Below are 141363 nucleotides of genomic sequence, written 5' to 3' on the forward strand. Positions count from 1 at the left end.
CAGGATTTGTCTGTCCCCAAGACCTACAGACCTGGTTTGTCCACAAAACTTCCTTTGCTTCTTTTCTTCCCTCACCCCATTCCAGCAGTAGTCCTGGACTTTTCTGCCCCATCTCCAGCTGTGTTTAGCAGCAGCCTACCTCATTCTCTCCCCTGGGCACCTCGCTGGGGTCCTTGTCCCTAGAGTTAACATCTGAGGGGATCTGAGATTCTGGGGTGTAAAACAACTCATGGGGTTAAGGACCGTTAACTCGTTTCCCGTGTTCATCTGGCCTTTTTCCACCCCCCTCACAGCCAAGTCTTCTCAGTGGGCTCCTCCCACTTATTGGCTTGGTGGAGCAAGAATAACACGGAGGCCATAATGAGGGAGGTGGCAGAGTGTAATTTATTGGCTCATCCAGTGGGCACTGTGGGATCAGGAGCCGCTCAGCTCCTCTTCCTTCTTCACGGATTCCACTTGGCCCTAAGTGAAGCTAGCAGACCCAGGGCCAGGGGTGGGGTCCAGGTTGGTTCTGACAGGGGTATGCTTGGCACAGGAAGGGGACCCCATGGCAAGGTAGGATGGGTCCCTTTGACAGGAGAGGAGCCAGCTTGGCAGGACCTCCATAGTGGGCTCTAGGAGTGGAGGAGTCCAGCCTAGACCAAGGATGGAAGGGTAGGGGACAGTCCCTTGGAGCCTCATTCGGTCAAAGGCCTGGGTCCTCTGAGGTTCTGAGACCAGCAGGGGTGAATAAAGAGGAAGCCCAGGGCTGAACCTCCCCAGCAAGCGTGGCCTTGGGATCCCACCTCTTTCTGGTGGTATGGAGAGCACACAGCCCTACAGTTACGGTTCTGGCAAGGCCGTGTCTTCACTCAGAGCTGGGCCTGAGCAACCCCCTCCCCACTTCTTCCCCTTCTCAAGGTGCCTTAAGGCCCCCTCCTTGGTCTTTCTGGACAGTGGCCACTACCCTTATTGAAGAGACAGCGGTGGAGGCATGGCAGGCCTCACAGAGGGGGATGGCCATGGTCTTCAGCAAGGCACTGGATGGGTTGGGCGGGGCGGGGCTAGAGCAGCCGAAGAGCGCTGCTGGCCGGGAAGCCCCCACCTCCTCAAGGGCTCAGTCATCAGCTTCAGGCCTCAACCCTACAACTGTGCCTCCCTCCTCTCTGCCCAGCCCCCTCTGGAGGAGTGTCCACGGGAAGAGGCACAGGAAACAACCATCTAGGGGTTCTCGGGTCTGGCCCACTGTGGAGGAGGGGCTAGGGCTGCAGCTCCCCCCAGTGCTTGCTATTGGCCTAAAGCTGCAAGGGTGGGGGGAGGCGGGGCCTCAAGCGGAGTCACCTCCTCCAGAACTCTTCTTCTTGGGTCGGGTCTTCAGTGTCTTGGAAGCTACCGGCTATGGAGAGAGGAAGATGGACTCAGCCTGGTCCCAGTCCATCGTCCCAGTTTCCCCAGGCCATGCCTGTGTTCTCACCTCAACTTTGGGGACTTTTTTGATTGATTTGGTCCTCTTGGGTGCCTTGTCTCCCAGGTCATCTTCTGAGGTCTCTGTCCGGGAATCTGCCTGGCTTGTGCTGGACCTTACACTCAGGGCAGGGTCATCTCCTAGTTTGGGGGTGGGGAGAGAATAAAGGCTCAGTCTGGTGTCTTTTCAGCTCTGTCCTATTTCCCACAGCCCGGGGTCTGCCATTACCTAAGTCCTCAATAGTGTCCAGGAGTCCCCCAGGGCCAGGTCGGAGGCGGCCATCAGGCCCCTGTAGTGGCAATGCATCCTCATCTCGAATGAGAGTCAGGTCCTGCATGCTGAAGCTCCGGAGCTTTTCCGAGAGCACCCCCTGGCCCTAGGGTCACCACCACGCACCAAGAGAGCAGGAGGGAGGAGCGGGGTGGAGAGAGAGGTTACCATAGTGTTGGGATATTTTCCCTTTGGCCAGATGAGGAAACTGACCAGACAGCAGAAGAAACAAGGCTGGAGCCTGGAGCCGCACAACCCAAAGTCTCCAAGGCCTGAAGACAGGACACGGGAATGAACCTAGCCCCGTCTCACCTTGGCAGCAGCTGTGACTGCGGCATTGGCGGCCAGATTCAGGCCCCGCTTGCCCACCCTCATCATGGTCTCATAGCTCTTGTCTCGGGCTTGTGTGATATATTCGTCGATCTCCTGCGGGGACAGGAGACCTGAGAGGTATGGCTGCAGGCAAGTTACCTTCATTCACACCTGTGCAAAGACACGGTCCGGCCCAGGGAGCTGGGCTCTACAAGCCCCGCCTACCCCTCCCCCGGAAATGTATGTGGTTGCAGGCGTGGGAATGCCTCAGCTGGGTCAGGCTGGGAAGAGTTGAAGGTGGGGGCGAACCTTTTCCTTGTTGGACAGCGTTGGATGCACGAACTTGCGGTAGAGAACGCTGGAGCCCTTGGTGTAAGGGGACAATAACCATATCACAAAAGCAATCTTGAGCTCAAAGTAGAAGGGGAACCTGTTGGGAGGACAGAGGTGCACGAGAGTTAGGGGATACTGGACTGAGTAGCATTGACTGGAACAGTTCCCACCCCTAGTGCTCTGGGGCCATAGGTTTCCAAGAGAACTGGGAGGGTGGATGCTAAACTGAGACTCCATGTGGGAAGGTAAGAAGTGACCCCAAGCCGGGCGGTGGTGACACACGCCTTTAATCCCAGCATTCAGGAGGCAGAGGCAGGCGAATCTCTGTGAGTTCAAGGCCAGCCTGGTCTACAGAGAGAATTCTAGGATAGGTAGGGCTACACAGATTTCTTTGTGTCAGAAAGAGAGAGAGAGCTGGAGAGATGGCTCAAAGGTTCAATTCCCAGCAACCACATGGTAGCTCACAACCATCTATAATGAGATCTGATGCCCTCTTCTGGCCTGCAGTCATATATGCAGGCAGAATACTGTATACACAATAAATAATTTATTTATTTATTTATTTTAAATATTTATTTATTATGTATACAATATTCTGTCTGTGTGTATGCCTGATGGCCAGAAGAGGGCACCAGACCCCATTACAGATGGTTGTGAGCCACCATGTGGTTGCTGGGAATTGAACTAGGGACCTTTGGAAGAGCAGGCAATGCTCTTAACCTCTGAGCCATCTCTCCAGCCCCCACAATAAATAATTTAAAAGAAAAGGAAAGAAAGGAAGGAAGGAAGGAAGAAAGAGAAAGCGACTCCAATTGGGTATATGCCTATAATCCCTGTACTTGGCAGGGTGGTCACAAATTTGTGGCTGCTCTGGGCTACCTAAGACCCTATCTCAAAATAAACCACAAACCAAAGACATGGGATACATTCCTCAATCTCAGGCACCTGGGAAGTGGAAGCAGGAGGATCATGAGTTCAAGGTCATTTTCAGCTACACAGGGAATTCAGGGTCAACCTGGGGGATGTAAGACCCTGTCTCAACAAAGAAAACAAAGCAAAAAGCAAAAAGAGATCTCAGATGGAATTTCCCCAGCAAGCAGCTCTCCTTCCTGTGTGCTGAGGGATGTCACCTGTCTTCCGGGTTCCCCCCCTCCTTCCGTGATGAGGACTGGGATGGTGTCTGATCTTGATCCTTGCTGCCATGACATGACCCCTACCCCCTTTTTTTCCTTCTTTTTTTCAGTATCGGCCCCAGACATTCTCAGCTCTCTACCATTGAGTTTTTTCGTGTGTGTGTGTGTATGTGTGTGTGCACACATGCACACACGCAGACCAGATGTCAGCCTTGGGTGCTGTTAGCCAGCCCTGGTATCCATCTTTCTGCTTCCCTGAGCAGGAATTACAAGCATGCACCATCACTGCCTTTTAAACATGGGTTCTGCATGGCAAGGTTCACACACTGAGCCATCTCTCTAGCCCTTCAGTATTTTTAGCTAAGAACTGTTTGAGAGGTAATCTCACTGTGTTCACACTGTGTTCACACTGCATTCACACTAGCAGCGGACGCCAGCGTCAAGTGCCCTTCACACCACTGACAGGCACTCGGTCCTTTGCCTTCTGAGTTACCGCTCTCCATTTCCCCCAGGCTTTTATGCCCAGGCCACAACCTCCGGCAAGTCTTCTACATCCTCACAAAGCCCTCATCAAAGCCCTCTCCTTCACTTGTGCCAGGGAATCTAGACTTACCACCCAGAGTCTTTTAACAAATCTCTAAATTACCTTCTCTCTACTGAAACTATAGCTGGTGAATACAAGGGCTTTATCTACAAATGAAATGACAGTTTGCCTTCCAATGTTTATATTTTCTTTGCCTCTTATTTAAAAATGTTTTGTGAAGTCAAGGACAACTTTATTGGAGTGTAGAAGAAAAGCAAACAAACAATCCCAGGGCAGGCAAGCTTTACCCTTAGCAGCTTCCAGGAAGAGGGGAATGGAAGCAAAGGAAGAACAGCGAGGTCAGAGGCGTGGCTGACAAGCTGTCACATAGGGGAGAGGGGAAGGAAGCCCCAAGTATTAAGGAAACCATGTTTAGAAAAGAGAGGGGCCAGGCTGTTGTGGTGTGTGGCCTTTAATTCCAGCCCTCGGGGAGGCAGAGACAGGCGGATCTCTGTGAGTTCAAGGCCAGTCTGGTCGAGAGAGAGAGAGAGAGAGAGAGAGAGAGAGAGAGAGAGAGAGAGAGAGAGAGAGAGTTAGTCTAGGACAGCCAGGGCTACACAGAGAAACCCTGCCTTGAAAAACAAACAAACAAAAAAAAAAAAAAGAAAAGAAAAGAGAAGAAAGAAAAAAGAAAAGAGGCCATCAGTGGTTAAGAGCACAGGTTGCTTTTGCAGAGGACCTGGGTTCAGTTCCCAGCATCCACATGGTGGCTGACAACTGTCTGTGCTCCAGGTGATCTGACGCTCTCTTCTGACCTCCACTGGCATCAGGCACACAGGTGGTGCACAGACATACATGCAGGCCAAATACCCATGCACATAAAACAAGCATTTTTTTTTTTAAAAAAAGAGAAAGTTGGGCATCGTGGAGCATCATACACCTGTAATTCTAGCATTTCAGAGGCTGAGGGATCAATGCAATTCTGAGGCCAACTTGGGCTACATAAAGGGTTCCAGGCTAGCCCAGGCAGAAATACATAGTGAAATTATCTGGGAGAGAGAGAAAGAAAAAGAAAGAAAGAAAGAAAAGAAAGAAAAAGAAGGAAAGGGAAGGACTATGAGAGGAGATAAAAATTATGCTTTTTTTGAATTCAAAATAGTAAGCAGACTTACCTGGCCAGTAAGCTCTTGCTTTTTTTTTTTTTTTTTCTTCTCTATAGACCAGGCTGGTCTTGAACTCACAGAGATCCTCCTGCCTCTGCCTCCCAAGTGCTGGGATTAAAGGTGTGCACTACCACCACCTAGATGCTATTGCCTCTCTAAAAAAATCTTAACCATGGGGGCAGGAGGGATGGCTCATTGACAGGAGGAATGGCTGCTCTTCCACAGGTTCTGAGTTCAATTTCCAGTACCCACAAGGTGGCTCACAGCTATCTGTAATGAGATCTGGTGCCCTCTTCTGGCCTGCAGGCATACATGCAGACAGAACACTATACATAATAAATCTTTAAAAAATCTTACTCATGTATGATATATGCATGAGCACACGTGTGTGTTAGGTGTAGGCTTCTGCACAGTGCACATGTGGGGGTCAGAAGACAGCATCTGGGGCTGCTTCTCCCCTTCCACTCTTACCTAGCTTGCAGGGATCAGACTCAGGTCAGCAGGCTTATGTGGCCAGGGCTTTGCTGCTGAGCCACCTTTCTGCCCCCTACACTGAGATCACGTAGGCCAGGCTGGGATACCTTATGGGCCCCCGGGATTACAGGTGATTCAAATTCCATGGACTGTCCTCTTCAAGAGGTGCTTGCTCAGACACGCTCCCCGTCCTTGTGACACTCCTATACTTTAGGCCTATTAGTGCGATGCCTTGGAAATATGAGCATCCAGTGTCCCACAAACAGGGAAGACAAGGCTTAGGAACTGGCGATCTGTCTACTGTCCCAACAAGGACGAAGGAGTGGACACAAAATCGGTGAATTCCACTGTGGTGCTATGGCTGTCACCAGAAATGAGGACAGTCTGTACCCCCAGCTGTCCTGGAACTCGCTGTGTAGATTCACCTTCCTCTGCCTCCCAGGTGCTGGGATTAAAGGCGTGGACCACCATGCCCGGCTTGCTACATTTGTTCTTACTCTGCTGATATCAGGCCTTAAGAACAGTATTAAGGACACCCAGGGGCTGCTGGAAGTTGGGGTAACTCTAGCCTGGGTCCCAACCTTCTCCCTATCTGTCTGGCTTCTAAAGGGAAAGGGTCTGGGTCTTGAGATACAAGGAGCGGCCATTGGACCTCACCAGGACAGTATGATATCCGTGAGTGTCTCTGCTGTGGTGAAGAAGGCGAAGACGATCCAGTACATCATCCATTTTACCTGGGGGGCAAAGGGCAGCATTAAATGGGGTCTAGGACTGAGGATATGTAAACAACAAGGTCCCCGGCTGCCAAGGAAACCCAGGACCCCATGTTGCTGCCTGCTCTCTACTGAAGTCCTGGGAGAAAGTTCCTCAGGACCTCTGTCAATCATACCAAGCCTGGGTGGAGAATAGGGAACATCCCAGAACCTCTTTTGCTCAGGGTTTTGTTGGATAGCATGGCACGAAGCCATCGTCTTCCCCCTACCTGTAATGTGACAAAATGCCCCCCCACCCCGTGTTTGTTAAACGTTGTTCACTTACATATTCCTTCACGTTTTTGGTCTTCACGGCCTTGTAGGAAGAGTAGGCTGGGTACAGGGTGCCAAAGATGAGCCTAGGGAGGCAGGCATGGTTACTGGGCCCTCCTTCCTCCCAGCTCTGCATCAGCCCTTGGGGGGCTAAGGCGCAAAGGAACAGAGCTCCAAAGAAGCATCAGCTGGCTGAGAAGCTCTAGTCAAGGACTAAGGTCAGAGCAGTAAAGACTCCAAGATCATATCCAGCCCTTCCCCTAGACCCAGAGGCTAGAGGTCCCTTCAGCCAGAATCCTTGGCGAAGCACAAACATGTTTTGGGAGTTAAGGGGTCTGGTCACTACCATGAGATGTTTTCCTTCTTGGCCTAATGCCCGCTCAACCCATCTGTTCATACTCTCCTCTTCCTTGTCTCAAAGACAGGCTGGGTAGAACCAATTCTCCAAGAGAACCTCACATCACTTAACAGGGCACCCAACCTGGGTCGGAACTATTGCCATCTTGGGACTAGAGGGCACAGGTTCAGGAGGCCCTGAAAGAGACAGGTTTATAACCCCATGTCACCATGGTCTGAGGTCAGGTACAGTTAAGACCCTGTCTGAGCATCCCACTGTAGATTACAGAAAGGACACCAATGGGGGGGGGCGGCGGGGAGTTTGCCCAGGCCAGGAGGGAACCAATCATCCGGAATGCCACGTGGAGAGATAAGGCCTCTAGCGGGTGGGAAGAGGAAACCCCAATGGGCTGAGAGGAAACCAGGACACAGGCCTGTGACAACACTGACTGGGAAGAAGGGTGGGGTTTCTGGTATGCCAGTCCTGATGGAGGCTGAGGGGCAGAACCTGAACTAGAGGAAGGGTTGGCTCTGAAGCCCGGCCCCTTCAAGTGTGGGTGTTGCCAAGCCAGGACACTCACTGCCCCTGCTGATGCTGGATAGTGGGCCAGAATCCTCAAGGCCAACATTTAGGCTTGTGTGCTTGCGGGAGGGAGGTATTTCTTCCTGTATCCGGGGGAGGTGCCAGGGCCATAGCTCCACAATGTGACTGTTACAATGTGTCTGGGATCAAGGCTACCTAATGTTTTCCCAATCCTAGGCAGATAATAGACATCCATCCTGTTACCTCCCCACACTTTGTCCTCCCAGCACCTCGGCTTCCAGGCCCAGCCTTCCTCCCTGGATGCCTAGGGCAGGTGTCCTCATCCAGTCTCTAGCTGGGGAAGCAGGAGGAGGGTCTGAAAGCTTTGGGATCTGAGCTCTGGAATGATGAGGCCCCTGTCATGCTCCCCACTGTCTTACTCTCTTCCCTAGGGAAAGGAAAGTCTTGTGTGCTGGGCTCCTGCAGCCTAGATCTGCTCAGTGGGGGAGGGGATGTGCCCGCCTCCCCTTATAAATCAGTAGCTGCTCAGCCTCTAGGATGGGGGAGGGCGCAGGAGCAAGGCAATTAAGAATAAACGGGTTTTAAAAATAATATGGGTGAGGTCTCTTGGAAACCAGGCCTGTATACTCCCGTAATGCCCCCCTTCCAGTCTTCGGTCTCACATCTCTGTCTCTGGGGACACCACATAGGGACCCCGGGCTAATCCATCCCAGGCTTGAATACCGCGCCCTCCATCACCGGCCCCCCTCATCCCCCACCGGGCGAGCCCCACTACCGCCTCGGCACTCACACCACCAGGCGAGAGATGATCCAGGACACCATGGCGGGGCGGGGACCCAGCCCGGGCGAGGATGCAGCTGCCCGAGGCCGGCAGTGGAGGCAGCAGGAGCTGCAGTTAGCAGCGGCAGCCGCTGTGGGGTCAGCAGAGCGCGGAGTTACCGCCGTTAAAGGGGAGGTTCCTGCCGCAGCAGCGGGCCGTGGGCGGTGGCGGCTCTTAAAGGGGAGGCCGCGGTGTCGGCGCGCCCCCCCAGCACCTGCTGTGGCTGGGCATGCGCCTTCACCCTCAGTGCCCAGCCTGCCTCTATATCGTTAGTTCATTTTCTTTGAGCTTCAAGGTGGAGGCCAAGCTCCCGGCGGGGACTCTTGTTCCATCCTTTTGACATTAGCTTCGGCCCACCTCCGGCCCTGCCCACATCAGGTTGAAGGCCTCAAGATCCCACCAGGAGCGACAGCTGCTTTAGTGCTTAACTGGCAGGCTTGTGCTTAGAGCTTTGTGTGTTATTCCATTGAATCCTCACAACTACCCTACAAGGCAGAAGTTATAGTTAATCCTCATCTTGAAGGTGGATGTTTTGGTTTCCACTGCTATGCTGAGGGTCACAAAACCACTAAGTCATACTTGTTACGATAGAAAGCCAAGTTTATTTTACAGGCTACATGCTCCAAACACCAACCATCGAACTCTCCTCCTCCACTGCAGGCTCCAGGACGTCCACCTGGGCTCCCGGGCCAGGCGTAGCTGCACCTGTCCACTCCAGTCCTCATCAATAACCGCCAATTTCCAGGTAAAAGGGAATTTGTTCACATGGTTTGATCGGACTTTTGGGTAGTAAATTGTGCTAGGGTTAGGGATATGTGAAATTTAATTTCATGGGGAGGGGATAGGAGAGAGAGGAGTGAGTCTCAAGTCAGTGAAAAGTCCAGAGACCTCAGCTCCACCCCCTCAGAAAGTACAATTGGTAGTGGATGTCCTATTTCTGAAGACATTTATATCCAGGATGTAGGCTAGCTCGCCTCCTGATTTTCACCAAAACAGTCCCCCACTGCCCTCCCTCCCCGCCCCACTTTACAGCTGCTACATCCTGCAGCTTTATGTTGAGGTATAATCCTTTTGGTGGACCACACTATTAAAATGTCCAACCAGGCTGTAAGGGCATGCTCAGAGTTGTGTATTTCAAAGACTCATATTCAAACCTAGAAGTCTTGAAAAACACAAATAGCCTATTTCTAGCTTGATAATTATGTTTCTAGGCTCAAATGCTCTGGAAGGTGTTTTCAGAGAAGCAGGCCTCTGATGATGCCTCTTGCTTTTCTACATAGCTTCCTTCCCAAAAGACCTCTTTTAACTAGAATGGAGTCTGTCCTTACCCAGCAAGAACACTTTTAATTTTGCTTAATAAACAACCCCAGTTGGGTCCTCTGCAGAGCCGCACACTTTACGGTATGCGGTCGGATGACCTCACAGCCTCGCCTGGAGCTGTGCGCAGGCTGTACATTAGGGCACTGTTCTCGCATCCTGCACCCTAAAGGAGGACCCCACTTAGCCCTTTTTGTTCACTGAGCATAAACTCCACCAGCCAACTCAGGTGGTTCTTCGCCTAGTCTCTCACTGGGCACGTTCTTTCTCTCAACTAAGCACAACTCAACGGCAAAGAGTGATCAGATCATTAGGCGCAAGGCAGTAGGAGGCCCTGAAACCAACCGCACCTCTGACAGCCCACAGTGTAGTCTTGACTTTAGAAAAGTTGGCACAGAAAGAATTTTGTCTGCTCCAAACAGATTTGTTAGATTTTTTTTTTAATAAGAACATGGAAATCCCAATCAGCCCTTCAATAAAATTAAAGTACAGAAAGTGAAATTAAAAGTATTCTACAGTAAATGACTTTTATTAATAAAAAAAAAAGGTAACTGTGAACATATAAACAAGGCTGCAGGGCAGTACACCTGGGAAGAGATACATTTCCCAGTGTACCTATGGGCCAGTGAATTCCATCATTTCCAAGTAAATTCTTAATAAAAACTCCACTGAGTTGTAAAGTTTTGCTGAAAATAATTCCAGACAAAACTCTAAAAAACAAAAAACTCTTATATTGGAAACCAAACTTTCCACCCCATTTGGAAACATATGCAGAGTCCCAAGGGAACGCTGGTAGTCGGCAAACAGATCCCGGAGTCAGCGGTGTGCACGCAGGGAACGCTCCACAGCTCAGATATGACACATGAGTTCTTTCTCAGACAACTGTTCCCTCGAGATAAGACTGAGAGGGAGGGAGAAACTAAAGGATTCTAGTAAAATGCCAATTCTTTTAAATTACGCTTTGGCTGATTTTGTGCTATAAGGGACGGCTGATTTCTAAAAATCATATCTTTCAAAGAGTTTTATTGAAAGGAAGACTAAAGTAATGTGCCTTTCCTTGTAGTCCAGGAAAACAACTGTGTTATTTCAAAAGTTCTAAAAATATCTACTTTCATGAAATAGTAACTATTTCACTACAAACCTAGTTCTCACTAAATACACACGGTTCCTAATTCTGGAGCCTCCTGGGAAAAGTTGTAGGCTCTCCCTGGGTCTTTAAGACTCCATATTCACAGAGAGTATGGGGAATGGCTGCACCCCATCTCCTGGGATGGGCCAGGTCAGAAGTCATGTGCAGAGACATGGCCGGGCTTCCACCAGGCACACTGTATCTCCTTACGTTACTAGTTATGACTTCCTCCGCCTCCAAACACAGTCCCACTGAGCTAGGCACAAGAGGAACAGAGAAGGAAGGTGTGCCCACATTCCTGGTTTCCATGGTCTCAAACCAGGAGATGTGCAGGAAAGCCCAGCAATGTTCAAGCAACCTGGATTCCCAAAGGCCACTGGATGGAGTGTGGCACCCTCGGCTTCGAGTCTGAAACTGTGTGTGTGAACAGTGCCATTTTCTTGTGTCAACCTTCAGTGTTGAGGCAGCATAGAAAGAGCGGCTGGAGAGTTTGTAATACTGACCACACTGGCTTGGGGAAGGGCCTCTGCTCCTGCAGAGAGCCCTGCCGTTCCCTGGTAAGTGTTGTGAAAGGCCTGCTTCACAGGAGAGCTGGAAGTTCCCCATGCCTTAAGACCTTGCCAGTTTGGATTCGTGGGCCTTGAGAGTGCCAACAGCATCTTTCACTGCGTGGTATATGATGTTCTTCACCTGGAGAAGAATTAGCAGTGTCAATTCAGGGCAGCTCACAAATGCAGGTCTATATCCTACCCCGACAAGCTTACTGAAAAGCCAATGAGGACGCCCCAGCTGTGTGCTTCCCAAATAAGCCCCACGATGAGTTACAAGTCATGCAGGATATGAGGTCCACACTCAAGAAAGAATGTGTATAGCTATCATCACTTCTGTTCTCACCAGGTGTTGGACAGAGTCACTAAGCTGTTATGTGGACCTCTAGTTAATCTATGCCATGAGCCTATGAAGTTCACTTATTTTATCATAAGCCTTGTTTAAAGACACTGAGAAAATCAAGTTCCAGGGAACTGAAGCTGGGCACAGAGGCACATGTCTATAATTCCAATGGTTGAGGTCAACCTGGAATAAAGACTGTCCAAAATACCCTTGCCCAAGACCCCACAGCAATAAACAGTGGGAGTGGGTAGGCAATGGGCTGTTTTTCCTATTGCATGAAGGTTGGTTCTCCTTCCACCTTGTGGGCTCAGCAATTAGACTCAAATGCCTTCACCCACTGAGCCACCCTGCTTGAGACAGGGCCTTACTATTTAGCCAAGGCTGGCCTCTAACTTCATTTTCCTGACTTAGATTCACAAGTAATGGGATTACAAGAATGTGACAGTAGGTCTAGAGCGTATGTGCACACAATTTGTCTAAGACACACTTTACATGTGACATTGGAAGATTTAATTAAGGTTATTAAAATAAATTGACAGGCTAAAAACTTTAAAGAACTGACAAGATGATTAATATTTCTAGGGCAGAAAAGTGAGGTAAGACAAAAAAGGAAGGACACACTGGTACTTTACGATGTTGTCTATGTACATACGTGTACTTCATGTATATGTATGACATCTTACTTCACAAAAATAGGAGGCTCTGTGATGGGCATACAAGATGCCCTGGGCCTCTACAGGTTATTTTCTATTACTTAACAAAAATGCACTGTGAGCTGTGTTTTAGATTTGTGTCAGGGAAAGTTGTCAATTAAACAAATTTCTGCCTTCACAAAGCTAATTAAGTTTTACAATTTAGCAAACTAGCAATGAACAAGTTAAAGAACAGTTATGTCAGATCGATGGGACCTGAAAGTGTCAGCAGAGTTGACGCTGCTATCGTATTATTTTTGGATTTACATTTACATGTGTGTACACACTGAGCACCATAGGTGGGAGTTCTCTCCTTTAGCACATGGGTCTTGGAATCAGATCCAGGTTATGATGCTTGGTAACAGCTGCTTTTGCTTGCTGAGCCATCATGCTGACCCCAGTGCTGTTATTTATTAATTTGTAATAAACTATTTACTTTTATTTTATTGTATTGTGTGTCTGCATGTATACCATTACATAGGCCAGTGCTTGCAGATGGCCAGGGGAGGGTATCAAATCCCCTGGAACTGGAGTTACAGGCAGTTGTGAGCCTTGGGAACCAAACCCAGGTTCTCCACATCAGCAGCATGTGGTTTGAGACAGGGTTTATGTAAAAGAGCCTCAGCTGTCCTGAAACTTGTTCAGTCGATCAGGCTGACCTCAAATGAGACACCCCGCCTGCCTCTGACTCCTAAGTGCTGGGATTAAAGGCATGTGCCACCATGCCTGGCTAGCATGTGTTCTTAACCTCTGAGCCATCTCTGTAGTCCCAGATGCTATAAAAAAAAAAAAAAAAAAAAAAAAAAAAAAAAAAGGTTGAAAGGAGGCTGAAGAATTGGCTCATTGGTTAAGGGTACATTCTGTTCTCCTAGAGCACTCTTTCCACCAGAGTTACTGTCCAGAACTTTGGCTCCAGAGGATCCAATGCCTTCTCCTTCCTGTGAAAAAAAAAATGCTGGGTAGTGGTGGTGCACACCTTTATTCCCAGCACTAGGGAGGCAGAGGCAGGCAGATCTCTGTGAGTTCGAGGCCAACCTGGTCTACAAGAGCTAGTTCCAGGACAGCCAGGGCTGTTACACAGAGAAACCCTGTCTCGAAAACAAACAATCAAAGCCTTATTTATTTATTTAATGTATATGAGTGCTCTATCTGCATGTACAACTTTATGCCAGAAGAGGGTACAAGATCCCACTATAGACGGTTGTGATCTACCATGTGGTTGCTGGGAATTGAACTCAGGACCTCTGGAAAAGCAATCAATACTCTTAACTGCTTAGCCATCTCTCCAGTCCCCTAGCTACCCACCTCACCCCACTGCCCCCACAATGCCTTCTTCTGGTCTCTACTGGGACTGCACACACACACACACACACACACACACGAACAGATACATAATTTTTTTAAAAAGGCAGCTAGGTGGTGGTCATTTTTAATCCCAGCACTCAGGAGGCAGAGGCAGGTGGATTTCTGTGAGTTCGAGGCCAGACTGGTCTACAGGAGCTAGTTCCAGGACAAGCTCCAAAGCTACAGAGAAACTCTGCCTCAAAAAACCAAAAAAGGCATTAAGAGTAAAAAGACAGTCTACCAATTGAGGCCTGGAAGAGGTGGGGTATGAAATAGGTACATTTATATTGCTTCTATTAATACGAATATATATAATGTGTGTAAGAATGTCCATCTGGGCCGGGTGGTGGTGGCATACACCTTTAATCTGCACTCGGGAGGCAGAGGCAGGCGGATCTCTGTGAATTCGAGGCCAGCCTGGTCTACAAGAGCTAGTTCCAGGACAGGCTCCAAAACCACAGAGAAACCCTGTCTCAAAAAAGCAAAAAAAAAAAAAAAAAAAAAAAAAAGAAAAGAAAGTCCATCTGCTCTGATTTGCAGAATAAGAGACATGTGATTGAGGCCCTGTACACAGCCAAGTTGAAGTTCTCTGACCACCAGAAGGCCCACTTGTCAAAGTGTGGCTCCTCCAAGTTTAATGTAGATGAATCCGAGGACGTGGTAGTTGAGAAGCTACTTATCCCCAAAGGCTGTAGGGACAAATATGTCACCAGCTGTGGTCCCGGAACAAGTGCAGGCTTGCCACCTGTGGCACCTTCTATTGTGATGAATGACGAGTCCCACTTTTTGACTAAGTTGGGCCTGTTGTCATAGGCTTATAATTCTAGCTACTCTTGAGCATGAGGCAGGAGGATGATAAATTCTAAGCTAGCTTGGGCTACAGAGAGTTTAAGGCCAGCTTGAACAACTTAGTAAGAACCTGTCTTGAGTTCTCTCTGCTGCTGGTCAGCAGTAAAGGACCTGCCAACCGTGTGTACAGCCTGTGCACATTCAGTTCTCAGTCACTGTGAACAATGTACGAAGGAACAGGACCCTCCCTCCCTCCCACAGTATTCTCTTATATCTCCGAGCAGGGATGCAAGCCTACTCAGTTATCAACACTAGAACTCCCAAGGACTGAGAACTAGGGAATCATTACATAGGAAATGGGTAGACTAAAAGACCCCTCCATACACACACAACACAGGCTTACTCAGGAGTTCAGGTCAGCCTGGAATTTGTGATAACTGCACTGCTTCAGCTGGGTTATAGGCATACATTAAGATGAGTGGATAATAAATTCCTGTAAGGGAGCTGGAAATAGGAGGATCAGGAGTTCAAGGTCAGCCACGGCTACCTGAGACAGCGGTCCAAAAACAAACCAATAATCGAAACTCAAAACCCCAACTGAAATGGTTAGGTATCTTCTGTTTCCCAGTCACTTCTCTACCAGAAAACAGCCATGAGGAGAATGTGTCTTTGTGTGTCTGTGAGCATTAGATAGGAAGACAGTGTGAGTGAACCTGGGACCATTTACCTGTAGTTTATCCTCATGATTCGTATGGGTGTTGGAGAGATGCCTGAACTCCTGTGTTAGGCGGAAACAGTGCTTCACGTGCTCTGGGGATACGAAGTCTTCTGCGACTTTAATGCAGCTATACAGATTGTGAACCTGGGAGGAGGCAAGTATAGCAGAAGAATGTAGACCTCAGAGATTCAGTAACTCATACGAAAATGCCAGTGGGCTGTGGCAGCACATGCCTTTAATCCCAGCACCTCGGGAGGAGGGCAGGCGGATTTCTGTGAGTTTGAGACCAGCCTGGTCTACAGTGGGAGTTCCAGGCAGCCAGGGCTACAAAGTGAGACCCTGTCTTGAAAACAAAACAAAAAGTTTAGGGCTAGGAGTGGTGGTGCACACCCTTAATCCTAGTACTTGAGAGACAAAAATCTCTGTGAGTTTGAGGGCTTCCTGGCTAAAAAACAACCCCCCCCCCAAAAAAAAACCAGAAACAGCAACAACAAAACAGAAAACTACCATAATACAAACAAACAAACAAACAAACAAAAACCAAGCATTTAAAGTTACAAGGAATAAAGTTAAAAACTAACAAGCCATGGTATTAGAGCACCCAGTCTGATCCTGCCACTGATAACTAGACTCAAGAGACAAGCCAAGCACCAAAGCCCATGGGGTTGTGGAGCTGGTCTCCATTGTGCAACTCACCTGGTGCGGGGCTCCAGCAGGTATGAAGACAGCATCACCCAGGAACTGCACGATGGCCCAGCCTTGCACGCCATACTCCTCAAAGAGTCGCTTCCGGAGGATCTGGTCCAGATACCAACTTTGGTCATGAATTGGGTCATGATCAGGAGGATTCTCTTGTCCTTGCTCTTCTCCAACCTGAAGTTATAATCAAAATCCAAAAAAAGGAAGAATAAATAAAGTAGCCCTTCCTTGCCCACGGTTTCAACAGTTTCATTTACCCACAGCCAACTGTGCTCTAAAAACACATGGAAAAGTCCAAAAAGGATTTGCAGGTTTAAAAATTGTGTTATTATGGTGTTAATTATGGTGACACGAAAGACTCCCCCACTGTCCAGCACCACCTCATACTAGACATGTTGTAGAGGGTAGTGTGTGTCTAGGTTCCGTTCCAGTTCAGGTGGCTATGAACATTTCAGAGAACATGTGTTCAATTACTCTTTTTTTTTTTTTTTTTTTTTTTTGGTTTTTCGAGACAGGGTTTCTCTGTGGCTTTGGAGCCTGTCCTGGAACTAGCTCTTGTAGACCAGGCTGGTCTCGAACTCACAGAAATCCACCTGTCTCTGCCTCCCGAGTGCTGGGATTAAAGGCGTGCGCCACCACCGCCCAGCCGGAACTAGCTCTTGTAGACCAGGCTGGTCTCGAACTCCCAGAGATCCGCCTGCCTCTGCCTCCCGAGTGCTGGGATGAAAGGCATGCGCCACCACCGCCTGGCTTGTTCAATTACTCTTTAGCATGCTTTTAATCCCAGCACTTGGGAGGAAGGTAGAGGCTGGTGAAACTTTAAGTTCCAGCACAGTCTGGTCTACAGAGTGAGTTCCAGGACAGCCAGGGCTACACAGAGAAACCCTGTCTTGAAAATGAACAACAAAAAAGAAGCTTCTTATTACCTCAACATTTATTACCAGTATCATATATAGGGGGAAAGATGTAGGGAACCTCCTAGGAAGGTACTATTCCTTAAGCACACAAAGAACACTGTCTTCTTTATTCTGTTGAACATGTTCTAGTGTGAGCTCAGGCCCCTTGCGCATTCTGAAAGGTTTCTCAACCAATAGGTCCCCTTTCTTTGCTTCCCCGCAGTGCTGAGGATGGAACACAGAACCTTATGCACACTAGATAAGCATTCTAACACCAAGCTCCAAACCCAGCTTTTTTTATTATTTATTCATTTTTGAGACAGGGTTTCTCTGTAGGCATGGCTGGCCTGGAACTTGCTCTGTAGACCAGGTTGTCCTGAATGCTCAGAGATCTGCCTGTCTTTGCTTCCTGAATGCTGGGATTAAAGACACGCACCACCAGGTCTAGTCAAATTTTATGTATTTTATGTATATGAGTGCTTTACTTGAGCATATACTGCTTCATGCCAGAAGAGGACATTGAATTTCATTACTGATGGCTGTGAGTCACTATGTGGTTGCTGGGAATCGAACGCAGGACCTCTGGAAGAATAGTGCTCTTAACCACTGAGGCATCATTCCACACCACCCCCCCTTTAAAAAGACTTATTTTTATTTTGTGTATGAGTGTTTTGCTTGCATGTATGATCTAAATCTGTTTACCACATGTGTGCTTTGTGCCCAAAGAGTTCAGATGATTTACAAATGACCATGAACATCCATGTGGATGCTGGGCACTGAACCCGGGTCCTCAGCAAGAACAACATGTGGTCTCAACTGCTCAGTCAGCCCACCAGCCTCAAGTTCTTGCTTTTCTTTTTTTTTTGAGATAGGGTCTCTCCATGTAGTCCAGGTTGGCCTCTGTGATCTTCCTGACACCAGCACTCAAGTGCTACAGGTGTGCCCTACCCTGCCTTGTACAAATAGGTCTTTACTACCAAGAGACTTCACAGGAGAGACCCTGGTGGCTGTCTAGACCACAGCCTGGAGCTGGGGATATTGCCCCGCTGAAGGCATACCTTCCTGAGGAGCTCTCGGATCTTCTCTGCATCCTTGGCTGCATAGATGTGCCATAAGGCCCCCGGCTTCTCTTTTCCGTCATGAATCCTCTGCTTGGTCACCTCATCAGCATCACCCTCATCAATTGTTTTGAGGACTTCTGAAAAGAACAAAGTGGTGATGACAAAGTAACCTTTAGGGGAAAATGTCCAACCAGAACAAGTTTGGTCTCTGTTCTTCTCTATCTGAGTAATATCACAAGAATCAAGAATCAAAGCTTACTAGGCAGTGGTGGTGCACGCCTTTAATCCCAGCACTTGAGGCAGAGGCAAGTGGATCTCCATGAGTTTAAAGCCACCCTGGACTACATATGGAGTTCTACATAGATCCTGTTCTTTTTTTTAAAAAAAAAAAAAAAAAAAAAAAAAAAAGAATCAAAACTCATATGGGGGCTGATGAGATGGTTTAGCAGGTAAAAGCTCTTGCCATCATGTCTGATGACCTGAGCTGGATGCCAGTGACCCGTGTGGGGGAAGGGAAGAACAACAGGGTCTCACTGTACCTATGGCTGGCCCAGAATTCACTATGTAGACCAGGCTGGCCTTACACTCTTAGAGATTCACCTGCCTCTTCCTCCCAAGTGTTGGGACTAAAGGTGTGCATGATCACTCCCAGCTTCTTATGGAAATCAAACTCTGGTCATCATGCTGTTGACACTTTACCAACTCAACCTTTATGTTTCATCTTTGTGCACACGACCTGGCTCTGCCATTTATCATTCTACAGTTGATATGGTTAATGAGTCAAGCAGATGGGTCAGTCCTGTCTTTTTATCCCTTCACTTTTTGAGACAGTTTTCTCTGTGTAGCTGTCCTGACTGTCCTGGAACTCGCTTGGTAGACCAGTCTGGCTTTAAACTTACAGAGACCCATGTGCCTCTGCCTCCCAAGTGCTGGGACTAATGGAGTGCACCACCACTATCCAGAAGTCCTTTCTTCTTCTTATTTTTTTTTTAAAGATTTATTTATTTATTATGTATACAACATTCTGCCTCCATGTATGCCCGCACACCAGAAGAGGGCACCAGATCTCATTACATGTTGTGAACCAACATGTGGTTGCTGGGAATTGAACTCAGGACCTGTGAAAGAATAGCGAGTGCTCTTAACCACTGAGCCATCTCCCCAGCCCTTCTTATTTTTTTTAATATTTAGCAGGTGCCAGACAGAGGGCATCAAATTCTTTGGACTTGGAATTACAGAAGGTTGTTAGCCTCTTATGGGTGCTGGGAACCAAATTCAAGGGGCACTGTACTTTTAAGCAATGTGCCAAGGCCCCAGTCCTCTCTGTCCTTTCTTTGCCAGACTTCATATTTGGACATTCCCCAAAAGGCAAGAACCCAGTCAAAAGTTTCCAAGCAGCACTATGCTAGAATTTTCCGTTGTCTAACAATATCCACCAGGTACACACTAAGCCTGGAGGAAACTTGCATTGGTTACTCTACTTCTTAGGGGAAACCACATTAAAGCAATTTTTCTAGAAATCCTACCTTCATCATGAGCACCCTCCCCGACAGGGATCCCAACATACACCATCACATTAACAGCATCAGACACATCTAAATGAAGGTTTGTTGTGCCAACTCTTCTGTCTTCTGCTGTTATCAAGCCTAAAGGTGGGAGGAAAATATGAAAGATGATCAGGTGCTATTACAAAAGACTCATGTCAAGCCTGAAAATGTGCCCTAGAAAGTCCTTAAAGAGATGCCCCAGGGGAGAGGAAGGCAGTCCAGCAGTAGAGTGCTGACTAATGTGCTCAGGCCCTAGGTTACATCTCTAGTACACAGAGGGAGGAGTGGAGTCAGGCAGGGAGGTGAGAGGGGAGGAATGAGCATTAGCTAAAGCACTCTTTATCTTTTATACAGGTTAAGACTAATTTCTAACTTGGTCCACATAGCATCAACATCCATCATGAAACCAAGCCACTTTTGAAAATGGTCCCTTTCTTGAAATTCAAAACATGCAGGCATTAGGGACATTCAGACAGAACTCAATTTTCACAGTATTTTATTTTAGGTCATTTTCGAACTTAATAGAATACAGGTATGACAGCAAGGTAGCTGGCATTCTTTAGTTTTAGTAAAACTAAAAAATAAAACTAAGGATATGTCTGCTGGAGTAGAATTTTTGAGTTTTTGTTTTTCAAGACAGGGTTTCTCTGTATAGTCCTGGCTGTCCTGGAACTCACAGAAATCTGTCTGTCTTGGGATTAAAGGTATGCACCACCACCACCTGGTGAGAAGAAACTGTTTCTAACAGATATGCAAGCTTATGAATTGTTACACCAATCAGTACTGACAAAGGAAACATTCAGAACTACCCCAGGTATGACACTCCCTATCGTGTCTGTGTATGAAATGAGAACAGCAGTCCCCAAAGGGTTAATTCTGTCCTCTCGCTCATACCATAGGCGTTGTACATCTTGGGGCCCAGGTCAGGCCTTACAAAGTAGCTGGGTAGCCTAGAAGCGAGATTGAGCCTGCCATCCCGTTTGGTATATTCTGGCAGAGGAAGATTCTCCATCAGATCCTCAAACCTAAGAAAGGGCAGGAAGGAAGACAAAGAAGAGCATTCACTTCTCTGTGATTCTGCTGTGCTGGTTTCAGCCAGGCATAAACCTCTGAGGACAACATTCCCTGAAGTCACTAACCTTGTTGGCATCATGTCCCGAAAATCTTCCCCAGGGGGCCAGTCTTTGAGTTTGAGCACCATTGGCTGCCCATCTTCTGACCTCAGTCTCTCTAGAAGACAGACAACACTCTCATACCCCACTGCTACTCTTCGCGGGAGCGAGCCTCTGGAGACAAGCCTCCTATTTCACTTTGTTTCTCCACTTCCTGTAGTAGTATGTGCACTATCTCTCCATTTTATAGGACTCCTGCTCCCTCCTCAGTGCAACAGAGCTCCATGCAAGCCACATGCTCCCTGAACTGCAGGCCTGTTCTGGGAGCCACAGCACTGCCATGCAGCTGTGCAGAGCTGGCATGAAGACAGAAGGCTCCTCCCAACAAGAGGGTACAGTTTGTTATTTCAGGTTCAGGACCAAGTATTTAGATCTTGCTACTGTTGTCACTGCATAACCAGAAAGCAAAGTCACTTACTGCATATAATCTCAAAGCCATCCCAGAAATCCCGAACTTTGACATCAGAAATGATAGCACAGTTCCGGCAGTTCACCAAGTCCACATCCTGGTCTCCAAATTCCTGGCTAAAGGCTTCTGGCTTCCAGAGTTCAGACTTGAGCTTTTTATGTACCCCTGACACTAGCACTGGCTGTGGAAACAAAGATAACCCATCAGAACCATCTAGGAAATATTGCTCTCCAAAAACATCGATTGTTTTTCTTCAGAATGTAATCTACAGATTCCCATATGTTAGTTAAAGAGAATGGGAAACTGTCTCTATTATTATTCTAGGCTCTCACTCTGGGGAAACATCCTCCGAAGAAACTTTTCTTTCTTGGTGTCTATCAGTATTCTGAGGTGAAGAGACATTGCTGGCTAATGCAACTTTGAGAACACTGCCTCACAGTACAATGCAAACCAGGTGACTCCATAAGCTCCTCCCTCCTCAGCACCTGCTCAAGTCTAAGTGCTATGGAGCACCATCGCATTATCAAACACATCACTAAAGACTCAAGCACTTAGCCAGAATCCTACTACTCAGCTCCTACCTTCACACTCCAAGCCCTACACTCAGGGATTCTCCTCAAAAGGTGTCATCATTAATGGCAGTTCAGCACCCACTGGAGTTCAACTGCCCTTTACAAATACTAAGCACAAAGTGTTCTTAGGGATTTCCTTGACTCCGTTTTGTTTTTTGAGATAGGGTTTCTCTGTGTGACAGCTCTGGCTGTCCTGGACTGCTGTTTGTAGACCAGGCTGGCCTTGAACTCAGAGATCCGCCAGCCTCTGTCTCCCAAGTACTTGGATTAAAGGTGATTGTCACTACCACCCAGCTTTCCTCGATTCTGAAAAGCAAAGTCAACTAGAAACAGAAGAATATCCTCCATGAAATTTACTATATACATAATTTCCTGGCAGAAGACCTTCTAGACAGGCCTGGGATGTGACTGCCAGGCAAACAGAAGGCTATAAAATCAACTCAGTGTTTCTTACCTGGCCTTGTTTCCAGCATTCTCGGAAGATCTTCCAATTGTTTTTGTTGCTGGGGTCATGGAGACACAGAAGTCTCCCATCACAGAGCCAGGAATGAGAGGTATGGGGGTCTAGCACATTTAACCCCATCACCATCTCCTTCACTTCCTTTTGGGTATCAGTCAAGTTGCAGGACCGCTTTGAAGAATCTGAGGTTTTCTTATTTTCCACCACCGAGGCGATGATGTGGTCGAGGAAGTTGGGCAGGCTGGCTTTGTTCTTCAATCCCTTCACAGACAAACCCTCAGGTGAGCTTGACTCAAGCACCATGATAACATTAACAAAAAAGAGGACTGTCTCACAGTTATAGTTCCAGGCTTTAATCTATCTAATTAATAAGATGTCTTCTGTAATTGCAGGGAAGACATAAAGTCACTAATCTTTAGTATCTTAAATTCCTTGACCTTTAGCATTTTCTTACATTTATGAAAGAACAGAAAGATTTTTTGTTTTTGTTAAGACAGGGTTTCTCAGTATAGCCCTGGCTGTCCTAGAACTCGCTCTGAGACCAAGATGGAAACCTGCTTCTGCCTTGTGCTGGGATTAAAGGCATGTACCTCCAAGCTCGGCAGGAAGATCTCTTAAGACCTGGGAGATATATCTCTAGCTTTAAACTCTGTGTTAAGTACATGCATGTAGACTACAGAGTTCATAAAACACTAAGTGATTTATAAAGGTTAATTCAGGAAAATCTCTCTTTGGATGGTATGCCTGGGAGATACTTAACAAGGCAGTGGTTTTCTGGGCTGGTGAGATAGATTGGCGGGTAAGGTGCTTGCCACCAAGTCTGAGGACTTCGTTTCTACTCTGGGACACACAGAGGAAAGATGGGGAGCAGGTGAGTGCCCACTCAGGTAACAGAAGGGCAGTAGTTTTCTGCCACAGAACATTTACCTTAGTAATCACTATCTAAGAACCATAGACTCCAAAAGTGGTCTCTTTTCCTTCCAGTCCTTCTGTTACCATCTACTTTGAATTTCTCCCACTTCAGCTGATGGGAAAGCTGGGCAAGTCACAGAATAGAGGACTCCTATAAATCTGACAATCCTGTCTCAAGTACTATCCACTTATCCACTTATCATACAGTGGGGTGTGATGGCAGGTGGGTCTTTGTGAGTTCAAGTCTAGTCTTGTCAACACAGCATTCCCAGCAAGGGCTACACAGTGAGACTCTGCCTCAACCGACTAAAAACATATAATCACACAATGTTCTGGTAAAAAAAAAAATTAGAAAAGGAAATGGGGGTATTCACAAGTATAAGATATATTTTTGAAATAAATGACCTACAAGGTATAAATAAACACTGAGAAGCAGAAAAGAAAACTGTAGAACAAACGTGTGTAAAACAGAAGAAAACTATATACATATAACATTTCTGAAATGATACTCAAGAAATAAATGCTGATGCTAGGCAGGTCAGATAGTTCAGCAGGTAAACAGACACTTGGTGTGTCAAGTCTGGTGGCCTGATTACTACTACCCACTGGATGGGAGAACTGACTCCCAGACTTCTCTTTCTCTCTTGCACGCGCGTGTGCATACACATACATACACACCCACACCACACATGACCTGAAGGAAAAAAAAAAAAAAACAAACAGAAACTAAGAAGACCTCTTTTTCACAGCACCGATTAAAAACGATACTGTACAAGTACCGTGACACTAATGATATGTACTAGTGAATAAAATGCCTTTGCAGAGGCGAGAGCAATACAACAGAACACACTGGTAAGTGCTATGAAAGCAGTTATGTGTAGAGGATGGAGCGTACAAAGACCCAGGCGAGGCTGTAGATGGGCACTTACTGCCGAGGACGCAGAGAAAACAGGTGGGAACGGTATGCCCGTGTCCAGGGGGGTTTGAGGAAGTTTTCCGGGCCCAGAGTGAAGGAGGTCTCGAAGGCTAGAACCCTCAGTTTTGCTGTTGGAGGCAGTGGGACCCAGTAACAGACTGTTAAAAAGCTTTGGAGTCAATGGAGAGACTTTTGCAGTGGAGTTGAATGAGTCCAGCCCAAAGGGTGAATGAGATTCTTTATTGAGCACCGACCTCAGGGACCCTGCTTCTGTAAGACCATAAAAGGAGATAGCATTAGACGGGGAGGAATAGTCTGCAGACACTGACTCTCCCAACACTCCTAGGAAAGATGCTCACCCACCCCACCCCGCCTCCAAAATGAAAAGCTATGAACATAGGTTTCAGGAATACAGAAAAATTCTCTACTTCTTTCTTCTTCTCTGTTTGGATCACAAAATTCCATTTTTCTCATCTACCTTTTATCTTCTAAGACATTTTACATGGTCTCCACATCTCTTGAACTGAAATTGTCAGTGATGCTTTTTAAAAATGGAGATCAGTCCTTATCTCAAGAAATTCTAACTTAATGGTTTCAAGTGGGATGAAAGAATGCGCATCTGAAAAACAATGCCCAGGTGGTTCTGAGCCCATTTAAAAAGGCTGCTTGGCAAGTCTGTGAGTGAGGCCAGCCTGATCTACAGGGAGAGTTCATGGTCAGCCAGGGCTACACAGAGAAACCCTGCCTCAAAAAACAAAACAAAACAAACAAAAAATATAGGTTGCTCCTTTCAAGGCCAGCTGAGCCCTACTTCAAAATAATCAGCTTTTCTAAGTCTTGCTGTCAATTCTGGCTGCAGAAATAAACCAGAAGGGAAAGAAGTTCACTAAAAACCTCAATTCTGATCAAGGAGGTCTAGGTAAGAACCCAGAGAACCACTCACGCTGTATGATCAGCCAGAGAAAAGAAGTGGCACTTTTCTAAAGGGGTATGGTTACAAGTCAGTTTGAAACTCAAACAAACAAATAAATCACAGAATAACCCAATTTTCCTCCCACAAGGCATGGGCGGTTTATCTCACCTTTTGTTTCTTCTTTAGCCTTCTGAGTTGCTAAATCTGCCAACCAATGCAGGGCAGAAGAGGGAGGGGCCGTGTCAGGGCACGGGGGCCTGATGGCTTTTAGTTCACTATTGCTATTTGATGCAGGGCCTTCTGCTCTTAGGGACTCCTCAGACCTGCTGTCGGTGCTGGGGCCTTTGGGGACTTGGTCCGGCTCTGGATTTGTGATCGCTGCAGCTCCACCTCCGCCCGAGAAGGTAGCTTCATTTCCAGAAGAGGCACTAGGGGTTATACTGGGGAGCTGAAGCAGGGACGGCGAGAGTGCCAGTTAGAAGCACTACAGAGGGGAGGGTTTGGTAGAAGTGAATATGGCTACCAATGGCTCTGACACTACACCAGTCTGGGAATAACCTCAACTGTCTCAAACAATGTTATTTCATCCACACTTAATGAGTCTACAATGTGCCAGCAGTTTACACTAGGTTCTGTAGAAACCAATAACACTCGAAATTCATTACTTAAAGTATGTTTTAAATCACTTCTACAACAGAAAACCAGAGATTAAAAATTAATCTATAGGGGCTGGAGAGATGGCTCCCTGGTTAAGAGCTGACTACTCTTTGAGAGGTCTTTCTTGAGTTCAATTCCCAACAACCACATGGTGACTCACAACCATCTATAATGGGATCTGGTGCCCTCTTCTGGCAGGTGTACACACAGAGGACTTATTCACCCAAAAATAAATAAATAAATAAAAATAAATAAATGTTGATTCCACGAAACCATTTTGGGGATGAAATGAGATAAAATGTAAGTTGTAGATGAGTTTTATTTGTGGTTTTGACTTTGCTCCTGAGAAGTAGTCTTGATACATTGCCCAGAGAGGCTTCAAAACGCACAATTCTGTCTGTCACCTCAGCACCCTGAGTAGTTAGAATTGATTTTTTTTTTTAAATTTTTTTTTTATGGTTTATTTAACTTTTATTTTATGTGCATTGGTGTGAAGGTGTCACATCCTCTGCAACCGGATCTTCAGACAGTTGTGAGCTGCCATGTGGGTGCTGGGAATTGAACCGGGATCCTCTGGAAGAGCAGTCAGTACTCTTAACCACTGAGCCATCTCTCCAGCCCCAGAATTGATTATTTTTAAAAAGTTTTCTTTTCCTTTTAAACTTAAAGCACTGACTTCGTTTCAATTGGCATATAAAGCAACAGGTCCCTATGGCATCTCACACACCTAGTTTTGCCCGCACACCACATCCCTGCTCTCACTTTCCCACCACCACCCCTGACCCCGAGTCCTGCCCCTTCTGGAACTAATTCTTTTTTTTTAATATTTATTTATTTATTTATTTATTTATTAATTATGTATACAATATTCTGTCTGTGTGTATGCCTGCAGGCCAGAAGAGGGCACCAGACCCCGTTACAGATGGTTGTGAGCCACCATGTGGTTGCTGGGAATTGAACTCAGGACCTTTGGAAGAGCAGGCAATGTTCTTAACCTCTGAGCCATCTCTCCAGCCCCCTGGAACTAATTCTTAAATAAATTATAAAAAGATCCCAAAGGAGGGAGAGAGAGAGAGAGAGAGAGAGAGAGAGAGAGAGAGAGAGAGAGAGAGCCCCCAATCCAATCCCGCTCAGTTGTGAGCCCACACTCTGTACCTGTGACATCCCGTTGGTGACAGCAGGTCTCAACACAGATTTGCTTTGCCGACTAATACAAGGGCAGTTTGCTTTAATCCCCCACTTTCCCCGGGCAGCATGTACCATGTCTCCAATATTGTACAGCGCTAGGAGAGAAGGAAACAGTAAGGACCACTAAACACTTGCCCGTGTCACAGCGTACTAAGTCTCTTGTTTTGAGACAGGGCATCCGTGGACCCAGGTTGGCTTTCAGCTGCTGAGAAGGAACTGCTGCAGTAAACTGGGATTATGACCCAAACATAAGCAGTCACTTCTCGCAAGACGACTGCCATCTTCATAGGCTCAAGGTTTACACTCAGCTGGATATCTCCCTGCAAACTGAGACAGGGCCCAGGACCTTGTTCTGAGCTAAATTCCCCAGCCCACAGCTGGATATTTCTATTATTGTTTATTTGACCTGAATTTACTGTGGCCTCCAATCCAGTGCAATCGCCCTCCTAGCTCTGCCTCCTGAGTACAGGGATTATCATGGCAGTTCTCAGTTGCCTTTTTTGTCCTTTTTATAAAGATTTATTTTGCTGGGATTAAAGGCATGTGCTACCACTGCTTGGTCAATACATTTGTTTGTTTGTTTTGGTTTTATTTTACTTGAATGTCTGTATGTACGCATGTATACTAAATGCATGCCTGGTTGCCCTTGAAGGCCGAGAGAGAGAACTGAATCCCCCCAGAACTGGAGTTGTAGGTGGTTGTGAGCTGTCCTATGTGGGTGCTGGGAACTGGACTAGGTATTCTGCAAGAGTAGCAAAAGCTCTCATCCAATGAACCATTCTTTCCAGCCCTTAGCTAGATTTTTTTTTTATAAGCCCAAAGGCAGAAGTCTGGTATGATGGTTTATTATTATTGTCAGCTTGATCAAATTTAGAATCATTATGGTAACACAACTCTGAGTGTGCCGAGGCACATTTCCAGAAAGGTTTAAGGGAAGAGAAAGGACCATTCTCAGTGTGGGTGGCAAGATCAGGAGGATTTGAGGCCCAGAACTGAATATAAAGGAAAAGCAAGCCGGGCGTGGTGGCGCACGCCTTTAATCCCAGCACTTGGGAGGCAGAGGCAGGGGGATCTCTTTGAGTTCGAGGCCAGCGTGGTCTACAAAGGGAGTTCCAGGACAGGCTCCAAAGCTACAGAGAAACCCTGTCTCGAAAAACCAAAACCAAACAAACAAACAACAACAACAAAAAAAAAAAAAAAAAAGGAAGATGAACACTCGTATTTAACTTCCGAATCCTGACTCTGAATACAACCCTTAAGTGACTTTTCTCAGAATTTTGTCCCAGCAATAAGAAAGGTAGCAACAGATTTAGTGACTGCTACTGCTTTCTTTTACTCTGGCCCAGTTAACCAGTCACTATTCCTAAATTCAAGGCCTGCTTACACTAGGTAAAATCACTTTCCGTAGGTGGGGATGTGGCCTCAGGGTCATTCCAGGCTGTAGAAAATAGCACCTGGTTGGGCTGGAGAGATGGCTCAGCGGTTAAGAGCACTGCCTGCTCTTCCAAAGGTCCTGAGTTCAATTCCCAGCAACCACATGGTGGCTCACAACCATCTTTAATGAGGTCTGGTGCCCTCTTCTGGCCTTCAGGCATACAATCAGACAGAATACTGTATAAATAAATATTAAAAAAAAAAAAAAAAGAAAATAGCACGTGGTGGCAGACTCCTGTATTCCCAGTACTTAGAACTAGGAGGCAAAAGCATCCTAACTGCAAGAAGCTTACTTACATAGTGACTTCCAAGCCAGTCTGTGCTAGAGTGAACCAGCGGTTAACAGTGCTTCCTACTCCTCTAAGGGATTTGAGTTCAGTTCCCAGTACTCAGGTCAGAGAGTTCAAAACTACGGGTAACTCCAGTTCCAGGGCATCGGATACCGTACTTGCCCTACTTCTGAGCTCCATGGGTACTTGCACACAGACATACCATAAAGACATAAATAATATGAAATAAAAATAAATCTTTGAAAAATTAAGGAAAACGGCTGGAGAGATGGTTCAGAGGTTAAGAGCACCACCGACTGATCTTCCAAAGGTCCTGAGTTCAATTCCCATGATAATTCACAACCATCTACAATGACATCTGGTGCCTTCTTTAAATAAATCTTAAAAAAAAAAAAAAAATTAAGGGAAAAAATGCTAAAACAATGGGGCTGAAGAGATAGCCCAGAGGTTAAAAGCACTGGGTGCTTTTTATAGAGTACAGGGTTCAATTCCCAGTATCTACACAGCGACTCACAACCCCTTGTAATTCCAGGTCTAGGGGATCTGATGCCCTATTCTAGCCTCTATGGAAACTAAGCATGCAGGAGGCAAACATATATGCAGACATACATGCACACACACACACACACAGTAAGTAGACAAATAAAAATTTTAAAAAGACTAAAACAAAACAAGGAGCCAAATAGTTCTCTGTGAGTTGAGGCCTGCCTATTTTACACATCAAGTTTCAGGCCAGCCAGGGTTATACAGTGAGACCCTGTCTCAAACACACACACAGAGGGACTAAACCACACTCAGGCTAGGGATAGAACTCTGCAGTAAAGTGTTGATCTATCGTGTAAAAGACCAAGAGTTCAATACTCATCACTACAAAACCAAAACAAATAAGCACATAGCATTTTTTAACCCAATCTCAAAACAGAATTACTTACCTGTGCCAGGGATGATCTGTGTAGGCATGAGGTTTTCTGGTTCATGGGACTGCCCCTTGGCACACTTCAGCCAGGAGAAAACTTCTTCATCGCCCATTTCTTCGGTCTCTGAAACAGAAATTAATTACTTATTTTATAGGGTCACAGATGGATCTTTTTCAGTGAGTGGAAGTTTCAGAACCTTAAAGACCACTTTTCGCATGGCCAAAGAAAGCAACAGCAACTTAAAAAACTAAAAATTACAACCTGCTCTACTGTGTAACACTTCATAAAAAACATAAATCAACAATCTAAAGCAGATCACTGTTTCCTCTATAAACTTCGCTCTTCATAACTTTCTTTCAATCTTAGCCACCACTGTTCTGATTGTTGGATGAGGTCTCATGTAGCTAAAGTAGCTGCAGACACTGATCTCCCGCCTCTACCTGACAAAGGCAAATGTTACAGAAATGACTGACCACATCCGCCACACCCAGGCAAACACTACCAACACAGTGACATCCCTAGTCCTACTCAATCTTATAACACTGAACTTTTTGTTGCTTGTTTTTGTTCTTTTGAGACAGGGTTTCACAGTAGCTAGAGTCCGTCCTGACACTCTCTTTGTAGACCAGGCTGACCTCGAACTCTCAGAGATCTTCCTGCATCTGCCTCCCAAGTGCTGGGATTAAAGGTGTGCGCCACCACGCCCAGTACTGAACTTAATGAATTTCATATAAACAGATGTATACAGGATAAAGTCATCTGTACTGGGCACCACTTAAGACTTTGTTTTGTCTTAGCCAGGATTGTGCTATAGAGTGGAGACTGGATTTGAACTCAGGTTGTAGTCCAGATTGGTTTCAGACTCTGCCTGGTGTAAAGCAGGTTTCCTGAGATAGGATGGATCTCAGACTTGCTATGTAGCCAAAGTCAGCCCTTAACTCTGAACACTTCTGCTTTCTTCTCCTGAGTATAGGATTACAGGGGTTTACTGCCAGATTTAAAGTAGATTTAAAAAAAGACAACTTCATCTGTGTCTGAATGAATGCTATATGTGTACAGGTGCCTGCCATGCCCAGAAGAGGGCATCAGATCCCTGGGCTGGGAAGAGCCTGATGTAGATGCTGAGAAGGAAACACCTTTCCAAGAACAGAAACACTCTCAGGCCAACAAGCCATCTCTCCAACGCCCCGCAGCTGCCACTTTTAGTAATGGCTCTAGTGTTAATAGCACCAATCCTTAACTTATCATAGCCTATCTTCAACTATTATCACACCACTTTATATATGATGTAGTGCTTTTACACACACACACCTTTATACAACTACTTGTCACACATTTTCTTTTTTTCTTTATACTATTTCATTTTTATTTATTCATTTATTTTTCTTTTTGAGACAGGGTTTCTCTGTGTAGCCTTGGGTGTCCTGGAACTTGGTCTGTAGACCAGGTTGGTCTCTGCTGCCCAAGTGCTGAGATTAAAGGTGTGTGCCAACGCTGTCCAGCACACTACTTTTACTTACTTATTTATTCATTTTTTTTTTTCAAGATAAGGTTTCTCTGTATCTTTGGAGCCTGTCCTGGAACTTGCTCTGTAGACCAAGCTGGCCTTGAACTCACAGAGACCCCCCTGTCTCTGCTTCCTGAGTGCGGGGATTAAATGCATGCATTACCACCACCTGGCTCCCGGGACACTATTTTTATTTGATCCTCTTGGAATTGGAGCTGGAGATAGTTGTGAGCTGTTGTATGCGTGCTGGGAATTGAACCTGGCTCCTTGGGAAGGGCAATTGGTTCTCTTAACCATTAAGCCATCTTTCTCGAGTCCGTACACTATTTGTTTTAAAGTTAAAATCTCCTAAATACACTGACTGTGTGTTGTGTTTTCTATTTAAATTACGTTTATTTATTGTGTGCATGTGTGCTCTCATGCATGGAAAAGTAGAACGACCAGGAGGAGTCAGTCCTTTCCTTCTGCCATGTGGGTCCTGGGGCCTCTACTCACGGAGTCATCTTGCCACTTCTCTATCTAGTTTTTGAGAGGCCTCCTCAAACAGCTCAGGCTGCCTCCCAACATGATCCTCCTGGCTGATTCCTAGACTGTGATTACAGGTGTGCAACACTGTATTTTGCCTAGCAATTATTTTGAAAAATTGATTAAAAATGAGTGGGGGGAAGTGTTTTATATATTAAAAAGAGTATTTTTCGTTTCTTTGTGCGAACCTCAACTATCAGTATCATAGTACTTTAAGTTTTTTGTATACATTTAGCTAATTATTCCTATTTTATGTGCATTGGTGTTTGCTTATTATATGTGAATAGCCATGTGGGTGCTGGGACTTGAACCTAAGTCGCCTGGAAGAGCAGTTAGTTAATGCTCTGAAACTGCTGAGTCACTTCTCCAGTCCCCATCATACCACCTTTTGTTGTCTGAATACTTGTAATTTATTACAGCAGTTATGGTAATGATTCTCCTTCTCTCTCTCTCTTCCTTTTTGGTTTTTTTGTTTACAGGCAGGGTTTCTCAGTTGCTATGGAACTAGCTCCTGGAACTAGCTCTGTAGACTAGGCAGGCCTTGAACTCAAAGAGATCCACCTGCCTCTGCTGGGATTAAAGATGTGCGCTACCACGTCCCGGAGAATTCTCTTTCTCTCTCTTTAAAGATTTATTTATTTATCATGTATACAACATTCCTTCCATGTATGCTTTCATGCCAGAAGAGGGCACCAGATCTCATTATAGATTGCTGGGAATTGAACTCAGGACCTCTGGAAGAGCAGTCAGTGCTCTTAACCTCTGAGCCATCTCTCCAGCCCCCTCTCTCTCTTTTTAAACTCTTTACCTGTGTACCTCTGAGGGCATGTATGCTAAGGCATGTGTGTGAAGGTCAGATGACAATTTCGGGAGTTGGTACTCTTCTACCATATGCGATTTGGGCATCCCTCTATTTTCTTACAGCTTGCTTTTTCTTTCTTCCCTTCCTTCCAGAATAAAGAGCTTGTTGAGTACACTGCAATGGAGCAGCACACCGCACAGCAACTAGATATGATCTTAAACTGTCTGATAACATCCTTTCCTCATATTTGAAAAATATTGAGTGTTAATTATGGACTTATTTGTTTTCAACACTTTAAGATGTTATTACATTGTTTTCTGGCCTATACAGTTTCTGATAAATTGGCTGCCATTCTTATACATAAAATGTGTAATAAGTAGTCTGCTATCTACCCACTCCTACCTTTCTAGATTTTCTTTATCAAAAGTCTGATTTTGATTATAATTTTAAGAAAACACAGGTAAAATACCAATAAAGATATTAAACAAACAGTCCGAGTCAGGTAGAATACTCAGGAGTGAAAATGCTATACTTTTGTGTGTGGCTCTTTCTTTTCTTTTTTTAGGGAAGAAGGTGTTAGTATACAGTCCAGGTTGGCCTCCATTTGTAATCCTACCTCACCTTTCCAAGTGCCGGCTCAGAGGTTAAAAGCACTGCCTGCTCTTCCAGAGGTCCTGAGTTCAATTTCCAGCAACCACATGGTGGCTCACAACCATCTGTAATGAGATCTGGTGCCCTCTCTTTGACTGTAGGCATACAAGGAGACAGAATACTGTATACGTAATAAACAAACAAACAAACAAACAAACAAACAAAAAAGAGCTAGTTCCAAGACAGGCTCCAAAGCTACAGAGAAACCCTGACTCAGAAAACAAACAAACAAACAAATACATAAATAAAGCCAGTCTTACAAAGTGAGTTCCAGGACGGCCAGGGTTGTTACATAAAGAAACCCTGTCTTGGGGAAGAAAAAACAAAACAAAACATTTCTTTTTTCTAAGATTGTGATTTCTGAAAATTACTTGCCAATTATTTTCTGAAGGATTATTTTTGGGCCCCAAGGAATTTCATCTCATACTTGTGTAGATCCATTACACAGAAAACTGGGACCTCCACATGGCTCTCTGCTGTTAAGTTGTGCACCTTTTCCCCTTCAGGTCTGAGGCAGACTTTGATCTGTCTTTATGCAGTGAGGCTGCCAAGCTGATTTGATGCTAGGCAGAGCCCAGGCCATAGCAGAGACCAGCTTGCTTCATCCCATTTCTCAGAGATAACAATCCCATGGTGCCTGATGCAAATGTGGGAAGCTAGGGTTTTAAATATTTCTTGTTTTCTTTCTGCTTATAGCAGAAAAGCAATTCCTATAGTCTCCCACTGGCAGGAGAGAGGATAACTGTAAATATCTATGCAGTGCTCAGTAGGTGTCAGTCCTGTGTGAGCATTTCAGATAGAACTCATTTAAGTACCTGCAATGTTACAAGGAAGAACTGATAATATTGGTATCTTTGTTTTATAGAAAAAGGAAACTAGCCGGGTGGTGATGGCGCACGCCTTTAATCCCAGCACTCAGGAGGCAGAGGCAGGCGGATCTCTGTGAATTTGAGGCCAGCCTGATCTACAAGTTCCAGGACAGGCCCAAATGCTACAGAGAAACCCTGTCTCAAGCCCACTCCCACCAAAAAAAAAAAAAGGAAAAGGAAAAGAAAAAGGCTTGGTTCAAGAAACCACAGATGGTGTAAGAGATGGGTGCAGGTTTTCAAGTTCCAGTTGCTTCAAGTTCTAACACCCACTCCCACCAAACAAAAACAAAACAAAACAAAATCTATGCCCTTGGCATGCTACAGCCATGGCAAGCAGCATCACAAAAGCAGGCCGGATCAGTGTTAGAAACCATGGTCTCAGAATTTGGAGCACTGAGGAGATGCAGGGAAGAAAACAGTGAGCTCGATAGCAGCACAGCCTGTGAAGGGAGACTGTACTAACAAAACCAACAACCACCAAACAACACACACCAACTGTTAGAAAGGTTTACACTGGATCTCTGAGGAGGCAAGATGAGGATGAGGACGTCAAGGGGTAAGGAGTTCCTAACTTAAGCTAGAACCAAGGGAAGCAAATAATCTGAATATACGTTTCTAAACAAAACAAAACGGATGGACAATAAGAACCCCAAAGATACTCAACATCACTAATCATACAGATAAAATTTTTTATAGGTTCGGGGATCTCTTTCAAAGACTCCAGAAGGATATAATATCACCTAAGTAAATAGGAAGTGCTTGTAAGCAAAATAACTACCCAGTATGCTCTTCTGTAATGTTGGGGCATTCCTCTTCAGCCTATATGCCTAGAGTATCTGGCAGATTTCTCAGTGAAGTAGGAAACCTAAAGGACTATCCCACCTATTTTGGCAAAATTCGTCAGTCTCTATTTTCTCTAAATTTATCAATTTATCAGTTGCTAATGGAGTAGATACTGTTGATGTATTTACTGCTTTTACATATTGTATATAGTTATTGTTCTTATGGTATACAGTTTTTCTTATAACCTTTTTAAAATTTTAGACAAAAAAGGAAAATGTGTATTTGTACTCTAACAAATAAAGCTTGCCTGAAGAGCAGAGGGCAGAGCTAGTCACTAGTTAGCCATAATTACAACAGGGCTGGCATGATGGCTCAGCAGTCAAGACTGCAGACTGCTCTGCAAAGGATTGAAGTTTGGTTCCATAGAAGCCCCCACAGAGTCCCAGCCTGGTGGTGGTGGTGCAGGCCTTTAATGCCAGCACTTGGGAAGCAAAGGCAGCGTGGATCTCTCTGAGTTCAAGGCCAGCCTGAACTCAAGAGCTAGTTCCAGGAAGTTACAGAGAAACCCTGTCTTGAAAGAAAAAACCAAACAAACAAAAAGTCTGCACAGAACTATCTATACCTCCAGTTCCAGGGGATCCCATACCTCCTTTTAGCCTCTGTGAAAAGTGGCACCCACCTGCAGACAAACATACATTCACATAATTAAAAGATAATAGCTGGGAGAAGGAAGGTTGAGTAAGAGAGATGACCGTGGAGCCATTGCCGAGTAAGACATGCAGAAACTTTGCCGGTAAGCCACTGCCACGTGGCAACACAAAGATTAACGGAGATGGGTTAAATTAATATGTAAGAGTTAGCCATTAAGAAGCTAGAGCTAATGGGCTAAGCGGTGATTTAAATAATAGAGTTTCTGTGTGATTATTTCAGAGCTAAGTGGCAACAAATTGGCACCCGAACAAGTAGCCAGCCTCCCTTCACCAACACTGCCTGTCTAGAACATCTGATAAAATAAAAGAGCTGAATAGCTAGTAGCGAGGTAGAAGGATAGGTAGGGCTGGCAGACAGAGAGAATAAATAGGAGAAATCTGGGAGGAAGAGGAGGAGGAGGAGGAGGAGGAGGAGGAGGAGGAGGAGGAGGAGGAGGAGGAGGAGGAGAGAGCATGCTAGGGGCCAGTCAGCCAGCCAGCCAGCCAGCCAGCCACGGAATAAGAGTAAAAGTTAGATTACAGGAGTAAGAAAAGGAAAAAGCCCAGAGGCAAAAGGTAGATAATTTAAGAAAAACTGGTTAGAAACAAGTCAAGCTAAGGCCGGGCATTTATAAGAAAAACTAAGACTCCATGTGGGAGTTGGGTGGCAGATCCACCCCAAGCCAAAAGAATAAAATGAGTAAAAAGAATACAACAAAAACAAATCTTTAAAAAAAAGATGTTCTATGTCTCAGAAAAAGATGTCGTGACAGCTAGGCCGTGATGGCACACGTCTTTAATCCCAGCACTTGGGAGGCAGGGGCAGGCAGATCTCTGAGTTCAAGGCCAGCCTGGTCTACAAGAGCTAGGTTCAGGACAGGCTCCAAAGCTACAGAGAAACCCTGTCTTTTGAAAAACCAAAAATAAAAACCAAAAAACCCAAAACCAACCCCCCCCCCACAAAAGATGTCATGACAAAGACTAAAGACTAAAGAGGCTAAAGAGGGACAGAAGCCCATTCCTGTCTGATTCCATTGCCAAAGCTCATAAATATGTCTCCTAGTCACGTTCAGAATTACCCAGACAGTATTTACTTACCGCTTCGAGGACGGCTTTTCCTCAGCCGGTAACAGTCCAGGCAGACCCCAAATCCACATTTGCGACAGACCCAGTGGATGTTGAAGAGAGTCGTCTCACAGACATCACACATTTCCCGCACTCCCCGCACTGCTCGCTTCCAGGCCACTTTCTCTGGTGGAGAAGAACGCAGTGGCAGTGACTCCTGTGACTAACAGCACAAGACCCCAGAATGCTGACTGGCACTCATGGCATTTTGTCCAGTGATAAAAACTTTAAATATAAACAGGTTTCTATAATTCTAAGAGAAACAAATACAAATCCATGGAGCACTTAATGTTGTCAGGGAGTTGCAGTGACAGGAGGTGATATGATAGCCTAGTGCTGATACACAATGTTACATGTTATCAGTTAACAGCAAAATTCTAGCTATGTTGTAATTCCTGCATTTTTAAGGTGGAGGAAGGAAAATTAGGAGTCTAAAGCCAGCCTGGGCTACATGAGACCCTGTCACAAAAAATAAAATAGATGGTATAAAATCTTTAATTAGGGAGAACTTGACAAGAGAATTTTTCCTTAAAATTTAAAGTATAAATTCATAGTATAGTTTCCCTTGGTTTGGGAATAATATGCAGTATATTTGCATTGTTTCTCTGCAATAATGAGGATTCTAGGTGAAAAATAAAGTATTAAATAGCACCACATCTCAACAAACCATTGGTACTGATGCAAATTTGTTTAAAGCAAATGAAATCAGGATGACTCAATCCCAATGGGGTATCCAAAAGCTTTGTTGGCAGATGTATGACAAACAAGAAAGGCACATTAAGAAGGAGTTTCTGATTTACTAAGTGTCAAAGACTGAAAAAAATGAGATCTGTCAGGTACATTTCTGATTTTGATTATAGGCTACTACAAGGAGGAGTCTAATTAGTCTTAATCCATCTATAGTAGGTCCTTCTCCATCCACTCTCTCTAGTAGAGGAAATAACACTGCATGCAAGAGCAGCTGGAAACAAGTAGAAGGGTGCCTTACGGTGTGGTTCCACCATCATCATGGCCTCCTTCTCAGACATTACAAGCTGGCAGAACTGGTCTCCAACATTGGCCAAGATGTATTTTGAGGTTTCTAGGTCTATTCCTTCTGCTAGGGAAGAAGAGGGAATCCACAGGTTCATAGCATCAGGGTCACTCTGCTGAGGGCTTAGAAATCCTTCTACACGGAGCACCCCCTTGCGAGTGAAGACCAACCTAAGACAAAAAGGAGACAAGTCAGATACTGCTGTCCCTTGGGAACTGAGGAGAACGGTTAGAGGCCATACTTCCTAGTGGGCCATGCTGCCTACTCCCCTACTAAAATCTGTGGCTGATCAAGTCCCTCATAATACACTGTATTTTTACTACATGTTTTTGCATATTCCTTTAAGTCACAAGCAGGTTACTTATAGTATCTAATAAAATATAAATATTATAACATTTACATATAGTATTACTGTAACACTTAGTTTTATATTTTATATTTTATTTAAACAGTATATACTACACTGTTTAAGGACTGGGGGGGGGAATGAGGAGACGCACAACGACAGGGAGATGGCTCAATGGGTAAAAGCACTTGCTGCTAAACTTGACGATCTGTGTTTGATTCCCAACCATTCCTTCAAGTTATTCCCTGGCAGCCAAATGCCACACACAATTAAAAAAAAAAAATAATAATAATAATAATAATAACAGAGGCCAGAAAAGGCATTGGATCCTCTGGGATTGGGGTTACAGATAGTTGTGAGCTATCATGTGTGTGCTAAGAATCAAACATGGGTCCTCTAGTAAGAGCAGTCAGTGCTCTTAACCACTGAGTTATCTCTCCAACTACCCCGTCCCCAAAATAAGTAAATGTAAAAGCAAGATAAGAAAGTTTCTACAGGTTTAGCTAGCATATATGTTATATGCCTAAGTAAGTTTTCAATCCACTTATTGCAATCTCTTTGCGTGCAACCACCACAGACAGAGGGCAAGCTACATATGGTCTTTGCTAGGAGACCACTTACTAAATCTCCATTCTTTAAAAAGCTTCAATGAGGCCAGGCAGTGGTTTAATCCCAGCACTCTGGAGACAGAGGCAGGTGGATCTCAGTGAGTTCCAGGACAGCCAGGACTGTTACACAGAGAAAACCCTGTCTTGAAAAACAACCAAACCAAACCAAACAGAACCCCCCCACACAAAAAAAAAACAAACAAAAAAGCCAAACAAACAAAAAACTCCCATTAGATTTGTCATGAGTTCCATCTGTTCCAGACCCACATCCATGGCACTAAATGTAAATAGAGAAAAGCAGGGACCACTCCATCATCACACGTAGACCTTAGATGGGCTCCTTAGTGCCTAGCAGTCATAGCTGATCACTGATGCACTCCTCTAGATGCAGCCTCTCCCTTACCTCTCGTCATACAGAGTATACAGAAACCAGAGAACAATGTCTGTTTGTTCCTCTCACCACCTTACTGCCAGAGCTTCCTGCAAACAAACCCAAGTTCTCCATCTGATGAGCCATTTGAAATAAATCTCAATCAGTATTTCTACGTATATCCTATCCTTTTCTCCAACTCAGTAGAATTTCTCTACTAATTCTTTCTCTCTTTCGAGACAGGGCCTCATGTAGTTCAGGCTCATCTCAAATATACTACATAATCAATGCAAGCCTCAAACTCTTGATTTTCTTACCTCTGCCTCCACAGTGTTGGGATTACACACATGAATCAACAGATCTTCAAGCATAAAAGCCAAGGCTCCTGGCACAGTCCTTTAAAATATGGACCCATCAGTTTTAGCTTAGTTGGAAGAGTGCCTACCTAACTTGCAGAAGGTCCTGGGTTCATCAGCACCAATAAAAGGATGGTGTGACATATCTCTACCCCTAGCACTTAGGAGGCAGAGGCAGTCGTATCAGAGCTTCAGTTCATCCTCATCTTCACAGGGAGTTCAAGACTATCCTGGGGCACATGATAACCAATCTCAAAACAAACAAGCAACAATCAAAATATGGGCCCATCATGAGTTCTCCCTTTGCTCATCCTAGTCTATCCTCCTTCCTAGTTCTACCAGCAACGGTGCAACCTCCAGAATGAACTTGCTTTCACATTGTCTCTCACGCTAGAATGGTGGTGTACATCTTTTTTCTTGAGACAGGGTTTCTCTGTAAAGCCCTGGTTGTCCTGGAACCCATTCTGTAGACTAGACTAGGCTGGCCTTGAACTCAGTGCTGGTATTAAAGGTGTGCACCATTCCTGCCTGGCTCACAAAGAGTTCAGGACCAGTCAGGACTCATAGTAAGATCCTGTCTCAAACAACAAGTAAACAAACAAACAAACAAGCCTCTCCAGCCTCCCCCAAAATATCAACTATCTTTTCACATTGGTTTTAATACTCAGATGACAGACTTCTTTTTGTACATATAACATATTTCTAAAGATTTATTTTCTCCGGACGGTGGTGGAGCATGACTTTAATCCCAGCACTTGTGAGGCAGAGGCAGAAAGATCTCTGAGTTCAAGGCCAGCCTGGTCTATACAGCAAGTTCCAGGACAGTTAGGGCTACACAAAGAAAAACCCTACCTTGAAAAAGACAAAACAAAGTAATTACTTTTATTTTATATGCATTGGTGTTTTGCCTGGATGTATTGGGGGAGTTGAATCCTCTGGAACTGGAGTTACAGACAACTGTGAGCTGCTATGTGGGTTCTGGGAATTACACCTGGGTCCTCTGGAAGAGCAGCCTGGATCTTAACCACTGAGCCCTCTCTTCAGGTCAAGATTTATTTTCACTTTAAGTTTAAGCATATGTGTGTGTGTGCAGGCCCCTGCAGTTGGAGGTAGAGCTATGAGGTGCCTTACAAGTGTGTTGGGAACTAGAAAGAGCTGAAGAGCCACTGTTCTAGCCCCTAGACATAATGTTTTGTTTTTGAACTTCTTCCTCTTGTCTAAACCACAAGAACTGAAATTTGGTGTTTTCTCGGCTTCTGAATGCACAGGGAATAAAATGGTTGACACAATAATGGCCCAATAAATATTTGCCAAATAAAGGAATTCAGGCCAGACAAATAAACAATCTGGATTTCTTTCCTTGATCTTAGTCAAAAAAGGCTAAGAAATGGATTTCTTTATTCAGTAAGTAGAGATTCTTAGTCTAGTTTGGTGGCAGACAGGATGTAATTCCAGCACCTGGATGGCTGAGGGCAGAGTGATTCCATTAGTTCAAGGCCACACTGACAACACTAGTAAGACCACGTCCCCAAACCAATCCAAAAGAAAAAACAAAAGGACAAAAAAGAGGCCTCACACTATCTCCTAATCTCACACCCACCTCTCGGGTTACTCTAGCACTAAAGAAGGAGAGGCGGTCAGGTGGACCTGTAATATAAACAGAGTCCTGCTTATTATACTACTAACTTCGAATGGAACCCGGTTTGAAAATAAGTCAGGGACTAGCACAGGGCTATAGCTAAAACTGTTCACCTTCCATTCTCTAAGGGCAACATCACATGTCATTTCATAACGCCTCAACACAGACTCCAAGAACAAAGGTTAAGGAAAGAGAAAGATGGAAAGACACCTTTGTGGATCCTGAGGAAGAGAGGGCGGGAGTCATTCAAAACTAATGAAAACTGGGAATTCAGTCAGACAAAGGAGCCTGGTACCTCCGGAAGTGGAAGAAGCGGCAGGCTACAGTGGAGTCGTCTTGCTCCTGTTCCTTGAACTTGCGATACCTCTCCAGGCGGCACTCCCGACACTTGTGCAGGTGGGGCGCCACGTTGATGCAGGAGCCGTCCTGCAGGAAGGGCTCTCCAGACTGCTTCAGCTTCTTCACTTTGCTCACGTCTTTCAGCACCGACTGGCCGACTGTGAGGAAGGAGGAAAGGCGTAAATAGAGGTGTAAATAGGGTCCGATGACACGATCCTCTTAGAGACAAGACAAATATCCTGACCTGAGCTATTTCACTTTGTATTCCTTAAGAATATAACCATAAAGAGTGCAGGAAGCAAAAAGGCCTCAGTTGGGAACTAAGCCATGGAGAATTTGTATCAAGTGACTCAGAGAAGTGAGAACACTGGTATAGGGGTGAAAAACTCCACAGGGAAAGAGGAGACAACCACTACCTAAAGCTGGTTCTTTAGGATACGGCTGTATGTTGGGCTCCCAGAGTCTGTCAATCCCCGAAGGAAAGAGCTGCTTTTATTACTAGACTCTCAGCAATATCCTGTTGTAGTGACTGGACTCTGGTAGGTGTTAAAAATCTTAAGGGAGGAACAAACTGAGGCTGTGAATCTTTTTGCTTCATCAAACCTACAAAGGATTTCTATGGGAACAGTGACTATCTTTTTGGATCTCCCTGAAGTAAATTTAAAGCTGGTCTAAAGTGAAGTCAAAAGGAATGGGATAAGCCTGGCGATGGTGGTGCACGCCTTTAATCCCAGCACTCGGGAGGCAGAGGCAGGCGGATCTCTGGGAGTTCGAGACCAGTCTGGTCTACAAGAGCTAGTTCCAAGGACAGGCTCCAAAACCACAGAGAAACCCTGTCTCGAAAAACCAAAAAAAAAAAAAAAAGAAAGAAAAAAAAAAGGGAATGGGATATACACAGAAACTTAGTTCCTCATTAAAAAAAAGACTGACAAGATCAAGAATTTTGTGCCCAGAAAATCCTTACAGTGACAACACGAAAATAATGCTGCCCTGAACCAGGTTTGGCAAGAGGACTCTGTCAAGCCCTTTCGGCTTTGTAATGCTATGAGATTAAGAACGTTCCATCACATCATTTGATATTAGTGTTAGAGCAAAGCCCAGCTATGGTCCCAGCAGGATCACCTTTCAAGGGAGCAGTCCGAGGCCGGCCCTTTGAGGCCTGCTTCCCTTTGCCCTTGCCCAGCAGCAGCTCAGCACTGCGCTCCCCGTTGGGACCTAGCTTCCCCATCAGGTGCTCTGGAATCCCCTTCAGGCCACTCTTGGCCTGCAGCTGCTCCTCCGAATCGCTAAGATCGGACAGGTCACTGTTGGTGCTGGAGTCGGAGTCCTGTCTGCAAGCCAAGCTTCGTTCATCCAATGAGAACCTTCTTACAGCTTCAAAAGGAGCTTTGTTCTCCTGTGAAAACTCTGCTGGGGAGGACAGAAAGCTGCTTGAGTGCCTGCCAAAGACGTTACTGAAGGTTTTAAGAAGAGGATTGTCCTGCTGGCCAGGCCCCACGGTTGGCCTCTCTTCTGTGGGGCTGGAGGAGAGAGTAGGCATCTCAATGGGTTGGGTGAGGCTGCTGGTGGGTGAGCTGGAACGGCCATTCCCCATGGCAGAGAGGCTTGGGCCCCCAGTGCTGAGAGCTGAACCCAGAACACCAGACACCAGCTTTGAGGAGTCAGTTGTAATAAAGAGGGTTTTTTTCTTTGCTAAGGATGCAGAATCTGCAGAGGCATGAGACTCGGGCCAGCTGGGTGTTGCCTTTGAGGTGACAGTGTTGGCAGAGGAAGAGCTACCTGATGCCTGAGACGCAAAGCTGCTGAAAGGGCTGTGTTCGACTTTCTCCACAAACGCCAGGAAGGGGTTAGAAGGCTCTTCGCGGGATAGTTTGGGGGGCTGTAAAAATAGATTTTCATGACTCTCTGGGGTGCGGGTGTTTAAGAGACTCCGTGGGAAGGCTGGAGTAAGGGTGGGCATAGACTCTGCAGGCACTTTTCGGTCCACAGAGCAGCCAGTCTTGGGACCTGGCTTAGTATCTGTCCCAAGAGAAGATCTGCCTTTACACAGGCCTGCGCTCAGGCTCTCAAGGCTTTGTTTGAATGAGTCCCTGCTAGAGGAATCATCAGCCATACTCTCTGAAACCGTGGTGAAGTAGTTACTGCTGGGTAAATTTTGGGACATGCATTGAAAAAACAAGTTCTTGGAGAGATCTGAGTCCTTCTGAGACTCTGGTGCAGAGCTAGAGCTGAAAGAGAAGCCCAAAGGCTTGTTTTCTGTTGCTAAAACTCCATTGGACTGGCTCCTTCCACTTCCAAAAGTCAATGGTTGTGACAAACTTGAGAGAGACACTCCAAATCCAGAAGAGGCCAGACTAGAATTTCTTGAATTCTGGAAGGAAGATTTTAGTTTTAGTTAGTGATGTTGGCTACAACCTACTGATCTTTCTTTGTCAGAGCTATCACTAAAGCAACATTTCTGTAAGCCAATCAACTTCTCTCTTAGATTTCATGAATCTGTTCTTATAACTGGATTTCACCAGTACTGGTAGGGAGGAAACCGTCCACAGTATAGAAGTCATCTTTACTTTAGCAAGGTGAGCCAGAGATGGCATGATGTCATCCAATCTGCTACACAACTGGTCATTATCTAGCTGGAAGGCAGTACCAGTATGATGCTAAGATGCTAGGTGTATGAGTCTTAGTATATACTGTAGTTGGAAAGAAACTCCATTAAGGAGCTGGGGGAAAGAAAGGGTTCCTGAACAGTCAATTCTCACTTTGTTATGTAACTAAAGACCTTTGTAACATCAATCTACTTCCTAAATACCCTATTACAGAAAAGTATTGCTTTGAGAGATGTGGTCTCATGTAGGCCAGTATGGCCTCAAACTCCCTATGTCTTCCAGAATGACCTTGAACTTCTGCTCTTCCTGCCTCTACTTACCAAATGCTGAGGATACAGGATAGGTGTGTGTCAACATGCCTGCTTTGAGGCAGTGGGGACTGAACCCAGGATTTTATGTATGCTAGGTAAGCACTTTACCAATAAGCTATATAGCCCTCAATAGTTTTATTTACTTAAACTATTGTAAATAGCACACATTACAACTCCCTGTACATTAAAGAAAAGAACTTTATGAATTTGAAATTTCATAAAATGGATCTTTTTGGAAATCAGCCACCTACTTATAGGCTCATGTCAACTTGATGAATTTTTTTTGAGACGGGGTCTATGTAGCCTTGAACTCAGATCTCCCGCTTTGCCTACCTTTCTAGTGCTGGTATTTGATATGTGTACCACATGCTCTGCTCATGTCAACTTAAACTGAATAGATGCTTCAACTAACACTAATTTACATGAGACCTTCTGCAATAATTAGGTTCTATTAAGACTCCCAAAATGAAAATGTGTACATTGAAATATATGCTAAATATAAACATTTAGGATAACAAAGAATGAAAGAAATATTTCAACATTTCTTCCTTTACTTTGAAAATGCTTAACTTACATATGTGAATGCCTGTAGGACACTTTCATGTGCATTAGGCACCTAGACCTAATATACATAAACAGACATATTCATAGGAGCCCTTTCTTATTATTGGTTTAAATCTGTAATACTTAGATCCTAGCACCTCACTTGAAAATCATGATAAGGGCTGGAGAGATGGCTCAGAGGTTAAGAGCATGGCCTGCTCTTCCAAAGGTCCTGAGTTCAATTCCCAGCAACCACATGGTGGCTCACAACCATCTGTAATGGGGTCTGGTGCCCTCCTCTGGCCTGCAAGCATATATGCAGACAGAATATTGTATACATAACAAATAAATAAATATTAAAAAAAAAAAAAAGAAAATCATGATAAACTTAAAAATTCACTTTATTGTATCTGTTTGGAGTGAGAAAAATATTGGAAACTAGTATGGTTCCAGCTTTATAACACTGTGAGTGTACTAAACACCACAGAACTATACATTTTAATGGTTATAACGGTAAATTTTTTTTTAGAGTAGCAAAGAAGCCTAAAATACTGGCGGGTTAGCTCCCGCTGATATTTGCTACCAAGACTGTTTTGGGACATTTTAGAGTTAAGTTCGCTTTCTTTCCACTAACCACACAAGTACTAACACACCCTACATTCATGAAAGAGAATAGGGCTGACAGTACCGAAGCTCTCCAGCTGTTTCACTAGCAGCATCTGGCCAGAAGCCCGGTACCTGCAAGACTCTAAGTAGCTCATACTTCAATACTAAAGCAAACAGCACACGGGCGATAGTAATTTGGTTGCTCTTTCTTTCAAATTCCAAATCCCTTTCTTTTCTTTTTTTCTTTTCTTGGTTTTTCAAGACCGGGTTTCTTTGTAGCTTTGGAGCCTGTCCTGGAAACTAGCTCTTGTAGACCAGGCTGGCCTCGAACTCACAGAGATCCGCCTGCCTCTGCCTCCCAAGTGCTGGGATTAAAGGCGTGCGCCACCACCGCCCGCCCCAAATCCTTTTCTTATAAGAAAGCGAAGAAAACTGGTGCAACTCAGTTTTTAGAAGAAATTTCTTGGTGGCTATTCTGTTTCTATATTTCAGATCAAATAATTGTAATGGAAACATTTATGGCTATACTTTGATTTTAAAGGGCAGGCTGAAACATTAATAAAATGCTTGATAGTCCAGAAATTTCTCCAAGGTATTTGAATTTTTTGTGAGGTGGAATGAGGGGTAGGGATGACTAGGGACTGAAACTACTAGAACTGTGAGCACACCAGGCAAGTGCTCTACCAATGAACCATATCCCGAACCCTCCAACCTATTGAGCCTACATTACTTACATTTATTCAGCTTTTCTACTTCAAGAATAAAAACTTTTTTTTTTTGGTTTTTCGAGACAGGGTTTCTCTGTGGCTTTGGAGCCTGTCCTGGAACTAGCTCTGTAGAACAGGCTGGCTTCGAACTCACAGAGATTCACCTGCCTCTGCCTCCCAAGTGCTGGGATTAAAGGCGTGCGCCACCACCGCCCGGCAATAAAAACATTTTATAGCACATAAAATTTGTTTTGTTTTATAAACCCATTTACACTCATACTACTTTGATACAGTGTTGATTTTAAAAACGTAGGCACTACATCGACTTATCTGCACTAGGAATCCACGTAAGAGCTACTTGTTCTTTTGCTAACTGGCTAATTAACAAGACAACCATAAACAGCATTACATTTACAGGTCTTGTCTTCTGTCTGAACTTTTCATCTCCCTCCCTATCCCTGAATACTAAAGCTTTGAAACATTGCACTTGCTAGGACAGGGAAGAAAAATGAAATCAGTAAGCCATAGGTTTTGTTGTGGCTGTTTTGTAGTTTTAGAGACTGAAACCTGGCCCTTACACAGAATAATCAAGAGTTCTGCCACTGAGCTACACCCTCAACCCAATGCCATTTTTATCTGGCATTCCTATACTTGAAATGATTCCATTTTATTTAGTAGGAGAGCTCCTCCAAATAAGGATTTTTCTTTTTAGAAAGGGTTTTAAGTAGCTCAGATTGGCCTCAAACTCTTTAAGTAGCTGAGAATAACCTTGAACTTTCTGCCCTTCTTACTCCCTCCAGAGTGCTATGACTATAGGTACTCATAAACCTCCATGCCTGTTTTTCATATATAATATACAGTATTTAGCACACAGTAGTTTCCCATATAAAGTTTTTTGTTTGGGTTTTCTTTTACTTTTGTAACAAAGTTTTATATTGCCCAGGCTAACTGTCTTAAACTCCTGGTTCAAATGAACCCCTTAGCCTTAGTTTCATTAGTACCAGAGACTACAGCATATCCAAATTTTATTTTATTTCTTTTTTTAAGACACATTTTTATGTCTGAGTGTTTTGCCTGCATGTATGTCAGTGTACCATTCTGTGGGTCTGGGGACTGAAGCCAGGTTCTCTGCAAGAACAGCCAGTACTCTCAACTGCTGAGCCATTTCTCTAGTTCTCAACTTTTATATTTTTTCTTTTATATTTTTTAAAAGTCAAGGATTTCATATTCTAGTATGAGTTAACAGCCTGCTTGAAAGAAAAATGCTAACACCATAAATTATACTTTGGTGACCAAATTTGGACAAAGACCATATAAAACTAATTTTTATATTGTCCATTTTAGCTTATATTGATATAATTGATTATATATACATATATATAAAACACATAGTAAAGTGGATACCACTGTGACTAAAGCCATCATATTTTACATTAGTGCTCTTTAAGAGGATAAGATTAACAAGACAAAAACTTATGGCCATATCAAATAATAGCAAGCAGGCTGCCCACAAGAAAAAATATCACAGAAATGAAGAACTGAAAACAGCGTAACGGCAGCGTGGACACACACCCTTCATTATGGTGTTCACTATCATCAACATTGGAATTCATTAACTTTGCCTCTCAGAGTCCTTGTAAAGGCTCAGCCGCTATGTGAACTCAACAGATAACTGAAAGAAAAAGATTCCCACAAATGATCTTTTCCACATCTCATTCAATTGAATTGTCTTTTGGTTTTTAATTAGCTCAACTGTTCAGGTGACTTTTAAGAGCTGATAAAGTTATTTTAAAAATACATATTTGCCAAAAGAGCAGAGTACAATTTAAGTCCATATCAGAAATCTTCCTTCCTTGGGGCATTAGAGATGCTTTTCAATGTATTAGCAATGAAGGAGGGTGGAAGAGTTAATGCAAATCTGCCAAGTCTGCCTTGAAGCACTCACCTCTCCTGAGGCCTGCGACCAGCTGCCTTTCTGTTTTTCCGGCCCAGTCCCTGATGCAAGGCCAGTGTCTGAGATCCTCACCGTAGTTGGGGTGGAGCTGGTGGTGGTGACTACAGCTGCTGAAGCCACCAAGCCCTGGCTAACTTGTTCCAGTGTTTTTCCTGCCTCTTTGTTTTCAGCTCCACCTACCTCTGGGGCCATAGGTGTCTGACCTGTGGCTGAAGAATATGGAGTGAACGGTACAGGTGTGTCCCCACCTACAGGTTCATCCTGCACCACCAGAGTCCTGCCGTTTTCTTTGGTGTAAGTGGCAAAGCGAATGTTGCGGTTAATCTGGGGAACAAATGTAGACGGTGGCTGCTTGGCTCTTTGCTCCAGCCCTGGCTCTCCACTGGCATTACCTCCTTTCCAGGGCCCTCGGCTTGCCTCACCTCCATCACTCCCATTACTGTCTACTTCACCCCTGTCTCCTTTTAATTTCTTTGTAGCAGGGTCACACCCAGAGTCCGAAGCACTTTTCCTCCTCCGGCCATCTCTCCCCTCTATGCTCTCTCTCTTCTTCTTTCCTTTGGAAGATTTTACTGCTTTTATGGTACCCCCCTACAAAACAAAATTCAAAAAAGGTTTATTGTAAGGGATCTTTCATTCTGTGAAAACCATTAGCCATTAGTGCGTTCCCATTCCTAGAAGCAGATAAAGAAGGCACAGTCCTGATGCCAGCTCTAAACATTCAAGAAAATTCCAGTCCTCTGTGGCTCACTTTATAGATACACACATTCAAGATAGTAGTTACTAGAGGTTAACTTCCTTGGCAAAAGCTTGCTGGTAAAATATACTACTTCACAGGGCTTTTTTTATTTTTATTTTTATTTTTTGAGCATTTCAACAATTTGTGGAATTTCTTCTACAAACCCAATTGTCAGAGCTAGGTTAGGAGCATTATTTGCCCAATAATGAAATAATGATTGCACATTTATCTCCCTGAGTGTTTTAATTTTCATGCATGTGTATGTATGTGCCATGTGTCTTCCATGTGTGTACAGGTACCCTCAGAGGCCAGAGGTGGAAGTAGGATCCCCTGGTGCTGGTGTTACAGGCAGTTTTAAACTGCCTGATATGGGTTCTAGATGCTAAATACCAGCTCTCTAAAGAGCAGCCGCCAGCACTTTTAACTGATGAACCACCTCTTTAGCATCCCTTCATCAGCCAGGTGGTGGCGGCACAGGCCTTTAATCCCCCAGCACCAAGGAGGCAGAGGCAGGTAGAAGAACAGAGCTGTTACATACAGAAACCCTTGCCTCATGCCCCTGCCCTGCCAAAAAACAAGGGGTCAGGGTGGTGGTGGTGGTGGCTGGAGAAAAGACTCAGTGGTTAAGAGCACTAGCTGCTCGTCTAGAGGACTTGGAGTTGACTCCCAGCACCCACATGAAGGCTTTCAACCACCTGTGTAATTTCACTTCCAAGGAATCTGACGAACTCTGACATTTGAGGGCACCAGGCATGCTCAGAAGATGCACAGGCATACATACAGGCAAAAATACCCATAATGAATACTTTTTTTTAAAAAGTTAAAAAATGTATTTATGTTTTTGGATTTATTTTGAAAGGGGGAGCTTACATGTCACACTGACATGTCTGAGCCTCAGACTCAGAGCTTCTGCTTCTGTCCCACCAGCGCTGGGATTACATGTGCACCTATTCTGTTTTTGATAGGCTTGCATTTCAAATACTGAAATATAAAAACTCCACTATTTAGAAATCACTCAGCCCAAAATATGTGAATCCTGACCAAAGGAAAAGTAAACCTGACGTTTTGAACTGCACACAGACACTGTTAGACTCCATTGATTTCCAGACCTTTCTCCAAACCTTTAGTCAGGGAACTGGAAAAAAAAACAACAGAGCAAACCACAAATCTTTTTTTCCAAGTATCTCACACTACCAATGATGTCTTGTGATGTCTTTAAGGACAGATACCTAAGACGATGGGCATTAGAAGGGACAGTTCTCATCCTTTCCTGAGAAGCAGGTTTTGGGCTGGTTCGGAAGCACTGAAGAGTACAGAGGGGTAATAAGCTAGTTCTGTTAGCAGTGAATATTTACCATTTAATAAATCTGCCCGCACTACCCTCAATACTTATAGAGTCATATCTTTACTGGAATCATTATATCTGGTATGTCAATTTCTTTGTTTTTTTGTGACAGGGTTTCTCTGTGTAGCTTTGGAGCCTGTCCAGGAACTTGCTCTGTAGACCAGGCTGGCCTTGAATTTACCTACCTTTCCCTCCCACTTGCTGTGATTGAAGGCGTGTACTACCACCAACTTTGTAGAGGCAGGCAAAGCTCTGAGTTTGAGGTCACCCTGCTCTACAGAGTGAGTTACAGGATAGTCACAGCTACATAGAAAAACCTTGTCTTTTAAAAAAATTTTCTTTTCTTATTGCCAATTTATGTATTTTTTACTTTTTTTTGCTGCCTTCATTTTTCTCCCTTAATTTTCTTATAAAATTCATTTTTCAAAAGATTGATTTATTTTATGTATGTGTGTATGCCTGAGTGTATGTACATAGGCCATGTGCATACACATGCCTTTGGAGGCCAGAAGGGGGCATCTGATGCCCAGAACTAAAGTTATAGGAGATTATGGGACAGCAGGTCAATGCTGGAACTGAGCCTAGGAACTTTACAACCTGTAAGCCACATTTCCAGTATCTCCTGTAAAACTCAAAAACCAAACCAAAAACCACTCAAGATTTACTTTCATTTCTCCATACTTCTGGCACTATTATTCAAGAGATAATTAACAGGTCTGAATAAATAATAACATGCTCACTATGACTAAGTATCTATCATATTTCTGGTAATATTATCTAAGTTTCCCATACTTTTATTCAAGAATTGAAAGCACTTTGTTGAGTATAGTTTTTATTTCATCCTCATTTAAAACTACCCATTTGGCAAGTTTTCAGTCTAAAAGCAGAAGCATATTTACTGAGATAGTTCATTTATTCATCCTCACACTTAACAGAGATGAGGGGATTGATCTTGGAGGTCTAAAAGGGTTATTATAGAGCTTAGAACAGTGTCAATAATAATTGTATTTTGTTAGTAAAGAATATAGTCATACCATGACAAAGCCAAAAAGGAAAGAGCCAATATCTTCAGCTAAAAAATACAGATTCAGTTTCTAACTCATGGCCAAACTGTAGCCCTGGCTCAGAGCAGTCTCCGCCAATCTCTAAAGAACCAGTGTGGGTCCTAGTATGCTGAGTTGCTCAGATGTGAGCCGACAGCATAGGGCATTGAGACCTATGCAGGCTCTCCAGCTTTATCTAACCAACTGAGCAGTACCATTTATATATTAATAAGTACTTAGGCAAACAAATGAAACACAGAAAGAAACAAAAGTAGAGCTCAATACATCATCAAAATAAGAGGTATTCGCAGCCATGCACATACAGTAAGGGCTTATCCTATTTATGATAATGTAACTAAAGAGCTATTAAATTTAATCTGGTTCTTTCCTTTCCTTCTGTTCTTGTTTCAACAATGACTGCACAGCAGTGCATGGTGGCATACACTTTTAGGCCCAACACTTGAGAGGAGAGCAGGTGGATCTCCAGGCCAGCCCAGTCTACACAGTGAGTACCAGACATACACAGATCCTGTCTCAACAGGAAAAGAAGGACCGCATACTTGTCAAAAAAGAATGAAAGAGGAACATTTACAGAGGTATTAGTACTTTAAAGACTATGAATGTGGACATGAATTAGACCAGGCTGGCCCTGAACTCCTGATATTCTTGCTTTACCATCAATGTGCTGGAATTCATTGTCAAGTATACCTGGCTCAGGCAGATTTTTAACATAGCTTTGTTATTTGTTATAATAATTTTTAATGAACCAAAGGTTGGCATGGTTCAGAATAATTATAAAACAAATAATTGTGTATGGAACACTGAACTAGGCATTTGTTTAATTTGATTTCACTACAAAATATAGAATTTCAGTCTACCTTGGAGCTCACTGGGACCTGATTTAGGGGTAGGAAGGATACAACTTTTCCTTTATATCCTATTATTAGGTAAGTCATTATTATTGCTATTGTTTACTGCAGTTTTAACTATCTATTAACTTGACCTAGGAGAATATAATAAGAAAGAGGCCATGGATTTTACAATGGGGACATTGCTTTAATTAAAAGGGTTTGCTCAAACTAGGTCTTTTTCCTAAGGCTGTTCTCTCTTAACTAGACAAATCAGAAAGAAATCAGAAAAGAATAGCCAGAGCCAAACAACGCACGGGAATCCATGGAAAATATGTATTCAAGGGATCCACATAGCAGAGTAACGCAAACTTACAGATCTACCTAGACTATTACTGTACCTCACTCTGTGGTGTTGAATTGTCCATCAGCATCACATGGATAAGTCTGGGGTCTACTGACTTCATCTCGCCAGTCTATAGAGCAGGAAAGCAGAATCCATCAAAAAAGGAAAAAGATAGTTAATACCTTGACAACCAAAATGTAATATACAATTTCATCAACAATATAGGTATCTATTTAATTTTACTTCCCTACAAAAGTAAACTTCCTAAGAAGTTTTCCTAGTAACAGTATTGTAAATAACATCTAGAATATGGTAAGGATTGATATATTAAGCTAACAAATTAAAGAACTGAGTGACTTCAAGATCTAAGTATGTCTTTGATCTAATAATGTCTATGATCAAATATTGTCTTAGCATATTCATTTAAATTTCTGTATCTAAGCCAACAATCATTAAAAGAGGCACTCAACTATTAAAGAAAAAATAAAACCTGTAGGAATGGGGACAATGTGATAAAGTACAAGTTTATTCTATTTCTAGCAATTAGACACAAAGGAATTTATTTTCTTTTTTCTTTTAAAGATTTATTTATTTATTAAGTACACAGTGTTCAGCCTCCATGTATGCCTGCAGGTCAGAAGAGGGCACTAGATCTCATTACAGATGGTTGTGAGCCACCATGTGGTTGCTGGGAATTGAACTCAGGACCTCAGGAAGGGCAGTCAGTACTCTTAACCTCTGTACCATCTCTCCAGCCCCAGTTTTTTTTTTAAAGGATTTTTATTTATTTATTATGTATACAATATTCTGTCTGCGTGTATACCTGTAAGTCAGAAGAGGGCACCAGACCTCATTACAGATGGTTGTGAGCCACCATGTAGTTGCCAGGAATTGAACTCAGGACCTTTGGAAGAGCAGGCAATGTCCTTAACCGCTGAGCCATCTCTCCAGCCCTCCAGCTCCGGTTTTTTGAGACAGGGTTTCTCTGTAGCTTTAGAGCATGTCCTGGAACTAGCTCTAGTAGACCAGGCTGGCCTCGAACTCAGAGATCCGCCTGCCTCTGTCTCCCAAGTGCTGGGATTAAAGGTGTGTGCCACAAGTGCCCAGCTAGGAATGTATTTAACAGACTTATTTTTAATTACAAGTTATGTATGTGTGTTTGTACATGAGTACAAATGGTCAGAAGAGAGTGTGGGAACCCTTTTAAATGGAGTTATAGGCAGCTATGAGAGGGTGCTAGGCAACAAACTCAGGCCCAGGCACTCTTTACTGCTGAACCACCTTTCCATACCTTCATGAAGGGTTCAATTTAATAAATAAAATGTGTGAAATCATGTATAACTGTGCTAATTGCGCAATTACCTGTGTTAGTAAAAATACCGTGCCTGATTTCAAAGTCCCCCAATTTAAAACTATTTAGTTATGATATATCCATTTAGAATATACTTTTTTGTTTGTTTTTTGTTTTTTCGAGACATGGTTTCTCTATAGCTTTTGGGCCTGTCCTCTTGTACACCAGACTGGCCTCGAACTCACAGACACTTGCCTGCCTCTGTCTCCTGAGTGCTGGGATTCAGGGCATGCGCCATCACTGCCTGTAGACTAAACATATATATATATTTTTTTTTTTGGTTTTTCGAGACAGGGTTTCTCTGTGACTTTGGAGCCTGTCCTGGAACTAGCTCTTATAGACCAGGCTGGTCTCGAACTCACAGAGATCCGCCTGCCTCTGCCTCCCGACTGCTGGGATTAACGGCGTGCGCCACCATCGCCCGGCCCTAAACATGTATTTTAAGGGATGAGTCAAATACATATATATGTGTGTGTATAGCATGCATATACAATTATATTCAAAAGATGAAATGTGCCTATGTACCATATTATATCAATCACTAAAGTATAATTTACGCAATTAAACTTCATAAAACTAAAAACATATTATAGATACATACTTAGAAAATATTAGGAAGAATATGGAAAACACCACACTGGTGGCACCACTGTGGGAGCAATAAACAGTTTCTTAGAGGAAGAGGCAGTTTTCATTATGCACTTTACATGTATGTAGATAATCTGAACGTTTTTAATAAACTGTCTTTAGTGGGGACTAGAGAAATAGGACAGCTTTAGAGCAGAGGACCTGGGTTGGCATCACGTTTACCCAGTGCCCACATGGTAAATCATAACTATGTGGAACAATTTAAGGGAATCCTACTTTCTTCAGACCTCTGTGGGCACACTATGCATATAGCACATATACCCACACACACCCATGCATATAAACAAAAAACTAACTTTATTATTACAACAAGTTTTTTTCTGTTTGCTGCAAAATTCAAGCTTGACCGTGCTTTAACTCATTTCTGGAACTTGACATGTTCCCCCCACACTATGGAATTTGACTCATACCTTGACGTACTGTGATAACACCTTTGAATATATCCTGATAAGATATTCTGCCAAATAATTTTGAAATGTTCAACTAAGTTTCTATACAACCAAAATTCTTCTGGAAATCCTACAAACCTTATCCTGAAGCCTTGAAGTTTGGGGGCTATTTAAATCTGACCTACTTCTATGTTCAATGCTATTTTCTCAAACTCCAGTTGAGAGAGACAGCTCTGTCTGACAGAAAATAAAGCCTGTGTAATTTGACCAAAGAATTTCAGTAACGGTCTTTCCTCTTCTTCGGGATAAGGCTTCCAGAGTGCTGGAACTACATGTAAATGCAGTCACACCCAGTTTACAAGAACTGTCAAAGACTCCCATGCTCCGAAGTCAGCAGGCTTACTTATTGGTTTTTCTTTTCTTTTTTTTTTTTTTTTTAAGACATTTTTATTTTTTATTTATTTTTTTTAATATTTATTTATTTATTATGTATACAATAGTCTGTCTGTGTAGATGCCTGAAGGCCAGAAGAGGGCACCAGACCTCTTTACAGATGGTTGTAAGCCACCATGTGGTTGCTGGGAATTGAACTCAGGACCTTTGGAAGAGCAGGCAATGCTCTTAACCACTGAGCCATCTCTCCAGCCCCCTTATTGGTTTTTCAAAACAGGATTTCTCTGTGTAACAGCTCTGGCTGTCCCAGAACTCGCTCTGTAGACCAGGCTGGCCTTGAACTCACAGAGATCTGCCTGCCTCTGCCTCCAGAGTGCTGGGTTTAAAGGTGTCAGTGAGGTTTTACATGTTTACCTCTAACTCACAATGAGGTAACAGTTACGCAGCCTTCCTCAGGCTCACTCAGAAGCAGAGGCAGAGGGAGAAGCCAGCCTTCTTACAGTGCTGAAATACTTTTTTGCTGTCATCCACACTAAGGCAGTGGCTGTACCTCTTAGAATAAGAGCCTCACCTCAGTTATAGAAACCTCCATGAGACGGGTGATTGCGTCCTGACGGTTTACAACACCACATAGCCATACTTCTTCTCCTTCTGGCTGGTATATTTTGACCCTGTGACCTTGAACACTATAGGGACCTAGAGAAGAGAACAATTAGAACTGAATGCTTGGGCTAAGCACATGAGGTAAACACTTAGCATTTTCTGTGCAGAGCTGAAAGGAACAATTTTTCATACTCAGTAGAATAAAAATGAAACAATGTTTTTTTTCTAGTGAATTTTATAAACTTTTCATTTCTAAGGAATCCCCCAAGTCCCCAATTCTATCTTTTTAATCTATTATTTTATCTAATCTATTCTTATCTCTTCCCTCAACCATAAAATTCTGAAAGGTTAGCCTAAGCTATAAAGCAAAACAAAACAAACCAGGTCACTAAGCTAAATGTGCTACTAGGTAAAATGGCCATAGGAACAATAAATGACCATTAATGTCCTGCTATCTGTTTCAGTACTGTTAGGGTGAGAGTTCAACTCATGGTGAAAATATGGGAGCTAGGAATTTACATATTTTACAGAAGCACTCTACCACTAACTAGACTCAAAAACGCTAGCACAAGCCGGGCGGTGGTGGCGCACGTCTTTAATCCCAGCACTCGGGAGGCAGAGGCAGGCGGATCTCTGTGAGTTTGAGGCCAGCCTGGTCTAGTTCGAGGCCAGGAACCAAAAGCTACGGAGAAACCCTGTCTCAAAAAAACAAAAAAAAAAACAAAAAACAAAAAACAACTCTAGCACACACCTCCCCCTTTACTTTTGTTGTTAATGGACAAGTCTATGAATGGACTGCTTTATGCATATACTTTGTTGGTATTAACAAGCTTTTAGCTCTTGAGAAATGTGCAAGTTGTTAGTATAAATAGAACAATAGCGAAGGCTTTCTCTAAGGATGGTGTCTCTATCATTAATGCTTTGTTTAGTATGTAGTTAACATACTATGTGGAAAACATCAAAACTTTGTGTTTTGAAATACAGAAAGAAGATCTAGGGGTGCTGTGTTTGTCAGGACTATGAATTATTAGAAAATATGGAAATTTTATAAATTGAACCCTCTACCCAATGGTAGGAAGTGACACTGTTTAGTACACTAAACATGGTGGCCTGAGTAAGAGGCTGGTTTTTCTTTGTTTTCAGTTTATTCTAAAAATTCAGCTAATTACAGACATTCTCCATCAACGGCCCATCTGTTCAAGGACAGAAAACTGCTTGTTCTTACCTCGGCTGAATATCTCTTGTAGCTTTTGGTCACTGATCAAAGCATTAACTGTTTCTCTTAATGCAGCATGCTCTAAAAGAATCTGGTTTTGAGCATCTGTTCCCATCTGGCAAAGTAAAAGGAAACAACTGATGTTAAAATGAAAGGCAATAAAACTTAACAGATGAGAAAATCCTTCCCTAAAGAGTCCTGCATCACCCACAAACCCAAGGAGCATGAAGATGAATGAAGCAAGGACACTGAAAGGGAATGACCTCTGAGGAGAAAGAACAACAAAGAACTGCCATTAATAACTCATAGAATGTAGTTTAGGAAATAGTGGTCTCAGCTCTCCCAATGAAAGAGTAAAACCTTCTAATCTACATGGGAAGTAGAAAAAGACAAGATCTCCTGAGTAAACTGGGAGCGTGGAGATCATGGGAGATGGCAGAAGGGGAGGTGGGAGGAAGGAAGGAGACCCGAGAAAAATACATAGCTCAATAAAAACAAAACAAAATTAAATTAAAAAAAGAAATAAACACAGGCAGAAACTTCTGAACCGTTTCTCCAATCAGTAGTATCTTTCTTAATGAAACTACCACTCACATGATAGTCTGTCTAAACTATTCACATTCACTTTTCTCTGTGTGTGCGCGCACGTGCGCATATCCTTTCATATTTCACACTGCTAGGAACCACCTGCTGCTCATTTCTGCTCATCTGCCACTAAAGTAAACACAAACCTCACTAGGTTCCAGCCACACAAGTCATATCAAACGCCATCTTAGAGAAGCCCCTTTCAATTTATTTATTTATTTGTGTGTGTGTAACGTGAGCAGGTATCAGGAGACAAAAAAGGCCATTGGTTTCCCTTCAGGTTATAGGTGCAGGGAACCAAATTCAAGTCCTCTGGAAGAGCAACAAGTGCTCTTACACTGCTGAGCCCTCTCTCTAACCCCAGAGAAGCCATTTTTCTTGAAGTCCTGGGTGGCTTTAGAGTGGGGCTGGGAGTACAGAAGAGAAAAGAAGCATCAGTCACCAAATGTATTTTTTAAGAAATTAGAAAACTTCAAGTGCACAGAGAAATTTATTACAGGAAGCAAGGTAATGCCAAAAGGATTTGAATCAACAAGGAAATTAACAAGGAGGTAACTAATAAGCCCAAGATTAGATAGAACAAATACCTGGAACAGATGCAGCCCATTAGCATCTGACATAAAACGCAGTTCTCGATCCACAAGGTATTCAACCGGCACCACAGAGCCCAGACCCAGCTTATCTACCAGGGGAGTGAAAGTCTGTGGAGCACAATGACAATGACAAGAGGCTGATGAGAACTTGGAAGTGAAAACAAGAACAGTCAATTCCTCTCTGACTTAGAGAAGCACACCCAATTACTACTCTCCTCTCATCCTAGGGAACACAGACAAGCTAACAAACAAGGCCTTGAACATTTCAAACATTGCCACTGCTCACATTACCTCAGGAAGCAAACCAAAGGAGATTTCTCTCTCTCCTCCCTCCCTCTCTCTCTCTCTCTCTCTCTCTCTCTCTCTCTCTCTCTCTCTCTCTCTCTCTCTTTTGAGACAGGGTTTCCTCTGTGTAGCCTGACTGTACTGGTACTCACTTTGTAGACCAGGCTGGCCTCAAATTCAGAGATATGCCTGCCTCTGCCTTCCAAGTGTTGGAATTAAAGGTGTGCACCACCATGTCTGGCTATGTTTGCTCAGTATTTTCTAACTTCTGTTTGGTTTTGGGCTCAGGGTGAGGAATTTATGGTAATCCTCCTTCCTCAGTCGCCTAAATGAGGGAATTATAGGTGTAAACCATCATACCTGGTTTTAATACTTTTATATCTAAAAATGGCAAGTGGAATAAGAAATTAACCATTGTTGCCAGGCAGTGGCACACACCTTTAATCCCAGCACTTGCGAGGCAGAGGCAGGCAGATCTCAGTGAATTTGAGGCCAGCCTGGTCTACAAAGGGGACTGTTACATAGGAAAACCTTGTCTCGAATACCAAAAAAAATGGCTGACCTTGAGCTCTCTATAAACTAAGAATGACTTTGAACTTCTAGAATTCTGCCTTCATCCTCCTAGGTCCTGGGGTTACAGGTGTGTGCCAGCATACCAGCTTTTATGTGATGCTTTACATAAAACCAGGGGCTTCATGCATGTTAGGCAGGTACTCTACCCAATGAGCTATATGTTCAAATCTCTTCTCCCCCTATGCCTTTAATTATATCTCACTATATAACCCATTGTCCTTAAATTCATGATTCACCTGCTTTCCAAGTGCTGTTATCACAGGTATATACTATCAGACCATGCTGGGCAAATCAGGAAGACACACTATCTGAAAGTGCAAGACAAAAAAAAAAAAAAAAAAAAAAAAAAAGGCGGGGGCTGGAGAGATGGCTCAGAGGTTAAGAGCATTGCCTGCTCTTCCAAAGGTCCTGAGTTCAATTCCCAACAACCACATGGTGGCTCACAGCCATCTGTAATGGGGCCCATTTCTGGTCTGCTGGCATACACACAGGCAGAATATTGTATACATAATAAATAAATATTTAAAAAATATATATATAAGGGCAAGCCAGGCATGGTGGTGTATGCCTTTAATCCCAGAACCCAGGGACAGACACATCTGGATCTCGTGAGTGTGAGACCAGCCTGACATATACAGTAAGTTCCATTCAGGAATCAGCCAAAAAAAAAAAAAAAAAAAAAAAAAAATTAAAACTTATTTTAAGAGATAATAGTATACCAACAGATTGAATGTACCGTTTGGTTTACATTATTTATTTTGGGTTAGTCACAGAATAAACCAGTGGGCAGTGGTGGAGCATGTTTTTATCCAAGACTTGGGAGGCAGAGGCAGATGAATCTCTGTGAGTTTGAGGCCAGCCTAGTCTATAGAATGAGTTCCAGGACAGTCAGGGCTACACAATAAAACCCTGTCCTGAAAAATCAATCAATCAGTCAGTCAATCAATCAATCAATCAATCAATCAATCAAAATAAACTTTTCTTCGGAACATAGAGAAAAAGAACTGTTAATTTTTGCTTTGGTAACTTCAGAAGAAAAGTTTGTTAAAGACAAAGCATGTAGATATTTGCAATTTCTGAAGAGTTTATACTATGAAGTAAATATTTATAGGTCTAAGAGAAAAGGTCAAATTGCTCCTATCTAATAAAAGTGATTCATTTATTGGGCTACATGATATAGCTCAGTGGTAAGACACTTGCCTAGTATATAAGATTTGATACCTGACACCATAAATAAAAAGAAAATAGTACAACAGGGGAAAAAATATCAAAATGCTTGCCTAACGTGTATGGGTCTGGGTTTGATAACCAGCATGGTATAAACAGGGCTGGGTGGCACACACCTGTAATCCCAGCCCTGGAAGGTAGAAGTGGGAGGATAAGTTCAAAGTCTGCCAAGAAGCCAGTCTGGAGTATATAAACTTGTCTCCAACTTATTCCCCCCCCCAAAATAAATAAGCACAAATAAATAAAATAAATAAAAGCTACTTACTAGTGCTGGCCACTGCGCAACTGAGACACGAGTGCCCTGTAGAAGGACTGGGTCCTTCCGGGGTGCCCAAACAAGCGATCCTTCTAGCAGAAGTACTATTACTTCTTCAGCATGAACTTTAACCCAGGAGTGTTGCTTCCAGTTACAGCCGTCAAATTCTACAAAGATCTGCAAAGAGATATCAAAAACAATTGGAATGTCACATTTCGGGAGAAAACAATTTTCCTAGTTTTAAACAAAAGACTAAGAAAATTTCCATAAACTTACTTCTAAGGTCATTTTTATTGATATTTTCTGTTACTTAAAAGATTAAAAACAGGGCTGGAGAGATGGCTCAGTGTTAAGAGCTTTCTTTGCCTGCTCTTCCAAAGGTCCTGAGTTCAATTCCCAGCAACCACATGGTGGCTCACAACCATCTGTAATGAGATTTGGTGCCCTCTTCTGGCCTGCAAGGATACATGCAGGCAGGACACCATATACATAATAAATGAATTAAATCTTAAAAAACAAGATTAAAAAAAACAAATTTATTTAAGGTGTGGCACATGCATGTGGAGGTCAGAGGAAAACTTACAGGGGTCTGTTCTTTCCTTCCACTACATGGGTTCTGGGAATAGAACTCAGGCTTGGGGTTAAGTGTCTTTACCTGCTAACGCATCTCACTTTAATTTTTATTACCTTTATTTACTTATTTTGTGTGTATGTGCAATTGCCAGAGTATAAACATGGAGGACAACTTGGAACCACTTCTTTCCACAGTGTGGTCGCAGGGATTTTAACTCAGGCCAGCAGGCTTGGCAGCAAGAGTGTTTTATCAGCTGACCCAACTCACTGGTCCAAGGTTTCCTTTTTTTCTTCCCAGAGAAGGTCTCATGTATCCCATCCTGCCCTCAACTGGGATTACATGTATGTGCCATCACACCTGGTTTTATGCAGTACTAGGAATCCAGCTCAGCTCTGCATAGCAGGCAAGAAAAGGATGATAAATTAACAAAAAACTAGAAGTTGGGAGACGTTCAGTGGTTAAGAACACATACTTTTTTGCAGAGCCCAGATCCATTTTGTTTTCTAATTGGAAGGTTTTGGTTTTGTTTTTAAGATCTATTTTTACTTTTAAAAACATAAGCATGGCCTGGTGGTGATGGCGGCACACACCTTTAATCCCAGCACCCAGGAGGCAGAGAGAGGTGGATCTCTGAGTTTGAAGTCAGGCTCCAAAGCTACAAAGAAACCCTGTCTCGAAAAACCAAAACAAGCAAGCAAGCAAACAAACAAAATTAAAAAGTGTGATTCAGACGTGGTGTCCCACAACTTTAATCCCAGGAAGAGTCAAACTGATTTTTGAGTTTGAGGCCAGCCAGGGCTGTTGCACATAGAAACTGTGTCTGGAAAACAAAATGAAAATACAACAAAGGTGGGCTGGAGAGATGGCTCAGAGGTTAAGAGCACTGACTGTTCTTCCAGAGGTCCTGAGTTCAATTCCCAGCAACCACATGGTGGCTCACAGCCATCTACAATGAGATCTGGCGCCCTCTTCTGGCATGCAAGCATACATGGAAGGAATGTTGTATACATAATAAATAAATCTTTAAATAAAAAAAAAAAGAAAGAAAATACAACAAAGGGTAGGGATGTGTGTGTTATGTGTGTGCATGCAGAGGTCTAAGAAGCCAGAAATGTCAGATTCCCCTGGAGCTGGAGTTATAGTCAGTTGTGAGCTAGCCAACATGGGTGCTGAGAATTGAACTTAGATTCTCTGCAAGAGCAGTAAGTGTTCTTAACCACTGAACCATCTCTTCATCTCTGTTGTTTGTTTGTTTTAGTTTTTTTCCTTTTAAAAAAAAGATTTCTGGGATGGAGACATGGTTCAACAGTTAAGACCATTGGCTGCTCTTCCAGAGGACTGGGTTCAATTCCTAGAACCCACATGGCAGCTCACAACTATCTGTAACTCCAGTTCCAGAGGAATCTGATGTCCTCATACAGACATACATGCAAGTGTGCTGTGTGATTAACTTTGATAACATGCCCCATGAGTGCAGATGCCTATGTAGTCCAGAAAAGACATCAGATACCCTGGAGCTGGAGTTACAGGTGGCTGTGAGCTGCGTGAGGTGGGTGCTGGGAATTGAACTTAGGGCCTCTACGAGAGCAACCAATACAGGCTCTTAACCACGGAGCCATCTCTGAGACAGGGTTCTCTGTGTAGCTCTAGCTGTCCCAGAACTTGCTCTGTAGACCAGCCTGGTCTTTAACTTAGGAGCCATGTTCAGCCATGAGCCTGTACATCCACTGCAGTTCACTGAGAATGATGCTTCTCTGATTAAGGCTGAGAGGAGCATCTATACATGGGCATAAAACGTGATTTTTATCAGATGCTTTTTTCTTCAATGAATGTATCATTTATTATATAGGTAATTAATTTTAAAGGGAAAAATTAACTTTGGATTAGGCTTAAAAGATAAACTATGGAGTAGAGAAACTAAGACCATTCACAAAGAAATAAAATTAAAAAACAAAAAAACCAGTAAGAGTACATGAATGTGAACTCTATTTGAGATATTAGAGGTGAGAGTAACAGGATATTGTGATGACTGTCGGGGAGTAAAGGAAATAAAGGTTCATTAATAAGATTCTTGATTTTTAATTTCCCTTCCTATTTCAAAATGTGAATTATGTGCAATTTTACAAAACTGTAGAATAAAGTGATGAAGCATGATGATGTGCTGCTGTTTTCAAGTAAATAACCATTTCCTCTTTATAGTTTATTTTCCAAGCAATATCTTTCCAATATCTATTCCACCTAAGACTGAGTATACTGAATGGTAGTTGGATTAACAGTGATAGTCTGAATAAAAATTCAAATATGTACAGCATTTTGAGGAGCTATAAGATCAATGTTACGTAGGGACTTGTATCCCAACTCCCCCATGGTTCTACTTTAGTCTCTTTGAGCCTGACTTCCTTTGTCTATAAATAGAAACAATAAGGGCCTCAGAGGGTTGCCTGGAGCATTCATTCCCTAAGCAAGCTTGGAATACTTATTGGTCATGGTATAAACTGATAGAACCTTTAAAAGAGAATTGTTGCTGGACTGTGGTAGCGCGCACCTTTAATCCCAGCACTCTGGAGGCAGAGGCAGGCGGATCTCTGTGAGTTTGAGTTCAGCCTGGTCTACAGAGTGAGTTACAGGCAGCCAGTTACACAGAGAAACCCTGTCTCGAAATAACATCATGTCACCTAGGCTAGTCAAAACAAAACAAAACATTTGCCAAACAAAGGTGGCAAACGTTTAATCCTAGCATTTGGGAGGCAGTCAGACAGATCTGAGTTCAAGGCCAGCCTGGTCTACAGAGTAAGTTCTAGGACAGTCAGGGCTACACAGAGAAACCTTATTCTGAAAACCAAGCCAAACAAACAACAATTTAAGAGCCAGGTGGTGGTGGTGCACGCCTTTAATCCCAGCACTCGGGAGGCAGAGGCAGGCGGTTCTCTGTGAGTTCGAGACCAGCCTGGTCTACAAGTGCTAGTTCCAGGACAGGCTCCAAAACCACAGAGAAACCCTGTCTCGAAAAACCAAAAAAAAAAAGAAAAGAAAAAAAAAAAAAAAAGAACTTTCAGCCTGTCAAGGCTACAAACTGAGCTTTCCTCTCAAAAAAAGAAGAAAAATTTTCAGCTCATATTGGTACATACCTATAAGCCCAACAATCAGGAAGCTAAGGTGGGTAGATCATTCAGGGTTCACCTGGGCTGTCTTGAGAAAGAAATGGGAATAATACATTGGAAGATAGAAAGCACTAGCGAATTAGAGGACCACAAACTGAGGGTTGCTTGCTATAAATATCTCTGGGCTAAATCTAATTTTCCTTGTCTAATTCTTCACATGGCAAAATTCCTTCTTACCTTGAGCAGGTGAGAGGATTTTCATCTCTACAGGTATATGCACCATTGTAAATTAATAACCTTGCATATGGATTTTCAAATCAATCTCCAGAGAATTTGGTTAGTAAGTCAGTCCCCTAGAGCCCCATTAACTACAAAGTCACTAAAAATATGGAGCTTATACCCTCTTGTAAAACTAAGAGGCCACACCACTTGAGTCACTACTAAACAATCAGGCAGGTTTCACTCATCTGGAGAACAAGAATAAAAGACACTTTAGCAGTGGACATGATGGGTTTGGAGGGCTTAAAAACCACCAACCTATGGAAGACAGTGGAAAACAGGAGTAACAGGTGTTAAGTGTCCCTCAGGCCTTCTGGCAAGAAAACCTACAGGCACACACCCACCACAGCTGTTGTTAAAAAACACCAAGAGAGTGTTTCTTATCTTCTACACTGGGTCTGTTTGTGAAGGGAGACTAAATCAACCAGAACAAGCTAGTAGAACATACAAGTGCTTACAAGCTCTTGGCAGATGAGGAGTTGGTGATGCGAATCCCTGGTAAACGAAGGAACAATTAAGAGGAGCCATCTAGCTTGAAGTGGCAGCACACACACCTGCAGCACCAGGCCAGGCCAGTTCCAGACCAGCCAAGGACACTTAGCAATGCTCTGCTATAAATACAAAAGTAAAACCTAGCCAGGCCTGGGGCGCACACACTGGGGAGTAAGGGGGAGGGAGAAGCAGGTCAGTTCCAGGCCAGCCAAGACAACATAGTTGAGACCCTGTCTCAAAAAACAAACAAACCAAAACTACAACAAAACCCCAACCGCAAAGCAAACCAAACAAACGCAGAAGGAGAGCTCTGATGCTGTAGTGGAGGAAGGTGAAATAAGTGCTGTGTAGTGTGATGTGAGGGGACAATGGGCTGCAAAGACAGGCCCTTCAAACTGGGCAGCAGAGCAACTGGGGAGCTAAGGCAAGGGCGTCTCAAATTCCAGGCTACCCTGGGCTACAAAGTAATATCCTTACTAATTATTTGTCTTAGCTGGCCTATACACTGTATAGCTCACACTGGCCTCAAATTCTTCCTTCTTAGGCCTCTGTTGGGATTAAAGCCATTCACAACCCAGGCAAAATAAATGTCTTTTAAAAATGAACAGAAGCCAAGAGTGTTGGTGCTTTCTTTTAATCCCAGAACTCAGAGGCAGGTGAATCTCTGGAGTCTAGGCCAGCTTGTACACATCAAGTTCCGGGTCTACATACTGAGACTGTCTCAAAAAAAAAAAGGGGGGGAGGGGGCTGAAGCCTGGTGATGGTGGTGCACGCCTTTAATCCCATTACTCAGGAGGCAGAGGCAGGCGGATCTCTGCGAGTTTGAGGCCAGCCCGATCTATAGAGTGAGTGCATTCCAGGACAGTCAGCTAGGAAGGACTGTGTCACAGAGAAACCCTGTCTCAAAAACCCAACCCCCACCCAAAAAAGTGGGTCTGGAGTCAAGATGATAGGTGTTCTTAGCATCCAATTAAACACTATATGTTCTTATCAAATGAGCAGAACCTCGTTGCTATTTAAAGCTACTCTCCAAAATGCTAGGAATTATAGGCTTGCATCACCATGCCCAGTTTATCTACAACTCTCTAAGCAGGTGTGGCGGCTCAAAACATAGACTGTTTCAAAACAACACACCTCTCTAAACATGCACTGATCCACAAAATATATTTTATTTACTTTACATGCATTCAACACACATTAACATAAAAAATAAGTCAACAAATCTTTAAAGTGACAAAATGGAGAGAAGGGGAACATGACTGGGGGTAGGGAAGTACAGGGTAGCGGCAGGGATGTAGCGGCACGGTAGAATACTATTACTCAGGCAGGGGGTTGACCTCCAGCATCAAATCACAGACTCCATCATAATCAGGGCTGACAAGTCTAGAAGTAGGTAGAAAGTAAGAATAGTTTCTACACAGGAAAAATGGTACTGGCATGGACCTGATGATAATGACATCATCTAGAAACAAAATGAGAAAGTAGGCATTTTACGGTTCACCTTCCCTACTATGACACAAAGAGAAAAGGCTGGTGTAGAAATAACAGGCAGATTGGTGTGGTAGTCCATGCCTCTAATTCTAGTACTCCAGAGGAAGAGGCTAACGCAAGTGGGTCTGTGAGTTTGAAGCCAGCCTTGCCTACACAGTAGTTCCAGACCAGCCAGTGATATAGAGACCCTGCATGAAAAAAACTTGGAGTGTCGACGGGGAGAGAATAGATACACTTTCATTCCTCACAGACTTCCAGATAAAAATCATATGGTACCAGCCAGAACAATGCTATAATTATTATCTCAAATCACAACAAAGAGAATATTTTATTCTTATACTTTGAAACAGAAATAAAAGATTAAAAGTTAAAACATTAAGGCAGATACCCTTTAATCCTTCTTGAGAGTCTGGAATGCTGAAACAGCTGTGATAGCCCAAACAACCCAATGCAACACTTACAGCACCATTTAATTCTACCATACTGCAGCAACAACAAAAGCTTTCGTCATAAAATTGGCAGTGCCACAATTGAGAAAAGAAAGGACAGATCAGATCGCCTATTTTATTATATTCAATGAAAAAAATACCAGATGAATGGGAGGTCCAAAGATTAAAGCAAGCCAGGAGTGGCGGAAGTGCCTTTAGTACTTGAGTTCACCAGCCTGGTCTACATAATGAGTTCCAAGCACACAGGGAGTCATACATAGTAGGAATATCACAAAAAGAAAAAAGGACTAAAATAAAAATACAAAGAATTATTTATAGCCTAGTGGTGGTGGCACACGCCTTTAATCCTAGCCCTAGGGAGGCAGAAGCAGGCGCATCTCCGAATTTAAGGTCAGCCTTATCTACAAAGTGAGTTCCAGGACAGTCAAGGCTACACAGAGAAATCCTGTCCCATAAAACAAAAACAAACAAAAGAGTAATGATTACAATATACTAGAGAGGTAATACAAGTTAATAACCAGCCCAAAAGTAGTGGCGCACACCTTTAATCCCAGCACTTGGGACCAGAGGCAGTTGGATCTCAATGAGTTTGAGGCCAGCCTGGTCTACAAAGCCAGTTCCAGGACAGTCAGAGCTGTAACAAAGACACCCTGTCTCAAAAAGTTAATAACTGAATAAAGAACTCAGAATAAAAACATAATTAACTAATTTCTCAAGTGATCAAAAGATGCATAATTAGGATGGGAGAGGAGGAAATACATCCAGAAAGTAGTTATGAAAATGTTAGATACTTTCTCATTGTCAATAGTAAAATACTGATGACATTATTTGACAATAAAGATGAAGGAAAACAAGAACTATAGCACTGTTTGTAGGAGTATGAAACATTTTAATGAGTGGGAAATAACCATGTATTACCTAATGAACTAAAAGTGCACATATCTCAACAATCTCACTCTTGGATGCCTAAAACACAACAGTGAAACCTGGATCACAAAACACAAATGTACCAAAGACAAATTAATATATTTAGTGTCCCTCCAAAAAAGTTTAAAATAAGCCGGGCGGTGGTGGCGCACGCCTTTAATCCCAGCACTCGGGAGGCAGAGGCAAGCGGATCTCTGTGAGTTCGAGACCAGCCTGGTCTACAGAGCTAGTTCCAGGACAGGCTCCAAAGCCACAGAGAAACCCTGTCTCGAAAAAACCAAAAAAAAAAAAAAAAAAAAAAAAAAAAAAAAAGTTTAAAATAAAGTGGATGTCCACCAAGAGAAAAAAATTGATTACTAGATCATGGCACACTCATTCTATAAAATATGAAGGGGTTATAAACATGATGAAAATTTGGGCCGGGCGGTGGTGGCGCACGCCTTTAATCCCAGCACTTGGGAGGCAGAGGCAGGCGGATCTCTGTGAGTTCGAGACCAGCCTGGTCTACAAGAGCTAGTTCCAGGACAGGCTCCAAAACCACAGAGAAACCCTGTCTCGAAAAAAACCAAAAAAAAAAAAAAAAAAAAAGAAAATTTGGGAGTGGTACAGTACCCACCTAGCATGTATAAGGCCCCTGGAAGGGCTGAGGAGAGCTGGGAAGTGTTTACAACATAGATAGCTACTGATGTCTGCGGTATATATATACATCAATTAAAATAAGAAAGCAGGGCTGGAGAGATGGCTTAGTGGTTAGGACCACTGGCCTGGCTGCTGGTGCAGAGGACCCAGACTCTGCTCCCAGTACTCACAGTCATCTGTACAGTTCCAGAGGATTAAACACCCTCTTCGGATCTTCTCAGGCACCAGGCATGCACATGATGCACATGCATACGTGCAGGCAAAACACTCATACACCGAAAATAAGTTTATTTAAAAAGAGCCAGTAGCAGATATTGTGTAGTAAAATAGCATTTGTTCAAAAAAAAAAAAAAAAAAAAAAAAAAGGCAATCCTTTGTAGAGAATTGAAAGGATTTTACAGGTATGTAGTACCCACCACTATGCCCAGTTTCTGCAGTGTGGAAATTAAACCTAGGCCCTTATGCTTGCTGGGCAAATATTACTGACTGTGCTCCAACCCTATCCTTCTTTTCATTTTTTTTGTATGTACAGTATTTTTTTGAAGGAAAAATAATCATATTCTTCCTTGGTAAGCTGGAGCCACAGAAGTCAAGACTGCTGTGCTCTCACGTCTATAGCTTTGTTTGACATTCTGTAAACAGATGTACTTTTATAGTTAAAAGGAATATCCACGGTATTTTTGTCTGTTTATCTATACATGTAATGGTCTCAAGGACTCTGGAACATACATGGACAAATAATGATTTTGGAAATCAAAGTGAACAACTACATTATGAAATAATATAAACGCAAAATCCACTAATCTTGCAACATATTTTTAAAAAACACACAAAAGACCTATTTTGAACGAAAAGCCACTATTCCAGGAGAAACAGAGGGGAAAATTGGGTTTGTATCTGGATAAAAAATCAGCAGCTGCTTGTCAAAGGAAGTTTGATGGTGAACACAACCACTCTTAAAACACTCACCAACAAATTTCCCAAGGAATGGAGTAGAGGTTTTCATTTTTTTCCCCCACACATCATATCTTAAGGCAGGATATGGCATTGGTAATGAAAGAAAAAAGGTTCATTAAATGTATCACCAGTATACTCAAGTATTTCTGGGTCAAAAAGTATTTAGAAAGAGGGTATTAATGGAGCCTAAAATTGAGAAATGTGTTTTCAATCAGTTCAGAAACTATTCATCCAACCCTTAATTACTCATTCTTAACAGGGGGCGCCCTGCTATGCATTACTCAAAACCAAGCACGCCTGAAAACCTCTTAAACATAACTGAAAGAAAATCTGCCCAATCACAGGCCAGTTGCTGGCAAACTCCACCCTTGAGTACAGGAAGAACACTTTTGATTGGAAGATAGTTGTGTTTACTACAATGAGTGGTGCAAATTGGAAAGGTCCACATGCCCAGAGTCCAAAGACATTCTCGTCAATGAAAAAGGAAAACAAACGGCAAATACACATTTATTTCTCACTAGTCACCGTCTTCAACAAAACCTCAAGGTAACAGCAATTCTAGAACAGTACGGCAACAAGGTTAAAAAAAAAAAAAATCTAAAAGGCCCAGAGTTTTGTTTTGACTGTTTTCTCATATGTTCCCGGATAAAAGTGTAAGACAAGCACAAATCTATTCACCAAGTCCAAAGTTACCTTTGCTTCTATGTTCACATTGCGCCATAGACGTTCAACACAGTTGTAAGAACACCTTGCTTTTTTTCAAGAATCACTGCAAGTGTTTAGTTGGTTGGGAAACCCACTTACACTGGCCAAGTGGTAAAACTAAGTATTTAGCCCTAGTAGGTGTCCAGCACTCAGTGCACTCTGCAATCACGGAGATCAACAAACAACAGAGCGACTGGGTAGCCATTTCAGGTGCAGAGCTCACGAGCTCAATTCATTTGACGGAGAGAACGGGAAACAACTATTCAAAGAACTGGGCAGTAAAATCCCAATGAAATGGCAATGCCTCAGGTCAGAGTATGCGCATATGGGTAGAGCTCAAAAATGCTTTGCTTGGGGGAGGGGAGGGGATTAGTGAATGAGAAAAACCATCGCGATCGAACCCTACCCATCTTTCGTAGAAAGGGCAGAGGAATTTAGGATCAAATCCCCATCTTATTGTCGTGGTATCTTTTTACAAATTCACTCCGCTGGAGCTTCATCAATACCCTAACAAACCTCCTTTATACATCCCAGAGAATGATCAAAGCAAGTGAACAGAACCAGGAGCGGTAAAGCTTGAGCCAGAAACAAGCCAAACAAAAAACAAAAAAACAAAAACCCAAAGGTTGCTTATCAACTAGAAAGTCCAACACTTGATCCCTAGGATGCAAAACCAGCAGCAGATACATTAATCCTAAATCTCACAAAATATGTTCCTGTTTGGTGAATGAAATGTCTGCGGTATCAAGCCCATCAAGAATATTCACTTTCTGTTTACTGATCAATAGATCATTCCAAATACCCTTCCCGCCCATTTCTCACCAGAGAGGCTAGCTAGGGCCGCTATCAGAATGAGGAACTGAAGCTTGACAAAACTCAAAGGTAGTATTTTGCCGCCACATTAGCAAAAATAAAAGCTCACGGTCTCGAACGCTACTTAACTATGTACAGAACAACTTTCACGGTAAAATATAACGAGGCAAGCGGCCAAACCCTAATACAAAGTTTCAAAGCAAAACCTCTCAAGGTTAGGGGAGTAACCGAGTTAGAAGCAAAAGCACCACTCGACAGCCTCATTCGGCTACCAGCACAGACCTCAAACTTATCAAAAGGCTCAAACAGCAGCTCCTGACACCCAGAAGCGCCAAAAGAAGGGCGTTCGAAATCAGACCACAGAACTGGCCTTTCTGGGGACCGCCAGGCCGAGCCCAGCTCAAACAAGGAGGAAGTAAGTGCCAGATTTAAAAAAAAAAAAAAAAAAAAGCCCCAAGCAGCTCCAACTGCAGCCTCTGAGCCTCCTGCAGCTACCCACATTCCGGCCGCGCTCAGGGCTGCGGGAGGAAGGGAACCCGGTGCGAGTCCCCCGAGACGGCCTGGGGACTCCAGGTCCGCGTCTTCTAGATAAATTTTGCGGGGCCCGGGGACCCAGGGTTCGAGAGCCTGCTCTGAGGGCGTGGGGGGGGTGCGCAGAGCAGGGTCGCCCAGGAGGCGGGGCCTGCCGGCTAGAAGCAGCAGCACCAGCTTCCTCGCACCCCGGCCGCCCCCCAGGAGAAACTGGGGCGCGCACCCCGACGCGGAAGCCACGCCGGCCAGAGCCCGAGTGCCCAGGCGCCGAGGTGCCGGCGGGGGGCGCTCAGGAGAGCCGGGGGCGCGGAACTGGGTCACCCCCGCCTCGCCACCCCCCTCACAAAGGCCCCCGGGGAGGCCGCCCACAGGCCCCACAGCCCCGGCCTCGCGTGCCCGCCTCGGCCGCCACTCACCGCTAGGTCCTGGGGCACCGCCCCGCTCATGGCCCGCACCGTGCCGGCTCGCCAGGCCCGAGTGCGCAGCGCAGGCCCAGGATCTCCGCTCACTGCCGCCGCCGCCGTGGGGGCCGAGGCCGAAGCTGAGGCCGCAGGGTCCGAGAACAGAAGCAACAGCCGCTTGCCCACCGGGGAGGCCGCCGCGTCCGCCATCGCCAGGGACGGCCGGACCCGCGCTCCCGCCCGCCGCCTCCCACCACCTCCGCCGCCAAGCGCCCGATCCACCCGCAAGGCCTCCCTCCGCACCACCCGCGGCCGCCGCTCCCCCCCACCCCCCCAACAGCCACCACCAACCACCGGCGCCGCGCAGCGCCCCCCGTGGCCGGGAGCGGAGGCACAGCCAGGGCCGCGCACAGCGCCCCCAGCGCTCTGGAGCCGGGCAGCAGCTGTCAGCCCCTCGCAGCGCTCCGCCCCAACCTCCCCAGGGCCTGCAGTGCCTCCTGCGGTCGGGAGGGGAATTGCAAGTTTGGCTGGGGGGCGGAGAGGTGGGCGGGTCCTTTATCCCCTTCCCCCACCAGTAGCACCATCACTAGTTCCAGTCTTACTCCAGTCCAGGTGGTCACGTGTGGAGGAGTTTACGCCCTCTCCCCTCAGACAACACCAAAGACTTTTCAAGAGGGTGGGGGAGATGAGGGAAGGTACCTAGAACCTGGCTATTTTGAGTTAACCCCAATAACCAACCCATTGATCTCCTATCCTAAAACGAGTTACTCCCTATTACCTGTTGGGAAATATCCGCTCCATTGATCCATGTGGGACACTACCATCCTTCTCATTGGCCCACAGGAGTTCAGTACTTGATAGATTCCTTTCCCATTGGCCAATGCGTAACATCCATTGGGTGTGATTTTGATCTCCATTGGCTAAAGACGAATGTACCTTCTTAGTGTTCTGTCTTAAACCCACAGAGGTTCTTTCCTTTTCTAATTGGCCAATATTTTTTTTTTTGAAGCTTTATTTTAGCCAGGTACGGCGGTAGCACATGCTCTTAACTTCAGCACTCTGGAAGCAGAGGCAGGCAGATCTCAGAGTTGGAGGTCTATCTAGGGAGATTTAGCCCAGCCAGAGTGATGTAGTGAGAACCTACCTTAAAACAAACAAACAGGGGGCTGGAGAGATGGCTCAGTGGTTAAGAGCATTGCCTGCTCTTCCAAAGGTCCTGAGTTCAATTCCCAGCAACCACATGGTGGCTCACAACCATCTGTAAAGAGGTCTGGCGCCCTCTTCTGGCCTGCAGGCATACACGCAGACAGAATATTGTATACATAATAAATAAATAAATATTTAAAAAAAAACAAACAAACAAACAGACCCTTTATGGTGGTACAAGCAAGCCTCTAATCCCAGCCCTCAGGAGGCAATGGTAGGCAAATCTGTGTGAGTTCGAGGTTAGCCTGGTCTACAAGAGCTAGTTCCAGGACAACTAGAGAAAATGTCTTAAAAAACCAAAACCAAACCCTTTTTTTTTTATTTATTATTTATTATGTATACAATAGTCTATCTGTGTGTATGCCGAAGGCCAGAAGAGGGCACCAGACCTCATTACAGATGGTTGTGAGCCACCATGTGGTTGCTGGGAATTGAACTCAGGACCTTTGGAAGAGCAGGCAATGCTCTTAACCACTGAGCCATCTCTCCAGCCCCCAAACCAAACCCTTTTATTTGTATGTTAAGTGTCTTAAGTATTTTGCCTCTGTGTATGTGTGTGTTTGTGTGTATGCGCACCACTGTGGAGGCCACAAGAGGGTGCTAGATCCATGGAACTGGATTACAAAACAGTTGTCATGTGGGTGTTGGGAATTGAACCCAGGTCTTAAGACTAGGGAACAGCAAGTGCACTTAACTACCAAGGCACCTCTCTAGCCCCAGTCTGTCAACTTGTAGAGAAATGGGAGAGACCACCTAATGTGGTGGCATTTCATTTTGCCATGGATGTCATAGGATTGCAAGCAAAGAAAGTTCCGTAGTATCTATTAGAACTATTTCAGGTATGAGCTATCCCTCAATCTCAGTTAGAAAAGGTGGTACAGAGGGAGGATGTTGAGATTTTGGCTAGACTAATCCACAATATGCAATGGAGAGCCTCCAACATTTGTTGGTGATGTTAGACTACCTTGTTTCTAACTCTCTCTTGAATAAGCAGACTAAGTCTGTACAAACCAGAAAGAGTCTAGTCCTAAACCATGACTGTTGCTATAAAAGAGGCTAGTTCTTCCATTCATCTGCCCGAAGCAGATGTGGCTACCTCGTTATCTCCTTTTCCATAACCCTGTCTGTACCTTTGACCTATTTTTTTTAAAGCAAATATTGGGATGGGAGATACCAACTACCAGCTTCATAAAGTACAAAATATCTAGGGAACTCTTTCTAGTGCCACGCTGTGGAGCACGAAGGGAACAAAAGTTTCTTCCCAACTTTTTTGTGTGCTTTTTAAGGGTCTCACTATGTGCCCCAGGCTGACCTGGAGGTCACTATGTAGAACAGTCTGCTTCTCTGGTTAAAGGTACGTTCCAACCCCTATTCCTTGTAACTTTTCTCTCCTGTAACAAAGCGAAGAGACCTGGACTGAGTCCTTAGAGCACATGGCTCATAAATTATTCATAGAAGGAAAATGGGTGAATCCATATAGGATCTATCTGCCTTGCATCTTTTCTACCAAAATTAACTACAGAAGGGTTTTCCTCCCATATGGAGCCTTTAATCCCTGCCCCAGTGTCTACAGCTGACTTTGCACACAGCACTGTGACAACTGTATTTAAGCTCAGGGATGGGATGGGCAAAGGAGAAATTCATCTAACAAATAATAAAACAGGCAACTTTTCATGTGCCAAGAAATTCCCAAGTGTTGAGGCACAACACTGAATAAAACAATCCCCTGCCCTTATAAAATTTACACCTCTTTCCTATAAGAGACTTCACCAATGAAAGTGATGAGTACATTTGGCCTCAGAGAACTTACAGAACTTACAGCTCTCCATAGAGCTGAGGGAGAGCTGAGCGGGAGACTATTCACCTAGCATGTACTCAACCCTTGTTTTATCCTCAGCACGGCAGACGCACACACACAAACACACACAAATTATAAACCAAGTACAAGACTAAAAAACAAAAATAAGGATTATTGTCATTTTAGTTGTTTAAACTTTGCCCTGGCTCAAGCAAGTGCAACAGGATAGTTGTGAAGAGAGAAAAAGCAGGAATATAAATTTCCTTAACCATGTGTCTGCCATAGTCTATCTCCAAAGCCCCTCCCCCTTTATTTCCAGGGCAGGTGGTAACTCCCACTCTCTAGGTTCCTGCTCCAGGTAACCAGGCCAGTCCTGTCTTGTACACAACATTGGTTTCCAAGATGAGTCCCACAGATTTGAAGTAGAAAACCAGGACATAGGGTGAGCACCTTGACTCTCCATTCACCCTGGTAAGGAAAGGCAGAGGCCCTTGCTTAGCTAAAGTAGCTGTATTTCATCCATTAGAAAAATGTTAACATAAGGAGAAGGGTGGAATAAAAAGCAAAAACTTTAACAACACCTTTTTTTTTTTTTTTTTTTTTAAGGCAACAAGAAGTTTTAAGGAACATGTCCTTTTCCAGGACAAAAGAGCTTTGCTGTTAGGATAATTTTGCAAACAGGATTTTTAAGATGGAAAAGTTACCCAGATCTTGGAATCTGAGTTCTGAGGACTAAATCTCTCTTTCCAGAATATTATGTAAAAACTTATGAAGGGATTCTTTTCTGTTCTCTCACCATTCAAAGATAATGAATTAACCTAGTCAAGTGTGTAAGTGCCCATCAGCCATATCTCAGGGAATTGGAATGTGTTAGTACTTGCTTTTAACCAGCTGGAAATGAGAGTGATGGCAGACAACACATGTAAGTACCAGGAAAACTGGAACCAAGCCATATGAACAGAATTCCAGGCAACAGGGTCTGATCACAGAAGGGTCCAGGGACCAGATAGTCCTTTTGTGGGGGCTGGTCATGCCTTACAGGATTGGGAAGTCAAGCATCGTTCAGTTTCTTCCTCTCTCTCTCTCTCTCTCTCTCTCTCTCTCTCTCTCTCTCCCTGTGTGTGTGTGCGCACACGTAAGGGAAAAAGACACTATAGTACACGAGGTTGCTTGGGAAAATGGATTATTCTAATAAAACTTTATTTTTTCAAACACAGCCACAGAGGCAGAACCTCATGTTTTAACACACACAGACTTATGGAATTTTTAATATAAAACAAAGTTTACGAAAAATTTTTTTTCCACTTTTTGTTTCTGTAATCCCATTAGCACAGGGACTTTGGCAGCAGGTGGGAATGAAGGGCAGCTAGGGCTGCCACTGGGCAGTCACCGGGCACAGGAGGAGAGCATCAGCCTGGGAGTGGCTTCACTCACACACGCAGTAATACTCACCTACCGGCCAGCCACACCACACACGCAGCACAGATGCAGACGTCTACACAGCATCAGCCACATGCCCCGGAGGTGTGCTCCACTCTGGGAAAGCCCAAATGTGAAAACCCAGATAACAAAACCAGCTAAAGTAGAGGGAGGTTGCTTGCTTTACAAAAGAAGCAATCATAGGCTGCTTTTAAATGACCAGCAGTCCAAATGCATCAAAAAATAGCATTTGGTTTACACAGAACTGTCGGAACAGATCTATTGTGTAAAGCAAAATGATTCACTTCTTGAAAAGGCTTGTTCCAGGGCCAGAGGCATTTAAACTGGGAAGCAAGATGATAGTTCTGCTTAGTTTAACATTCCAGACTTAAAGGAATGGAATTAAACTATGACAACTGCAGGCCTCCTTTCCCTAAGGGTGGTGACCTAAGGGCTCTGGGAAAACCAGAATGAAGGCAGAATCACTGCCTTCACTTAAACTTAGGGTCTTGCAGAAACCCCATTGGCATTGCCAGTGACCTATTGGAAGCTGACACTGCCATCTGCAGCAGAGACCCCAGGGATGAGGATGCCCCAGGTGGAAAAGAAGCTGGCACCAGGGAAATTATGGACCAGAGAGGGAGAACCAGAGAAGAATGAAACCAAGGATAGGTAACTCCTGGGCTGTTTCCCTGGATTCTCAAGAGAGCCTCTCTTAGGCCCTTAGAGACTGGTAGCCCAGTGGTAATATGTGGTAACAGGCCAGGAGACAGGGAGGAGCCCTGGAAAAGTAGAACCTCTGAGGGCCACAGGCTCAAGAAGACATGGCTACCTCCCTTGAAGATACCCTGGAAATTGAACAGAAAAATGCCCTTACTATAATAAGCGGGAAGGGCAGGTTCAATTTCGTTTTGCAGGGTGTTCTAAACAAAGGCTCGCAGATTGCAATTGAGGCAGCTTCTATACACATGCCCACTGGTGCCAATCCTACCAAGGTACCTACAATCTTTAAGTCCATTACTGTAGCCATTGGGACCTGCTGCACTGGCTGAAGTTGTGGGTAAGAAACGAGAAAGGAAATTTAATCCAACAACAACAAACTCCCAGCTGCTTCTCATAGTCTTTGCTTTACACATCCCCAGCCAATCCCTCGGTGAGCCCCAGCCTCTCTGTGGTCTCTCAGGGCCAATTAGAGGCAAATAAACATTTCCTGGCAAGAGTGGAAGACAGGCAAACTATTAAATGCTGAATGCCCTTCCTCTGTCTCGCAGATCAGAAGGAGACTGGGCCTCCATCTCGCAATAAGTTTCCCTACAGCCAGCTTCCAAAAGGCAGTGCTGGGGTGGGCTCCAGGACTTCCGGGTACGCAACGTCACTGCTCCTGCTACAGGTCTCTGACTTGAAAGATCAGAGCATGAAAGGGTCCCCTTGGTGAAGAAGAGAAAGAACCCCTCCGCTCTGCCTCAGCTGCCCATGTGTGCACCTACTCAGAGAACGAGAGAGGCAGGCTGTGTGCAGCTTAGGTAATCGATGAACACAATGAACGTGACCTTTCTACAAGCCCTCGTAAGAGATTTATCTAGTGGGTGAGGATGGGACTGAGGAAAAGACCATTAGCTGAGGTCACCATTCTTAGATCCCAAAACAGAGCCATCTGCAGAGCAAGTAATGCTATGAACTTAAAAGCCTGGCTCCAGAGTTAAGACCAAAAAAATAAAAAAATTTTAAAAAAATTAAAAAAAGAGCCCCCTTTTCTCTAGACACCTTGAACAAGCCCAACGTCATATTTAAAAAGAGGAAACAAAACAAAACAAAACGTCAAGATTCTGGGGGCATGCTGACATGCTGACGCTCCGCTGTTGAAGGAGCAGCTGCCTTCCTTCCCTAAGGCTACACAAACACACCTCTCCTCAAGTACACGCCCAAGCACACACACACTCACACAATTTCTCCGAGGAGGCTGACTAAATGCCCCCACCCTGGCCAAATTCTAAGACACAAGTGCCCTTTGAAGCAAAGGGGCTAGTGAAATTCCCCGAGCTGGGGTCGGCAGACCCCTTCCTTCCCTGCCCTTTGCTCTCTCAGTGGCAGGGATACTCACACTCAGGGCCGCCATGGGGAGGGTCTGCTCTGGGACTGTCCCTCCCGCCACCAGCTCCGTTTATCTTGTCCCGGCCAGTCTCTTGGCATGGTCGAGCTTGCTGGAGCGAGAAGACTTGGGCTGCCCTGAGTCGGAGCCCTCACTCACCCCCTTTCCCAGGCTGGGCCCTCAGCCTTGGAGCCTCCACACGTGTCAGTAGCCATTAGACAGTCAGTCAGTGTGGCCCCAGGAAGCAGTCTCTCAGTTTTAGTTTTCCTCAATCAGATTCAGGTCCAGGTCCCCAAAGTCCTGCTGGCACAGTGTCCGCTTGTTTAGTTCCTGCCGTCCCCACCGCACAGCCCCCTCTTCTTCCTCTTCACTTTCACTCAGCACATGGGATGAACCCTCAACAGGACTGCAGGAAGCAGAGAGAGGTGGGGGGCTACAGGCCATGAACCATGGTGGAGAGATGCTGCTGCCTTCTGGAGCTGTTTCTTGGAGACAGAGACCTCCTGAGTATGGTTTCTGTCAAATAACACGGTTAAGACAAAAATATTAATTTCCCATAAGTAACCTAAAATTTAAAAACTTTCCATTGATTACTTTATGTGTATAGGGGTTTTGCTTGCATGGAAGTCTGTGTACCACGCGCACAGAACAATGTCCGCAGAGGCCGCTAGAGGGCGACAAACCTCCTGAAACTGGAGTTACACGACACAGGTGCTAGGAATCAAATTCAGGTCCTCTGGAGGAGTAGATGTACCCTCCTGGCCCTCCAAAAATATATTTGAAAGGGTCCCTCTCAGTTACACTTGAGGGCCAAAATTCTAGGCTTTAGAGCGAGGTTCCAAATCATAAAATTTGGAGCATTTAGTACACATGTAAATTCTCTGAGGAGAGAACCCCAGTTTCCCCCTTTAATCTATTACTTGGGAGGCAGATCTCTGAGAGTCCAAGGCAGGCCTGGTCTACATAGTGGGTTCTGGATTACAGTAATGGCCTGTCTCAAAAAACCAAAGCAAACCAAAACCACAGCAAAGCATAGAATCCTGGGGGCTGACTATTAAACACAGGGACACAGATTCACTCACAAGTACCACAGAATAGAAGCAATGAGTTATGATGGGGCATGGTGGTATCTAAAATCTCATAGCTCAGCAAGCTGAACCCAACCTGGGATAAACAGAAAAACTTTATCTTAAAAAAAAAAAAAAAAAAAAAAAAAAAAAAAAACAAAACACCAGCTCATTTATAAGCTTTTATAAGCTCCATGCAGCCAACAACACCATCTGCTTATTTGGCCACTCTTGTCTGCCTGTGCCTAAGCAGACTCGAGTACATAGATTTTGCCATGAACGCTTCCTGAATGGAAGACTAAAGGAACAAAGTCTCAGAGACCTGTGACCAAGAAAAATCTGGAAAAAGTAAGTGCACAAGTACATCTCCAGCAACTGCTCTCAGGCTAGGACTTTGGAAAAGTGCCTACTAAACTTGTTTCAGCCTCCGAGGGCCCACGAGGCAGTGAGGGGCAGAGAGCAAAGCCCACCCTGAGCACAAGGCCTCAGCGCCAATGACAGGGCTTTCGTGACTTAAGAGTTCTCTGAGAGGAAAAGTACCTCTGGCAGGACAAGGTTTAATGTCTCAGCCTAGTTTCTTCAAATACCAAGGACTAATCTGACAGGGCTGGAAACTTTAAAGGTTAAAACTCAAATAGTCCCAGGCAAGCCAGAAAGGTCTTCCTAGAACAAACTCCAGAGAAGAGTTCTCAGAGATGCCTGCAAGAAAGGTGGAGCTAAGCCGGGCCATAGTGGTGCACGCCTTTAATCCCAGCACTTGGGAGGCAGAGGCAGGCGGATCTCTGTGAGTTCGAGACCAGCCTGGTCTACAGAGTAGTTCCAGGACAGGCTTCAAAGCCACAGAGAAACCCTGTCTCGAAAAACCAAAAAAAAAAGAAAGCCGGAGCTAGGCGATGTTTCGGCCGTCTTCCCACTCGTCTCTGCCCTTCTGGCTTACCAGTCCCACCTGATTCATCTTGTCAAAGTCCAAGGAAGGCCTCAGGCGCCGGGAGTCCTCTTCGTGCCGCCGCTTGATGCCAGTTTTGCGGGCATCCAGGTCACAAGGCTGCGAGCGGCTTCGGGGAAGGTTGCGGAGACCTCGAGGTCTCCAGGGTAGCTCTGGAGAAGATGCAGGGGAGCTCCGGGCAGAGGGCAGGAAGCGGCTTGCCTGTGGGCCCAGGCTGGGTGACAGGGAGAAGCGGCGCTGGGGTGGGCAGGGTGACAGGGACTCAGCATCACTCTCCCAAGAACCATTCTGAGGGGAGGTGGCACAGGGTTGAGAGGAATCTTGGGCCAGAGCCAGGCTGAAGAAAGGGGGGCTGTAGGGTCTGTGGGCTGGGGCACATTGAGAAGAGGCACTGGGAGCTTGGAGGAACCTGAGGCTGGAGACCCGCTTTGGGGGGCTCTGGTGAGGCACCTGCGGCCCACCCCCTCCAGCACTGCCCCGGTGCTTGATGGGAGTCCACAGCTTGGAGGGGGCGGGCCGCCACACTGGCTGCCAGCGAGACAGGTCCACAGGCACCGAAAGTGAGCGGCAGTGCCTCTTGGATGGAGGAGCAGGGGGCACAGGAAGCTTCTCTGGGTCTGGGGGTTCAGGGCTTAGTACTTGGGAGAGGGGCTGCTCCTGTGGGGAGTTCTCCCGACTGGGTGGTCTGAGGTGCAGGCTTAGGCCTGAGGGATGGTAGCTGAAGTTGAGGCTGTCCTGGAATTCAGCACAGGAACAGTGGGGCAGGCCCCTCCAGGAAGCACCTTCTGAAAGGCATTCATCATAAAAAGGATTAATAACAAACATCATATAATGCAGCGAATACTTCACGTACTTTCACAAAACTCTTCATGAAGGAGGTACTATGATTACCCTTTTTCAAGGTGACAGCGGTCTAACTTGCTATCAATGAAGAAAACAGGATTCCAACTTTACTATACTATGCTACCTTTATCCTAACAACGTTTACACACCATCTTTCACTTCCTCTCAAATGTGCAATTGTCAAAAGAAACCCGTATGTCTGTGTGAATGCCCCACTCACCCCCAATCTCCCAGACCAATCCTATCTACTGCCCAACCTTCCCTGTGCCCAGTCTGGTTCTGAAAACCAGGCCTATATTCACTTTCTCTGGCCTTGTTCCTTCCTTATGAGTCTCCAGGACCAAGCAAGGCAGTACTGTCTGGAAGAAGTAATCAAGCAGCTAAGCAATCACTTTCTTGTTGTTTTTTGGTTTTTCGAGATAGGGTTTCTCTTTGTAAATCTGGCTGTCACTTTGTAGACCAGGCTGACCTCGAACTCACTTTCATCCCAAGTGAGATGTTGGCGGGTCTGATGGCAGAACGTGCTAGAGAATCTTGTGTTACTTTTGTTCTTTTATGTTTGTTTGTGCATATACTCTAGTTCCCTTCCCCTTAGGCCTTCATAATAAAAGCTTGAGAAAAAAAATGTTTTTGAGACTAGGTCTCACTATATTTCCCTGGCTGGTCTGAAACTTGCTATGTAGATCAAGCTGGCCACAAACTCACAGAATCTACCTATATCTGTCTCCCAAGTGCTGGGATTAAAGGTGTGTGCCACTATGCCCAGCTCCAAGCCTTTTAAAGAAAAATAGATTGAAGGACCAAGTGGGTATAATGGCTCAAGCCCACACTCCAAGAATTCTGAAAATGCAGGCAGGAAATGAGTTCACAGTAATCAATAACTACAATGTTGAATTTGAGGCCAACCTGGGCTACAGAAGTAAAGATAAGAGAACTGAAAGAAAAGGAAATGAGCTAAAAAGAATGATCCTCACTCGCTACATTCCAATAAAAACCGTAACTTATGGAGTGTATGTGTGTGCACACGGTCCTGTTCACGTGGGTATGTATGGACTGATCTCAGAGGTCAACATCTGATGTCTTGCTCAACAGCACTCTACCTCATTTTATTTTTAAATTACATTTATTTATGTGTGTGGGTATGTGTGCCCCAACACCACAATCATGTGTGTGCAGGTCAGAGGACACTTGGGGAAGTCACTCTCTCCTTCAATCATGTGGGTCCTATGGATGGAACTCAGGTCATCAAGACCTTTAGGACACCCTACCTGCCGCCCCCCTCCCCCCCTTTGAGGCAGGGACCCTCACTGAACTGGTCACTCCTCAATTTGAACAGGCTGGCTGACCAACTGTCTCTCAGTCTCTAGACACTGGAATTAGACTCTGCCACTACTCCTGGTTTTATGTGAACGCTGGGAACCCTAACAAGTTTATAATGCAAGCACTTTATACCATCTTTCCAGCCCCCAAATTGTGACTTTTTTGGAGACAAGGTCTTGTGTAATCCAAACTGGCCTCAAACTTGCAATATAACCTTTATTCTCCTTCTTCTACCTCCCCATGTAAGACACATTTGAGGGAAATAGCTCACTACAGGACAATGGACCTATTCCAAGTTTTCTCAAGAATTCTCTAGAAAAGGCACAAATCAAAGTATATAAAATCAGACTTGATGACAGCAAGTATTTGGTCAACAGTTCTTCATCTTACTTCATAAGGCAGGAATAGTGGATCCTTATGGCATAATAACTTGCTTTCAACAAGTGATTAAGGAAGAGAAAGAAAATGGATGTAGCTGCCTGCCAGGTCCCCCAGGAAAGGAAATGTGTAGCAGTCCAGCAACATGGCTTAGGGAGCTTCTGGCTGTCTTAGCTACGCTCATGATTACAGGCCCTTAGATTAATTCCTACTCTAGGAATTTACATCTCAGATGTATTTTTACATATCAAACATGACCTGGGGCAAAGCTATTCACTACAGTTCTCTATAAAGAATAGAAAATGAGTCTGGAGAAGTAGCTAGTAGGTGAGAACACTTGCTGTGTAAGCATGAGCCCTAGAGTTTAGATCCTAGCACAAATAGCCAGGCATCCACCCCTGAGTCTGTAGGGTGGAGACAGGAGGATCATTGAGGCTTGCTGACTGTCTCAAAGGAGTGAGGCAGAGGGAGAGAACACAACATCTGACACCTTCCTCGGGCTTCAGTGCACATGTTTAGTATCCATACATGCACACATGCATATACATGTACACACGCCCCAAAAGTAGAAGACTGCAAATGTCCAAATCTCCATCAACAGGGAGTCGGTAAGTGAACACAGACCCATGCAGTGCAGTAACGTACAACTACATAAAACAGGAAGATGCTCAGCACAGACAGGGAAAGGTACTCAGCTGCACTAAGCTATAATGAAGCGCGAACTAGCAGAAACTCTGTGCCAAAAAACAATAAAGCAAATAGACTTATATTTGCCTCTACTTGCATATAGATATCTAGGTGTTGCGAGAGGACTCAGAGAATAAAGGTATTTGCTGGCAAGCCTGATAGCTTGAGTCATCCCTGAGATCTACACAGTAGCAGAGAACCAACTCAACTCTACAGGCCATGGTATACATACCCTGCCCCTCCATAAGTACAATTTTAAAAATTAGACATTATGAGTTAGGCCTGGTGGCACAGACCTGTAATCCCAGAGGCTGAGGCAGGAGGTTATAACACAAAGTCAGCCTGTGACATTTAGAAACGCCCTATCTCAAGATAAAAAAGTGAGCTGGGATTACACACCTGTAATCCCAGAACTCAGGAAGTGGGAGCAGAGAATCAGGAATCAACATCAGCCTCAACTACAGAGCAAGATCAAGACAAAATAGAGTCTGTTCATTCCACTAGTAAAAAAAAAAAAAAAAAAAAAAAAGACAAAATAGAGTTGGAGATGCAGTCCTGCTGTGGAATAATCCTGTACTCCGTGATGGTGTGTTGCTCTCATTGTTAATAAGGAGCGGACTGGCCAATAGCTAGCTAGGCAGGAAGAGGTTAGGTGGGACAGCCAAACTGAGAGGATACTGGGAAGAAGAGCAGAGTCAAAGAGTTGCCATGGAGAGCTGAGGAAGCAGGAGATGAACATGCCATGCTGAAAAAAGGTACTGCCACATTGTACAGTGTAAATAAGAAATATGGGTTAAGTTGTAAGAGCTAGTTAGTAACAAGCCAACCATTTATACTTAATAAGTTTCTGTATGGTTATTTGGGGGCCAGTTGGTGGGACAGAAAAACTCCACCCACACAGTCCTGTACAGAGTGCTTGCTTAGCATGTCTTAGGTTCAATCCCATGTACTACCAAAAAAGAAAATTCTATTTGGATATGTGTACAAGAAACTAGTTAACAGCCGGGCGGTGGTGGCACACGCCTTTAATCCCAGCACTTGGGAGGCAGAGGCAGGCGGATCTCTGTGAGTTCGAGACCAGCCTGGTCTACAAGAGCTAGTTCCAGGACAGGGTCCAAAACCACAGAGAAACCCTGTCTCGAAAAACCAAAAAAAAAAAAAAAAAAAAAAAAAGAAACTAGTTAACAGAGCCCAAGCAAGAAAGCTCAACAGATAAAGGTAGCTGCTGTCAAGCTTGTTGACTTGAGATGGATCCCTGATCCCTAAAAGTGACATGGTAGAAAGAGAAACCCAACTCCTGAGGCATGTCCCCTCACCTCCACATATGTACCTGACATTCATGCATGCACAGCCCATCCATCCCCTCCCCCAATGTAAAAAAGAACAAGAAATTTATAGGTTAACAAGATGGCTCAAAGGGTAAAGGTGCTTCAGGCCAAGCCTAATGACCATGTGGTGGGTGAGAACTGATTTCCTATAAAGTGTCCTCTGACCTCCACACACTGTAGCATAAACTTTATAAAATAAATGTAAAAAAATGACAAATAAAACCTAGTGGTAGGAGTTGCCTCTCCATTCCATATATAGTTCTTAACAAAGGAAGAGCCGCACATACACTGGCCAAATGCCCTGTCACTGAGCACGGCTTTCAGAAGTTACTTTTAGAGAGGAACTAGGAGCTAACTAGGAGCTAAATGGATTGGAAACAGGAGACAATGACTTTTATCAACGTAATATTTTTGCTATTTTTAAACTACATAAATGTATTACCTCTTCAAAGCAATTACATTAGGAAAGTTATACTGATTGAGGCTCACACCTATAACCCAGCACTCAAAAGCAAGACTGTTAAGAGCTCTAGGTCAGCCTGGACTAGAAGATCCTGCCTCAAATCTAAACAAGACAGTAAAATAGAGATAAGCAGCACTCTTAGAAGGTGGCCTTGACAAAAACAAAAAACAAAAAACAAACAAACAAAAAACAAGCTGGTGGTAGAGGAAGGTGGAACTCTGAGTTCCAGGCCAGCCTGATTCACAGAGTAAGTTCCAGGCCAGCCTGATCCACAGAGTAAGTTCCAGGCCAGCCTGATCCACAGAGTAAGTTCCAGGCCAGCCTGATCCACAGAGTAAGTTCCGGGCCAGCCGGAGCTACACAGAGAGCCGGTTTCAGGAAAAATAAAAACAAAGAAACAAACAAAATGAAAACAAAGAATCAAACACAAATTAAAACAAAAATAAAAAAACAAAAAACCAAGTTGGGGTGGTGGCAGAATGTCTCTTACACTAATACTTTAATACTTGAGGCAAAAGCAGGAAATCTCCCTGACTTCAAGGCTAGCCTGGTCTACAGAGTAAGACCCTGTCTCAAAACAAAACAATTAGGCTACCACAAAAACTAGCGGTAGGCTAACCATCTCTGGTCACTAAAAATTAATCAAAGAAATGTGTGGACAGAAGCACAAACAAACACACATATATATAAACCACAGATTCCTTACCAGACACAAGCTGGAAAGGGTTCCCACAGTTGGATATGTCTGCATGATCAGGCAAAGGCTAAGAGAGAGATTATCCATCATTATTTGGGTTCAGGACAAGGACATTTCTAGAGAGACCTCTTATATTCTTCCTATAGTTCAGGAGCTACCAGCATATTAGAGACTCCTGTGTTGTTCTCTTCCTATTGTGAGAAACAATCCACACCTTCAAACATTACAAAGCCCTTCTCACCCAAGTTTTAGTGTCCCTGCCCCCTTCCTCTTGGGCTGGTTTTGAGCCGTTAGTGGGCTTTTCCAGTACAAGCATGTTTCATACAACACAGAACAAGGGTAAAGCCGTAGCAACAAACAGCCTCCAGGAAAGGGGCTGGATCATGAAGAAGCGGAAACACTGGTCTTTTACCAGACTGATGCTGAAGCGCGTGCATTTCAGCTCATCCAGGGTCTGCTTCTGTAGCTGCTCAGTGATCAGGGTTATCATGTTTTGTCCAGGATTTGACTTGTACACTTCAGAGCAAGTGATGGATGTCTTCTCTGTCTTTCTTGCAGATCTCACTCGTGAGCCGACTTCTGCCACTGCAGCACCATGCTAGCACCATTGGGACTTCCCTCTCCAGTCATGCCTGCTGAGTCTGCCAATTACAGAGGGATCGGCCCCAAGTAACATTAGAGATGCTCCTGATGCAGGGATGGGGAATGCATGGCACACATACCACAGCACCCCCATGCCAGGCCTCTGGCAGACATCATTAACTGATCATAGTCCTCTCCCAGCAAGCCTAAAAAAAGCCTCAGAAACACACTGAACTAGGCACTGTAGATATCCAGTAAAATAAACTGGAGAGGGCAAACTGAAGCCTATTTACTGTTCCTAACCTGGCTTATGCTCTGTTGTGTCTACCTAGAATATCAGCACCACTAAAGAAACAGCTCAAATGAGAGAGATGCCCAAGTGGTTATTTCCATACAGAATCAGCACAATATTCTCTTTATCTTACAGCCAGAAGCCAAGAAAGGAACCCTTCTCCTAAACCACCGGGGCTCAGTGCAGGGAGAGGAGCAAGGCATGGCCTTCTGCTTCAGATCAGAATACGATTTTGAATACCCCTATGGCCTAAATAGCTGATCCATCTTTATTCCCCAGCAGATATTGTGGGTATTCTCTTACACAGTGAGAAGGAATGGTCAGGGTAGTTCTGATTACATTTCAACTGTACAGATATTAAAAACAACTCCATGACTTCATTCAGCCAAGTTTTTTCATGATCCCACTCAAAGGCCATGAATATAGCTAACCAAGAATCTTCCTTATGACTGAAGCAAACTATTTTTCTTTTTTAATCAAAGAGCAAGCTTCAAAATCCCACACATTACTACCTGAGCGGCCTTGGCTTGCTCAGAGGGAGGTCAACAACATCTTTTCTTCTACCTCTTCCATAACTAACCAACATGCAGACCAGAGTACGTGGAGGATTAACTAGTACAGAGAACAATTAACAAAGAAATCTAAGTCCCGAGCACACACCCGGGATCCCAACACTTGGGAGGTGAACGCAGGAACACTAGAGCTCATCAAGGCAAGCCTGGGCTACAAACCTGTCTAAAACACAAAGAGAAAAAGCTGCCGCCGCCACCACCAAGTCTTAATTCAATTTGCTCAGTTTTGGTTGACCACCTAACAGTCCCGCTTACCCATATGCAAGATGGGTATAACAATCTTATTCTATCACAGGAACGAGGCTACATGAAATATCGAACTGTACAATACCTTAACAACTGGCCTATAAAAGGTAGAAGTTCACATAGGCTCTTGTTTCTTATCGCTCCTGTTTGCTGCTCCTCAAAAGCCTTGGCATGCCCGAAGTGGTGATATCATTAAGATGAAGAAAGCTACAGGGTCTATCTCTGGCTGGACGCCATCCTCCCTCTCTTGTTCACCAGGGAAGAGCCTAAGGGGTCGGGCTCTTCCTCCTGTGACCTTGGGGGTGGGGGACACCACCCCTACAAAAAAAGAGGGTGTCACCTCAGAGAAAGGCAACAAAGAAAGCAAAGCACCCTAGGATGTATTTGGAGGTCTTTGGAAGAGGTGCAGAAGTCAATCACCGCTCTAATTAACTATCATTTCCACACATAATTAGTACTACCACTATGAACAAAGTTCCAGCTTCCTGCGAACTGCTTCAGCTGCTTCCCCTGTGTTCTGGTGGGAGACGCCAAAGCCGGAATCACTTCTGCTCCTATTTTCTTAGCTCTGCCCTCAAAAATCAACAAGGCAACCTAAGTGGAGACTTTTACCCTAGAGACCCCAGGCTGACCAGACATAAGGAGCAGGGAGTGAGAAACCTTTGAAGCTTTTCATGAGGCATTTGGACAAGCAGCAAACTCCCAGCCCTCTCTAGAAGCAGCTGAAGAGAGTGATTTTCTATTTTTCTGCATTTTAATTGTTGGGATGTGGCCCCACACAGCGGTAATTGGAACAATGCAACTACCACCACGCAAATGATACTCTGAGCCCGAGTTCCCTAAAACAGGCCAGGCTGAGGGGGGAACAGAACGGAAGCCATAAGGAATCAAACCAGGACACAAAAGAAGGCAAACCAGCTCTGCAAGGGGCCTTCTCGTTCTCAAGCAGACATTAAAAAAAGTGTGAGAAGGCCTCTCTGGCGGCCTTCCTTCCCTTCCATTTTGTGAATCTGAAGGGTAGACAGCCCTCGACATCCACTAAACAAGTCAAAACTTCTCCGCTTAACAGTACTGGCACAAGGCTCAGCCCTTCACTGAGCAGCAGGCCGCTCGGCCCTCCCAGCAACCCCACCAGGCCTAACTCTCAACCCAGGATTTCCCCACACCACAAGCCCCCTAAGATAACGACTGACCCTCCTCCCCTATTGGATGGAAGTAACCCCTGACACTTGCGTTTCAGGGATACTGAGGTTGTGCTGAAACCTGGACAAGCTAGCAGTCAAGCCAGGGGAAAAGAAAGTCATCAATTCCCTGGGGGCATTCCCCCCAGGTCCCAGTCCCAAACCTCAGGGAGAAACTGAAGGAAAACATAATCGAGGCGGGGAGGTGCAGGAAAAGGTAAATGGGTATCAGACTGCTCTTCTTCCATATGGCTCTGGTGAAGATAGGGGTGACAAGTGGGGTGCACCCATCCCCCCACCACGACGAAAGAGCAAACGGCTAGGCTCCCTCTAATCTTCAACCTCTCCCTCAGTTGCCCTGCCTGTCCCCGCGGGGTGGGGCATGGGGCATCTACTGGCTCCCGGGGTGGGGGGGGCACTCCAGGGTTTGCTCAGGGGGACTGTCGCTCTCCTTTTTCCAGTCGGGTTCCCCATCTGACCGCGGGAAGCGAACTCAGGACGCAGAGGATGGGGAGGGTCTGGGACATGCACTCCGCCACCCCCTCCCCCACCGGGTCCCGTGCTCTCCCGCCGAGGCGGCCCTGCGAGGCTCGGCCGCACTAGCGGCTGGACTGGGGGAGGGGAGAGAGGGAGGGACGGTCGCGGTGCCCGCCCCGAGGCCCCAGCACCACCTGCCCTCCGCTACCTACCGCGGCTCCTCCAGCTCCCAGGGCCGCGGCCGGAGCAGCTCTGAGCGCTCCGTTCGCCCCACGGTGCCCTTAAAAGGCGCTAGCACGAACCAACGGGCCCTTGAGGAGAGTGGGGGGATCGCTCCTGTTCGCAGACTCTCCCGGTACCGCCCGAAGAGGTCCGAGCCCTATGTGTTTTCTCCCTTAAGCCTTTCCAGAATTGTGCCGTCGGAAAGGAGCCTAGAGCTGTGATTTGGGGGCGCGATGGTTTCCTCACTAACGAATCACCCCCTCCAAAATATTGCAGAAAGTGGACGGGCCCAGTTGGAAGCATATCCTGAAGCCCGTAGGGGAAGCCATGTCGGATAAAGGTAAACAAAGCCATTGTCCACCCCTTCCATTTCTTCATCTTCCCAACTGAACTGTCTTACTTAACTCAGACCCCGAAAAAGAATTAGACACAGCCTTCTCACCTGGTCTCCTGTCCCTTCCGAAACAGCCACCTTTCTGTAAGCATCCCCCCCTTCCCCTGGCAAAGGACCGATCCTTGGTGTGAAGGCTGCCGGGAAATGTAGTCCAAGCGCCGATCAGGGCCTGCTCTAAGCCCCTGGAGCCCCTCTTCTAGCTGCGGATCTGCTGGAACCTTTATAAATCTGGGATTTATAACGGTTGCGGGGCTGTGTCTTATTCTATAATTTGTCCTCCCCCAAAATACTTTGTAAAGCTGAGGCGTCCCCGAGGCTGTTGACTCCCTCCCTTCCCTATCCGCCTCATCCCGCCCCCCCCCCAAGCAGGATGAGGTAATGGGATTGTGATTATGACATCATAGGTGGTTCAGTTGTGGTGTGTGTGTATGTGTGGAGGGGGAGCACGGTGGTTATGGCTGAACCACTTAAGACAGTGAGGGAGGAAGCTGGCATATGAGGAACCGATGTCGACAGTACTGTATTTCCTCTTCAGGAACCGGAAACCACCTTTTTGTTAAGTCTCCACTACCACCACCATCTCCCACCTCAGCCAAACTTTTTTTTTGTTTGTTTGTTTGTTTTTTGTTTTTTGAGACAGGGTTTCTCTGTGGTTTTGGAGCCTGTCCTGGAACTAGCTCTTGTAGACCAGGCTGGCCTCAAACTCACAGAGATCCGCCTGTCTCTGCCTCCTGAGTGCTGGGATTAAAGGCGTGCGCCACCACCGCCCGGCCTCAGCCAAACTTTTAAGTCCTTTTTCAAGAACTGAATGTTGATATAGGTGGTGTGTGTGTGGGGGGGGGGGTGTCAAACCACCTTAGAGGTTCCTGTCTCTTCTGTAAATTGGAGTCTCAGCTGACTAAAAAGTTTTCAATAAATGCTGCCGTGCTGTGATCACTAGTAGGTCGTAGTTTTAGATGTCCTTCTTAATTGGTTGGAAAGTGGTCGTTCCGGTCACTTGTCTAGGACAGTAGTAGCAGTGAGTCCCTACAAAACATGGGTTTTCTTTAGTTTGCACCCCACACGTCTGGGATAGGTAAACAGCGGTAGACTCAGTGGTGAAGCTCTTCCTCTTTGAGCTTGGGAGGGGAGGAAACAGGACCCTTCAAGTATGCAAACTGAAAAAGAATGAAAAAAAGAAGAAGTATTAAAGAGTGGAGGTGGAAAGTCAGGTGTGGTGGCGCACGTGTAAAATCCCAGCACTCGGGAGGCAGAGCCCAGCCTGCTCCACATTTCAGGTACCAACCAAGCATATAGGAGGGGGAGGGTGGAGATTCCCTTTGCATTGTACATTTGACGAAGCATATGGGAGCCATGGTTCCCAGCAATTGCACTGTGCTACTTACTCTATGTCCTTGTTTTTGAGACAAGCTTTTATGCAGCTCCTGCTGGCTTCAAACTTACTATGTAGCTAAGAATATCCTTAAACTCTGTTCTTCCTGCCTCAGCCTCCCGGATGCTAGGATTACAGACACGGACCTCCATGTCTAGTTGCAATATATACTTTTTGTTTTGGTTTTGATTTTTGGAAACAGGGTCTCTTTGGGTAGCACTGGCTGTCCTGGAACTCACTCTGTAGACCAGACTGGCCTCAAACTCACAAGAGATCACTTGCCTCTGCCTCCCAAGTACTGGGATTAAAGGCGTGCGCCACCACTGCCTAGCTTGCACTATGTGGTTTAAGTAAATATATTTATTATCGTTTCCCTTTCAGTCACCATATTTAAAAAGTCAACAACAGAACCACCTGAAAGGTTAAATGGCTGCCAAGTAGTAGGTAAGGATCTCACTGTGAACATCTGTCTGTCCTGGAACTTACTATGTAGACTAAACTAGCCTACAATTCCCTGAGATCCCCCTGCTTCAGCCTCACCAGTACTGAGATTATGGACATGGACCACTATACCCAGTAACACCTTGCTCCCTTTTTATTACTAATATGTTTACTAACGTTAAATGGCTGTGTGAAAGTTAAGTGCTTATTTGCAAAACATTGAAAGAAACCAAGTCAGATTAAAATTTACAATCCCAACCCCTGAGAGAAGCAGGAGGATTACCATAAACTCCAGGCCACCCTGGGTTACATAGCGAATTCTAGGTCAACCTGGACTACAGGGTCAGATGCTGTCTCACCTGTCTCACCTCCCTCTCACTAACAAACGAATAACTAAATAAATCAAACTAAAAAGGAAGGGAGGAAAGGAGATAAAGTAACCTTAAGGACATATAGCTCAATACTGCAGGGCAAAAGAAAACTACAAAACTAAATTTAAGACCACTGCAAGTCAGGCATAAGAACTCATGTGAGGGGCAGGAGAGATGGCTCAGCGGTTAAGAGAACTGGCTGTTCATGCTGAGGACCCGGGTTCAATTCCCAGCACCCACATGGCAGCTCATTCCTGCCTGTAATTCCAGTTTCAGAGTATCCCACACCCTCACACAGATATACATGCAGGCAAAGCTCTAATGCACATGAAATAATAAAAAAAATTTTAAAAAAAGAACTCATTTGAAAGGAAGGGCACACCAAGTTTCAGTGCGGCCTGAGAAGGCTTACTCGTAGAGCCAACACTGCCCATGCCTATGCCTGGTTCCATTTTCAAGGGTGTTGATTGCCTTGTTGTTTTCGTTTGCTTGCTTGCTTGTGAGTCTTGTTTTTGTTTGGCAACAGAATATAATGTAGCCGAGGCTGGCCTTAACCTCCTGATCGTACTGTTAATTTCTATAATAAAGAACTCTTAATGTTTCATACAAATCAAGTTTTAAATGACAGAAATAAACAATTCCTGGTCCTTTGCTTTTCCCTTCCTAGTGCTGGGATTACAGGGGTTGCCAACATGCCCAATTCCCTTTGTTCTATTTGTGGTGAAAGAGATGAAACTCAGGGTCATATGCATGGAAGGCCACGCCCTCTATCTCCAGCCCCCAGCTCTTTTGGACTCTACCGTGTGCCCTCATAGGTCAGACCCCATCTAGTTCCCTAATCCAGTGGTTTTTGGCAGAGGACACTACCTGGGCCTCTTTCTGGCCTCTGTCCCAATTCTCTGAGGATTCCGGGGCCTGGAGCCAGTCCTCCCGGAGATCATCCAAAGGAGCAGAATCCACTGGCCTTAGGAAGTTCTTAGTTGCCTTCCTAGAGAGGCAGCGGAGTGAGAGAACATGCACTCATGCAGATCCCCCAACTTCTACCCAACAAAACCTAAATCTTGCAAAGTGGAGAAAGTAGGGCTCATCCCACACCACTCATAGAAGGAGCCAGATTAGTGAACACACCCCAATGCCTCCCTGTCATGCAGAGGCTGGCTTGGGGGGTCCCAGGTATGCAGGGCTCTTCTCCATTGCCTGATCTGGGCATCCCAGGATCGGCGACTGTACCTCCTGTTTTTGTTTGGTGTTTGAGGGTGAAACCCAGGCTGTCGCTGTGCCCTGGCAACAACAAATATGGGTCAGATTGAGGTCAAAGGAAAGGGATACTGCCCACTGCTTACCTGTGAATCAGAGGCCTAGACGGAGATTACCCAAGGGCAGGATAATACTCCATTCCAGCAAATACAGTGGGACCAGGCCTGGTGGCACATACCTAGAATCCTGCAATCTTAGCACTTAGAGGTGGAGCGGGAGGATCAGAATTTCAGCGTCATTATTGACTGACTACACAGTGAGTTTGAAGCTAGCCTAGGCTACATGAGGCTAAGAGCACAGAGGGAGGGGCAGGGAATAACGCCCATTTCAGCAAGCACACATACTAAAATTAGAATTATACAGAAGCTTAAACTGGTCCCGGATTAAGGATGAGATCCAACTTTTTGATGCATTTCACATTGTGTGTGTGTGTGTCTGAGAGAGAGAGAGAGAGAGAGAGAGAGAGAGAGAGAGACATTAAAATAGAAAGGGAACTATAGAGGAAGAGGAGGTAAGAGGTCTAAATGCAGCAGATAGGAGAGAATATTGGAATGTATGTGACATGAAAACAGAAGAGGGGGGCTGGAGAGATGGCTCAGAGGACCTGGGTTTGATTTCCAGCACCCACATGGTGGCTCGCAACTGTGTGTAGTTCCAGTTCTAGGGGATCTGATATCCTCTTCTGGCCTCCACAGGCATACATGTGGTGCACAGACATACATGCAGGGAAAAAAAAACATATACATAATAAAAGATATAAAAACAATGAACAAAGAATAATGGAATACATTCATATAATGAAAACATCACAGCAAAACTCATTCCTTTGTACATTAACAAAGAAAATTAATAATTAAAAAAAAGAAACACGGGGGCCAACAAGATGGCTCAGTAGGTAAAAAACATTTGCCGGGGTGCAGGAGGCTGATGACCAAGTGCGATCCCCAGAACTGCCTGTGCTGTAGGCAAAGAACAATGTTTAAAAGTTATCCTCTGACTGTGACAGGCACATCTGCACTCACACAGCTCACACATTAAATGACAAAACAGGGGGGCTAGAGAGATGGCTCAGAGGTTAAGAGCACTGGCTGCTCTTCCAGAGGTCCTTAGTTCAATTCCCAGCAACCACATGGTGGCTCACAATCATCTGTAATGAGATCTGGTGCCCTCTTCTGGCATGGAGGTGTACATGCAGGAGGTACATTGTATACGTAATAAATAAATGTTTTTGAAAAATGACTAAAAATAGAACACAACAAAGACTTTAGAAGCAAGAAAGGGACAAGCTTTGAAAGTCTTCTGGGTTAAGGCTTTTTCTACTTGAGAGAAATCTCACACTTATTTTTGGGGACTAGATTATGGGAGAATTGGTCATTTTTCACCTCTGCTAGAGCGCTCAGCTGCCAGTGATCTTTCCATCACTCGACAATGAGCTACAGCTGCCTGGTTGACATTCTGGTTGTAAGCGCCCCCAGTCGCACTCACCTGGGGACCTGCTGCAGAAAGCACTGGTAACCAGGTGTGCACTTGCCGTAGTCTATCTGCTTCTGTCGCCGCTGCAGGACCACCTCATCTGTCTCAACTTCCCACCTGCAGGGAAGTACATGTGTGCCTTGAAAAGTATGACAATCGCCATCAAAGCAGAAATAAGCACACCTCACACTCCCTTAAACCCCAGGCTTATTTTTCAACTTACCTGGCATGACAGGGCTCTGTGATGACTCCCACACTTACCATCTCTATCCTAGAGGACAAAAACTTTCCACACACCTCCATTCTGGGGAAGCAGTTTCTGCAGGTAAAAAGGATGTTAAAATAGAAACAGGATGAATAATATCCTGCATCTCTCATCCACCATCAAGATTCTCATAGGAGATAAAGGTTATAGATTTTTGTTTGTTTTTTTGTTTTCGTTTTGGGTTTTGGTTTTCAAGACAGGGTTTCTCTGTGTGGCTTTGGAACCTGTCTTGGAACTCACTCTGTAGACTAAGGTTGGCCTCGAACTCAGAGATCCCTCTGCCTCTGTCTCCTGAGTGCTGGGATTAAAGTTGTGCACCAGCATGCCCACTTTCTTTCTTTTTCATGTGTGTGGGGTGTGTATGTGTACACCTGTTCACATGTGTGGATGTATATGTGTGCTTGTGCATTAGGTCAGAGACTAAAGGCAGATGTCTTAGTCTTCACCTTGTATATTGAATTAGGGTCTCTCATTTGAACCCAGAGCTCACAGATTTGGCTAGTCTAACTAGCCAGCTTGCTCCAGGTGCCTCTGCCTCCAGAAGGCTAACAGGCAGGCCGTCGTGCATTTATGTGGGTTCTAGGAATCCAAATCTGGTCCTTAGGCTTGGTCTGCAAATGCTTTATCCACGGAGACATTTCTCTAGTCCTCAAGTCCAGCTTTAAAGGTTATTTTTCTGACTTTTCTCAAAAAGTGGCCTGCTATTAGCATGAGCAGTACCTGACAGCATTGGTCATTCCTGGGCCATACTCTATAGATCTGCTGGCCTGCATTTAAAACAGTCCCTAAGGTTTTATATTAAAACATGTCCTTTGTTTTTAGACAGGGTTTTACTTGGTAGCCCAGGTAGCATTGAACTTGTGATCCTCCGGCCTCAGCCTCTGAAGGGCTTTGACTACAAGCTCTCACCACCAAGTTCCTCACATTTTCTTTGATACTAGGTCTCATTATGTAGTAATTCTTCTTCATCCTCTGCAGAGCTGGGATTACAAGTGGACATTATCATACCCATCTTAAAAAATTTTAATGAGGAAAAATTTCGAGAGAGGGGTGGTGACACATGCCTGTGATCCCAGAATTTAGGTGGTTAGGGCAGGAGAATCATGAGCTTGAAGTCAACCAGGGATATATACCAAGACCTTGCCTCGACTAACCATTGAAAAAGAAAAGAAAATTGGCTGGAGAGATGGCTCAACGGTTAAGAGCACTGGCTGCTCTTACAGAGGACCTGGGTTCAATTCCCAACACCTACATGGCAAGGGATCTGACACCTTCACACAGATTTACATGGGGGAAAACATGAATGCACATGAAATCAAAATGAATAAATTATAAAAAAAAAAAAAAGAAAGACAAGAGTCAGGCATTGGTGGCGCATGCCTTTAATCCCACCACTGGGGAGGCAGAGGCAGGCGGATCTTTGTGAGTTTGAGGCCAGCCTGGTCTACAAGAGCTGGTTTCTGGACAGGCTCCAAAGCTACAGAGAAACCCTGTCTCAAAAAACAAAAACAAAACAACAAGACAGACAAGAAAAAAATTCACACCTATTCTGAAGCAGAGTATAGGAAACTGGATGGGTATGGCATCACACACCTGTAATCTCAGAATCCAAGTGGTTGAGGCAGAAGGATTTCAAGCTGAAGACAAATTTAGGCTAAACAACACACAAAAAGCATAGCATTAATGCTTTGTTACTTAAGAGTATGGTTCTGGGGCCAGAGGCATCATCATCAACTGAGAATTTGTTATGAATGTAGAAATTTTGGCCTCATACCCCAACCTACTGACTCTGAATCCAGTTTCTCAGGATCTCCAGGTGGTCAGTATGTATGTTAACTAAAATTTCCCACCCAGTCATCACCCCCACACTCATGGCCAATTATCTAATCTATACTGACGCTCGCTCTCAAAAGATTTGAAGAAAATAAAAAAGACCAACATAAGAACTTCTTGGGCTCAGGGGCTGGAGAGATGATTCAGCAGTTAAGATACATACAGCTCTTGTAGAGAAATTGAATTTGGTTCCCAGCACCCATGTTGGGCAGCTTACAACTGTCAGTAACTCCAGCTCTGAGGAATAGCCTCTGACCTCCCAACTGGCACAAATTCTCACTCACACACACACACACACACACACACAATTAAAAATAAAAGAAATTGAAATCAGGCAGTGGTGGCACATGCCTTTAATCACAGCATTTGAGAGGCAGAAGCAGATGGAGCTCTGTGAGTTCGAGGCCATCCTGGTCTACAAAGCGAGTTCCAAGGAAGCCAGAACTGTTACACAGAGAAACCCTATCTCGACAAAACAAAAAACAAAAATAACAACAACAAAATCTAAAAGCTGTTCCCGGGGAGTAGCAGCTACCATTCCCAAGTACTTGTCTACCATTCCCAAGGCTCTGATTCCATTCCTTCCCTTCCTATTCTCGCCAGCACCACCACTACTAATATAATAATCTTTGCCAGCCCTTTCCTCCTTCTAGAAGGGTCTCACTCTAGCCCAGGGTGATCTGGAGCTGACTGTGTAGTGCAGGCTGGCCTCAAATCACGGCGATCTTATCTCAGTCTCAAATGCTGGGTTACAGTCATGAAACCACCCTCTCCCTACATATAAACCTCATTTTGTCAATGTTCGAATCTGCATAAATAGCTAAAGGTTAAGATCCTTTAGAATGTCGTAAGCATTACGTCAAAAGGTTCAATTCCTCTATTCTCCCTAAAAGGAATTTTTACCCAGAAAACGTCTTGGAAGTGGTCAGCGGCGACTCAGCATCAACACACACCTGTCATGACCCAACAACTGCCACGCCGGCGACAAATGCTCCATTTCCAGCCGAAAGCTAACAAAAGTCAAGAGAAACAACGCAAGAAAGTAACAAGAAGGAAATACTTCCAACTCAAAAACAGTTCCTCCAGACCATCATCACTAGTGGGGCTCTATTTAAATCTCCCGGGTTGCTGGGGTTGCGGGAACTGAGTACAAGAAGAGTGTGGCGATTGGCCAGAGGGAGAGCCAATGTGCATCTGGTTCTCTGTGTGCCGGAGAGATACGAGCCTAGCGATTGGTCAAAGGGCGGGGCCATCGTCTGAATGCTGATTGGCTGACGTTGCAGCCAGGCGGGTAGTGATAGGTTGTTGTGAGAGCGGAAGGTTTGAATGGACAGGCCTCTGACTGTTGGTCTTGTCCTTCTGCCAGTTCCGGAGAGAAGCTGCAAAGCTGGACCTCGAGTTACATAGATACAATTTTAAGCCGAAGAAACGCTTCTGTTCCTCAGATTCCTTGTCATCCTGTGGAGTCTTCGCTTTTTTCCAGTTCTGCAGGAGTTTCTCCAAATTTAAGTCCGCCTCTACTTAAGGTAAGCGGAGAGCTGTGTCCGTTCGGGAATCTCGGAAACCCGATTGTCCCTGCAGGATTCTTTCGGGACCAGAGGTCCCAAAAGCCTTATCGCATTAGTTAGATTCATTTTTTTCTGGTCAAGAGTGTGAAACTGGATGATTTGGATCAAGCCAATTTTCTCTGAGCAACTGCAGCGTGACATTCCAACTGCGTTAGACTCGATCATTTGGGGTTGCTCTTCCACCCGGGCTTAGGCTGGCTCTGTTTTTTTTTTTTTCTTTTTTTTGGTTTTTCGAGACAGGGTTTCTCTGTGGTTTTGGAGCCTGTCCTGGAACTAGCTCTTGTAGACCAGGCTGGTCTCGAACTCACAGAGATCCGCCTGCCTCTGCCTCCCAAGTGCTGGGATTAAAGGCGTGCGCCACCACCGCCCGGCTTAGGCTGGCTCTGGAAAGGGCGGAGAGGCTGAAAAAGTTGAACATCTGGAGTGTTCTTCTCTTAGGTAACCCCCCTCCCTTGGTGAAGACTTGGAAGTCATGTCTACAGGACCCTTTCTACCTGCAAGAGAAGAGGAACGTTCTGTTTCAACACCCAGTTTTAGGTCCAGTCAAAGGAAGATGTTACACCTACTTTTGGAGAGAAACGCTTCTTTTACCGCCCGTTCAGATTTCCCCGGATCTCCAGGAGACAAACTCCTTGATTTGCCAAACCTAAGCATTTTGTCTGGGTAAATTCATTTTTAAAAAAGACTTATTTTTTTAATGATGTATAGGAGTGTGTGTATGTGTGTGTGTGTTTCACATGTGGATATATGTTGGTGATTGTAGGGGTTTTCAGAGGTCAGAGACATTGTACCCCTGTACAGGTGGTTGCTCTGCTTGAAATGGGTGCTGGGATCCTAACTACAGTCTTCTGGAAGAATTTATTTATTTATTTATTTATTTATTTATTTATTTATTTATTTATTTATTTATTTTCGAGACAAGGTTTCTCTGTGTATTAACCCTAGCTGTCCTGTAACTAGCTCTTGTCCAGGCTGGCCTTGAACACACAGAGATCTGCCTGCCTCTGCCTCCCAAGTGCTGGGATTAAAGGCATGTGCCACCACTGCCCAGCTAGAACAGCAAACTCTTAACCAGAGCCATCACTCCAGCCAGTAAATTAATTTTTAGTTTTACACCTTATTTTTGATTTTATGAGCAGGTTTGTTTGCTGAATTATCCTGTTTCAAGTTTCGAGGTTTGAGTCTCAACCATGACCTTGAACATGTGACTCTTTTGAGTCTCGAGCTTTTTTTCTATATAACAAACAATAAAAAACATCTTTTTCTATCTGGAACTTGATGGAGTATGTTTGTGAAGACAGGATGACCACAGGTTCAAGGCCAGCCTGGGCTTACCTTGAATTTCAGGACAATTAGTGGGCTATGGAGTGAGACTCTATTGCAAATAAATAATAACAGAAAGAAAAAAATCATATCCTTTTTTAAAATTTTTTAATTTATTTATTATGTGTATGGCTACATATATGCTTACACCAGAAGAGAGCACCAGATCTCATTACAGATGGTTATGAGCCACCATGTGGTTTCTGGGAATTGAACCTGGAACCTCTGGAAGAGCAACCAGTGCCCTTAACCTCTAAGCAATCTCTCCAGCCCCATCATTTTCTGTCTTAACAGGAATAATTCTTTCCTGTCTTGTCAGAATCAATGTGCTGTCTAGGAAGAACTGTGAAAATTCTGTTTTGATGTTGTGTGTGTTGATCACTTTAATTGTATCAGTTTTTGTGCTGTACTTTGGGGTTCTGGTCTTTTCGTCTTTTCACCTCATTAGCAGACAAGATTTGAGGAGTAGCAGAGATTCCAGGGAGAAACTGAATTTGTGTTCAGGGTGAACAAGATAGAGAATGTGGGCTCTAGATCCTATTTTCTGGGCAGTGAGATGACTCCACATGTAAAGGCGCCTGGCACCAAGCCTGATGACCTCAGTTAGAGCCACTGTCTCCTCGAGTTGTCTTCTGACCTTCACACACAAGTATGTGCTCATACAAAAATAAAATGTAATAAAATTCTAAAAAAGAAAGAAAGAAAGAAAGAAAGAAAGGAATCCCTTTAGTTCTCATTAAATAAACCCCATCTCTGTATGTTGGTGAGAAGAGAATGAGGCTCACATTGTCACATTGTTGTCATAGAGAAACGTGAAACATGGGGGATTGTTTTTCTCAACCCAGTCTGAACTATTTAAAAATAGCAGCTAGATTGGTTTGGACACTGTTTAGACATTTGTGGTGGTAATTGAGAGAGATTTCATATGAAGACATAATCTCTACCTTTTTAGAATAGTACACCCTGATGGGAGTCTTGATAGAGTCTTATGTCTCAACAGAGGAACTCCAAAACGTTGCCTTGATCTTTCGAATCTTAGCAATGGAGAGCTGTCTGCTTCTCAGCTTACCGCTTCTGCTGACTTTGATGAAACCGGTAGGGGACAGTCTTCAAAGAGAAAATTAACTTTAAAATTTTTATCTTTATTTAACTTTTATGTGTATAAATGCTTTTCGCGTGCATGTATGATGTGTACCACATGCATGCCTGGTACCCTCAGAAGCCGGAAGAAGAGTTGTGAGTTGGATCCCCTGGAACTGGGATTTCTGACTGTGATGAGCTACTGTGTAGATGCTAGGAAATGAACCTGGGTCCTTTGGAAGAGCAGCAAGTGCTCTCAACTGCTAACATCGCTTGTGCTGGAGAGCTGGCTCAGCCTTTGAAGACTAAGGCTTGGCCTGGCAGTGGTGAACACCTTTAATCCCAGCATTCGGGAGGCAGAGGCAGGCGGATCTTTGTGAGTTTGAGGCCAGCCTGGTCTAAAAGAGCTAGTTTCGAAACCCTGTCTCGAAAAACAAACAAACAAACAAAAAAGGCTAAGGCTTATTATAACTTTTTCGAGAGAACACAAGGTAATAGCATAGAAATGGAAGATGGTGAAAATAGATAAAGAACCTATGTAAAACCAGGTATGTTAGCTTATGGAAACCCAAAACTTGAAGGTTGAGACCAGCCAGCGCTACCACATACCAAAGCCCTGAGAGAGAACATTTGCCTAAAAGTAGAAATTTTGAGGTTAGATAATTTTTAGTTGAATGATAAATGCAAAGAGAAAATAACAGTAATAGAAGTTGCTTTGCATTAGAAAAGTTTTTCAAGAAGTAATTTATTTTGTTGACTGATTAATGGTGTGGATGCAAGTGCAGTAAATTTTTTTTAATCCCAATTTAATCTCACTAGAAGCAAAGAAATTGGCATAAAAATACTTTGTTCTACAAGACCCTTTATTCAAGTCCTCAGTACCCTCCAAACTCAAAAGATGTACCTTGTCAACTAATTGGTGTGTGTGTGTGCGCGCGCGCATGCGTGTCTGTGTGTTTCTGGGTCTAAACCAAAAATTTTTGCTAGTAAACCATTCTAATGTTTGCTGTAATTTCAGATTTCCTGAATAGCCATTTCCTTTTCTGTTTGCTTTCTTGGGGAGGGGAGAAGGTGGAGGTTTGAGACTGTCTCATGTAGCTCAGGTTGGCCTCAAACTAACTTCGTAGCCATTGAACTTCTGATCTTCTTTACCTCCCAGGTTCTGGAATTGCAGGCATATTTGTGTTTATTCCTTCTGAAGCATATGATGTTTTGCCTGCACGTACAGTGAATGTGTGCCTGGAGCTGAGAAGGGTTGTGGAGCACTGTGTGGTGCTGAGAACCAAACCTGGGTCCTCTGCAAAAGCAGCACGTGCTCTTAACCTCTGGGCCATCTCTCTAGCCCAGTTAATGTTTTTTCCCAATTATTTATTATTAGTGCGTGTTTGTGTGTGGGGGTGGGGGTAACAGACTATGAGATAATGGATGTGTGCCACCATGTTTTCTTTCTTTTTTTTTTTTTTTTTTTCGAGACAGGGTTTCTCTGTAGCTTTGGAGCCTTTCCTGGAACTCCCTTTGTAGACCAGGCTGGCCTCGAATTTACAGAGATCTGCCTGCCTCTGCCTCCCGAGTGCTGGGATTAAAGGCGTGCGCCACCACCGCCCGGCTGCCACCATGTTTTCATACAGTGCTGAGGATTGAACTTTGTGCATGCTAAGCAAACACTCTACCAAGTAAGCTGCATGCCCAGCCCATTATTCTTCATAACTGATTGCAGGTTCCTTGGATTCCTCAGGACCTCAGGATGCACAGTTAACTGCAAAGTAAGTTCTGCTGTTGAAAATGTTCTGCACGCCCTCACTGCTCACAGGGAAGTCCTGTGTGGACTCTGCAGATGGCGAAGTTCTTCACTTGGGGTATCCGTGGGCTTGGAGGCCTAGATTCTGACTTGACAGCTCTTTAGTGTTCTGGTTCTAAATTGTGTTGTGAAATGCAGACCATTTTAAACCGGCACACACAGAAGCTTCTCTGCACATGTGAGGTGCTGTATTTCAGTGACTCGGGATGCAGGGTCAGGAACGAGATTGTCTGGATCCTGGTGGCTTACTACTTCAGCTGTGACCCACAGTTTCTTAATTCATTGGATCAAACTTTCTTTATTCATAAGATAACAGTAGCACTTTTTTTTTCTTTTGATTTTTTTTGTTTTTTTTTTTTTTGTTTTGTTTTGTTTTTTCGAGACAGGGTTTCTCTGTGGTTTTGGATCCTGTCCTGGAACTAGCTCTTGTAGACCAGGCTGGTCTCGAACTCACAGAGATCCGCCTGCCTCTGCCTCCCAAGTGCTGGGATTAAAGGCGTGCGCCACCACCGCCCGGCTTCTTTTGATTTTTCGAGACAGGAGTTCTATGTAGCTTTGGAGCCTGTCCTGGAACTCACTCTGTAGAACAGGCTGACCTCAAACTCACAAAGATCCATCCTCCTTTGCCTCCCGAGTGCTTGGATTAAAGGTGTGCGTCACCACTGCCTGGCAATAGTAGCACTTTTTAAAAACAGCTACTGAAAAGATTAATTAAAAAAGAGAAGGCTGGGCCACTTGAGACACTGTCTTAAACGAAACAAAACACCATCCAACCCAAACATTAAAAACAAATGCTAACCAGAGCCAGGTGATATGGTTTACATTTTAATTCCAAAACTCCAGTGGTCAAGGCAGGACAGTAAGGAATTTAAGGCCAGCCTTACCTATGTGACAAGTCTGAGGCTAGCCTGGGCTTTGTAAGACACTTTTTTTTTTTCTGTTTTTTTTTTTTGGTTTTTCGAGACAGGGTTTCTTTCTCTGTAGCTTTGGAGCCTGTTCTGGAACTCCCTTTGTAGACCAGGCTGGCCTCGAACTCACAGAGATCCGCCTGCCTCTGCCTCCCGAGTGCTGGGATTAAAGGCGTGCGCCACCACGCCCGGCTGTAAGACACTATTTTAGTACCATCTCCCATCTCTACTCCCTCCCTGCAGAAAGCAAACAAACACAGAAGAACGAAGCAAAACATATATAGCAAATACCAAGCATTTTATGTTTGTTGTTATAACTATGATGAACTATTCTCTTGGAGATCCTAAAATATTTAGCTAGGAGGTGTACACGGAATAAAAACTGACTTCGGCTAAACTCAAAACTTATTCTAGGCAGTGGTGGCGCACGCCTTTAACCCCAGCACTTGGGAGGCAGAGGCAGCAGATCTCTGAGTTCAAGGCCAGCCTGGTCTACAGAGCAAGTTCCAGGACAGCTAGGACTGTTACACAGAGAAACCTGAGTTTCTTTTTTTAATTTTTTATTTATTTATTTTATTAACTGGTCAGTTTTATTCCTAGAGGCACAGAAGGTGTGCGTGCACACCCCCCCCCCCCAGTAAGTGCTGTAAAGCATTCCCAGTGTGACTCTAGCGCTCCATGCTCTGGGACAATAAAAATAAGTGTTTATGCTGGCAGATTGTAAAATCCCTACTACTTCCTTTATTCCATCTTGTGCTTTTTGTTTTGTTTAATCTTTTTTTTTTTTTTTTAAATTGAGCTCTACATTTTTCTCTGCTCCTCTTTCTGGCTCTCTCCTCCTTTTCAACCCTCTCCCAAGGTCCCCATGCTCCCAATTTACTCAGGAGATCTTGTCTTTTTCTACTTCCCGTGTAGATGAGATCTATGTATGTCTCTCTTAGTGTCCTCATTGTTGTCTAGATTCTCTGGGATTGTGGTTTATAGGCTGGTTTTCTTTGCTTTATATTTAAAAACCACTTATGAGTGAGTACATGTGATAATTGTCTTTCTGGGTCTGGGTTACCTCACTCAAAATGATGTTTTCTAGTTCCATCTATTTGCCTGTAAATTTCAAGCTGTCATTATTTTTTCTGCTGTGTAGTACTCCATTGTATAAATGTATGGCATTTTCCTTATCCATTCTTCAGTTGAGGGGCATTTAGGTTGTTTTCAGGTTCTGGCTATGACAAACAAAGCTGCTATGAACATAGCTGAGCACATGTCCTTGTGGCACGATTGAGCATCCTTTGGATATATACCCAAAAGTGGTATTATTGGGTCTTGAGGAAGGTTGGAGAAACCCTATTTTAAAAAACTAAAACCAGCCGGGCGGTGGTGGCGCACGCCTTTAATCCCAGCACTTGGGAGGCAGAGGCAGGTGGATCTCTGTGAGTTCGAGGCCAGCCTGGTCTACAAGAGCTAGTTCCAGGACGGGCACCAAAGCTACAGAGAAACCCTGTCTCGAAAAACCAAAAAAAAAAAAAAAACTAAAACCATAACAAAAAATCAAAACTTATTCTAAATTGACTGTTTCAGTCTTCTTAGCTTCTCCTTAGATATTGTATAAGTAGATACTATGTAATCGCACTGGGGAAAGCTTTCTATGGCAGCTTTTATGAGTACATGTGAAAATTTTACTTGTATTCATGTTGTCTTTGAACTGATTTTTCTGTCTTTTCTTCTCCTCTTTTTTTTTTTTTCTTCTTCTTCAAGACAAGATTTCTCTGTGTAGTCCTGGCTGGTCCTGATACTCTGTAGATCAGGCTCCAGAGTGCTGGGATTAAAGACTTGTGACCACTACCTGGATTGATTTTGGTTTTTTCCTCTTTCAATATTTTTTTCTTGGAGGCTGGGTCTCATTGTTGTCCAGTACGACCTTGAACTCACAGTGATCCTCCCACTTCCCCTGACTGCTGGCTCCACAATGGTGGGCCACAGGCCTGGCTTTGGGTTGTTGTAAATAGCCCATGCTTGTTGACTAGGTGGGTTGTGGGAGGGAAGATCCAAACTCAGCTCTGAAGAGCCCCCTGTTGCCAGTGTGGGAACAGGAGTGGCAGGTGTTGTCTGGTGGTCGCCTGGCTCGCCCAAGGCCCCAAGGGGTACCTCCTAGCATCAGAACAGACTTTCTTGTGCACATGTTTATCTCATCCAGGTCAAGTATGCTGGTGAACTGAGGGCCTTTTCCCCAGGACGCCACTGAGTCTTGATATTTAATACCCTGCACATTGTTGGAAGAGACAAACACTATGACTCCTTGAATAGAAGGAAAAGCCAGGTGCCCCTAACCAACGAAGACCCGAACTGTGTTTGGGGATTACCTGACTAGAGGTCTGTTTTTGTTTTAATCTTCAGGAATCATCACCAGGACCTTATGAAAGGCATCCCAGTAGGTAGACCGGCCTGCCCACCCACCTTCCTACCTCCGCCCCTTCCTTTGAATAGGAGTCTCACTATGCTTGGCTAGCTGGGCTGGAGTTGAGCGCTGACACTTCAGGCATGCATCACCATGCCCAGCCTAGATTCTCCTTTGGTTTGACTGTGGCTTTATTTCTCTGGTGGGAAGCAGAGGGGTCCCAGCTGGTGGTGTGGCTTACGGAGATTGGCTATTTTCAGTACACAGTGTCTTTTAGGTGCAGCTTCTGTGTAGTACTCCAAATGCTTTGGACCATGGCCACAGAAAAAAAGATGCAATGCATGGCCTATCTGCAAATAAAGAAAATGTGAGTATTTAGTGGAAACCTTGCTATATTAATTTTGTTCCTTTAAATGAACAACTGCTTGATGTCATGAAATCTAGACTCAATATGCTAGACAAGCAAATTCCATCACTGTACAACAACAACAACAACAAAACTCTTGTTTTTCTACCTAATGTTTAACCTTAGGACAAAAATCTAGCTCTATAGCAAGTTATCAGTTATCTTCAGTTCATCAGTTTAAGTATACAAATTGCCATTACTATCATGTAAATGATTGTTTTGAAATGTCATGTTATGTTTGTAGGTGTAGGCACACGTAGTACGCACCTATATGCAAATATACCTTCCCAAGCAAACTTTCTTCTCTATTCTTTTGCTTATGATGACAAAATTTATATTCTCCAAAGCAAATCTGAGTGTCAGACATGAAGTTCAAAATATTATATATCTTCAGATACACATTTAATGTTTGTGTGTATGTGTTTATGAGATGTGATTCTTTTGGCAGACATTACTACTTCTCTTCCCCCAGCCAATGCAGTTTTTCTTATGCAGATAAACACCAATCTGAAGACACTGGAGTGGGAGGCACCTAGGACCCCGAGGTTTCGAAACCCGCCTGGAGAACCTCCGGCTCCTCCCCTTCCTGTGCTGGTGAGTTGTTGGGTATGTTGATGACTGGACCAGAGAGTAAGCTGTGGACTTCTGGCCTGTTGACTTTTCCTGAGCTGCTTTAGGTGATAAAAGGGTGAGGGAGTAAATCCAATCTCTGTCTTTTTAGGTGTTTAAACTATGGAGTGAGAATTTTTCATAGGCCTTTGGTTCCCTCTTCTCTTCCTTTCTTTTGGGGTTTTTGAAACAAGGTCTCACTCTGTAGTTCAAGCTAGCCTGGAAGTCGCTGTGCAGTCCAGGCTGTCCTAACCACAACAATCCTGCTATCTCAGTCTAAGTGCTAGGACAACAACCTGCGCCACGATGCATGTTGCCTAGTTTCTTTATTCCTCTTTGAAGTGAGGTTCCACTGCTCAGGCTAGCCTTAAATGCCTGTTCTCAAGTTATCCTCCTCTTTGGTCTTTTGAGTCCTGATGTTATAGGTTTCTGCCCCTACAGGTCGCTTCTAAGAGTTGTGTACTTTTAATTCTTACATTTATATTGTTAGTATATTTTGAGTCAGTCTTTGTACATGATACAAGTGTTCTGGTTTTGTTTTGTTTTTCCGGTTTTTCAAGACAGGGTCTCTCTGTAGCTTTGAAACTAACTCTTGTAGACCAGGCTGTCCTTGAACTCACAGAGATCTGCCTGCCTCTGACTCCCAAGCGCTGGAATTAAAGGTGTGCGCCACCCCCACCCCCACTGATACAAGTGTTCTGAATAAAGTCAGGTTTTCTTGTTTGTTATTTTTCATTTTTTGCTCTTTCATTGAGACAGGATTTGAGTATGTAGCTCAGGCTTGCCTTGGTCTCCTCTTCCTTTTGTACCAGCCTCTTGATTAAGTGGGATCATAGACACATGCTTTCACACTCAGCCCTAACTAGGTTTTAATCTTGTCAATATACTTGACAGGAAAATAGAATCTTGGTGGAAAATGAAATGAGGTATCTGGGCAGTCCCATTACTACAGTCCCAAAACTGAGTCAAAATCTAAAGCTAGAAGACCAAGAAGGAATTTCCGAGGAGCCAATGGAGTTTTCCCTGGAAGAGCAAGGAACCAAGGTGTGGTGTTCTGTTATTTTTACTTTTTCATCCTTTCTTTTCCATTTCATTTTTTATGTGCATGTGTCTGTATGCTTGTGTGTATGTGCGTGCCATATGTGTGGTGGTCAGGGGACACCTTGTGAAAATTAGTTCTCTCTTATCATGAGGGTCCAGGCATCAATCTCAGATCAGCAGGCTTCACGAACTGAGTCATCTCAGTGGCCCCTGGTTTCTGCTATTGTTATTGTTTTTTTGTTTCTCTGTTTTTGGTTGTTTTTTTGTTTGTTTGTTTGTTTGTTTTTTGATTTCTCGAGACAGGGTTTCTCTGTGGTTTTGGAGCCTATCCTGGAACTAGCTCTTGTAGACCAGGCTGGTCTTGAACTCACAAAGATCCGCCTGCCTCTGCCTCCCAAGTGCTGGGATTAAAGGCGTGCGCCACCACCGCCCGGCTTGTTTTTTTTTCTTTTAGTTTTTTGAGACAAGGCTGCCCTGGAACACACTCTGTAGACCAGACTTGCCTTGAACTCACAGAGCGATCTGCCTGCCTCTGCCTCCCGACTGCTGGGATTAAAGGCTTGTGCCACCACCGCCCTGCTGTCTTTGTTTTTTAAAAGCAGGGTCTCAGGATGTAGTCTGGGTTGCTGACATTGCTGTTAGGAGCAGCTTTGACGGGCATATTCCTGTCTTAACCTCCGGGATACTAAGACTACAGGTGTGCAGTCTTGTGCTGTCTTTCCAGATTGTCCATTTCAGTTTGTTTGTTTGTTTGAGACAGGGTCTAACTTTGAGGCCCAGGCTGTCCTAGAAGTTACTTGTATCCAAAACTGGTCTGAAATTCACTGTATAGCCCGGGTTGTCTTGGAACTCCTTAATCCTCCTGCCTCAGTCTCCCAAGTGCTGGAATTACAGATATGCGCTTCTACATTTGTTCCTAAGTAAACAATAGTCTATACCTATTGTACCAGGGCTGTGAAAACAAAACAAGAAGCCAGGATCTTAGTCATGATACATGCCTATAATTTCACTGCTTGGTAAATAGAAGCAGGAAGGTTGTAACTGAAAAGCCAGCCTTGATTACATAGTGAGGCCTGGTCTCAAAGGGTTAGTGGACTGGAGAGATGGCTCAGCAGTTAAGAGCCCTGGATGAGAAATTTTAGTCAGTAATTTGAGTCATCAGCAGAAGTGATGGCTGGAATAACCAGGCAGGATCTTTCAAGTGTTTTACGGTGTACTTCCCACACCACTAGGACAATCACTGACTAGTTCTTTTCTTTTTTTAATATTTATTTATTATGTATACAATATTCTGTCTGTGTGTATGTCTGCAGGCCAGAAGAGGGCACCAGACCTCATTACAGATGGTTGTGAGCCACCATGTGGTTGCCGGGAATTGAACTCAGGACCTTTGGAAAAGCAGGCAATGCTCTTAACCACTGAGCCATCTCTCCAGCCCTAGGCGATAATTTGAAACTGCTTGTGCCTTGTAGGTGTGTGTTGACATTTCAGAGATAGTTTCAGAGGTGTTTAGCACTTCTGAATCAGCTTCATTGATTTGAAACTAATGTGGGCAAAGATGTTTAAAATCCACTCCCTTAAATGGAGTAACTGTCTAGAGGGATAAGCTGACTAATGGAAGTGGATGGACACAAAAGGGCAGGATGGGGGGTGTGGAAATAGTGCACTCGACGTACAATGCACCCTTGTACTGAAACTTTACAAAGTTAAAGATAAATGATTTGCCAGGCTTGGTGGCTCATTCTTATAATTCTAGCACTTGGTGCACTGAGACAGGAAAGTTTCCTCAAGCTCGAAGTTGGCCAGGGTAGCAGAGGGATACCCCGTTTCCACAAGCTAAGTGTAGTGAGTTCACAAGGCAGATGTGGTCCATGGGTTTCAGTTCCTGATCTCTTACTAGTGTTAGGCCATCTGCCATCTACTGCAAGGCAAGCCTCAGTTTTCCCTTATAAATGGGAGAGCAGGGCTGGGCAGAAGGCTCAGCTTACAAAGTCCCAGAACCCACATAAATGCTGGGTGGTTCCACCTGCAATCCAGCTCTAGGAAGGGGAAGACAGCAGACGGAGCCTGGGGTCAGCAAGCTAGTAGAGCAGCCTCACCAGCCAGCTCTCTGTTCAGTTGACACACTGCCTCTGTGGATGAGGAGGAAGAGATTGAGGAAGACTACTGGCGTCCACCTAGCGCCTCCACACGCATTCACAGACACATGCGCACATGCACGTGGGTTACACGAATACATATGTCAAATGGAGGACGTAATAACTTCCACAGAATTCCTGTCCATATGATAAAGTGTTAAGAGCAATTTATATAATTCCAACACTCAGGAAGCTGAGGCAAGAGAAATCCAAGTTCAAGGCCAGCCTGTCTCAATCTCTGCTTCTCCCTAAAATAAAGCATGTGTGTTCTTATCTCACACATCTGTGTGTGTGTGTGTGTGTGTGTGTGTGTGTGTAAACACAGGGTAGCAATGTTTAATGGAAGAAAGACCCATCTGCTTCTGCTTCCCAGTTGCTGGAATTAAAGGCATGCACCACCGCTGCCTGGCTAGAGAAGACTGTGTAGCTCGTTCTCGCTTCCACATTTATATGGGTTCTGGGAATTGAACTCAGGCTGCCATGCGCCAGCAAGTACCTGACTTACTGCGCCATCTTGCCAGCCCTGTTCTTTACATCTTTTAAAAAAAATTATTGATTTTTATTGAGCTCTACATTTTTCTCTGCTCCTCTTTCTGGCTCTCCCCTCCCCTTCAACCTTCTCCCAAGGTCCTCATGCTCCCAATTTACTCCGAAGATCTTGTCTTTTTCTACTTCCCATGTAGATTAGATCTATGTATGTCTCTCTTAGTGTCCTCATTGATGTCTAGGTTCTCTGGGATTGTGGGTTGTAGGCTGATTTTCTTTGCTTTATGTTTAAAAACCACTTATGAGTGAGTACATGTGATAATTGTCTTTCTGGCTTTGGGTTACCTCACTCAAAATGATGTTTTCTAGCTCCATCCATTTTCCTGCAAAATTCAAGCTGTCGTTATTTTTTTTTCTGCTGTGTAGTACTCCACTGTGTAAATGTATCACTTTTTTTTTTTTTTTTTTTATCCATTCTTCGGTTGAGGGGCATTTAGGTTGTTTCCAGGTTCTGGCTATGACAAACAAAGCTTCTATGAACATAGTTGAGCACATGTCCTTGTGGCACGATTGAGCATCCTTTGGATATATACCCAAAAGTAGTATTACTGAGTCTTGAGGAAGGTTGTTTCCTAATTTTCTGAGAAATCGCCACACTGACTTCCAAAGGGGCTGTACTAGCTTGCACTCCCTTTACCCCACAACCTCTCCAGCATAAGTTGTCATCAGTGTTTTTGATTGTTCTTTAAATCTTTAACATGAGAATTGGGGTAAGTGAGAGTTTTGTCATTTCAGAGCTTAAGTCTAAAGAAGATGGCCCCTCTCTGTGACATCAATGCCATTCAGATGGAGGAGGAAGAGTTTGAACAAGGGTATCTGATTGGTGATTTCTCCAAGGTGAGTTTGTACTATACGCGCGTGCATGTGTGTATGTGTGTGTGTGTGTGTATGTGCGCGCGCGCACATGCACGCGAGCTCACAGAGATCTACCTGCCTCTGTCTCCTGAGTGCTGGGATCAAAAGTGTGTGCCATCACCACCAGGCTGAATCGTCTGGATTTTAATCTCTGTTTGCAGAGGATGCTAGAAATAACACTAAATGTGCTTTGTTGACCTAAAGGTATATATACCTCAACCCTAAGTCTATCTACTAAGAAGGAATTTCTTGTTTATCTAAGAAAAATCCAGAACACTGGTATGTATATGAAACTTTGTATCCTTTATTCTTGTTAGAAATATCTTTTTGAGAGCTGGCAAGATGGCTCAGCAGGCAAAAAGTACCCTGGAGCTTGTGGTGGAAGAAAAGAACCAATTCTGGAAAGTTGTTCTCTGACTTTGACACATGCATGGTGGCGCATGAGTACCCAGTCACCCTCACACACATTTTAAAGGCATTTATTGATTATGTATACAGTGTTCTGCCTGCATATGTGCCAACATGTCAGAAGAGGGCACCAGATCTCATTGTAGATGGTTGTGAGCCACCATGTGGTTGCTGGGAATTGAACTCAGGACCTCTGGAAGAGGAGCCAATGCTTTTACCCTTTGAGCCATCTCTCCAGCCCTCACACACAATTTTTAGGATGTTTAAAAATCTTTTAAGCTGCGTGTAATGGCTCATACCTATAGTCTCCGCACTCAGGAGACAGGAGCAGGAGGATTGCTGCAAGTTTCAGATCAGCTTAAACTCTACAGTGAGTTCTAGGCAAACCAGACTATCCATGAGACCTTGTCTCCAAAAGCAGTTTGTGTGTGTGTGTGTGTGTGTGTATGTGTGTGTGCAAATAAGTAAAATGATATTAATACCTGGTTGATATAAAAAAGTAGAAAAATTCATTCCAAACCTTTTTAACCAGGAAGATTTTTTTTTTTTTTTTTTTTTTGGTTTTTGAGACAGGGTTTCTCTGTGGTTTTGGAGCCTGTCCTGGAACTAGCTCTGTAGACCAGGCTGGTCTCGAACTCACAGAGATCCGCCTACCTCTGCCTCCCGAGTGCTGGGATTAAAGGCGTGCGCCACCACCGCCCGGCTGAAGATTTTTTTGTGTGTGTGATTTTTCGAGACAGGGTTTCTCCATAGCTTTTGGTTCCTGTCCTGGAACTCGCTCTTCTAGACCAGGGTGGCCTCGAATTTAAAGGCGTGCGCCACCACCGCCCGGCTTTTTTTTTTTTTAGGAAGATTATTTTTTGTGTGTATTTTCTTTTTTTTTGATTTTTCGAGACAGGGTTTCTCCATAGTTTTTTTTTGGATCCTGTCCTGGAACTAGCTCTTGTAGACCAGGCTGGCCTCGAACTCACAGAGATCCGCCTGCCTCTGCCTCCCGAGTGCTGGGATTAAAGGCATGCGCCACCACCGCCCGGCTTTTTGTGTGTATTTCTACAGACTTTTTCTACACAAACACACACAGACAAGTATTTTTATCCCCCAGCCCTCAATAACAACAAAAATAACTGTTATGCTCTTTTGAGTCTGTTGAGGTTTTGTGTGCTTCTCTGTTGTTTTATGTCATCTCGTGGGCTCCTCGGAATAAGAGCACAGCTCAGTGGTAGAGAGAGTGCTTGCCTGCTGTGCCCAGGTTCTGGACTGGATCCTCAAATTGCCATCTTTTCTGAGGAAGGGTAGTGAGATTCTGTCCCCAAACCACAGCCGAAGCTTTTCAGTGGGAGCTGGAGATGTAACAGTGATAGAATGTGTGCTTAGATGTCCAAGGCCCTGGGTTCAGACCTCAGACAGATAATCTTCCCAGCAGCAAACAGTTCTGTTTCATCATTTATCTTTGCTTTTACAATGTTTTTATTGTGAACGCCTTTAAGTTTTTCGAGTGAGTGTGCGTGTGCATGAGAATGTGTAGTGTTCGAGTCATATACTAGAGGACAACTTACGGGGGAGCTGCTTCCACTATGTGGATCCTGGGGTTGAACTCAGGTTTTCAAGCTTAGTGGCAAATGCCTTTACCCACTGGCCTGTGTCTCTGGTCCTGTTTTTGTTTTTGAGACAGCCTGTTTTTTTGCCAGGCTTATGCACAGCCACTTGGCTTATGTTTTCGTTTTTTAAGATATCTCATAGCCAGGAGGTGGTGGCACACACCTCTAATCCCAGCATTTGGGAGGCAGAAGCAGGCCTCTCTGTGAGTTTGAGGCCAGCCTGCACTACAGAGTGAGTTCTGGGATGGCCAGGGCTGTTACACGGAGAAACTGTCTCAAAAAAAGATAGCATCTCATAGCTCAGGATCCTTCTGCTTCAATCTCCCAAATGCTAGGATTACAGATGTATACCAATACTTGAACATTTAATCTTTTGATTTTGGGTGTGTGGGGGATGCTGTATGTCCTTAGTGTATGCGTCCATGTGAAGCCATAGGTCAACCTTGAGTGGTCTTCCTCAGGAGCTGTCACCATGCGTTTTTGAGGCAGGGTCTCTCACTGGAACCTAGGGCTTAAAGATGAGTCTAGACTGACTGGCCAACAAGCCCCAAGGATCCTTGTGCCTCTGCTACCCCAGCTCTGGGATTACAAATGCATACTATCCCACTAGCTTTGCTTGTGGGTGCTAGGGGTCAATGCGGGTCCTCATAGTTGAATTTTCCCACCTGACCTATCTCCCCAACACCCCCATTTTATTGTTAACAACAACAACAGAATTGTTTATTTTTATTATTTTGTTTGTACGTGTTTTGCCTGAATATCAGTACGGGCCAGTGACCCATAATGTGGGTGCTGAGAAATGAACCTTGGTCCTCTGCAAGAGCACCAAGTACTCTTTTTTTTTTTTTTTTTTTTTTTTTGTTTTTCGAGACAGGGTTTCTCTGTAGCTTTGGAGCCTGTCCTGGAACTCCCTTTGTAGACCAGGCTGGCCTCGAACTCATAGAGATCCGCCTGCCTCTGCCTCCAGAGTGCTGGGATTAAAGGCGTGCGCCACCACCGCCCGGCTGCAAGTACTCTTAACTACTAAGCATGTCTCCAGCTCCACATTTTATCATTTAAAAAAAAATTGGCTAAATAGTGCACACCTTTAGGTAGCCAGATCTCTGTGAATTCAAGGTCAGTCTGGTCTACATAGTAATTTCCAGTACTGTCAGAGTTACTTAGTGAAAATCAAAAAACAACAACAAATTTTTGTTTGTTTCTAGACAGGGTTTCTCTGTAGTTTTGGAGCCTATCCTGGATCTAGCTCTTGTAGACCAGGCTGGCCTCGAACTCACAGAGATCCACCTGCCTCTGCCTCCAGAGTGCTGGAATTAAAGGTGTGTGCTACCACTGCCCAGCCAAAAGTGTTTTTTTTTTTTTTTTTTAAAAAAAAAAAAAAGTTATTTTGTATACAGTTTTGCTTGCATGCCAGAAGAGACCACCAGATCTCATTATATGGTTGTGAATTACCATGTGGTTGCTGGGAATTGAACTCAAGGCTTCTGGAAGAGCAGCCAGTACTCTTAACTGCTGAGCCAGCCCCAACAAAATGTTTTTATTTTATGTATATGGGTTGTGTGCCTGTCTATGCATCACATGTGTGCAATGTTGTCAGAGGCCGAAAGAGGACATCAGAGCTATTGATACTACAGCTAGAGACAACTGTGAGCCACCACGTGGGTGCTGGCAGTCTGAACCTGGGTCCTCGGGAAAGCAGCCAGCCATCCCCCAGACCTGTATTTCATCATTTTCAATATCTGTTCATTAGTTAATTCTTTGGCTACTCGTGATTTCTCTATAAATCCTTTCTGTGGGACATTTGGGTTTATAATTTTCCTTGTGAGTAAAATGGGCATATTTGTGGAAACCAAAGTTCTGTGTACATCCTTGAAAAGTTCCTAGGGATCGGTTATTAGAAACAGAATTGCTGTTTTGTTTTTTAATATCACTTGAAAGCCAGATTTGGTGTTGCACACCTTTAATCCTAGAACTCTGGAGGCAGAGGCAGGAGGATCTCTGAGTTAAGGCCAGCCTGGTCTATAAAGTGAGTTCCAGTATAGATGTATACAGAGAAACCCTGTCTCACTTAGAAAGGACACTGTGGGAGTCTTGGATCTGACTTGGGCTGGAAATCCCTGCTGTAATTTCAGTTCTTGGGTCTTTCTAGGTGTGTGTGCTGCCGACAGTGTCAGGAAAACACCGAGATCTGAAGTACGTCACCCCGGACACAGTAAGAAAATTTCTGCAGATGATACCTGGGCGATCATATTGTTAGTCATCTGGCCTGTGCGCCCCTAAAGCCCACCTCTGTCTGTGTTGCCGTCACTCTGTCCACTCTCATGGGCTTCTTATTCCACTGAGGCTGTATTAGAAGGACTTCTTTGTATCCATTTTCTATCTTTTTATCAATCTGTCCATCTATTTTAGACATAAGGTTTCCCTCTGTAGACCAGGCTGTCCTGTAGCTCACAGAGATCTGCCTGTCTCTTTCTCTGCCTCTGGAGTGTTGGGATTAAAGGTGTGTGCACCATGCCCAGCTCCATTTTCTGTCTTTTTTTTTTTTTTTTTTGGTTTTTCGAGACAGGGTTTCTCTGTGGTTTTGGAGCCTGTCCTGGAACTAGCTCTTGTAGACCAGGCTGGTCTCGAACTCACAGAGATCCGCCTGCCTCTGCCTCCCGAGTGCTGGGATTAAAGGCGTGCGCCACCACCGCCCGGCCTTTTAAAATTTTTGAATTAAATAAACGATATATTATTATAAATAAGGGAGAGAAGGGAAGGAAGACATAAAAAGAAAAAAATTAACTTAGTTGGGGTTCAAAGTAGCCATGAACCCTTATTTATATGTTAACAATCTCTCTCTTTCTCACAAACAGTAGCAACAACAACAAAACACACACATACACACAAACAACAGCAGCAGAACCACACACACACACACACACGATGACTCTGAAAAAGTCTCCTTTATCCCGGACTGTTTGTGAATGCACTGTGTAGTTGAGGATGAGTAATGACCTTGCATTTCTGAGCCTTCTACATCTACTTCCTGAGTGCTGAGAGTCTCAGCGGGTGCCATCATGCCCTGTACAGTCCGTGCTCGCAGAGTTGTGTGGTTGTGTGTGCACTGTTCCAACTCAGTTTCTCCAGCTCCCCACTCTCACTCTTTTTTTGGTTTGTTTGTTTTGTTTTATTTTGTTTTGTTTTTGTTTTTCGAGACAGGGTTTCTCTGTAGCTTTGGAGCCTGTCCTGGAACTAGCTCTTGTAGACCAGGCTGGCCTCGAACTCCCAGAGATCCGCCTGCCTCTGCTGCCCGAGTGCTGGGATTAAAGGCGTGCGCCACCACCGCCCGGCTTGCTTCTTTCTTCTGAGTACTGGGATTAATTTAGTTTATAACAAAAAATGGAGTAATAATTAACTTACACTTTTGCTTGGTGAGATTATTGTAAGTATTTGAGGCCAGCAATGGCTACATGGTAAGACCTTGTCTCAAAAAAAAAAAAAAACCAGTCATGTCACATCTTTAATCCCAGCACCTGGGAGCAGAGGCAGGTACATCTCTGAGTTTGAGGCCAGCCTGGTTTATAGAGAGATTCAGGACAGCCAGGGGTATACAGAGAAACCCTGCCTTTAAAAAGAAAACAAAGAAAAAGATGCTCTGTATTACTTTAATAACTATATAATCTGTTATACCAGAATATATAGTTTATTTAACTAAACCTTTCTTATTGAATATTAATAGTTGTTTCTAATATTTCAGTGTCCTAAAACAATGCTAAGATGAATATCAATTTGTGTACTTTTACTTAAAGTGTTAGAAGAAACTGGGGGTAGTGGGTACATGCTTTTAATCCCAGCAGTTAGGAGGCAGGGCCAGGAGGGTCAAGAGTTCAGAGTCATCCTCAGGTATAGTGAGTTTGAGGACAGCCTGGGCAACATAAGACTTTATCTCTTCCAAACAAAGACTATAAATAGGAGGTATAATTTCATGTATTTTTATATGTATTTATAAAGTTTCTTTGTAGAAAGGCTGAACCTAATTTATTCTTCTAGAAGTAATTTTAAGTTTTCTCCTTTAAATACAAATCCTTACCTGTATGTTTTCTGAAAGACTTGGTGAATAGGGAACTATTTCCCATGTCTTCTTATAAAATTGGGTTCTCTAGCTACTACCTCTGCTACTGCTGTCCTCCTCGGATGTCTCCTGAGAGGCTGCTGGTGACCATGCTTGTCTCTAGATGGATAGGGAACCTCAACATCAGCCACATGGGGCCTCTGCACAGGCATCTCCACTTCATGCTCATATGTGGGACTGGGCTTAACCATTGCCATGTTGCAGATGCAGGCTACCTCTGGAGGTTGTGCATGCAGCATGGCCCTGGGTGACGAATGGGAATATACAAAAAGGCACTGTGGCCCCTCTCTGAGTGACAGCGGACAGGATGTTCAGTCTCCTTTTCCCTGCAGGTGGCTGACTTACTGTCTGGAAAGTTCCAGGATCTGGTTGAGAAGTTTTATATCATTGATTGCCGCTATCCGTATGAGTACCTGGGAGGACACATCCTGGTGAGGTGACACTGGGAACATTAGCAAGGGAGAGGCTGGGGATTTGGGTTTATTGAGAAGAGTGTATGGGCAAAGGGTCCTGTGAAATCTAGCACCAGGACGGAGATTGTCCGTTTGGATCACATCGGAGGGAATCTTCATTTCTGTGTTAAGTCTGTGCCTTGAGCAATCCCTTTCCCTCCTGGATAATCTCCCTCTTTCCTGTGGGAGCCCCGAAGTAAAACAGTCGGAGAACCAGGAACACTTTGCAAACATTTAATGTTCACACACAGTTCTCAGAGTTTAACTTGTACTCCAGTGGTTCAGTTCTGTGAACAGGCGTGGAGCAGCCACAAATCAAACTCTTTGCCAAGCCCTAGGGTAGATACAAAGATAGGCTTAGCCTCTTGCCCTGGAATTCCTTCTTGCCTAGTCTTTCTGGCCTAAATATCCCAGAATAGTATCCCAGGCATACCTGAGTATTGACTGGACACAAGCCCTTGAGGGAGTTCTTGCTAATATCCTTTTCTACAGGGAGCCTTAAACCTGTACAGTCAGAAGGAACTGCATGAGTTCTTTCTGAAGAAACCTATTGTCCCTCTGGATGGGCAGAAAAGAATCATCATTGTGTTCCTCTGTGAATTCTCCTCAGAGCGAGGCCCCCGAATGTGAGTGTCTAAGGTTGGTGATGGAAATGGATCTTGAATGAGACTTGTCAGACCAAGTTTAGACAGATTAACCCGAATGAGTGCCTTCCAATACAGTTAGATGGTATAGAACTTTGAGATACGGGTCTTGGCTAGAACACACAGGCCATGGGGACGGGCCTTGGGGGTTGTGGTCCAGCCCTACTTCCTGTCCCATACCTGCTTCCCGATCCACCAAGATGTGAACAAGCTGGGCAATAACCTCCCACTGCCAGCAGTGAGGCTGCAAGGCTCCACGCCTTAGGGTGATTGAAGGGAAGTGTTCCCAGATTTTGAGCACTAAAGGGAAGAACTGGGCACTGGAGATGTAATTCAGCTGGCAGAGTGCTTGTCTAGAATGCTTGTCCTTGGGTTTGATTCCCAACATTGCATAAAACTGGTCATGACTGTACACACCTAGAATCCCACCCAGAAAGGTAGGAGTCACACAACCAGGAAGAACAGAAGTTTAAGGTCATTCTGGGTTCTAGATCAGCCTGGGCTAGAGAGCCTGTCTCAAAAAAAGAGCCAGACATAGTGGCGCATGCCTATAATCCCAGTACTTTGGAAGCAGAGGCTGGCAGACCTCTTTGAGTTTGAGGCCAGGTTGTGTTACATGGTGAGACCCTGTCTCCAAAACAAAACACAAACAAACAAAAATCCATGTAAAGACACACACACACACACACAAAGAGGTTTGGGGATGAAGCTTCAATGGAGGAAATGGAAGAGATGTTATTTGGACCTTAGTTAGCAAACGTGAAAGGTTGTGTGTATTTGGCTGGGGATTAACCCTGTCTTCTAGACAGTACTTTACCCCTGAACTACATTCCTAGCCACAAAGGTTCTTTAGGGAAGTTAGTCATGGTCTGCCCCACCCCCCACTGAAGGGGCTCCTGACTTTTTGCTTCCTTCACCCAATTCATCTCTGGATTTTCTCTAAAGGTGCCGTTCTCTGAGAGAAAAAGACAGAGCTCTGAACCAGTACCCAGCATTATACTACCCAGAGCTGTATATCCTCAAAGGGGGCTACAGAGACTTCTTTCCTGAATATATGGTAAAGGGACATGAAAGAGCCCAGACATGGCAGGGTGTGGGGGTGAGGTGAGGTGGGTGGGTGGTGGGGGTGTGGCTCAGACTCGGAAGAGCCAGTGTTAGCCTGCAACCTCCAAGTCTGTAAACATCCTGAGAGGAAACTCCTATAGCTCAGCCACTGGGAGCAGCACCTCTTGTCCTTCATGGGCAGAGCTCAGGAGCCTAAGGAGTCCTTGTCCTTGTCCCCTACCTTTCAGGAGCTGTGTGAACCACAGAGCTACTGTCCTATGCACCACCAGGACCACCAGGCTGAGCTGCTCAGATGGCGAAGCCAGAGCAAAGCGCAGGAAGGGGAGCGGCAGCTTTGGGAGCAGATTGCCGTCCTGGTGAAGGATGTGAGGCCATGATAGTGGGGATGACAGTGGCCGTGAAGTCACCGGAAGACAATGGAGATGCCGAACAGAAATAGTCATCTATGCCACTAACCCTATGATTGTTAAGCTGCAAACATTGGGGATAGTCAGGCACGGTGCAACACCTTTAGTCCCTGCACTCAGGAGGTAGAGGCAGGAGGATCTCTGTGAGTTTGAGGCCAACCAGGGCTACACATGACCCTGTCTCAAAAACAAACAAATAAAAAGCAAACAAAGCAAAACCCATCAGACAAAAGCCTCCAGATGTCTACAAGCCAACAGGCTGTCATTCTGATGGACTGCTAGGCCTGAGAACCCGCTTGGTGTCAGTGAGCTGCTGCCTGGGGGCTGAATGGTGAGCAGAGGTGTTCACCCTGCTTCAGGGAGTTCATAGAGCTCTCTGCTCAGTTTCCCACGTCTTACCAGAAGCCAGACAGCTGGTTCTCTGACCAGGCCTGGCTGTCTGACATCCTGCCTCTTCTCTTTCTTTATATTTTCTTCCATTGCTCCCCATCCTCTTTACTGAATGGGAAAGCAAACATAAGAGATGTGTGATTTTGAACCCAGGCTCTTCCTAGAAGACCTACATAAAGCGAGGAGTCATGAGTGAGGCTCCTTTAAGGGATTGTCATGCTTGGTGAGGGGCTTGCCCAGCAGCCGCAAGAACCCTGAGTTTGGGCTCTAGCACTTTAACAGTTTAAAAATGCAGTCTTGGACTGGGGAGATGGCTCATAGGTAAACATTTGCTGCGTAAGCATGAGGACCTGAGCTCCAACCCAAGAAGCCCCGTACAAATGAGCACTGTAACTGGAGTCCTGCTGCCCTTCCATGAGACGGAGGTGGGAACAGAGGCCCGGGACCCTCTCAGGCCAACTGAACCGGCATACGTGAGTGGACGACAGAAAGGAGACCCTGACTTAAATAAGGCGGAAGATGGAGACCAACACCAGAGGAATGCCCTGACTCACACACGGCCTTGAGACCTAAAGGTGTAGCCTGATAATGCCAGATTCTTCTCTTAGTGCTTAAGTTTTAGAGCATGGGCCCTCAGCATCATATGAATTTGAACTAAAAAAAAAAAAAAAAAAAAAAAAAATTTATGGTGTTTGCTTCAGCAGCACATATACTAAAAATGGAACAAAAGCGCAAGGATAATGCACAGATTTGTGAACCATTCAATATATACCTGTATACACACATGCATGCATACATATACAGATAAAATACTTATTCCTCATTTCAGATTTTTTTTAAAGATTTATATATTATTATTTTGTTTCTTTGAGACAGGGTTTCCTAGTAGCTATGGAGTCTGTCCTGGAACTCACTCTGTAGACCAGGCTGACCCCAAACTCACAGAGAGCCATATGCCTCTGCCTCCCAAGTGCTGGGATTAAATGTATACGCCACCACCACCACCACTAGCAACAATCCCAGCACTCAGGAGGCAGAGGCAAGCAGATCTCTGAGTTCAGGGTCAGCCTGGTCTACAGAGTGAGTTCAGAACAGCCAGGGCAACAGAGAAAACATGTTTCAGGAAAAAAACAAAAACGAAACAACTTTCAAGTGTGGAGCTAGTGCCTGTAATCTGAGTACTTGATGAGGTGGACCTAGGAGGACCTGAAGTTCAAGGCCAACCTCGGCTACTTCACAAAATCACCTGGGCAAACGTTCCTCCTCAGGTCCTCTGCGCTTTGAGGCACAGTAGCCATTGCTCTGGAACTAAAGAAGGTTTTCGCTGAATTCTCATGCTGGACTTAGTGGTAAATGTTTGTATCCCTAAGAGGCCAAGGCAGGAAGTTGGTGAATGATAGGTCTCAAATCTGGGATTCACTAACAATGAGCTCATGTACAAGATACAGGTCTGTGGTGAACTTTTTCATTGTCTTTTCTTGGAAAATTTCTAAAGATTAATTTATGTGTATGAGTGATGTGTGTGTGAATATGTGTATGTGTGACTTGTGTGTGTGACATGTGTGTGTGAATATGTGTATGTGTGACTTGTGTGCCTGACACAAGATGCCGAGGCCATCATAGGACACTAGAACACCTGGAGCTGGAGTTGGGGATGTGGGAGCAAGTGCTCATAACTGCTGAGCCATCTCACCAACCTGTTTCTCATTTTTATTTTTGAAATGACTTCACTCTGTAGCTCAGGCCCGTCTGGAGTGACTAGTTTGGTGAGCACTTGTCTAGTATAGGTGAATTCCCGGGTTCAGTCTCCAGCACCACACGAATAGGCATGCTGGGTACATGGCTGTAATCCCAGCTACTGGAGATAAGGGGAGGGAAATCAGAAAGTCCATGTCACTCTTGGGTGTTTATCAGCACAGGCCACATAAGACCATGGCTTTAAAATGGCAAGAGACTGGAGAGGTGGCTTGGCAGTTAAGAGTAGTCGTTCCTCCAGAGGACCCATGTTCAGGTCCCAGCATTGTCATCAGTAACCACCTGTACTACAGCTCCAGGGGAGTCCATGCCTTCCTGTGGCCTCCATGGGTACCCACATATGGTAGACACTTAGCAGTTTTTCCTTTGATTTATCTTTATCTTTTTCTTTTTTTTAAAGAACTGAAAAGACAGCTCAGTGGTTAAGAACACTTGTTGCTTTTGTGGAAGACATTCACATGGCTCACAAACTGTCTCTAATCCCAGTTCCAGGGTATCTGACTCCCTCTTCTCGGGGGCATCTGGCACACATGTAATGCACATACATACATGGAGGCAAAACACTCATAAATCTAAAAATATTCACACACACATGCCATGATAATCATGCAGAGATCAGAGGATAAATTGCAGGAGCTGATTTCCCCCTACCACCTGACTTGGAACTGAATTTGGGAGGGACGTCAGCTTGGAGGCGATGCCTTTACACTGAGCCGTCTCAGCAGCTGTGCTGCCTAGTTTTGAATGCTTTTGACAGAAGCTAGAGTCATGTGGAGAGAGGGACTCTTAATAAGAAAGTGCTCCACAGGGTTGGCCGTAGGCAAGTCTGCAGGGCCTTTTCTTGATTGGTGATTGATGTGGGAGGCCCAGCTCACTCTAGGTGGTACTACTCCTGTGCTGGTGGTCCTGGGTTAAAGAAGAAAGCGGGCTGAGCAAGTCAGTAAGCAGTGTTCCTCCATGGCCTCTGTGTCAGCGCCTGTCTCCAGATTTCCAGGAAACCAGTGCTACACAGAGAAACAACAACAACCAAAAAGAAAAGAAAAGTCACTCTTTAGTTGCTTTCTTGACAGAGTTGCCTAAAAGTTTCCTTGTTGGGTAGGAGCTGGAGAGATGGCTCAGTGGTTAAGAGCACTGCTTCTTCTTCCAGAGGTCCTGAGTTTGATTCCCAGAAACCACATGGTGGCTCACAACCATCTGTATTGAGATCTGGTGCTCTCTTTTGGCCTGCACGTGCACATGCAGGCGGCACACTGTATGCATAATAAAAAAATTAATCTTTAAAAAGTGTCCCAGACAGAGGTGGCAGCTCTGAGTTGATTTTATAATTTCCTTGTCTGTACCTGGGATTTTGTTTTTCTATTTTTCTTTTTTTTTTAATATTTATTTATTTATTATGTATACAATATTCTGTCTGTGTGTATGCCTGAAGGCCAGAAGAGGGCGCCAGACCTCCTTACAGATGGTTGTGAGCCACCATGTGGTTGCTGGGAATTGAACTCAGGACCTTTGGAAGAGCAGGCAATGCTCTTAACCACTGAGCCATCTCTCCAGCCCCTGTTTTTCTATTTTTCAAACTCCATTCCATTTTAACTCTCAAGGACAAAGTGTAGAATCTAGGTTAGTTGAAAATAGAGACTTATGATACATAAAGATGCAGATAGAAAAGTACAGGAGCTTGCCGGGCGGTGGTGGCGCACGCCTTTAATCCCAGCACTCGGGAGGCAGAGGCAGGCGAATCTCTGTGAGTTCAAGTCCAGCCTGGTCTACAAGAGCTAGTTCCAGGACAGGCTCCAAAACCACAGAGAAACCCTGTCTCGAAAAACCAAAAAAAAAAAAAAAAAAAAAAAAAAGAAGACCGGGCGGTGGTGGAACACACCTTTAATCCCAGCACTTGGGAGGCAGAGGCAGGCGGATCTCTGTGAGTTCGAGACCAGCCTGGTCTACAAGAGCTAGTTCCAGGACAGGCTCCAAAACCACAGAGAAACCCTGTCTCGAAAAACCAAAAAAAAAAAAAAAAAAAAAAAAGAAGAAGTACAGGAGCTTGGGCATGGTGACGCGCCCTTAATGCCAGCAATGGGAGGAATAGGCAGGAGGCCAGCCTAGTCCACAGAGTGAGTCCTAGACCAGCCAGGGCTACACAGAGAAACCCTGTCTTTAAAAACATAACAACAACAATAATAAATAGAAGAAAGAAAAAGTAGAAGTGCAGGGGAAGATCATCTGGACTTTAGGAAGACCTTTCAAACCTTCCGCAGTGCTCCGGACATTCCCAGAGCTCTTTAGGTGGGCATCTTTCATCGTGTGGTGAGACATAAAACTCTGGTACTAGGGACTGAGAACCCAAGATTAGGAAAGGAGGAAGCACTCTAAAACATAGATTAGAGACAAAAAGAAAGAAAGAGAGAGAGAGAGAGAGAGAGAGAGAGAGAGAGAGAGAGAGAGAGAGAGAGAGAGAGAGAGAGAAATCTTCCCAGTTTCTGGTACAGGATAACATTCTTGATGTAAACCAAGAATAAAGAGGGCTGTGGCCAGACTGTTTCTTGTTGAATGCAGGCTTCCCAGCAGAGGGCACTGCTGCATTCTCAAAGACAGCCTGAGCCTCGACTCCAGCTGTGGGAATGAACGCTACCTTCATGGCCACTAAGCCCTTGATCTCAGCCCCTGAGAGTGAGGGCAGAGGAGAAGGTACTGTTCCCGGTTCCGCGCTTACAAGTGCCAGGGCCAAGCCAGGATCCAGTAGCCTGAGGAAGAAAGTATTCAAAACACCCAACTGTGGGGTGGGGCACTCTGAACTCCTTACTGTCCCGGAGAGGTAGATCCAAGCCCCAATAAGATACTGCTGTCTGTGTGTTCACATTTCAATAATCTTATTTTATTTATTTTTGGTTTTTGAGATAGGGTTTCTCTTGTATAGCCTTAGTTGTCCTGGAACTCTGTAGACCAGGATGGCCTTGAAATCATAGAGATCCACCTGCCTCTGCCTCCCCAAATTCTGGGATTAAGGGTATGGGACCCCACCTCCAAGATGCCCCAAGAATTCTCATCTCCCTCTGTAATGGAACTGGATTGTCAAGTTCATATTACTTTCAAAAATATGAATAGCACTTTGCAGCTGCTTCCTGCATGCAAGACTGTTTAATCTCACAGGAGTGGGGGTGGCTCACGCCTTTAATCCCAGCACTCAGGAGGCAGAACTCTGTGAGTTTGAGGCCAGCCTGGTCTACAGAGTGAGTTTCAGGACAGCCAGGATTACTACACAGAGAAACCCTGTCTTGAAAAAGAAAAAAAAAAAGACTGTTTAATCTCATTGCATACATACAAATTTTCACAGCAATCTTATGGAGAGAAATTGAGGAACAGAGAGGATAGCCAAACCACATAGCTGGCCCACACGGCTCACACCTGTAATCCCAGCGCTTTAGACAGGCAGGAGAATTGCCTAGAGTTTGAGGCTAGTCTGGATTACATAGTCCTAAACTAGTCTGAACTAGTGTGAGATTTGTCTCAAACAAAAACAGAAAAGCAGGTATGATAGCATATTTATAATCCCAGTATTGGGTTTAAGACCAGCTTGGGCTACATGGAATCCTGTCTCATATGGGAAAGGGTCTAGGAGTGTAGTTCAGCAGAGTGTCTTGCACCCACAAAGCCCTGGGTATGACCACAGCTATAATTCCAGCACTATGGAGCTAGAGGCAGAGGATTGGAATCTCAAGATTATCCTTGCCTACTTAGTGAATTCATGGGCAGCCTGGGATACTCGAGAGTGCATGTAACAACACATGCTTGCGCACGCGCACACACGCGAACAAAAACAGTAAACTAGTAAATAGTTACTCTTCATGTTTTTTGTTTGTCTCTTTGTTTTGTTTTTTCTTTTGTTGTTCTGGTTTTTGAGACAAGGTTTCTCTAGCTTTGGAGTCTTTCCTGGAACTCGCTCTGTAGTGGCTGCTTTCAAACTCACAGAGATGGACCTGCCTCTGCCTCCCAAGTGCTGGGATTAAAGGTGTGTGCCACCACTGCCCGGCCCCGTTTTCAGGATTTTATGCAGCATTGATAAAGATCTAAAAGATTAAACTCTTTTTTTGACTTTATCATACACACACATAATACATTCTGATTACTCTCCCCTACCTGTCCTCATATCCCTCTCATACTTCATAAATTCTGATGTTAGCAAATCCTCATCCTACAACAGTGTGCCTTTTGGGAGTGGGTGTGTAGTGGGCTTTAAATCTGTATTATATTTGTAGGTTCTTGATCACTCGTGTGTGGTTTAGGCTTAGAAAAATAGACCAAGGGCAGACACTAAATCACAAGGGGTGCATAGCTCTCACTGGTGGCCTTGAACTACCTAATATTTGTCAGGTAATAAAGAATGGAAATCTTGAGCCGGGCGGTGGTGGCGCACACCTTTAATCCCAGCACTTGGGAGGCAGAGGTAGGCGGATCTCTGTGAGTTCGAGACCAGCCTGGTCTACAGAGCTAGTTCCAGGACAGGCTCCAAAACCACAGAGAAACCCTGTCTCGAAAAACCAAAAAAAAAAAAAAAAAAAAAAAAAGAATGGAAATCTTTTGATGTAAAAATTGAGTAGTTATCAGTGTCAGCTCAGTGCCTGGCTGGCCTTATTAGGAACATATTATTAGGCGTAAGCTATTATTTCTCACTCAGTTCAGGCAGATATTACCCGAAGTACCACGAGGTGGACCAAGTGGTACATGCCTATAAATCTCAGCACTCAGGAGGTAGAGGCAGGAGAATTTTTTGCAAGTTTAAGGCCAGCCTGGTCTACATAGCCAGCTGCAGGTCAGCCAGGTCTACATTGAAAGTCCTTGTCTAGGAAAAAAGAAAAGACAATTCTTTCTAACATGTATATATAGAATTGTCAATTTTTGGTGCCAACAGCGTTTAAACGTGACAGAATCGCTGCCCTTAAGAAACTGATGAGGCAGCTGGAGCTACTTGAGACCCTGTCTCAAAACCAAACAAAAAATTACCATATCCAGCCAAAGAAAGAAATGCTGCCCCCTCTTGTTCCAAATCGGCAGACCAGGTGGTGGGAGCTGGCCAAGTTCACAGAATAATTAGCTCCTTACTCCACCTGAGATGAGGCAGTTCGTTCAGCGCTCGCTCTGCAGAGGTCATTTGCTGAACCCACATCCAGTATGCACTCAACTCATAAACCTTATATAATATAATGCCCTTAACTTTACAGATGAAGAAATGGAGCACAGAAAATTGACTTGTTATCACTCTGCAAGGCGCTGGACAGAACATTGAACCTAGGCAATCTATAATGTGTTCTATTAACTACTCACTATGTAATAAATAAATAAATATAGCCAGGCGATGGTGGTGCACAACTTTAATCCCAGCACTTGGGAGGCAGAGGCAGGGGGATCTCTGTGAGTTCGAGACCAGCCTGGTCTACAAGAGCTAGTTCCAGGACAGGCTCCAAAGCTACAGAGAAACCCTGTCACAAAAAAAAAAAAAAAAAAAAAAAAGATGAGATGTCAGTGCCCCCTTTCTTAAAAAGTTAGCTCATGCAGAGCCACTATGACGTCTTATAACCAAAGAACAACACCAAAAAACAAAAGCCAGGATTCAACATATAAACAAATTCTGTAAATAAATAAAATATAAACATTGTATTATGTCAGAATTTGAATAATAACTGCAGCAGCTTTGGCCTAAGCATTGTTCTTGGGCACTCTGACTATTAAGAGGTAATACACTTCTTAGGACAAGGCAATCTGCCAGGGTTGACTTGGAGAATTTGTATTGGTTGAGGATCCTTGTAGCCACAAAAGCTACTATCCTGAGAACAGGCTTTCATATACCTCTAGATTCTTAAAAATTGAGATATGGGGTTGATGAGTAAAAATGATTATAAAAGATAACTCTCAATGATGATTAAACTTGAGGGAAAATTATTGTAAAACTCTGTTCTGTCACAGTTTATCAATGGTAAGTAAAAAATGTGCAAGAGGAAGTGAAACACACGTTCAAAACCAAAAACTATACAGTCTATGCTTTGGAACAACATAAATCTATCCCTGCTTACTGAATTCTGTATAAATAAAGAAACATTCTGGCTGCTAGTCAGTGAGGCTGCAAGATTCTCCCAGCCACCATGCCTCATCTTCCCGGCCTCCTCCTCTCCTCTCAGAACCTGTCAATGGTTGGGGCTGGCCCCCAGCAGTTCAGTGGGGAGGGGATATGGCAGAGGACACAGCCCGTTAGCCTACTCAGAGGGGAGAAAATCAACATCGCAAATGCTAGTGCATTAAGACAAGGGACTTTGGACCTTTGGGCACCGTTGGTAGACTGTAAGGCCTCCCAAGGCTGGGTTTGTGTCTTAATCACTTTATGCTAGCCAAAGCTGTGTACATAGTCCATCTTAAGAAGACTGTGCATGATGGCTAATGTCATCTCTGTAGGCATGACTGGCTCATTTGTCACCATCTACAAGTTTCCTAAGGGCGATGCCACATGCTTTGCAGGTGTTGGCAGTCTGAGGACGTGGCTGATGGAAAGAGTATGCCTGGGGCAGTCAAAATTAGTCTTGAAGTTATATTTATTTGCAGAGGTTTCCTCAACCCTCCCTAACCTTGGTTGCCAATCCTCATTAAAGCTCAGGGATGGTAAGCTCAGACAGAAATAATGCCTTGGGCACCCCTTTTGCCATCATAAAAGGCTGGTCTCTTTCAGGTGAAAGTGGGCAGCTCGAGTTAATTTGCCTGACCTTGTTCCTGTATTTATTTTAAAAGCTAAAATTCTCACTATGTAGACCAGGCAGGCATTAAACTCGCAGAGATTCACCTGTCTCTACCTTTTGAGTGCTGGGATTAAAAGTGTGTGCCACCATGCCAGAAAGTCCCCAAATTCTTGGTTATTCTATGGGAACAGTATTGGAAAGATACTTTTGATACCCTTCTTCAATGATAGTTTGGGTGCTGGGGAAGTGTATTGGGGTACCCTTTGGCCAACCCACATCTTTGTGAGATCTTAGAACTTGGTCCATTCCTAGCATCCCGACCACCTGAAATTGTTTCCTTTTGTTTTGTAAATTACTTTTGAAACTCCTTCAAGAATGAAGTGGAGGGCCGGGCGGTGGTGGCGCACGCCTTTAATCCCAGCACTTGGGAGGCAGAGACAGGTGAATCTCTGTGAGTTCAAGACCAGCCTGGTCTACAAGAGCTAGTTCCAGGACAGGCTCCAAAGCCACAGAGAAACCTTGTCTCGAAAACCAAAAACAAACAAAGAGAATGAAATGGAAAGCTGAGGCCACCAGCTAGCTCTCCAGCTGCAGGTTTCCTGACCTCATTGGAGGGGAGGCATGGGTACTTTGGGATGGGGGTAGGGTTGGGAGCCAACAGGCTCCATACAATGGCTGGGTAGCCAGATGTTTACTTTCACAGCTCTCCTGTAAAACTAGCAGGGCATATATAGATAAAAATGCAGCACAAACTCCATTTAAAGTGCATTACAGACCAGGAGCCAGCTCCCCCCTGGGCAGGAGAAGGGAGGGAAGGGCGCAGAGGCCACATCAGTCCTCTTCTTATCTAGGGCGACATGTCTCTCTTCTAGCTTTGTGAAGCGTGATTTACACCCCTGACTGGAATGACTCTCTTTCTGGCCTGATTACATCTGCAAATGCCCCCCAGAGGCCACAGCAGGATGGCCATTTTCAGATGGAGCGGCCAATAAATCTCAGAGGTTTATATTGTACTTCACGGTGCCTTCCCTCTTGGCCTTCTGCCAGGCGGGTTGTGGAAGGTGGGGCGGGTGGTGCTCAAGTTGGACGCTTAGGAGACAAAACCCTCCTCTGCCGTCACCCTTTACTATCGTCCTTCTAGACCTGGCTTAGTTCTGATCTTCCCAAGTCAGTTTTTCCTCTGGAAACGGGTGGAAACCAAGCCCAGGCCTGACTGTTGTCCTTGCTCTCACAGGTGAAATGCTGTGTTCTGGACCCTGCAGCTCCCATCTAGTTTAACCCTGGTACAGCAGCTTGCTCACAAAACCCCGTCACCTGGAAGTGGGATCGTGAGTGGTGTCTCTAGTCTCTCTCTTCATTGACTTGGCAGGAGTTGGGGCGTGGGTGGTTGGGGGCAGGGTCTCCAATCCAGACTGGTTTGCCTTTGAACTTCTGGTACTCCTGCTCCACCCTGGAGTGCTGAACCCAGAGCCTCACTCTACCCACTGTTCCGCATCTTAGTTCTGGTCAGTGTTTGATCTGTTTAGCAGGAACTGGGGCACTAGGGGTTAGGGTGGGAGGAATACTCTTTCCACCGCTCTCATAGGTCCAAGGGGCTTGATTTTGGAGTAGACGGGTTTACCAAAGCTCCTGAGTCCTCCCTGGTTATGCGCCCCTCTGTCATTTCACCAGTCTGGGGACCATTTTTTAGAATCTTGATTTCAATAATCACAAAACCTTACCCCTGGAAATACTTAAGGACAAATGAGATAATAGATGTGCAAATTCACACACACACACACACACACTCACAATCAAGATACCCTTGTTCAAGATTTCTTGATTTGGTTTAGCTTTGGTTTTGTTTGTTTTTTTTTTTGTTTGTTTGTTTTGTTTTGTTTTTCTGAGACAGGGTTTCTCTGCATAGCCTTGGCTGTCCTGTAGACCAGGCTGGCCTTGAACTCACAGAGATCCCCCCCCCTGCCTCTGCCTCCCAAATTCTGGGATTAAAGGAGTGTGAGATGCGGTGTCTCTCTGTAGCCCAGACAGGTCTGGAACTCACTATGTAGGTTAGGCTAGAGTCAACTCATAGCAATCCTCCTGTTTCCACCTCCGAGATCTCAGGAGCGAGCCCACACCTAATTGATTCCAGTGTTGTTACGAGATTTCATTTGTTCCTGCATGGGGAGAAGGGCTCTGAACGAGAAAAGCTGCTTTGTTTTTTGACAATTACTTAACAGCAGCAATCTTGCCAGGGAAACCGACAGCGGACAGACAGTAGGTTGGCAGATCCAAGTGGCCCTAAGGCCTTGTCCCGCTCTGGGTCCCGGAGAAACAACTACCCGAAGCTCCCTCGCGCTTCAGAGTTGGAGGGCGGTGCCCGCGACCCTAGTGGGAGAGTGGCGGCGCCGGGAGGAGGGGCGGGAGGCGGCGGTGGGAGGTGCCGGCCGAGGGAGCCCTGTTCGCCCAGTCCCGCGCACGGAGGCAGGGGAACGCGGCTCGCTGGAACGCCGCTCCCTGCGCAGGCAGAGCGCCTGGAGAGCGGACACCCAGCGTCCACACCCGGCCATGGGACGTTCCCGGAGCCCACGACCGCCGCCGCTGGTGCTCTTGCTACTGGTGCTGTCGCTGTGGCTGGCACTAGGAGCAGGTAAGTGTCGCCCGTGCATTCACTCAGCCAGAACCCTCTGGAGCTGTAGGACAGGTGGAGCTAAGAGTATTGGTGGGGTGCTCGCTCTTCTGTCTCTCGAGTCTGGGGAACTGGAGTAGAAAGTCCAGAGTGTCAAAAGGGGGCTGGTTTCCAAGCCTAGAGTATGGACTCGTGTAGACGGAGCCCTAGCAAATCCTGGCCACCTAAGCATCTCCTCGCCCCCGATTCTACTTCTTCCCTCTTTTGAGGTTCGTCTAAATCAATCATGGGACAACTTGAAGCCATTATCCCCAGGAGGTGAGAATCTGATCAGAGGTTGTTGTTGGCTCTCAGTGGCTTTCACCTCTTCCATACCGCAGACTAAAGAATTTGTGTAACTTGTCATAGAATAGGCTTGTGAACTGCTTAGAATGTGCTAACCTTGGGCTGGAGAGATGGCTCAGAGGTTAAGAGCACTGACTGCTCTTCCAAAGGTCCTGAGTTCAATTCCCAGCAACCACATGGGGACTACAAATTCTTCTGGTGCTGCAAGCAAAATACTGTACACATAATAAATAAATAAATAAATAAACAAATAAATAAATAAACAAATAAGTGCTAACCTCATTACCTGCTTGCATTGTTGAGAATGTTATCACAACCTGCCCTCTTCCTGCACTGGGATGTGCTTTTTAATTACTTAGTTATTTAATTTTATTTATTTGTTTGTTTTCTCTGTGTAGCCCTGGCTGTCCTGGAATCAGCTGTAGACCAGGCTGATCTCAAACTCACAGAGATCTGCCTGCCTCTGCCTCCCAAGAGCTGGGATCAAAGGTGTGTGCCACCACCGCAGGCTGCTTTTTAATTTAAAAAATAATCAATCAATTAATTAATTTTTGAGACAGAGTCTTGTGTAGGTGGCCCTGTCTTGGCCTGGCTATGTATAAAAAGATGACGTTGAACTTCTAATCTGCTTCTACCTGACATGTGCTGGGGTTACAGATGTGTCCCCCCCCCCCCCGTTTTATGATGTTCTGGGGACAGAGCCAAAGGCTTTGAGTATGCTAGTAGAGGGCACAACTGAGCTACACCCCAGTCACACTGGATATAGGGTTGTTGGTGGTGGGTGGTTGCTTGCTTGTGGATTTTTTTTTTGCTTGTTTATATTTTGTCTTAGATAGGGTCTCACTATATGTTGCCCTAGCTGACCTGGAACTCTATATCAGGCTGACCTCAAACTCACAGAAATCCACCTGCCTCTGCCTCCCAAATCCTGAGATTAAGTTTTTTTTTTATTGAAAATAGATTCTTCTCTCATACTATACATCCCAATGACAGTTCCCCTCCCGCCACTCCTCCTAGCCCCCACCTACCTTTTCTCTCCCCCAGATCCACTCTCCTCTGTTTCCCTTCAGAAAAGAGCAGGCTTCCAAGGGACAACAGCCAAACACGACAAAATAGGATACGATAAGACAAGGGGGGCCCTCATAGCAAAGCTGGGCAAGGCCACCCAATAAGAGGAAAAGAGGCCCAAGAGCAGGCAAGAGCCAGAGACATGCCCACTCCCTCTTAGGAATCCCACAAAGTTGGTGTTGAGAACTGTCTTTCTGGCCACACAGCTTTTCCCCAGCTGCCCAGTACAGTGCCTTCTCCAGAGGGTAACTGACCCGTAATAAATTTTGTGGGATGATATAATTCAGGGCTGAATTAGAGCCATGTCCTTCTATCCAAGGAAGAGAATCCTGAGAGCCACAATCCCTGGAAAGAAAGATAATGACCTCGGGAACGCAGAAAGGCACTGGGGAGTCTCACTGCGGGTCTCCTGCCAGAGCCTGAGTGAGCAAACAAAATAAAGCTACAACAACAACAACAACAAAACAACCCAGCCTGAGTTGAACGAATCCTGAGTGAGACACCACACACAACAGGGGTGGCGCTACCGAAATCCAGTCTTGAGCAGGTGCTGGTGCTATGAGAAGACCTTGATTTTGAGACCAGCCCGGACTAGATACACAGCAACACCCTGTCTCCAAAGAGGTGCAGAGCATAGGGAAGGGGAGCAGGGTGTGTCTGGGGAGAGGGTCGACAGGCAGACTGCCTGCTGTGCAAGCATGGGGACCTGATTTTCAGATTTCTAGTATTTAAATAAAAGTCGGGAGCTCTCATCTGTAACACCAACAATAGGGGTGGGGTGTAGAGGGGGTGGATCCTGGGGTTTGTTGGCCGGATAGTCTAGTCAAAATGATGAGCTCCAGGTTTGGTAGGAAAACCTGTCTCAAAAAATGAAAGTAGCCAGGCAGTGATGTCACACACCTTTAATCCCAGCACTTGGGAAGCAGAGGCAGGCAAATCTCTGTGAGTTCAAGGCCTGTATGGTCTACAAGAGCTAGTTCCAGGACAGGCTCCAAAGCTAACAGAGAAACCCTGTCTCGTAAAACAAAACAAAACAAAACAAACACACAAAGTAAAGAAAGAAGAAAACAATAAAGAAAGACACCTGACTTGGACCATTGGCCTCCACAGGCACACGACGCACAAACACATCTATGTGCACTCAGACACACATACATACATGAGAATATAACACACACAGGGAAGAGATGAGAAAGGAAAAAAGGGAGGAACTAGTCTGTCCAGCCTGTCTCCGTTGGTAAATCTGGGCAATAAGAACTCGTCAGCCTGACTTGGCTGCCTACCATGAAATTCCACTAGTCCCAACATCTCTGCTGGTTAGGATCAGAGGTAAACATTAAATACCTTCCTCATTAATTGGTGAAGTGGAATGACAGACAGGTCCATCCCGCCGTAACACTCGTAATAATTTCTGCTTAAGTGGCCTTACCAGGGCCTAGGTATGTGGGTGTACTTGCCTTGCGTCATTCCTAAGGCCCTAGGGTTTAATCCCTAATCACTACAGCACACACATGCACAGAGCACACACACACACACACACACACCATTGCTGTCCAGTAGCTGCCAAGTGCTGTTTATGAGCTAACACTAACGGGGAGTTTTTAGCAATTGAGTAGAGAATACTAGTGCTCACCCCAAGCCAAACATAAAGGGGACTCCCCTCTCAGGGACGTGGCATCGTGGACTAAAAATCATTCTAAACTAGACAGAAAACATGCGTTCTAGGTTCTAACTTTGAGCTAGGCTGGACCGGCTACATCTCCCGGTGCTTGTTATTTTTCTTAGCGCGTTTGTCCATAAATGGGTGTCCATGCAAGGAACCACAGTGGAGAGAAACAGATGAGGCTCTTGTCCCCCGAAAGCAGAAGCTGACAATTAGTCTTTCTCTAATAAACCCCGTTAGAACCAGCTAGAAAAGGCACCCATGTGCTTGAATGGGACTTCCATTACTTAACTCTGGATGTAAGAGTGTAGGTCTGGGAGCCTGAGTGTGTCCACTCTCCCAAGAGAAAGTGTCTGGCTTTTTTCTTGAGACTGGGTCTCACTAGATAGCCATAGCTGTCCTTGAACTCAGAGAGAGGCCCTGTCTCTACTGCCTGAGTGCTGGGGAAAGTACGGGCTACCATGCCCGTGGAGCACCATGCTTTTTCTTCTGTTTTGTTCTGAGTTTTGTTTTTTTGAGGCAGGGTCTCTCTACACAGCCCTGACTGTTCTAGAACTCATTGTGTAGACTAGGCTGGCCTTAAACTCACAGAAATCCACCTGCCTCTGCCTGCTGAGTTCTGGGATTAAAGGCATACACCACCATGCCTGGATTGTTTGGCTGTTTGGCTTTTAAATAGCCACTAATCACATCTCTAAAAGACTTTCTTTTTTAGGTCAAAGTAGGTAATAATCTCAGCACTCATCAATCTGACTGATCTGCCCACCGGGAAACTCCACTTCTCCTAAGCTGTGACTGCATGTTAGGATCAGAGGAAAACATTAAACACCTTCCTCGTTAGCTAGCGAAGTGGATATTTGACAAGGTCAACCTGATTCACATGCTGAGTTCTAGAGCAGTTGGATTACATAGCCTGTTGCAACCAGTTCTGGCTACCTAGGAAGACCCTGTTTCAAAAATAAATAAGTAATATTTCAAAGGAAAGAAAAGCATATAGATTTGTGGTCGCACTTGCCTGGCACTGAGTCTCCAAGTGCCAGCACAGAACTGTCGATTTAAGAGAAGAGAAGGAAGAGGACTCGGGATGTAGCTGAGCATTGGACCTCTTGCCAACAAGAGCTAGATCCAGTTTCCCAACTCTAGCCAAGAAGAAAAGAAAACATATGTGTCAGTTAAAGCACACATCTGTGCCTTGTGTCAGTTTATGATCTTGCCCTGACTTAAGCCCCAGTTTCACAATCCAGAAGACAACTTCTACTTTTTATCCTCTTGAAATTTAAATTTAAGTCCCTCCAAGTTCTTTGTGGCCTGAGAGGTTTGTGAATCCACCAGGCTCAGGCTCGATGAACTACCAGAAAGAAGAGCTTTTCCTTTGGAAGAGTTAGGAGTCAGAATTTGGTCCAGTTAAGTGTTCATTTAGTTCAGTAACCACAATGAGACTGAAGCCTGTGACATTTCCTTCAATCAACCACTAACTCGTGTTTATTTGTAACGAGCGTCTCTTTAAACTTTCTACAATTTAAACAATTAACTTGTTTAAATCCATGTCCCCCCCTTTGGGTAAAGGTCTTTTCTTTTCTTCATTTTTTTTTTCTTTGAGAAGGGTCTCTCTCTGTAGCCCTGACTGTCCTGGATCTCACTATGTAGACCAGGTTGACCTCAGACTCACAGAGATGCTCCTGCCTCTGCCTTCTGTGTGCTGGGATTAAAGGCGTGTTTCACCATGTCCAGCAATCTTTTCCAATTTTTGTTCACCATCCTTAGTCATTAATAAAACACACCACACGTTACACACACACACACAAGCAAATATATAATCTCATACCTTCCTTAAATATTTTTGAAAATTCAAGAGCTTTGTGGCTTCTTACACATATGAAGCTATCAAGTAAAGCTTCTATTTTATGTGCATGTGTGTTTTGCCTGAATATATTTGTGTACCACATATGTGCACATCCTTGAGGCCAGAAGAGGGTGCAGGATTTCCTGGGATTGGTGTTACGGACAGAAGTGTGCCCTCATGTGGATCCTGGGAACTGTGCACAGGTCCTCAGCAAGAGCAGCCAGTACTCTTAATCTCTAAGTCAACTCTCTGGCCCCCCTTTTTTCTTTCTTTATTTTAAAAAAAGATTTATTTCATTATTTTGTGTATGTGTGTATCTTTTTCTCTTTCTGTTTGAGTGCAAGTGCCAGTGGAGGCCAGAAAAGGGTACTGAATACCTTGGAACTGAACTTGCAGGTGGTTATAAGCTGCCCCATGTGGGTGCTGGGAATTGAACTCAGGTCTTCTCTCCTAAGAACTGAGTCATCTCTAGAGTGCTGCTTTCTTCTTCTTCTTCTTCTTCTTCTTCTTCTTCTTCTTCTTCTTCTTCTTCTTCTTCTTCTTCTTCTTCTTCTTCCTCTTCCTCTTCCTCTTCCTCTTCTTCTCATTCTCCTCCTCCTCCTTCTCCTCCTCCTCCTTCTATTTTTTTCTGTGCATGGGTGTTTTGCCTACATATATGTCTGCGTGAGAGTGCCGCATCCCCTGGAACTGGAATTACAGACAGTTGTGAGATGCCGTGTGGGTGCTGGGAATTGAACCTGGGTCCCCTGGAAGAGCAGCCAATGCTCTTAACTTCTGAGCAATCTCTCCAGCGCCCTCCACACTTATTCTTAAAGGGCTTTGTGATGCCCTAGAGTTTTCTCATGATTTCATCGGAATCTGCCCTTCCTCACCTCATGATTTGGTGGCCTCACTTGATTGCTGTCTTTGCAGGAGACTCCCTTCCCACAGAGAGCAGGTTTGTGAACAACTGTATCCAGGCCAGAAAGAAGTGCCAGGCTGATCCTGCTTGCAAGGCTGCCTTCCATCAGCTGGAGTCGTGCACCTCTAGTGCAGGCACTGCACTGGCCCTTGAGGAGTCTTCCACATCTGCAGACTGCCTCCACGCTATGCAACAGCTTAGGAACAGCTCTCTGATGGGCTGCACATGCCAACGGCGGATGAAGCACGAAGCTAACTGTTTGGAAATTTACTGGACGGTGCACCCTGCCCGAAGCCTTGGTAAGACAGCTCTCCTAGAGTGGACTAAGCTAAGGTGGATTTGGGGAAGTCATTTCTCAGTGGTGTGAGACAGACCGTATGACTGATTTGGTGGGGACAAATGAAGCTCTGTGAGTGGCATCTGGAAGAGATGCAGGGAAAATTTGGCATTATCTTCTTGGGTCCTTAAAACTTTGCCCTCCCTTCTACCTATTTCTACATTTCTTTTTTCTTTTTTTTTCTCTCTCTCTTTTTTTTTAAATTTAACCTTCTCAATTTAATTGTTTGGATAGGAATGTGCCTTACATTTTCCCCCACTCCGCTTTCTTCCTCCCCTCTCCCCTTCCACTTCTACACTCCACCCCCAACTTCCTAGCCCCATCCTCCACACTCGCAATTTACTCAGGAGATCTTGTCTTTTTCCCCTTCCTAGGTGGATTCATGTGTGTCTCTCTTAGGATTCTCTTTGTTACCTAGGTTCTCTGAGGTTATGGCCTTTCCCTTTCTCTTAAAAATATTTTTAGCCGCCGGGCGGTGGTGGTGCACGCCTTTAATCCCAGCACTCGGGAGGCAGAGGCGGGCGGATCTCTGGGAGTTTGAGACCAGCCTGGTCTACAAGAGCTAGTTCCAGGACAGGCTCCAAAACCACAGAGAAACCCTGTCTCGAAAAACCAAAAATAAATAAATATATATTTATATATTTTTAGCATGTTTTGTTAGCACCACATAGTCCATTAACACAGTCCACATAGTGGGTGAGCAGCCTGGGGCTGGTGGCTCACGCCTTTCGTCACAGAAGTTGGGGAAGCAGAGGCAGATGGGTGAGTCTTGAGTTTGAAGTCGGCCTGCTCCAGAACAGTCAGGGCTACACGAGGAAACCCTTTCTCAACAAACAGATGAACAAAATTTCTTTATTCATGTGTGCAGATCTACGTTCGTATGTGTGTCAGGGTGCACGTCAGTTCTGGAGTAGCTTCTCTTCTTCTACCATGTGGTTTCTGGGAATCAAACTTAGGCTGTCAGCCCTTTAACTGCTGAGCCGTCTTGCTGGTCTGTTACGCCCACTTTTCTTCCCTGTATCCTCCTCTTCACAAAGCTCTTAAGTCAGGAAGATCCCAGCCTGAGGAGTTTCTGAAATAGGATATTGAGAGAAAATGAGGAAAGGAAAGGGGTCTTAACTCAGAACAGGTTCAGAATACCACAGGGCCTGTTGATTCAGAAAGAGTCTCTTGTGACAGAAAGGTTTTCCTTAATCAGACAGGAGGCAGCAAGAGAGAACGCACAGAGGGAGCCTAGCGGAAGATTCACACCCGTCTCTTGCCATAGGCCCATCTCTACTCATCGTCATCTTTGTAATTAACTAACTAACTAACTTGGGGTTTTTTGAGACAGATTTCTCTGTGTAGCCCTGGCTGTCCCAGAACTTACTCTGTAGACCAGGCTGGCCTCAAACTCAGATACCTACCTGCCTCTGCCTCCCGAGTGCTGGGATTATGTTGTGGTAACAAAGAAGACGTCCATAGGTGAGCATGGAGGCTTGGAATCCCAGCACTCGAGAGACTGAGGTAGGAGGATCCCCACAAATTCAAGGATAGCCTAGGCTAGTGAGACCCTGTCTCAAACAACAAAACAAAACAAAACAAAAACCCAAAACAGACAAAAAAAGATCAAAAGGGGCAGGGGAGGTAACTCAGTCAGCCTTGCAAACATAAAAGACCTAAGTTTGAGCTCAGAACACACATTAAAACAAAGCAGATGGGCATGTGACATTTGTAATCCCAGGGCCTGGGAAGTAGACAGGCAGATCCCTGGGGTGTAAACCAGACAGCTGAGCCTGCTCAGTGAGTCCCGGGCCAGTCAGAGGCCTCATCCCTTAAACAATCAAACAAACAGACAAAGTAGGGGGCAGTGTGGGGAGGAGGCTGCAGATTGTTCTGGTGGTTAAGAGCACTGGCTGCTCTTCTAGAGGACCTGGGTTCAATTCCTAGCCCCCAGGAGGCTGCTCAAGACTGTCTGTAGCCCCAGTCCTGGGTATCCGACACCTCTTCTGGCACTTGGACACTTTCAGGGTTTTGCCCAGCCTGAAGCACAGAATGGCCTCAGACGTGTACCCTCAACCTTTGACAGCAGAGAACACAGGCCTATGTCCCGGCTCATGGAATTTTCTCTGCTGGGTCTGGATCTGGCTCCTCTTGATCTAGAAACCCATAAATTAAAAAGACAAATCATCCGCCTTCCGTATTCTCAGTGCACGGTAAAGAACGGAATCAAGACGCAATACTCAGAAAGGGGAGGCTGGGAGGCATAGGACACACTGGCTCACAGCAGATGTCCAAAGACCATCCTCCCTAGGAGGAGGGGTGTTCCCTTTGCTTTAGGGGTGCAGTGGAATGTCCTCTGTTCTGTAGGACTCTTGGCCCAGCCCTCTGCCAGCCTCTTGCTTTTCTATTACTCTCTTTGGCTGTGTTTGAAATGGACGTGGGAGACTGAGCCTCCTTGGGGATGGAACAGTATTCTCAGCCTGCTTCCTGCCTGACGGAGGTCGGGGATTTTAAGTCTCATAATCTTTTAATATGGGCTGGTAGCTCTTGGCTGTACAACACATAATTGCTTTTTATATCTTTGATTTCTGTCATCTCATGAGCCCAGTAGCCTTTCCCACAAAGACATGTGCTTCCTTGTAGCCCTAATTAAAAGTCCCTTGCCTTTGTTTTTCCTCCGGAGTGTATTTGTCCAACTGGCAGGATTTATTCCTTACCCCCTCATCAATTGGGAGATCCCAGCGACAGCTAGGGTACCCATGTGTTTGATTTGCTTTCCTTCCCGTTGAGTTCTGATCAACTTCATAACTCAGAACCCTTTCCAGCCTTATCTTCTGTGTCCAAATAGGAGAGAAAGTTGCTTCTCTTAATCCTGTAACCCTAAAATTTCTGATCTCTTTTTCTTTTTTTTTAATTTATTTTTATTTTATATACATTGGTGTTTTGTCATGGATGTTGGATCCCCTGGAACTGAAGTTACAAACAGCTTAGCTGTCATGTGGTTCCTAGGAATTGAACCCAAGTCTTCTGGAAGAGCAGTCAGTACTCTTAACCACTAGGCCATCTCTACAGCGCTGTTTTTTGTTTTTTTGAGACAGGGTTTCCTTGTGTAGCTTTGGTCACTTTGTAGACCAGGCTAGCCTCGAACTTAGAGATCCATCTGCTTCTCTGCTGTCTTGAAAATCAAAACTTTTGCTAGGTTAAACTGCAGTTGCAACAAGCCCTCGTCCAGACCACTGCTTTTATTTATTTATTTATTTATTTATTTATTTATTTATTTATTTATTCGGTGTATCTCGAGACAAGTTTTCTCTGTGTAACAGTCCTAACTGTTCTAGAACCAGCTCTTGTAGACCAAGCTGGCCTCAAACTCACAGAGATCCTCCTGCCTCTGCCTCCCAAGTGCTGAGATTGAAGATGTGTGCCACCACCGCCCGGCTCAGACCTCTGCTTTTAAAAAGAAAAATGTCTTTCTTGCTCATGTTTTACACCTGACGCCAGCTTCCTTCAGTTGACTTTGCTCTGCCTTTAGTCCTCATGGAACAACCCAGGCTGGTAGAGAAAGGAGGGGCAGCAGAACCATGTGATGGGTCTAAAATGTCTGCTCAGATACGGCTGATATCATTACAGCCTAAACTCCACAGGCTGAAGCGAGTCACATGGCCAAGCCTGTGTTCCTCTCACAGGGGACAGGGAAGCCCCACTTCTTGCTT

General features: G+C 44.7%; 6 protein-coding genes across 12 annotated transcripts in view; 2 read left to right on the forward strand and 4 right to left on the reverse strand.

Moving 5' to 3' along the window:
- Window positions 1-365: 365 nt before the first annotated feature.
- Reep2 (receptor accessory protein 2) lies at window positions 366-8676 on the reverse strand. 4 transcript variants are annotated; one of them, XM_057789387.1, is made up of 8 exons: window positions 8348-8676; window positions 6691-6763; window positions 6310-6386; window positions 2336-2456; window positions 2027-2140; window positions 1673-1814; window positions 1454-1584; window positions 366-1375 (listed from the first exon to the last, which is right to left on the reverse strand). In XM_057789387.1, exons 1-8 carry the CDS (start codon window positions 8377-8379, stop codon window positions 1307-1309), a joined length of 759 nt encoding a protein of 252 aa, XP_057645370.1. In that variant the 5' UTR covers window positions 8380-8676; the 3' UTR covers window positions 366-1306. The 4 variants fall into 4 exon arrangements, with proteins under 4 accessions (XP_057645370.1, XP_057645369.1, XP_057645368.1 ...); XM_057789386.1 differs by having other exon boundaries at window positions 1673-1820; window positions 8348-8589; XM_057789385.1 differs by lacking the exon at window positions 8348-8676 and having other exon boundaries at window positions 6691-8330.
- A 753-nt stretch (window positions 8677-9429) lies between these two features.
- Window positions 9430-71715, reverse strand: Kdm3b (lysine demethylase 3B). 3 transcript variants are annotated; one of them, XM_057789382.1, is made up of 24 exons: window positions 71484-71715; window positions 60119-60286; window positions 57763-57876; window positions 56600-56705; window positions 55343-55467; window positions 52046-52120; window positions 47661-48260; window positions 42065-43313; window positions 40899-41100; window positions 37240-37454; window positions 36225-36377; window positions 29316-29423; window positions 26627-26754; window positions 24983-25262; window positions 23915-24171; window positions 22068-22334; window positions 21051-21222; window positions 20600-20690; window positions 20355-20485; window positions 19440-19559; window positions 17911-18047; window positions 15954-16130; window positions 15267-15401; window positions 9430-11513 (listed from the first exon to the last, which is right to left on the reverse strand). In XM_057789382.1, exons 1-24 carry the CDS (start codon window positions 71676-71678, stop codon window positions 11433-11435), a joined length of 5286 nt encoding a protein of 1761 aa, XP_057645365.1. In that variant the 5' UTR covers window positions 71679-71715; the 3' UTR covers window positions 9430-11432. The 3 variants fall into 3 exon arrangements, with proteins under 3 accessions (XP_057645365.1, XP_057645364.1, XP_057645366.1); XM_057789381.1 differs by having other exon boundaries at window positions 9431-11513; window positions 17911-18050; XM_057789383.1 differs by lacking the exon at window positions 47661-48260 and having other exon boundaries at window positions 9431-11513; window positions 17911-18050.
- A 3933-nt stretch (window positions 71716-75648) lies between these two features.
- Window positions 75649-89418, reverse strand: Fam53c (family with sequence similarity 53 member C). Of its 2 annotated transcripts, none has more exons than XM_057789050.1 (5): window positions 89272-89418; window positions 86122-86350; window positions 85719-85776; window positions 79994-80778; window positions 75649-78496 (listed from the first exon to the last, which is right to left on the reverse strand). In XM_057789050.1, the coding sequence occupies exons 2-5, from the start codon at window positions 86197-86199 to the stop codon at window positions 78239-78241; spliced, it is 1179 nt and encodes a 392-aa protein (XP_057645033.1). In that variant the 5' UTR covers window positions 86200-86350; window positions 89272-89418; the 3' UTR covers window positions 75649-78238. The 2 variants fall into 2 exon arrangements, with proteins under 2 accessions (XP_057645033.1, XP_057645032.1); XM_057789049.1 differs by having other exon boundaries at window positions 79985-80778.
- Window positions 89419-90476: 1058 nt separating this feature from the next.
- LOC130886798 (oocyte-specific histone RNA stem-loop-binding protein 2-like) lies at window positions 90477-94896 on the reverse strand. Its single transcript, XM_057788947.1, has 5 exons — window positions 94813-94896; window positions 94602-94706; window positions 92988-93140; window positions 92727-92847; window positions 90477-90832 (listed from the first exon to the last, which is right to left on the reverse strand). The coding sequence occupies exons 1-5, from the start codon at window positions 94890-94892 to the stop codon at window positions 90767-90769; spliced, it is 525 nt and encodes a 174-aa protein (XP_057644930.1). The 5' UTR covers window positions 94893-94896; the 3' UTR covers window positions 90477-90766.
- A 3821-nt stretch (window positions 94897-98717) lies between these two features.
- Window positions 98718-120318, forward strand: Cdc25c (cell division cycle 25C). The gene is made up of 13 exons (XM_057788946.1): window positions 98718-98918; window positions 100579-100673; window positions 102376-102421; window positions 105756-105789; window positions 106034-106123; window positions 106658-106756; window positions 107666-107815; window positions 111232-111333; window positions 115507-115569; window positions 117804-117902; window positions 118416-118549; window positions 119513-119624; window positions 119860-120318. Exons 1-13 carry the CDS (start codon window positions 98728-98730, stop codon window positions 120007-120009), a joined length of 1365 nt encoding a protein of 454 aa, XP_057644929.1. The 5' UTR covers window positions 98718-98727; the 3' UTR covers window positions 120010-120318.
- Window positions 120319-131450: 11132 nt separating this feature from the next.
- The window catches only part of Gfra3 (GDNF family receptor alpha 3), a 20075-nt gene continuing 10162 nt past the window's right edge, over window positions 131451-141363 (forward strand). The window contains exons 1-2 of the mRNA XM_057789110.1: window positions 131451-131532; window positions 137343-137630. Of these exons, the coding sequence (XP_057645093.1) occupies window positions 131451-131532; window positions 137343-137630 (370 nt within the window). The remainder of the gene's footprint in view (window positions 131533-137342; window positions 137631-141363) is intronic.

This window comes from Chionomys nivalis, chromosome 14 (assembly GCF_950005125.1).
Source record: "Chionomys nivalis chromosome 14, mChiNiv1.1, whole genome shotgun sequence".
Lineage (NCBI taxonomy): Eukaryota > Metazoa > Chordata > Mammalia > Rodentia > Cricetidae > Chionomys > Chionomys nivalis.

Coding starts and splice junctions, on each gene's coding strand:
- Reep2 (XM_057789384.1), bottom strand. CDS start 6,813: ATGCAGAGCTGGGAGGAAGGAGGGCCCAGTAACCATGCCTGCCTCCCT. Junction 1,821..2,026: donor CAGTCACAGCTGCTGCCAAG/GTGAGACGGGGC, acceptor TGGTGACCCTAG/GGCCAGGGGGTGCTCTCGGA. Junction 1,585..1,672: donor GGACACTATTGAGGACTTAG/GTAATGGCAGAC, acceptor CCCCCAAACTAG/GAGATGACCCTGCCCTGAGT.
- Kdm3b (XM_057789381.1), bottom strand. CDS start 71,678: ATGGCGGACGCGGCGGCCTCCCCGGTGGGCAAGCGGCTGTTGCTTCTG. Junction 48,261..52,045: donor ATTCAACACCACAGAGTGAG/GTACAGTAATAG, acceptor TTTGTTTTGTAG/GGGGGTACCATAAAAGCAGT. Junction 24,172..24,982: donor GGCTAAAGAAGAAACAAAAG/GTGAGATAAACC, acceptor ATGGTCTTACAG/AAGCAGGGTCCCTGAGGTCG.
- Fam53c (XM_057789049.1), bottom strand. CDS start 86,199: ATGATAACCCTGATCACTGAGCAGCTACAGAAGCAGACCCTGGATGAG. Junction 80,779..85,718: donor CCCTTTCCAGCTTGTGTCTG/GTAAGGAATCTG, acceptor AATGCCTTTCAG/AAGGTGCTTCCTGGAGGGGC. Junction 78,497..79,984: donor AGATGAATCAGGTGGGACTG/GTAAGCCAGAAG, acceptor GTTATTTGACAG/AAACCATACTCAGGAGGTCT.
- LOC130886798 (XM_057788947.1), bottom strand. CDS start 94,892: ATGGAGGTGTGTGGAAAGTTTTTGTCCTCTAGGATAGAGATGGTAAGT. Junction 94,707..94,812: donor ACAGAGCCCTGTCATGCCAG/GTAAGTTGAAAA, acceptor ACTTCCCTGCAG/GTGGGAAGTTGAGACAGATG. Junction 92,848..92,987: donor CATGACAGGGAGGCATTGGG/GTGTGTTCACTA, acceptor CTGCCTCTCTAG/GAAGGCAACTAAGAACTTCC.
- Cdc25c (XM_057788946.1), top strand. CDS start 98,728: ATGTCTACAGGACCCTTTCTACCTGCAAGAGAAGAGGAACGTTCTGTT. Junction 105,790..106,033: donor ACCTTATGAAAGGCATCCCA/GTAGGTAGACCG, acceptor AGTGTCTTTTAG/GTGCAGCTTCTGTGTAGTAC. Junction 106,124..106,657: donor TATCTGCAAATAAAGAAAAT/GTGAGTATTTAG, acceptor TTTCTTATGCAG/ATAAACACCAATCTGAAGAC.